At 60.3% G+C, this 137298-nt stretch overlaps 3 protein-coding genes across 10 annotated transcripts; 1 reads left to right on the top strand and 2 right to left on the bottom strand.

Annotated features, from left to right (window-relative positions):
- The first annotated feature begins 15093 nt into the window (after positions 1-15093).
- CCNQ (cyclin Q) lies at positions 15094-26392 on the top strand. Of its 2 annotated transcripts, none has more exons than XM_047098481.1 (5): positions 15094-15277; positions 18131-18314; positions 19909-20041; positions 22309-22536; positions 25844-26392. In XM_047098481.1, the coding sequence occupies exons 1-5, from the start codon at positions 15160-15162 to the stop codon at positions 25931-25933; spliced, it is 753 nt and encodes a 250-aa protein (XP_046954437.1). In that variant the 5' UTR covers positions 15094-15159; the 3' UTR covers positions 25934-26392. The 2 variants fall into 2 exon arrangements, with proteins under 2 accessions (XP_046954437.1, XP_046954438.1); XM_047098482.1 differs by having other exon boundaries at positions 25904-26392.
- A 6509-nt stretch (positions 26393-32901) lies between these two features.
- ATP2B3 (ATPase plasma membrane Ca2+ transporting 3) lies at positions 32902-74847 on the bottom strand. 7 transcript variants are annotated; one of them, XM_047098474.1, is made up of 21 exons: positions 74640-74847; positions 69512-69709; positions 69148-69405; positions 68766-68891; positions 68026-68151; positions 65010-65051; positions 63462-63626; positions 62882-63096; positions 62036-62278; positions 61466-61707; positions 58697-58931; positions 56359-56538; positions 56132-56219; positions 55375-55481; positions 54071-54262; positions 52427-52640; positions 51046-51257; positions 49910-50017; positions 48479-48661; positions 43823-43936; positions 32902-33222 (listed from the first exon to the last, which is right to left on the bottom strand). In XM_047098474.1, exons 1-21 carry the CDS (start codon positions 74845-74847, stop codon positions 32902-32904), a joined length of 3777 nt encoding a protein of 1258 aa, XP_046954430.1. The 7 variants fall into 7 exon arrangements, with proteins under 7 accessions (XP_046954430.1, XP_046954431.1, XP_046954434.1 ...); XM_047098475.1 differs by having other exon boundaries at positions 43850-43936; positions 68005-68151; XM_047098478.1 differs by lacking the exon at positions 43823-43936.
- A 25668-nt stretch (positions 74848-100515) lies between these two features.
- BGN (biglycan) lies at positions 100516-104602 on the bottom strand. The gene is made up of 7 exons (XM_047098487.1): positions 104353-104602; positions 103905-104017; positions 103366-103579; positions 102711-102821; positions 102399-102492; positions 102175-102313; positions 100516-100777 (listed from the first exon to the last, which is right to left on the bottom strand). The coding sequence occupies exons 1-7, from the start codon at positions 104600-104602 to the stop codon at positions 100580-100582; spliced, it is 1119 nt and encodes a 372-aa protein (XP_046954443.1). The 3' UTR covers positions 100516-100579.
- Between the last annotated feature and the right edge of the window lie 32696 nt (positions 104603-137298).

The following is a 137298-nucleotide window of genomic DNA, read 5'->3' on the forward strand; positions in this document are numbered from 1 at the left end:
GTTCAACCCTAGAAGGCTCAGAAAACAGTCTCAGAATTGTAACCTCATGTCTCCGCAAGAAAGGAAACTATTCTCTAGAGTTCAATATTTGTTTCTTTCTCTTTTTGTCTTTAGCTTGAGGACATATTGTCCAAGGACACCATTCAAAATTACCTGGGTTAGTTCTTTTCTTCCCCTTCAGGGTGGTCATGGTATTGTTTGATGTATGACTTCGTCCATTTGTGTTTCCCTTTTGGAAAATTCCCTGCAAACTTGTGATTTCATTTATTAGAGGTAATTCGACGTTCAGATGCTCTCTGTCTTCTAGTGATGCTGAGGCCATGGGTTTTATGTGGTTTTATTTGTTCTTGTTTTTTTTTTTTTTCATTGATTTTTGTTTGGAAGCTATGTTGAGAGTTTTGCCATTATCTTGGTTACTCAGAATTCTCCAAAACAATCGATGTTTTGAACATGCCAATTCTCTTCCATTTGATTTATACATTGGATTATTCTAAAGCTACTGCATTTAAGATGATGTGGTGTTGGCAAAACGATGGGCAAATCGACCGAAGGGACAGAATAGAGAATGTGGAAGTGGACAAAGCATGTGTAGAAACTCCATTTATGCCAAAGCTGGTGCTGCAGTTCGAGGGTGGGGGGGAAGGGGACGTTTTTGAGTATATAAAGCTGGGGCAATTGGTTATCTGTATGGCAAACAGAGTCTGACGACACGAGGTGTTGGCAAGCCTGGGGAGCTGCAAGAAAACTCGGATACTGCAGGTGGGCCTGGGCACTGGCGCGATCACTTGTCATTCCTCGGAAAAGGGGGAGCACACGTTTCCTGTGGCGCAGGGACTTCCCCCTGGATGTAATTACGAGAGAAACTTGTGCTGTTTGTACCGTCACAGGAGGCGGAGACAACCCCACTGCCCATCAGGCTCGTGGCAGCTAGCTCATGAAGCCGACAAGGGGACTGAGCTGCTGGAGGTTAAGAGTTAGTCCCCCAAGGGAACAGAATAGAATGCTCAGAGGACGGACCGATTCCAGCTCTCATGGAGCAGCACGGATGAGTGTTGGGAATCTCGAGCTCAGTGGGAAAGCGGGTTGCAGAAAAATACAATGAGCATGATTCCATCTACATAAAGTTCAAATCAGGCAAAACGAATCAGTGTGTTGTTTGGGGTTTTGCACACAAACATGGTGAAACCGGGGGAAAAAAAAGTACGGGGGCCGGTAAAGGCACAATTCAAGAAAGAGGTCACCTCTGAAACGGGGCGAGGGCAGTGGGGGGACGAGGAGGGGCACTCAAGGTCCTTCACAGGTAACGTCACCTTTCTTTTTCCAAGCTGGGTGCAGCGTACACAGACGTGCATGGTATTGTTCTTCACACTCACGCCTGTTCTGAAAATATTCTTTGTGTCTTCTCGGTACCTAGAAGAAACAGTTTTAAACACGGAGAGTTCCGCTGAATGACCTGTGGAGAGGCGCTGCGATCCAGTTGTGGCCGGGAACCTCGGAAGCAGCCCTCAGGCTCTGGTGCCTCGCTTCGGAACGGGGCCCGCTGCTCTGACCCCCAGGTCTCGGTCACGTCAGCCAGCCGGAGGCACTGGTCGGGTGGCACCCTGTGCTTAGTGCGCTGAAGTACTTCCTGCCTCAAAAGGTCCCCACCTACAGATCGCCCCAGCCTCCCCTCCTGGGGGGGCCTCCTGCCCCCATCCTGTTTCCATAACCAGCACTCCCTCTCCGGACCCCGCGGGCAGCCTCCCTACCCGGGCCGGGCCGGGGGGTCAAGCGCAAGGAACATTCCTGCTGCCCCCGCTGTGCAGCCAGGCCCAGCACCCCCACTCTTGGAGGAGAGAAGACTCAAGGTTACCTCCGCCCACCGGACCATTAGCCAGTTTGCCTAATGACTGGTTGGTCTCATTACCGGGTCACCTCCAAGCCCGAATTTGGAATTCAAATGAAGGAGTTTATTTTCACCTTTTATTCTAACAGTGACTCTGGCGTAATCAGTTCTCTAATGATCAATTTGCCTAATTAAAAAAAAAATTAAGCATTTTGAAATCAATTCACCGAAGGCCCTTCTGTGTGCGTGCTGTGTTTCCAAGGATCGCTTCACAGCTGGGTTACGGGTACTCCGTCTCCTGGGTGCTCTTTTCCCCTTTCCTTCAAAAGGAGCCATGTCTAGCTGCCCTGGGGTCTCCACGGCGTGGCGTTTCCTAGAGCTGCCCATCAGTCCTTGCACTTGGCATTGCCTCGCCCTGGCTGCGCCCTGGGGCGCTGGGCGCACAGCGGACGTGGGCGCTCACTGCAGCCATGCCACGCCACGCCACCAGTTTTGTCCCAGGAAGGGGCAAGTGGGACGGCCAGTGACTGCCCTGGGCTGCATGCTACGTGGCACTACATCAAATTCACAAAGAAAATGGGACCGGGAAACACAAAGTGTGCAAAATATGTTAATAAAACGTACTTATGCTTCGAACGAAACAACCTTAGAAAAAGATCTTTATACCAAAAGGCAAAAAAGTCCTTGAAGTATTCCAGAGAGGACAAAATAGAAAGGGACAAATATGCCGGGTGTCGTCCTGGCTTCTCATGGCCTCTGCACCCAACGGCTCTGCTGTCACTGGCCCTTGACCCCGGACAGGTCACACCAGCCTCCTCCCGCGTAAAATGGGGCAAGAACAGTGTGTCCTTCAGAGGAGGAGTAGGCGAGTTAATCCAGTAACTGTTTGCTGTGGAGGGGCCTGGGGATCCACGTTAACTACTATAGAAACACGGATTAAAGCAAGCTGCACTGAGAGGAATGCTTTGTTTTCCTCCTTTGTTGTTGGTTTTAATCCTTAAAATGCCGAAAAGTTGGGAGCAAATAAGGCCCAGATGCAGGTGCGGGGCCCAGTTTGATGGGGGCCCTGAGCCCTGAGGCTGGGGGCAGGGTAGGGGCCTCTCCAGCCCCCCGGTAGCTTCCAGGGCGCCCCACTTCCTCCCTGTGATTCCTTCTGGTCCCTTCCCTCGGCCTGGAGAACTCCACCCAGACTTCTAGATCCTTCTCCTCCTTTAGTACCCTCCCCTGGAAGCTCCCTTGAGCCCTCACCCCCTGTGAGCCTCCACCACCTTTGGGGGGCAAGGCCTCCTCTGCTGCCCACACAGAAGCTCTTAATGGTTTAGTCTGGGGAGAAGGACCCCTTGCTCTCTTGGAAGACCCACTTCTGGGCTGCCTTCCAAGCAGGAAGTTAGGTATGGGGAGCACGGTCTAGGCTGGGCTTGTGAGTGGGGTGCCTGCGTCTGCCCTCTTCCGTCTGCCCGTGGGGCTTTCTGGAGAAAGGAGGCTTCTCCGAAGAGCTGCCCGGTCGGGCCGGGAGGGACTGAGTGTGTGTGCTGGGAAGGAAAGTCTGAGGCACCCGTACCCCGGTTCCCCTCTACCCTGGCAGCAGGCAGCCTGGGCCCAGAGCGCTGAGATCGGAGTGCGGCCCAGGCGGCTGTCCTTGCAGGGGGCAGTCACCTGGGCTGGGGCCCAAAGACGGAAGGGCTTGCCGGCCTTAAAGGATCCTTAGCAAAGAGGGGCCTGAGCCCACCCCGGGAAAGGAGCGACCCCCTTGGCAGAAGCCACGGACGAAGATGGGGCACCCTTCCCGCTTCGACCTTGGGCCCGGGGCACAAGACCAGGCCTGCCCGCCTCCGCAGAGGCGGGCGGTGTTGGGAAGGGAGGGGAAGTCAGAGCACCCTGTCTCTATTCCGCTCCATTCCAGTCGTGGGGATGGGGAGGGGGAGTTTCGAATGGGATGCGAATCTGGGCTGAATTTTAATCGCTCAAAAGAGCCAGCAAAGTTCATCGTCAGGGGTGAGGGAGTGGGGGTCGGGAAGTGCCAGAACACGCCTGACTAGCGTCAACGAACCGTATCCTCAGTTACACCAGCACGAAAGGTCTGGAATGGTAGCTGGAGCCCCAGGAAGTGGCAGAGGGGCCGCAGGCCCAGGTATGATGCCTGTTTCCGGGCTCCGTCCTCTCCAGACGGGGCCAGCGGCGGGCCTTGGCTGGGGGCAGCGGCCTCTCCCGGAAGGCAGCCAGGACGGGGGGTCTGGGGGCAGAGGGCAGCCCCCCAAAGGACTCTCCTTTCCACAAGCCAAGCCAGGTTGACTGGCAGCCCCAGACACATTTCTCACGACTGAGGCTATGGGGGCAGGGTGGGGAGACACTCAGTGTAGACCCCAAATCACTGGGCTGTGGTTTCAGGACGAACAGCAGGGCAGAGGTGAGAGCGTCCCTGAGTCAGCACAGGGGCAGCCTGTAGGTTTGGGGACCACAGGGGCTCACCACCTGGGCTGTGCAGGCCTACAGGGCATCCGTGGACTCTTGGAGAACAGACGTGGCTCAACAGGAGAGCTGAGGCCTCTGGGCCCCTGGCTCGGACCTGCTAGCAATGTCCTAAGGCTCCAAATGTCAGGGCACAAAAGAGCCGGAGCTCAGAGTCTGTCGCGCTGTGCCCGCTGGGGACCCCCAAGACCTTCTTGTGTGGGTAGCATGGCCTAAGGGCTCTCCCGTCTCGCTCCGTTTCTCTGGCCAGAAGAGAAGAGGGCTTCCCCTGTCCCGGGAACCCACGACCGGTGCCCCAACCACCCGCACGTTCTGCCAAAGCATGTTTTAGCTTTCACGTTCTTTGATTTTGTTTTTTCCTGTGTAGTCTCTCTTCAAGGCCTCCCGACCCGTGTGCTCGAGGAGCGCGTAACGCCCTGACATTTACTCTCTGGCTGCAGGATCTGTGGGACCAGGGTTTCTTTTTTTCCACCCGGCTCTCCTTTGGCCCCCGTCAGCTGCGCATTCCGGCGGCACCAGCATCCCGTTGCAGGAAATGGCTTCCACCAAGCTGTCTGCCTGGTAGCGGAGTGGAAACCATGGCAACAGGAAGCTGGGAGGATCTTCCCCTCACCCCGAAGAAAGGGCAGCCTATTTCTGGGACCTGAGCCCAGTTATTCACTAGTTCTGGATTTTGCCGTGAATTTCAATTCTGGAGAGCTGGCACCGAGGGTGCCGGGCCTGAGTTTGACGGGGCTGGAGAGGGGACGCGCTCCCCTCCTTTCTCTGAAGGCCCCAAGCTTCCAGGCCGTGGGCGCCGCCACAACCCTCAATCTCTACCCCGGATTAGATCCCTTCTTCGGGCGGAACAGCGCAACGTCGGTGCTTTGTGGGCGACTGGGGTGGGACGGAAACCCGCTGGGCTCCCCCTTCGCTGACCTCTCTCTATTCTCAGAGCCCGCTTTCCGGTTTCCGGCCAAGGGGACCCAGTGAGCCACCTGGCAGGGGGGAGGACGCTCTGACTGGCAGGGGGAGTGAGCGGAGTTCCTTCGGCCCAGAGACGAGCGCGCCGTCCAGGAGCGAGCACAGGGGCGCGCGCGCGCGCGCACCCGCACCCACGCCAGCGGCGCGGCTTTCGGTGTAGACTACTCTGCCCCCTAGTGGCAGGCTGCAGCGGGCACGCCGGGCTCGGAGGGGCGGGCGGCCACCTGCGCTCCCTGGGATTCCTTCCGGCCTTGATTTAGGCGGGGGGGGGGGGGGGGGGGGGGGTCTTCGCAGACGAAGGAGACAGGAGACTGGCCCTCCAAAGCCGGGTCCACGGAGGAAAACCGCAGGCTGAGCTTGGGGCGGGAGAGGGGGAGGAGAGCATCCCGGGAGGGGATCACAGCCGGACCCTCCCCGGGCATTCTCCCCGCGGCCCACTCTCCTCTTGGGTGACCTCGGTCCCTCTCACGTCTGCCCAGGCCTTTCCCCCTGGGTTGCCCTAAACTGCGAGCAAGTCCTTGGTGCTCCGCTCCCTCCTCCCCGACACCCAACTCCTCACCCGTCCTGGGGGGTTTGTATCCCAAATAGCATTCATTCATTCATTCATTCATTCACTTTTAAACTTTTTCTTTCTTTAGTTTTCATTTCAATGTAGTCGTCATGCAATGTGACATTGGTTTCAGGTGTGCAGTATAGTGAGTGATTCAACATCTCCATATGTTATACTCTGCTCACCACAAGTGTAGCAACCATCTGTCACCGTACAACGACATAGCTTTTAAATAATTCACTCCTGCTAAGCATAATTGCGGCCCTGGTGACCCTTGCCCTCTGATGTCACGCCCATGAAGATGTTACATTGCATGGCCAAGGGGACTTTGGAGATGTAATTAAGGCTACTAACCAACTGACCCGGATATAGGAATGTTAGGCTAGATTATAGGCTGGGTCCAAGGTTGTCACAGGAGTCCTGACAAGCAGAATTTTCCAGCTGAGACCAGACGGGAGTAAGAAAGATTCAAAGATAATGAGAAGAATTCCAGCCCGCAGCCATGTGTCAGGGAAATGGTGACCTCAGTCCTACGGCCTCAAGCAACTAGGTTCTGCCAATGACCTGAATATACTTAGAAGCAGAATCTTCCAGGGCCTCCAGATAAGAGGCCGGCGCATGTGACATCGTTGTTTTGTTTTGTTTTTGGTTTGAAATTACAGGAAATTCCAAGACAGTACAGGGACGCGTCCCCCCCATGCTGACACCTGGCCCCTGACGTTACTCCCTGGCAGCTTCACACAGGGCCTCTGAGACCCTGGAGGTGGCCTTCACTCAGGACCGCCTGCTTTATCTTCTAGCTAGACCTGCCCCAGGGCAGTAACAATTTAAACGTTTCCTTCTGGCTTTCATTTAAAAATAAATACAGCTTTCTGGAGACATAATTTACATACCAACTCACCCATTTAAAGTAGACAATTCAGGGCACCTGGCTAGCTCAGTTGGTTAGGTGTTGCACTCGATTTCAGCTCAGATCAAGATCTCATTTAACCGAACCGTGAGATCGAGCCCTGTCTCGGAGCCTGCTTGGGATTCTCTCTCTCCCTCTCTCTCTCTCTGCCCCTCCCCTGCTCGCACACATTGCCTCTCGCTCTCAAAATAAATAATATAAATGGAATCATACAGTATGTGATCTTTTGCGTTTGGCTTCTTGGACTTTGTATAACGTTTTGAAAGTTCATCCACGTTGTAGTACCTATTAATAGTTCATTACTTTTTATGACCCAATAATATTCCATTGTATGGAGAGACCACACTTTACTTATCCATTCATCAGTTGATGGACGCTTGGGTTGTTTTCGCTTTTTAAGCGATCATGAATAAATCTGCTATAAGCATTCACGTATAAGATTTTGTGTGGCCATATGCTTTCATTTCTCTTGGGTATATACTTAGGAGTGAAATTGTCGTGCCATATGATAACTCTATATTTAACTTTTTGAGGAAATGCCAAACTTTTCCATAGTGGCTGCACCATTTTACATTCCCACCAGCAATGTGTGAGGGTTCCAATTCCTTCACATCCTTGACAACATTTGTTATTATGTCTTTTTAGTGATAGCTACCTCAGCAGGCAGGAAGTACTGTTTCGTGGTTCTGATTTGCATTTCCCTAATGTCTAGTGGTGCTGAGCATCTTTTCACAAACTCACGGCACACTGTATACGGTCTTCAGAGAAATGTCCATTCAGATCTTTTGCCCCCTTTTAACTGGGTTATTTGTGTTCTTGTTATTGAGTTGTAATGGTTCTTTATATATTCCAGGTACAAGTCACTTTCTCGGTGGTGTGCTATGGATCACAGAACCGTTTAATTTTTTTTTTCTGTACCTTCCAACCCAGCCAGTCTCAGAACAGAACTGTTAAGGGGCGCCCGGGTCATTCGGTTGGTTGGCTGTCCAACTTCGGCTCGGGTCGTGATCTCACAGCTTCATCCAAGGTCACAAAGATTTATGCTTATGGTTTTTATAGTTTTTAAACTATAAAAGAGTATTATAGTTTTTAAACTATACAAGACTTTTATAGTTTTATAGTTTTGACTCTTACGTTTAGGTTTATGATGCATTTTCAGTTAATTTTTGTATATGGTGTGAGATAGGGGATCCAATGTCATTCTTGTGCAGGCAGCTGTCTAGTTGTCCCAGTGCCATTTGTAGAAGAGGCTATTCTTATCTATGGGCTCTCAGTTCTACACAGACTGTTCTACACAGTCTTGAGGCCTGTAGCTTATTTTTTTTTAAGTAGACTTCATGCCCAACACGGAGCCCAATGAGGGGCTAGAACCCATGACCCTGAGATCATGACCTGAGCCAAAATCAAGAGCCGGATGCTTAACCGACTGAGTCACCCAGGTGCCCCGACACAGTTATTGATTTTAAAAGTTACCATCAAGCTACAGGAATCACGGGGCACACCGAGGTGGCTCAGTCAGTACTCTCAATCTTGGCTCAGGTCTTGATCTCAGGGTTTGTGAGATCGAGCCCCACGTCAGGCTCTGTGCTGACCGCGCAGGGCCTGCTTGGGATTCTCTCCCTCCCTCTCTCTCTCTGCCCCCACCCTCGTCAAAAATAAATAAATAAACACTTAAAATCAGAAAGTGTGAATCCTCCAGGTTTGTTCCTTTTGAAGATTGTTTTAGCTCTTCAGGGTCCCTTGCATTCCCATGTGAATTTTAGGATTGGCTCATCAATTTCTGCACACACACACACACACACACAGCCAGCTGGAATTTTGATAGGGATAGCACTGAATTTGTAGATCAATGTGGAAACTATTGTCATTTTCATAATAGGTCTTTTGACCCATGAACTTGAGATGTCTTTTTATTTATTCAGATCTTGTTTGATATTGTTGTACAAGTCTTGCCCTTCTTTTGTTACCTTTATTCCTAGGTTTTTTATTCTTTTTGATACCATGGTAAATAGAACCGTTAACTTCATTCTGGATTGTTTCTCGATAGTGTACCGAAATGCAGTTGGTTGGTATATATTGATCTAGAATTCTGCTGAACTTTTTTATTCAGTCTAATAGGTTGTTGTTTGGTTGGTTGGTTGGTTTTTGTGGATTCCCTCAGATTTTCTGTATACAAGATTGTATCATCCGTGAAGAGAGAGTTTTGTCTTTCCCTTTCCAGTCCGGAAGCACTTTGTTATCATTTCACTTGCTTGACTTCTCCCTAACATTGTAACTCTTCTAATAGTTGCCTCTATTGACTGCCTGCCATGAAGGTTTGACTTCCCTGCCTATTAAACAAATAGCAGAGACAAGATCTCTGACTGGCTTCACTTGTCCTTTTCTGAGTCCCTTTCTAGGTGTAAGGGAGTGGCGCACAAAGTGTGGACCCAAGGCAGTGGACACAGGTGTGCTTGCAGTGGCCCTGTCGAATGGATGTCCCTGGGCTCCCGAACCGAGTTGGCCGGTCACTGCCTCCCTTCACACGTTCCCTTCCACAGGGACCAGAACAAACATTGGACTGCCCCTAGCTGACCAAAGGTGGCTTCCTGTTTCAGGGTGATGTGTTCATTAACTAGGCTCATCCAATCAGATTCTCCCTCTGGACTTTGAGCCTGGACACAGAGTTGGTCAAATGATGGTGGACACGTGAGTGAAAATCTGCATTTTGCTGGCCCCACGGCCAAAGATATGGGAGTGAGGAAGCCAGGGGGAGAGTGAGGAAGGCAGCGGTTCTGGCCCCAAGCCTCAGTGGTCCCAACCACAGGAAAGGCTTTGTGGACAGTAACCCGGAGAGGGTCTGGTGGAAACACTGGGAGGGCTACGGTTAGAGACGTACAGGGCACGATGACACAGCACACAGGACAGAGGCGCTGGCAAGGATGGCAACACTGGTCAGGACCTCATTTTCCAACCTCAATGGGGCCCATTTGGGATAACAAGGAAGTACTGCTCCAGGAGCTCAAAGTGCCACATCTGGAATGGCATCCATGTGCTGGGTGACCTTGAGAAGCCACCTGACCTTCTTGGATCTGATTTCTTCATCTGCACCCTCTTCATCTGTTTTATTTCTCAGCGCCCTCGGACAAATTATGCCTCCTCAGGCCTTCTTCCCTCCGAGAACAGGGCACGAGGCGAGGAGTTTCCCAGCCTCCGGTAGTTCCAGGCATCCCTTGGCTTGGGGCCACATCGCTCTGGTCCCTGTCTCTGTTTTCAAGTGGCCTATGAGTTAAGGAGATCACCCATCAGATGGACTCGGGTCAAGATGTCTGTCTGCATCGACTTTCAGTCTGGGTGGTGGGCCTCGGGTAAGCAGAATGACAGGCAGGATGTTTCCACCAGACCCAAGCTTTCCTCGTCAAGGGGCCTCGCCTCTCAGAGTCTTGGGTTTCAGAATTGATACCGTTAGCCCCATTTCTGGACTTTGAGGGCATGTGTTACACCTCTGGGTCTTCCCTGAACTCTCTGTCTTCCCCAGGGCCCCCGGACCTTTCTGTAGCACAGTGTCACCACCCTTGCTGCACCTGTCCTACTGCCCTCCCCTCGGCTTGTCAGCTTCTGCTGCATGGGTCTGTGTGCTTGTCCACGCAGAGCCTTAGCTCTTTGAAAAACACCTTGTGGTCGCTCCACCAGCACAGCTTTGCCCTCTGATTCCCTTTGCTGGCCAGTCTTCGGCTCTCCCTTCTGAAACGCCTTCTCCCCATGGGAGGATTTTGTCCTTGGTGGCACAGCTATCCATGGTAATGTTTTTACACAACAGCTTTATTGAGATATAATTCACATACCATAAAATGCACCCATTTAAACTATACAATGCAATGGTTTTTAGTATATCCAGACTTGTGCCACCATCACCACAATCTAATTCCGGAACGTGTTTATCACTTCCCCAAAGAAGCCCTGTCCCTATTAACAGTTACTTCCGTTGCTCCCCCAACACCCCTCCCCTCCTCCCCCAGCCCCTGGCACCCACGAATCTACTTTTTGTCTCTGGAGCTGTAGCAGCTATTTGTACATGTCTATTGCTGGAGTGGGTTTTCTAACCCTCATGCCGACTCTCCACACTTCTGGGGTCCAACTTGGTCACACGAGATCTCATGGGTGTTCAGAGCTGTTCAATCTTTCTCTCTGTAGAGCTGGTTTTTACTCAAAACTGTGAAAAAGGAAATAATCTCAGGTAGTAGATTAACTAAGAGCCATTATCCCCACAGTTTCCCCACTTGTAAGGAAACTTCCACCTTCTTTAGTAAAACTGAACCCTGACCTGCCAGGTAGATAGAGCTGTGTCCAGGCAGCTAATATGGCTTTGCAGGCTCCGAGAAGGGAGGGCCCCCGACCAGATTTTGGTTTGACAAAGGTTGCTTTGTGTGCAGCATGCGAGGTGGGGGAGGAGGGCAAGGCAACTGAAGGGAGACCCTGTCTGCTTCGTCCCAGCAGCAGGCCTGAGCCTGGCTCATGCAGGCACTCAGTCCGTGGGGGAGGGAGGCAGGGAGCCAGGAGAGTGGGGGCGATGAGTCCACAAGAGGAGAGTGTTTGGGGCAGGAAGGAGTGTGTTGTGGTCCCCCTTTAGAAACGGGATTGACCTCCCACCCCAAATTTGCCTTGGGCATGGAGACCGATGGCACCACACCCCCAAGAGGTTCTGAAAAGGTTCCTTACTCACACATTGAGGCTTCCTGGGATCGCACGGCAGGTCCCCAAGGTGGTCAGAAGACGACTTGAGAGGACATGGAAAGGAGACCGGGCAGGGGGTGCGGGGGTGTCTCTGTCGTGTTTGGAGCTAGAGCAGGGGCGGGGGTTCCTGTGGGTGGTGCGAACTCCCCGCTGATGCCGAGGAAGGGAGCCCGGAGGCTTTGACATCAGCTTGCCCATGTGTGGGGCACAAGGGACAGGGAGGATGAGGCTTCGAAGCTGTCGGCTGTCACACTTTATTCAACGTTTATTTATTTTTTGGGACAGAGAGAGACAGAGCACGAACGGGCGAGGGGCAGAGAGAGAGGGAGACACAGAATCGGAAACAGGCTCCAGGCTCTGAGCCATCAGCCCAGAGCCTGACGCGGGGCTCGAACTCACGGACCGCAAGATCGTGACCTGGCTGAAGTCGGACGCTTAACCGACTGCGCCACCCAGGCGCCCCTGTCACACTTTAAAGTAAGGAGCCAGACCCTGCATCACAGGGAGGTCACCTGCCACAGGTGTCGCTGGGAGGAGACAGCTTGGAAGTGGCACATGACCTCGGTGGGCCTAGGGTCTGAATGTGTCCCTCCTCCCAAACCCGCATGGTGAAACCGAATGGCCGAGGTGATGGTATTCGGAGGGGGGCCGCTGAGTAGCTCCCGAGGGCAGAGCCTCATGAGTGGAATCAGTACTCTTATAAAAGAAACCCCAGACGGTGGTTTGCCCCTCCTACCACGTGAGAACACGGTGAAAACTCGGCTTTCTGCAACCCGGAACAGGGTCCTCACCAGAAGCCAACTGTCCCGGCGCACTGGTCTTGGACTTCCCGCCTCCGGACACCCACGGCTTCCGAGTTGCGGAGCTGAGAAGGGCAGTAGGGAAGAGGGCAGCGGAAACCCGGAGGCGGACCCAGAGGAAGGCGGTTGGGCTCGCTGACGGCGAGCGATCGGAGGCCCGGGAGGTGTTGGAGGAGAGGGGGCGAGGTGGGCAAGAAGGGGTTACAGCGGAGCGACGTTCTCAGGTTCCAAGGACAGGTGACGGGACTGGACTTGGATGACGCTGCTCTCCAACCGACCGCTCCCAGGGTGAAGGCCACTGGGGAGGAGGTGGGCAGGGTCAGCACTTTGGAAACCATCCCCTGTGTTTGATGAAGACCACCCAGCCTTCCGGTGGCCTGGCCTGGGCACGGCCTCTCCCCTGCGCCCCCAGTGCGTCTCTCCCTTCTCTGCCCCACCCTTTGAGCCTCAGCCCGAGCCCTCCCTCCCTCATTAGGAGATGGCGCCATTGCCAAGGCAATTGGAGGAAGTGTTGGCAAATGTCACAGAATCCTTCTCTGTACAGGGTCTGGAGATAATCCCCGGGGCAAGGTCAGGGGATGGGTGGGTGGTGAGAGGGGGGAAGCCACGTTCGGGGAGTGGTGACAGGTGACCGGGAAGGGAGGGCAGGCACCGTGGGTGTGGCTTGGTGGTGGGAGAGCCGAGCAGCCTGGAGGTTTGCTGGCTCCGACTGGTGGCTAGTGAATTATTCATTTGTCAACCACTGTGTCCAGGCTGCCTGCCAGGAGGGTGCCCTGTGACCCAGGGTTTTAAAAATTAATGTGTTCATTGAGTCATTCCCTTGACTCACATTCACAGGCACCTATTACTTGCTGAGCTGAGACTTCACACCACAAAAGGCCCGGGGGGGAAGGAGGAGTTCCAGCCGTGCTGTTTAACTGACAAACACCGGGGATGAGGAGGTCACCTGCAGGCCTCCGGGCCCGGGGGCCAGAGGGCAGAGTGATAGGATTTGGGTGTGTGACGTGTATGCACGGTGCAGCCCTCCGTGTGCGCGCGGGGAGGGGGGCGTGCCTGATGCGTGTGCACGCTTGTGGGTGAGTGTGGGGGGTGTGTGTGCATGGTATGCCGCTTTCGGCTGCCATTCTGCGTGGTCTGGGTCTCGGCCTCGGGTAGGGGACAGTCAGCAGTGACACGGTGCTCCAGGCATGACGGGGGTTAGCTGCACAGGGGGCTTGGGGCCCTGAGTCCCTCCACCCGCACGCGCACGGGCACCCGCGCACAAACACGCAGCGCACACAGGTACTCCGCCCAGGGGGCCCGCGCCTTGCCGCAGACAGCGAGAGCTGGGGACAGGGTAGGCGACGCGAGTCCCTCCCCTTGGCCGAACATTTTGAAGACCCTCAGGTGGCAGACTACCACCTCCGGGGAGCCGCGCCAGGCTGTTGGCACGGACGGCAAAGCGGTGGGAGCCGAGAGCGGTTAGCTGAAGGGGCCCTGGGAGGTGGTAGGCAGGGCAGAGCCCGTTCCCGCTTACGTTTCGGGAAGCTCCCTCTGGCTGGTGGTTGGTATTGTGGACCGAAGAGTAGCCCCCTAAAAGACGTGCCCGTGTCGTGACCCCTGGAACCTGTGCACATGACCTTATTTGGTAATAGAGAAGCGGGAGACACACAGACACACAGAGGAGAAGGCCAGGTGAGAACAGAGGCAGAGACCGAAGGGATGTGGCCACGAGCCAAGGAACACCTGGGGCCACCAGCAGCTGGAAGAGGAAAGGAAAGATTTAAGTCCCTCCCTTTGGGGTCACCTGTGACAGCAGCCACAGGAAACAACCCCAGCTGGTGTGGAGAGAAGACTCGGGCCAGCTGCGGAAGGAGACGAGGCTGTCCCGGGCGCGTGAGGCTCGGCGGAGTCCGGTCACCCTGGCGGAAGAGCTTGGGAGCAGTGGCTTTTTCCTCTCAAGGTTCTCAACTCTCTCAAATCATGGCAACCATCGGGCTGTATCAGAACCACCCAGATGGACTGAGTCGTTGGCTGCGGAGTCCCTTTGGTGCTGTATATCTGAGGCCCGATGCATGATTTCCTGCTTGTGGAAGGCACACAAAGGAAGTGTGACATGGCATTGTGAGTTGGGTGGTTCACAACGTTCATTCATTTGGTGAGCTCCTAACGTGTGCCAGGCTGGGAAGGTGAGCGGAAGCCAGACCTCTCAGGGACGCAGAGGAAGACCCCAGAGACAAAACCCCGTGATACAGTCACTCTTGGCACATTCCCTTCGGGGCTCATCTGCCTGTCTGGGGACTTTGGAAACGCGGGATTCAGCGTTTACGCACGCTGACACTGACTCACACGCTTTCTTCTGCTGGGAGGCGCCGGCGTCCCAGCGAAAGCACCCGTAAGCGCCCCTCGCCTCGGGGTTGGCAGACGCCGCCAGCTCTCCCAGGCCTAAACCCCGCTGGGCCAGCAGGCTGGAAGGACACCTTAGAGGGACCGCGGGGGCTTGCGGCTAAGATGCCTGGGGGTGCCCGTGACCTCGCGAAGTGGCCCAGCGGGTCCCGGGCTGCACGGGCACTAGGCGTGCGGCTCCCGGGGGCGGGACTTGAGGCTCTCGGGGGCGACATACTGGGCTCCCAGGGGCGGGGCGTCAGCGCTCTAGGGCGAGGCACGTGGTGTTCCGGGGACAGGGCGGGCGCCAGCCAGCCTCCCGGCCGGCCCGGCCTGTGCGCCTGCGCCCGCGCCTGCGCGCGGCCTGGCGGTCATTTCCACCCCCTCCCCGGGGGAGGGGGGGTTGCTGCCGGGGGACGGGCCGGGGCGGGCCGGGGCGGGGTGGCCGGGACGGGACGGGACGGGGCGGCCGCGCGGGTCGCGAGGACCCCCCGGACCCGGCCGCCGCGCGCGCGGGCCCCTTCTCCTTACGGCGGGGGGGTCTGGGGCCGCGGGGCGGGGCCTCATGGAGGCCTTTGGCCCCGACAGTGGCGGAGCAGGGGACAAGGCGCGGGGTGCCGAGGGGCGGCCGGCGCCCGAGGCCAGGGTGCACTTCCGAGTGACGCGGTTCATCATGGAGGCAGGTAACCGCGGCGGGGAGGCGGGCTTGGCGCCCCGGGAGGCCGCCGCGCGCAGAGGGGACGCGCACGACGCGGGGCTGGCGCGGCCGGCCTGCCCCGGGGGGAGAGGCCCGGCTCGGGGGCACAGGCCCCGGTGCGTCCGCGCCCCTCGTGCTAGGCTTTGAGCCGCGAGGCGGCCACGGTCACGGCCGTGTCTCGCCCGGGCGCGGGGGCCCAAGGAGAGGACGTGGAAAGGGGCCGGCCCCAGCCAGGAGGTGGCCGAGTCGGGGTGCCCGCGGCCGGGTGGCCTACCGTGCCTTCGCGCACGCCTGCCTGCCCGCGCGCTGGGTCGCGTGGAGGCTTTTGGCGCGGCCCTTGGTGACGCTCCTGACGACCCTTGTCGCCGAGGTCGCGTCACACCGCGGACCCAGGGTGCGGCTGGCGTGTTGAGCCCCGCCAGGGTGTCCACACGGGTGTCGGGCGCCGCTACTCCTAAAGGCGACACAATGAAGGGAAGGAGGTTCCTGTGGAAACATTGTTTCCGTCTCTGGCAACAGTATCTTGCTTGGCTGGCACACACTTTATTTCCGATCTTTGTTACTTCGTGTGCACTGTGCCGGGAAAGGGGTTTGGGGGAGTCGGCCGTCAAGTCAAGGTCAGCAGAGCCGGGGAAATGATGCAGGACAGTTAAGCCCAGTGATCTGTACATTTCATTTCGAGGAAGACGGGCCATGGACACCAGGGAAGCGGGCGGTGCTTTGAGCATTTGCCACAGAAAACAAGACGAGGAGGGGGGCGCCTGGGTGACTTGGTCGGTTAACCATCCGACTTGAGCTCAGGCCATGGTCTCACACTTCCAAAGTTCGAGCCCGGCGTCCGGCTCTGTGCCGACAGCTCGGAGCCTGGAGCCTGGAGCCCGCTTCGGATTCGGTGTCTCCCTCTCTCTCTGCCCCTCCCCCGTTCACGCTCTGTCTCTTAATAATAAATAAACGTTGAAAACATTTTTAAAAATGTAAAAATTAGAACAAGACTTGGAGGGTCATGTGCAGTGATACCACCTTATCTGACACCTCTAGGAGCGAGGGGTCCCCTGCAGGAACTGTCTATGTAACTGAAATTCAAATCTTGAACTAAGAGCTCTTCGAGGTACCACTCTTAAAGGACTTCTTTATACAATGTGTTGCACATGCCCTAGCCCTCTGTGTGACGCTAAATACTAGTCCTGCAAAGATGTCCCCATCCTAATCCACAGGACCTGTGACTGTTACCTCAGGTAGCAAAGGACATTTGGAGGTGGGATTAAGCATCTTGATATGGAGCAAGTATCCTAGATTATTCACTAGGCCCGGGATAATCACACCTGTCACATCCTTTTTTTTTTTTATTTTTTTATTTTTAACGTTTATTTATTTTTGAGACAGAGAGACAGAGCATGAACGGGGGAGGGTCTGAGACAGAGGGAGACACAGAATCCGAAACAGGCTCCAGGCTCTGAGCGGTCAGCACAGAGCCCGACGCCGGGCTCGAACTCACGGACCGCGAAATCATGACCTGAGCCGAAGTCGGCCGCTTAACCGACTGAGCCACCCAGGCGCCCCACACCTGTCACATCCTTAATGAGAGAGGCCAAAGTGACAGGCCGAGAAGTCCATGTAACGATGGGAGCATAGAAGATTGCAGACACCTCTAGAAGGTGGAAACGGCAAGGAAACATTGTCTCCTGCAGGCTCTAGAAGGAACCCGCCCTGCTGACACCTGCAATTTAGCCGTCTAAGACTCATTTCAGACTTCTCACCACACCCAGTGAGAAACAATGTTTGAAGCCACTGACTTTGTGGTCATTGGTTGCAGTAGCCCCAGGAAACTCCTACACCTTGGCCGATATTGCACGTGATTGCCACCTTCATTCAGTCTATTGGGAGTCATTTAACCTTCTCTTCTTAAAAAAAAATTTTTTTTTTACATTTTATTTATTTTTGATAGAGACAGAGCACAAATGGGGGAGGGGCAGAGAGAGCCGGAGACCCAGAATCAGAATCCGAAGCAGGCTGCAGGCTCTGAGCTGTCAGCACAGAGCCCGACATGGGGCTCAAACTCACAAACCGCGAGATCGTGACCTGAGCCAAAGTTGGACGCGCAACCGACTGAGCCATCCAGGCGCCCCTAACCTTCTCTTCTTAACCTTGCTCATGGCGAATTTATATCATTGGTTCTGGGACCCAGTGCAGTGGTTACCTTAGGAGCCGTCCAGAGGCGGGGTGGGAGCTGGGCTTTAACCCCCAAATCAAACCAGCACGTGTTCCGGTGTTGGAGTTCCGTTCCCTTTTCAGGGTGTCACTGTCCTTCCCCAGGAGGGGGGGGGGGGCTGTCTGAGGTCACAGGTGTTGCTATTTTCCCTGCTCTGCCCGCAATTGCCTTTGGCAACGACCCTGCTGGCTTTTCACCTTTTTTCACTTTCAGACAAGGAAACCAGGGCTGAGTAAAATCTTTAGTGGCAACACTGGGACTTTGTGGTAGAGGCCTTTTTCACCTGCTGTCATCTCGGCAGGATTTTTGTTGGGTGCGCCGTGGGGGTGACCTCTAGTTAAATGCTTGCTAAGGTAGCAGCGGACACACGGCCCGGTGTGGTCCCGGCCGCGATGCTGGCGATGTTGTGCGGAAGCTGATAGGCCCAAGTGCTAAGCGAGGACTAGTCTGAAGCCTTGCTTGTCCTTATATGGTCTTCAGTTCCGTAGCTTGGGTGTCTCGGTGGTGGTGGTGGTGGTGAGGGGGGCTTGGTGGAAGTGTGGGGTCTGCATTTGAGCACTCCCCCCACCCCCCAGGGGCTTGTTAGCCCATTAGAATCTGACTCCTCTCCTGCCTGCTTTCCCTCGGTAGGTGTCAAGCTAGGGATGCAGTCCATTGCCGTTGCCACTGCCTGCACCATTTACCATAAGTTCTTCTGCGAGATCAACCTGGACGCCTATGACCCCTACTTGGTCGCCATGTCTGCCCTTTACTTGGCCGGCAAAGTGGAGGAACAGCACCTGCGCACTCGTGACATCATCAACGTGTCCAACAGGTAATGGCTCCCGGGCGCAGGCATTTGAGAGGTGCCAGCTGTCGAGCTCAGAAGGAAGCCCCGGCCGGTGGGGGGGGGGGGGTGGTCTCGAACCGGGGCAAGAAGCACTAGCAGCAGAGGCAGGAATGAGCCCGTCAGAAAGCCATGGGGGTCAGTGGGAGAGAAAGCGAGGCCAGATGAAGGGAGGCGTCACAGGCCAAAGGAGTATGGAGGACTTGGGTACGGCAGAGGCCCCGGCGTCATGGGCTGGGGGACATGCCTAGAGCACGGGGATCTTGGAGAGATGTATCAAAGAGGATTCACCTGGACTTTTGGACAGGATGGATCAAACCAGTTGTGTTGTGTGGACTGAGTCGGGCAATTACTTTATTGAGGTGGTGTGAGAAACGGAGTCAGAGTTGCTGGCAAGCATCTCTTGTCCCCATGTGGGCACAGTGCTCTGTGGGCGGCACCTCGGGGTGCAAGTAGCCCTGTTCCTATCGCAGAAGGATGTGGGGGTCCAGCCAGCCGGGCCGCACGGAGACCCAGGGGGCCCGGGAGGAAGCAATTTATGGAGAGTTACTGATAGCAGCATGGCATAACCTTTCTAGAAACTCATGATTAGAAAAGAAAACTGTTTTCTGCTGCTTCTCTTTTAATAAACAGGGAACAGAAAAAGCACTCCTTACCCCCCAAGCACGACAGGCTCACAGCGTACCGTTCAAGATGAAGAGCAGAACAGGCGAGGGAACCAAGGGAGGGCCGCCAGAGTCCACCTGTAATTGCCAGGTCCCCAGCAGGGAGGACTGGCAGAGGGGACATTGTGTGGATCGCTAATTAGACATGGCACCCGGTGGGGGCGGGGGGTGTTCTGTGGGGAGGTTGGACCGTGAGTGAAGAGCTAGGGAGGCTGAATCGTCGGCAGAGAATTTTGGTCCCTTGAGTGGGAATATGTACATGTTGGTGATCCTGCGTAGCTGGGACTGTCGTGGATATATATGGTGCCAACAAGGACAGTAGGGTCCGGGAAACAAACAGCTGAAATACATGGAGTCTTGTGCACGCAGCAGCCCCATGATATGTTTACATGCCTTCCTTGGGCCCAGAGTAAGAGCTTCCGGTCCCTCCGGAGCAGGTGCAGAGAGGTCATCTTTACACTTGACCTCTTGCCGAGGGATTGGTACAGCCCGTCAGGGCTAAAGCCAGAAGCGGGCTGCTTTTTGTCTGCTGGTTACTGTTCTGATACCGTATCCTAGACGTATAAATGAAGGATGACGTATAAAAACATAAGTAGGAGGGGCGCCTGGGTGGCTCAGTCGGTTAAGCGTCCGGTTGCGCTCAGGACACGATCTCACGGATCGTGGGTTGGAGCCCCACAGCAGGCTGTGTGCCGACAGCTCGAAGCCTGGAGCCCGCTTCGGATTCTGCGTCTCCCTCTCTCTCTGCCCCTCTCCCACTCGCGCACTATCTCTTACTCAAGAAAACAAAACAAAAGCAAAACGTAAGTAGGCTGGGCCGAAGAACGCTGCAGTGTGTATCTGGATGTCACCTGACTCGAGGGGCTCCTCACGGAAACTTCCCTGGCTGCCATAAGTGTTGCTGTCTCTCCGTGCAGGTACTTTCACCCGGGCAGTGAACCCTTGGAGCTGGACTCCCGCTTCTGGGCCCTGCGGGACAGTATAGTGCAGTGTGAACTCCTCATGCTGAGAGTCCTGCGTTTCCAAGTCTCCTTCCAGCACCCACACAAGGTACATGCTGGGGAATTGGCAACTGTCTCCGGAGGCACGAGCTCATTTTTCTCTTTTGTCCTGAGACGGCACCCATTGAACCCTCAAGAACATGTCGGGTGTGCGAGGCAGAGCAGAGCCACCGCTGGGAACTGGGGGCCCCTGGCTGCACACGGTGACTGGCTGGGTGGCCTCGCTTGTTCCGCTTTCGGGGTTCTCTCAGGCAGTTCCGATGTCGGCGTCTGCCTTTCTGCCTGCGTGGCCAAGGCCACAAGCCGAGATCCGTGTGATTCTCCAAAGCCCTGGCAGACCCCGTGACTCACATAGATGGTATGCTCAGTGGGCCACGGGGAAACGGGGCTGCTTTCGTGATCTCCCCGAGGCCCTGTCCCCGAGAGGTGCTGCTCGGCTGCCGAGCTCACATCCTGCTCAGCTGTGCTTACAAACCCACAAGACGAGCTGAGTCACAGAGTTGAGTGGCACACTTTTAACGGCTAGGAACCGGCAAGGCCCAGCAGGACTGTGAGACACCCTTCGAGTACTTGGATGTGGTGATACTTTGGGGTCCAGGCCCCGATGTGGGCAGCTTGGAAAGGTGGCCTGCAGGGACACATGTGGGGCAGTGGGGGGTTGGGACAGGGGTGTCGTGACCGGGATTTTGCCTCTTTTCTGATTGAAATTTTTATTGGGGCGCCCGGGTGGCTCAGTCAGTTAAGCTTCTGACTTTGGCTCAGGTCATGATCTTGCGGTTCGTGAGTTCGAGTCCCGCGTCAGGCTCTGTGTTGTCAGCACAGAGCCTGGAGCCTGCTTCCGATTCCGTCTCTCCCTCTCTCTGTCTCTCCCCCACTCATGCTCCGTCTCTCTCTCTCAAAACTAGATGCACGTTAAAAAAATAAATAAATAACCCAACTGAAATTTGTATTGAGGTAATTGTAGATTTACAAGCAGTCGGAGGAAGTAACACAGAGAATCCTACTTGGGACAGAGACACTGTGGGACCCTGCAGTCGTTGCAACAGCCAGGGGTTCCTGGGGTTGTTGCTTCTTACTTGTACTGCGCGGTGCCGCACCATTTCGTCACGTTCCTGCCTTCGTCTGTTCGCCAGCGCAGTTAAAATACAAAAGCACCCCATCACCCCGGGGGTTCTTGTAATCTCCGCCCCCCCCGCCCCCCCCCCTTTCCAAACCGCCTTTCTAATCCCAGAAGCCCCTGGTGGAGATTCTGAAACAGTCGTGCTTTCAGTTGGTGGCATGATACACGGGAGAGGCAGCAGCCGCTCTGGCTCTGGGGGGGGCATGAGTTGTCGGGCAGGGGAGCGGGGCTCAGCGTTACCCTAGGCCTAGCGGCCTTCCCCTTCCGTCGGGTTGGGACGGGGTGTAGGGCAGCAGTTGAGCCCCCTGTCCCATGGCGTGCAAGAGTCCCACGCCTGTGTGTTCACGCCTGTGGACTAGGAGGTTCAAGCAAAGCGGCTGTCTTCCCGAAGCGAGAGCTGACAGGCAGCGGGGCCGACAGGCCGTTGAGAGTTTACAGCCAAGGGCAGCACTACCGGGACACACAGTCACCAGTTTTAGTCCCCCTGAAAGCAGGCGTCCTGTCTCTGGGCAGTCCCCGGCCTCAGGCTGGGTGCACAGGCTGGCACGATGTTCGGACCGGAAGACGAGGGCGCTATTTCTGGCGCCGGTGTGGAGTTGGGCAGGGGGATGTGCCGAATGACCTCTGACGATGACGAGAGCGGGGCCCCGTGATGGAGATGCACCGTGGCCGGGGTGGCCATCGAGAGCGGCCCAGGCGGGTTCCGGGATCGGGGCCGCCAGTTGACGGTGGGTGGGCACACGGGGACCGGCTCAGTGGGGAGAGATGATTTCAGGCAGAGGGAGCAGGAAATGACCAGGCCATGAGGGAACCGTGCTTGGCCTGTTCCCACATGGTAGGGGGTGGGGCAGGGCAGGGCTGGCAGGGCTTGGGGGCCAGTGGAAGATACTGGGGCTTTTTTCATTCTTTTTTTTTTTTGAAGTGGGCTTCACGCCCAGTGTGGAGCCCCACATGGGGCTCGAACTCACAACCCTGAAGTCAAGACCTGAGCTGAGATCAAAAGTCACACGCTCAGCTGACTGAGCCATCCAGGCGCCCCCAGCGGGGCTTTTTCCTAAGTGACGCAGGGAGCCGTTGGAGGGCTTGAGCAGAGAGTGGCGGGTGGACGCAGGGGCCACAGCGCCTCGCAGTGGGGAGTCAGGCGGCTAGGGACTGGAGCCCTGAAGGCCAACCGGCTGACTGGTGTGTCTTTGCAGTACCTGCTCCACTACCTGGTTTCCCTCAAGAACTGGCTGAATCGTTACAGCTGGCAGCGGACCCCCATTTCCGTCACTGCCTGGGCCCTGCTGCGGGACAGCTACCATGGGGGGCTGTGCCTCCGGTTCCGGGCTCAGCACATAGCCGTGGCAGTGCTCCACCTGGCCCTGCAGGCCTACGGGGTCGAGGTGCCCGCCGAGGCCGAGGCCGAGAAGCCGTGGTGGCAGGTGAGGTGACTGCTGAGTGTTCTGCTTTCCTTCGCCTGAGGACTTTCAGGAGTGCCGGTACCCGGGTGCCTGTGTCTGCTTGTAGTCATTATCCGTGAAGGGAGACGCGTGCCACTGCGGGACATTGAAGCTCGAACGTCGCCCGTCACGGTAGTCTAAGGCAGGAGGGGCTCTCCGCCTTGGCCCTGTGGACGTTGGGGGCTAGATCGCTCTCTGTAGGTGCCGGGAGCATCCCCTGCCTCGGTCATGGCGACCAGAAGTGTCTCCGGACATCACCAAGTGTCCCGGGGTGGGGATGGCCGCCACTTGACAGCCACTTTGCTCAACCGAGCACTTTTATTGGACCGAGTGGGAGCTTACCGTAGATCAAGGCTTAATGTGCGTGGATTCGCATCAGGAGAAGTTATAGGGGGTCCTCTGAGAGGATGGACTGATGACAGACAGGTAGATAGATGACAGACGGGTGGAGGGCGGGGTGGGTGGCTAGAGGGCGGGTAAGGAGCCTGGTGCCTGGAAGATTCGTTGGCCTTCCCCAGACCTGCCGAATGCACAGTGCTGTTTGTACAGGGCGAGTCTGTGGGAAGGGCTGCTGCCCTCAAGGACTTCTGCAGCCCTATCGACTTTGGAGTTTGGAGATCATTTGCGGTTTGTCCTTTCCCATACTTGAAGCTTGCTGCTCCTTTGTCATAACCCCTCGTTGTGTGGCCTTGCCCTGTGGGAGGTCCTCTGCAAGCAGTATTTTCGATGACTGAAGGTTTCGTCCCCTGCAAAACCCCCAGTGGCCAGAAATCTAAAATGTGTCATCTGTTTCATGAACAGAGGGTGCCACCTGGGTGCCTTCCCGCGTGTGCTCCTGGCTGCCCCTCCCTTCCTGCCGCTCTTGACTCCGATGATGTCTCTCCTTTCCTGATGCACCTCCCCCAGCCTGCTTGCCCTCCCCGGACACCCAGCTTTTCCTGCTTTTTGTTCTATGTCCTTTATTGCCTGTGGAACTGCCCACCCCCCACCCAATCGCACTGTCAGTGCCTGGAGGTCAGGGATGTTGTCTGCTCTATCAGCCGCCCTATGACCAGGGCCTAGAGCTGGCACATAGCAGGTGCTCGTGCACCCTTGAGCACACTGGCACATAGTAGGTGCTTGTGCACCCTTGAACACACGCATGTGTCGTCCCGCTCTCGGGTGAGACATGCCTCCTCTGGCAGCATGGGGTTGAAGAGGCATCTTGCTCCATGCTGGGGCTTCTCGGGGGCTTCCAGATCATGTGACCGTGGTGTCCTGCTCTGTTGGAATCGGGTGGTAGCACAAGGGGCTGCCACTTCCTGGCCCCACTCACACAGGACGTTTGGTGGGCACGGCAGCCCGTCTCTGGGCTGCTTAGACCTGTGGTGCCATCGCTTGTTTCCCATCGTCTCGCTCGCCTCTGTTTGTGTCTTCCTTTCTTCTCTCCTTTCTTTTCGCTTGCTCCTGAACTTCACTGGGTGCCACCTTGCTGCCTCTGCTCCCGTGCATGGCCCTCACCAGCGAAAGGTGCCGGGCAGGATGGGGTGGCGCATCCCCGTTCACTCAGCTCTTTACCTGTTCTGGCTGGCTCTGGGCCACACGTGCCAGGAGCAGCCGAAGCTGCCCTTGGGGCTCGTGACATGCAAGGACCAGTTGCCTAATGATAAGCGGCTCCGGATGACGCCCCCGCCTGCCCGGCCCCGGGACACTGAAGTCTGAGCTGGGAAACGCTTTTCCTCCTTGCAGTAACCGCCTGTCTGTGGTCACTTGTCTCCTGGGGGCGGGGCGGGACACTCGGTCGAGCCTGATGTGCTTCTCCCCCAGCAGCCTGCCCGCACTGGCGTGTGACAGTGGCGAGGCGGGCCTGTGTGCCAAGCCGTGTCGGGCCGCTGGGCGGACGGGGCGGTGCCTCTCAAGCCGTAGCATGTTGTAGCAGGTGCAGGATTTCTGTCCTTGCTAAGGCTGAATTCTGTTCCATGCTGTGGACCGAGCACATTGTGTCTGTGCGTTCCTCCGTGGATGGACACTTGGGCTGCTTCCAGCCTCTGGCCCTGGACTACTTTTTAATGGTGTTTCTCTGCTTGGGGTCTCCAGGAACACACATGTTTCTGAAGCATTGATTTTCTACCCAGAGTCTGGGGTGAGATGGCCAATCTCCGTGAGCCAGGGCTTGGGGGATTTTCAGGTCACTGTTTCCTACCTGCAGTAGTGGGGGCCGTAGAGGGGGTGGACTCGGGTCTAGTTTTTGCCCTGGCTTGCCCCAAAATCTTAACCCTCCTGGCACTTTGGTTTCCCAAGCAGCAAGCCCTGGGCCCAAGGTGGGCCACAGCATCAAACCAAGATCTCCTTGTTTTGCCTTTTACTTTCCATGTCATCACGGGTCCCCGAGAGCACCCTCGGGCTCGGTGCTGCGCTAGGAGGGCCATGGAACTCAGCAGAGCCGTCCTACTCGTGGTTACGGCCGTTACAATGGCTGCTTACAGTGAGAGGACACAGGGGGGAGTCAGCAAGGACCAAAGGGGCGTAGGGCGGGGTCCGGGACAGACCGGGGGCGGGCTTCCGGGTCCCTGGCCAGGGGGGTCGTGGGGCAGTGCGGTCCGACCCGCGGTGACGCGTGACGACGCGCGCAGGATGCCGCCGCCGGGGAAGCTTCCCTGAGCGCCGGCGTCCGGGGACTTCAGTGGGGGTCGGTCCTGTGGGCCCGGGGCGCCCGCGTGGCTGACCTCAGGTCCTCAGTCTCTGCCCCGCAGACGTGAAGCCGGGGCCCCACCAGGAATCACGCTGTCGGCGCAGACGGCCTGGCAGGGCCCTCAGGGAATCCGAGACCCTCTCATCAGGCAGGACGTGCCAGGGGCCTAGAGGTCCTTTCCCAGGGGCTGGGCAAGGGCCAGAACTTCCTTGGGAACATGCAGGGTTAGCCCCGAGCTGCACACTCCTCGTAGTTTGGGTGCCTGGGGATTCACTTTACACTTTGATGAGCTCTCGCTCACGGTCAGGAGGACGTTTGGCCCAGGTGCTCTGGCCTGCTAACCCCTGGAAATGGACTCCTGGCCCAGCTCGGTCACCAACTCCCTGTGCCATCTGGGCTGGGTGATCACCAAGGCCTCTTCCATCTGGAATGTTCTCTGCTTTGTGATCAGCCTTGGCAGGCTGGAAGTAAACTGGCTTTGCAGAGAGCCACCATTATTTGTGATAGCCAAGTCCCCGGGCTATCTCCCCTATGCAGTGTGATTCCGCGCTTACTGGAGGGTGCCTTGTCTGATGCAGAGGGAGTCTAATCAGAACCTGTTTTCCTTCTCCTTTCTAGGTGTTTAGTGACGACCTTACCAAGCCAATCATTGATAACATTGTGTCTGATCTCATTCAGATTTATACCATGGACACAGAGATCCCCTAAGGCCCTGGTCCAGGCCTGCCCAAAGAGAAGCCCGGGATGCTCGGCCGCCTGGGGACAGCGCCACCACATCGCCGTGACAGCTGGTCCCCAGAGGACCAGCTGCGAGGACTGGTTTTGTGCTTCTGGAGACAGGCTGGTGAAGGCGATGACATATGCTGCCACTTTGATTCTCATGCTTTGACTGTCCCTAGCAGCTGTGGTCCAGACGGTGACGGGAGCCATACGTCCTGCGGGCAGGCCGGGGCGGGCCAGGGGAAGGGCCCGCAAGGCGTCCCTGTCTGCTTTTGTCCTTTGAGAGGGCACCAAATGCAGTTGAGCTGTGACATCATTGGAAGGAAAAATCAGAGAACAGATAAGACTGCACCCTTGGGGATTTTTTAAAAGCCAGATTTATAGAAAGGATGATGTGTGACATAGATGGAATTCTATTTTGTATAATAAAAGATGATACAAGTCAAATGTGATGTCCTGTCATTGCCCTATGGCCTGTGCTGCTCTGGGCTTTTGATGGGTGCCACCCAGCCTCAGTTTCCCCTAAAATGCTCTCTCCGGGCGGAACTGCCCCTCGTGCACCTGCGGTGTTCTTGGGGGCAGGGGTATCCATCGCTTTCTGACGGCGTGATGGCCCAGCGTGTGCTCACGTCACGGTGGCGTGCCCTGAGGGAGTCCACGTGTCCTCGCTCCTCCACTGGAACATTCGCAGAGCCTGGCAGTCCCGCTCAGCGAGCGAGGCTTACTTTGGGAGAGTCTAGAGAATCTCAGAGCCATGGCTCCCTCCTGACCCACCCAGAAGGCCCTTTTTCCAGAACTGCTTTGGGCCGCCCAGAGAAACAGAGCAGCCTAGGTTGTTCTCCGTGGGGATGCGCATTGGGCTCGACACACATTGGTGGGGCCGTCCTTCAACACATGATGGTGTGAGGGCCAGCGGAGCATGGGCTCTGGGGACTGGCTGCCACGCCCTCCGGCGCCCACAGGTGTGGGAACCCGCTGCGATGCCTGGGGTCGGCCAGGGTGCCTCCGAGCGCTTGTCTCTGGTGGAGGAGACAGGGAGGGCTCACACACCGGTGACAAGTCAGGCAGCGAGGGTTGCGTGAGTTTACTAAGCAGCTGTGTTATTTGTCTTCAGGATGAGGGATCGGAGTAAATGTCCACGTTTCCACCATGTTTCCGTGTGTGTCCACCCAGCTCACCTGGGAGCTCTCCGAGGACAGGGTTGGTGCCCAGGCTCAGGGCATGGGGCTGGCGCTCTGAGCACGGGGTGGGGGGGGTGGGTGGCGAGGGGCCAGCGGCAGGCCTCTGTGGGCAGCTTTGGCTCTCTCACTGGTCCTTTCTGTCTTCTGCTATTTAAAAAGCACCTTGTCTCTCTCGAGTCCTTCCCCCCCCACAGGCTGGGCCCAGGACCCCCCTCCCCCCCGTATCCCAGTCTTGCCTGTCCTGCATTGACCGGGCACTGCCCTTGGCCAGCACTTACTGTTGATTGGAATGGAACTAGGTGATGGGTGTTTCACTGGCGGGTTCTCTGTCTTCTCTCCCCTGACAAGATCACTGGCACTTAGAGAAGCTTCGATGGCTTTGGAAATCTTTGGACCTCAGAGTTTAGACTCCAGCGAGGCAGCTGGCTCCCCCACAATCGATGTGAGGTCAGTTTCTCAGAGACCAGAACCCCCTGCTCTGGATGGGAGGGCCAGGTGGAGGGGACGGTACGTCTAAGAGAGCTCTCTCCATCTGCACCTGTTCCACTCTGTTTCCTCCCCACCCTCGGCCCCAGGACTTACCAGAAAGAAGGGAGGATAGTTGGATAAAGCTCTGTAGGGATTTGGTGAACATCCCCAGCCCTGGCTGGGAGCCGCTATGCCGAACGGGGAGAGCGTGGCTCCGTCGGCTCTGGTCTGCTGTGGCTAATGGCGGGCTTTCTGGACAGTTTGTAGCTCTAGGTTTCCTTTTACGATGCTTGCATAGCCAGCAAGTTCCCGTCTGTGGGACTCAGTTTCCCACCTTGTAAATTGAGCAGGTTGGCCCAGATGATCGGCGATTGCTGCTTACTACTTGAAAATTCCTGGACCTGCGTGTGTGCCTATCACGCTGCCCTGGCACTTGCTGGCTTGTGTGCTGGCCTCGGGGCCTGTGCTGTCCGTGCTCATCACTCAGGGGGCGTCTGTGTCTTCCTGATGAAGGAAAGGGATTGGTCAGCAATAAGGGGTTGAGAGATTTTCCAGAACCCAAAACTTCCAGGAGCTTTTTAGTCCAGAGCATGTCTTTTATTTTAAGCCCAGTGGAGGACTTGAACTCAGGACCCCGAGATCAAGACCTGAGCTGACATCAAGAGTGAGATGCTTAAATCGGCTGAGCCCCCCAAGCGCCCCCCGCCCCAGCATGTCTTAATTACTGTAACGTGATAAACGGCTGAGCCTTGCTTGGCCTGTCAAACCAGTGGGAGGAGGGGGGCAATCCAGGTCCTGTGAGGGACTTGGCCTGTCTCTTCTTTTCCAGCTGTGGTTGCGTGAATGGTGTCCCCCAAAAGATGTGTTTATGTCCTAACCCCTGGAACGTGAGGACCGGTCCTTATTTGGAAATAGGGTCTTTGTCAGTGTCAGATGAGATCCTGCGGGAGTAGGGTGGGCCTGAATCCCACGGGACTGGTATCCTTATAAGAAGCTGAGAGCAGACACGGTGACAGACACGAGCAGGGAGCAGGCCATGTGACAACAGAGACCGCAGTGCTGTGCCTACTGGCCAAGGAAGGCCACGCACTGCCAGCAACACCAGAGGCTGGAAGAGACGAGGACGGAGCCTCCCCCTAGAACCTTCGGAGGGAGCGCCGCCCTGCCGACACCTTGCTCTCTGACCTCTGGCTGGGTGGGGAAACGGGGGCGGCTTTGTGGAGGGACGGCTGGCTACCGATTCTTTTCCACGGGAACCTGGGCCATATTTGATGGCAGGACTGGGCAAGAGTCTCCACGGACAGAAACGAACGGTTTTGGGGCAGCGCAACATCTGTCCGTGAGGTGCCAGCTCTCACGATAAGGCACTTGGCCCAAGCTAGACTCACTTCGCCTTGTGGTTCCAGATGGACTCCCACGTCAGTGAAGCAAGGGCTCTCCGCTATTTGTTTTTCTGCTGTTTTCTGGTGTTTGTCTCTTTGCCTTTTTTAGAAGTGTGGGCTCTGGTGGTTGGGAGGGAACTTAGAAGTCATTTTTGTCCTTTGTTGGCAGCTTCCCTGGAAAATGCACCCGCCGGCATTGCCAAGTTTAAAAGGGTGATGTGTGGAGTGGAGAAATAGAAGCACAGGGAGAGGAGACGTGGCAAGTTTTAGACCCGAGCTGCCTTCGTGGCTCTGCTGGCAGAGCGGAGGGGTGGGTCACGGGGCACAGACGTCCTCCCAACAGGTGTTCAAAGACACGTAGTGAGCAAAGGAACAGATGGGGGAATGACCCACGGAGCAAGGGAAGGAGTAAAATAATGGGTTTTCTTTCCATGGCTTTGGATTAAAGAGGAAGTCTGTGATTGGAACCCATGTGCACTGCTGGTGGGGGAGGGGTCCTCAAAAAATGACACACAGCGTTACCATATGACCCAACCATCCCACTTTTGGGTGTAGCCCCAAGAGGATCGAAAGCGGGGACTCACAGGGTTGTTTGCACACCTGGGTTCACAGCAGCACGATTCACAGCAGGCGAAAGGTAAAAGCAACTCGAGTGTCCACTGACGGATGAGTGGATAAAGAAACTACGGTCTACGCGTTCGATGGAATGTTACCTGGCTTCAGAAAGGAAGGAAATTCTGACACAGGCTACAACACGCACGAACCCTGGGGACCCTGTGCTGCTCGAAATGAGCCCGTCGCCCACAGAAATTGTAGGATTCCAGTTCTGCGAGTTGCTTCGAGTAACTCTAAGACTCACGCAGATGTGAACTCACATTCACAGAGACAGAAAAGATGGTGGGTAGCAGGGGCTGGGGGAGCGGGGTGGGGAGTTAGTGTCTAATGGGAACAGAATTCAGTTTGGGGAGATGAAGATGTTCTAGAGACGGACGGTGGGGATGACTGCACAGCGGTGTGCAAGTACTCTATGCCACTGAACTGTTTGCCTAAAAACGGTTAGGATGGCGACTTTTACGTGGTATGTATTTTGCCGTAAGAAAAAAAGAAAAAAGACGGAGTCCGCGTGTCCCAGGCTCTCCCGTTTGGGTTGGTGTTCCCAGCCCTCGCCTTCCTTTGAGGACGCCGGCCTGGACGTCCAGGCCACGCCCCTCTAGGTCAAGACAGTCAGAGGGTTACCACGCAGACCTCCCCTGGGAGCGCCTCTGACCCCATGGGGCAGGCGAGCCCTTGCTGCCTCCCTGAAGGATTGGGGAGGTGGCCGCACACCTGGTGGGGGGGGTGCTCTGCCTCCCCTGGAGCTCATCTCGGCCTGGCGAAGTGGATGCGGACGCCTCCTTTTCATTCCGGATGACAATTCCCGAAAAACTAACAAATTACACACGTTACCCAGACTGGGACTGTAGGAGGCTTTCATTTTTTTTTTTTTTTTTAATACATGGAAATTTCGGACTATTCTTTAAATTAGGAAATTCAACTACAGACTTTAAGTTATGATGCATCTGGTCTTCCTCATTAAGATAATTTTCGTTCATCTTTATAACAGGCAGATAAAAATGGAAAACGTATTTAATAACTGAACACAGTTGACCAAGCCATTCCGTATAATACGCTTTATAGAGACGGGCTTCCTGATGAGACAGGTGCCTCGGCCTGAAGACCGTACAGAAAGCAGAGCAACACCCCGAGGTCACGGCGCCCCTTTTCTGAACCCCACACCCGGGGAAAGGCAACCTGGGGACTAAACAATCGACACGTACCGTAGGCAACTTTGTACAGCAGCAGTGAGGGTTTTTTGGACTCTATAGTGACCATTAGTTCTACTGATGTGTCTATAACAGAGAATGAAAAGATTTCCAATTTTATTTCTAGTTTCAGAACACACAGACCCTCAACAGATTGAGTTGCCCTTTTTTTGTTGTCGGTTAAACAAGGACATTAGGGAACAATTTACAAATGGGTAACATTCTCAATGTGCCCTTTGGAATAAAGGGATGGCTTTAAGTTATCTGTAGCTGGCATTTGCAGTGGGATTTTCTTTTCTAACCGAAATTCCTTTGCCCGAGATTTGACTACTCCCGCTCAGGGGTGACGCGGCATTCCTGTTAGCGGTGGGAATGGCGACCTCGGTGCTCACGGACGCGGGTGGAGGTGAGACGAGTCCCCTGCCCGTGGGCCTAGGACAGGGCGCGTGCTGCGAGCCAGCCTTGCCAGCCACCCACACCGGCGGTTCCCATTCCTTCCCGCCTCCCTCCGCTCGCGGCTGGCCCTCGGCGGCTCAGCCCCAGGCCCAAGTGGTAGGCACACGCACCCGAACTGCCTCTCTGCAAAACACGAGACACGTGAACTCAGAAGGTAAAGGGACCTCTGCTTGTTCTGGTCAGTGCGCGTTCAGGGGGAAACTGAGGCTTGGCACGAGGCGTGCCCACACTGCAAGGAGAGGCTCCCGAGGGAACCGTCTGGGGAGCCCAGGCCCAGCTCTCCCACGTGCAGACGGGGTGCTCAGCCGGCATGGCGAGGCTGGCCTCCTCAGCCTTCCCCGCCCGTGAGGGAGAGCGCCAGGTGTGATCGCAGCGACAGCGACGAGGTGCCATTGCTCCCAGGGGCTTCGCTGCCACATCTGCTTCCCCCACGTCACTGTAGGTGGCTGCCTTTGTGGGTCACAGTTGTCCTTGAAGGAGAAGATCCGGGTCGGAAGAGTGCTTTGGCGGGCGATGACCGAGAACTTGCTCCAGCCACTCGACAGACACCTCGGTGCAACTTCTCGGTTGCGGTCATTTCAGCTCCTCTTGGGTTTTGATGGTACCTCTTCCTCTGCCGCTTTTTGCCTCACTCTTGCTGCTCGCCCCACCCCCCACCTCTGGCCCTGGCTCTCCTGGGGCTGCTCCAGGAATTCTGGGTTCTCCCAAGGCATCAGCGAGGCAGGGGGTGGTGCTTCGTGCTGTTGACGTAGGGGTGCGGACACAGAAAGCCCACCAGCCAGAATCCAGGACTTGGAGTTGAAACCAGTCGAAACCGAAAGCAAAAGTCCCCTTTCCAGCCCCTGGAGGGGATCTTTCTCATCAATACTTTGGTATTTTCCTTTTAAATAAAAAATTCCATTGCAAGGGTTTTGTTTTGTTTTGTTTTCCTCTATAGGCAGGGGTCTCAAAGTGCAACATCCTCGGGAACTGTGCGGGGAGGAAGGGCCGGGATGGAGAACGGAGGCTGGGCGGAAAGTGGGGGGCAGCGAGGGGGGGGGGGCAAGCCACCAAAAAGATATTCTTGCAGTCTAGTTCCCTGAAAAAAAACCTGCCACAATAAATAATGAGATTTCAAAATGAAAACACCCGATAAGAGGAATGGAAATTCATGCTGATAAATAGCTCCTTATTCTTTAAATATGCATCTGGTCATATAGGTACGTATATGTCTATACGCACGCTCGTATCTATGCACACGCACACACATACGGACTGCACATGTGTCCCGGGGAACGGGCGCTTGGTGGCGCTGGTACACCCGCAGGCAGCTCCCGGCGGTGGGCGGTCCGGGCTGGGCATCCTTCCAGGCCCTGCAGGGCTCTCCCTAGGGTGCCGCCGAGCTCCCAGCGAACGTGAACGGGCCCCTGCCCCACCACACAGCCCAGACAGCGACCCGTCTGGCGGAGCTGTAGTGTCCGTTAAAAAAAAAATGCTTCGATAGAAAAAAGGGAAACACAGCTCTTGTCACTCTCTAGTTTCTCCCTCTTCGTCTTCAGTCCCGGGTAGGAAGCCTTGGATGGATCGGCTTCCCGCAAGCGCCGTCGGGGCACCATCCTCCTTGCAGGCCTGCGCCATCCCGCCCGAGCGCGCGTGCGTGTGGTGTGCGCGTGCCGAGAGCGGGTCCCCTAGAGGGACGTCTCCACGCTGTGGAGCGGGCTCCCAGGTCTGGAAGAAAACACTGACGAGGTAGCTGACTTGGTGCCGTGCGTGGTCAGGTAGATGCCGCTGTCTATGGCGTTGTTGTTCTGGTTGGGGGACGGGGGCGGGGGGGCCCGCAGGCGCTCCTCGTTCTCGTCCACGTCCGTGTCATCGATGAGTGGGATGTTGTGGGTGTAGTCATTGATCAGAAACTCGGGCGTCGCCATGAAGTTATGAATGGAGGTCTTGGATTCCGGTTTCTCCAGGCCTTCATAGAGCGAGCTACGGAACGCTTTCACCACCCGGATCTGGAGTGGAAGGTGCAAGGACAGGGGCGCGAGGGGGGAGCAGGAAGACAGGGAAGGGAGAAAGGATGGAAGGAAAGGAGGAGGGGAGGAAGGAAGGAGGGGAGGAAGGAAGGAGGGAAGGAAGGAAGGAGGGAAAGAAGGAGGGAAGGAAGGAGGGAGGGAAGGGGGGAGGGAAGGAGGGAGGGAAGGGGGGAGGGAAGGAGGGAAAGAAGCAGGGAAGAAAGGAGGGAAAGAAGGAGGGAAGGAAGGAGGAGAGGAAGGAAGGAGGGAAGGAAGGAAGGAGGGAAGGAAGGAAGGAAGGAAGGAAGGAAGGAAGGAAGGAAGGAGATAGTCAATGGCTGGCTAATGCTGGCAAATTCCACCCACACCAACAGCACAAGGTCACCGCTGACAAATAGCCATCCATTGGAATGGAACAACAGGCAGCTCTGTGTGGTTGCAGTAAGGGTGTTCGGGTTTGGGGCTATGTCTCATCAACTGATCCATATGCGGGACAAAGGGCGGTAGCTTTCTCTAGGCTGACCTGTGCACATATTTTGGAACTCACGAGTGGCAAATGCCTGGGACTCTTAGCTGTTAACCCCCTTTCCCAGCTCCAGGAGCGGGCAGGACTGGCTTAGGTGGCCCCCGGGCCCTCTGCCAAATCTGAATTCCAACTTGGTAGAACAAAAAGATGATTCGAAAAAGGGAGAACGGTAGAGAGTGGACTCCCCACTTTCTCTTACCAGAAAGTCTCAGAACTTTCTGGTAAGAGAAAGTCCCCAGCCTGTGGTCACATTGCCAGCCTTCCTCAAATGGGTCACCCTCCCCAGCTTCTCTATAGATCTCTTCCTCTCTCCCGCCAGCTCTCGGAACTGTAACCAGCATGAACCGTGCCCGGACCCACGTGGCCATCAGTCTTCCTGGCTACTTTTGTGTCTCCATCTCGGGGCCGCTCAACACAGCTGACCGCCCCGCTTCCTGGAAAGCCCTCCTGGTTTCCCTGACACTGCCACCGCGTGACCCTCCTCCTACCTCCCTGACTGCTCTGGCCCTGTCTCCTCCACTTCTCCTTCCTCTGTCCCATGGTGCCCGAGAGCCCCGGCCTGGCACCGGTCCTCCTCCCCTCTATTCAAACGCCCAGGCCCACCTCTTCGCCGGGGACTCATCTGGCTACAATCAGAGACTGTGGCCCCGGCGTCTCCTCAGAGCTCCAGGCGCGAGGGCCTGCCGGTCTCCCATCTGGAGGCATCCAAGACTGAAAATGGCCCCGCTTTGAATTCGCACCCACCAAGCCTATCCTGCTGGGAGGCCCCGACCCACCGAGATGGTTCCTCAAGCCTCCTTACAACCCTCCTGGCCTGTGGCTGATGGGGTGGTCATTTCCCTTCAAGGACTTCTGCCTGTGCGTCTCCTGCCCTTGTTCCTGGCTGCCCCACTGGCATTTGCAGACCTCAGATCAGCATAACTCCCCGCAGGGAAGCACATCCCACAATGCCCTGATCCCTGGCTACCGTGGCCCTCGGCCCCAGCTGGGCTCAGCCACCCCCTACAGGCTCGTGCTCCCAGAATTACCCCGTCGTCTCTTCAGTCCCACCTGCACTTAGATGCGTGCTCAAATATCCTCACAGAGCTGCTGCCTCTCTTTGTTCCCTCCCTGGCCCCCCACCCTGGGCTCCCTCTGGGTTCTAGAAGCCAGAGTCGACCTCTGTTGGGCAGAGGGAAGGCCTCTGCAGGGCCCCGCGTGAGCCAGCTGGCCTTGTGCTGAGACGGGGAAGCCAGCTCCTTCCTATGTGAGTGGCTGGACACAACATCGGTTGTAACATCATTTCCAGGTCAAAGGTTCCAGGATTTGGTTTTCTTGGCTTAGACGAGGTGTCGGCAAGCTGGGGCCCAAGGGCTAACCCTGGCCCTCGGCTTGGGTTTATAAATACAATTTTACTGGCACACAACCACGCCCATTCATTTCTGCATGGTTCGTGGGGGTCTTCGAGATCATAGGACAGAGTTGGGTAGTGGCGACAGAGACCTGGCTTGCAAAGTAAAAATGATTACTCTAAGGTCCTATATAGGAGAAGTTTGCTGCCCCCTAGTTTAGACCACGAATCACACCGCTGACAATGAGTCTCCTTCAACCCTCCAGCGTCTGGAACCCAGGACTGTCACTGCTTGGCCAAGCACAATTTAAATCAATTTAAACCAGTTGAATCTCAGTCATTTGAGTGCAAAAATAATCAGCCAAAGAGCTCCGTAAAATTGGAATTTCCTAACTCCAGATCTTAAGTCTGGTTAGGATTTTCTTCGAATTTGGTGAAGTCACATCTTTTGGATTACAGATGGCCAACTATTTGCACTCAGTTCCTTAGTTCCCCCAGACTGGCTCCTGAGAAAGGGCTAACACAGAAATTGAGGTGAGCATCATTTGACGTTTTTAATGAAAAGAAATAGAATTCAGTTTTTGGAGTCACGGCAGATGTGGACTCATTATTTGGGCCTTTCCTGGTGCCAGAACTATGGGAGAGCTACCGGGACGTTTATTGCGGCTACCTGGCGGTGGTGGAGAAAGGAGAGTAAGCTGGATCCCACTGCCCTTGACCCTGGGGGCCTTTGTGGTAAGTCTTCCTGCAATGATCTGATGACCTGGGCTACACTCTTTCCTCTAGCTGAGCTCCTCCCCTCATTTGGATCTGGGTCAAGTGATCAGGCCAGAGCCCTGCTGAGACCCATCCCAGGTCTCCCTGCACCTGGCTGAACTCCATCGTCTCTGCCCAAAAAGGGCAGCCAGCCCTTCCCTCTTCAGCTTCTGCGGCTCTGGAATGTTCCTTCAGGGTGCTCCTCCCAGGTATAACCAGACTCACTTTAATGACTGTCTTGTCGCTAGCCTTGTTTGCGGTCTATCAACAGAGTGCGGCCTCGAGCAGTCACTCAATCACCAACAGGGGGTGCCAGGGCCGCTGGCCAAACTCACGGTTGGGGCTCTTGGGGCTCCTGGCCTCCCGAGTCTCTTCTGGCCTTCCTACAGGTCCCACTTCCCCGCATTCCCATCCTGGGCTGTTAACAAGTCACTGGTATTGGTGTTACGATGGGGTGTTTTCAGGCCACCCAACACTGAAGAACACAGTCACTTCCTGGGACACTGGTTTGGTGACAGCCAGAAGTGTCGAAGAGAGGCCTGCCCTAGAGACCCGAGGTCACCCACGGGGGCTTGACCACATCGCCACAGCCGACTTCAGGACCGCTCACCAAGAGCGACCACGGCTGAGCGGAAACGGTGCCCTTCCCCTCAGGCTGCCTCAGGCTACTCTCCCGACCTGGGACCGTCAGGTCGCCTCTCCATCTCTACCACTCCCAAGGGGACCTTGCCACCCTCAAGGCTGTCAGTGCCACCGACAGCCCACACGCTGCAGTGACACCATATCTCCCTTTGAACCACCTCTGCCTATGGCTGCGGCCAGCGTGCACCCCTTCCCAGCATGCACTGCTCCACCTCCCCTGGGATGGCCGAGGGCTCTACCGGACTGAAGGAGGCTCAGGAGGGCCCTCGGCCTTGGCCCCATCAGCCCTGGTCTTCCGGTTCTAGTGCCGGGCTCCTTCGAAACCACAGAGGCACCTCGACCCCCGACTCCCGACCCCCGACCCCAGCGTCCTACAGCAGCATGCCCCATGGCCCCCAGCCCCCCAACCCCTTCACGGCGGAGGCCCCTCTACCTCCACTGCTGTTGCCACACCTGCAGGGCCCTGGGGGCCCCTTGGGACTCAAGCCCCCAAGGGCGGAGACTCCGACTGCCTGGGCTCTTGATCTCTCCCTGGCTCTTGCCTGTGTGGCTGCCATCCCCGGGGTGCCTTGCAGCCTCCCTCCTCTCCGACTATTGAGTCAGGCCCTGCCCTCCCAGCCTGGCTGGTGTCGGGACTCCGAGCATCACAGCAGGTGAAGGAGCTGCTCTGGGTCCACTCCGTGCAGTGTGGGAATTCGCTGAACTGAACCCCCCGAAACTCCATTTTGCTGAGGGCTAATCTGAAAGTAAAAGACGTGAAAGCACTTTCCAGGAAACGTGACTCCTAGGGCTACAGCCAAGGTGCCTGGGAAGGCCCAGGAGGATCAGGTCGGGCTGGGGCTGGAGGGCTCTCCCGTACCTTCCTGTCTCACCCCAACCGAGACCCCGCCCCCCGCCAATTTCCTGACATCCGAGAGCCGCCGGCTTGCTCCTGCACTGCCTGGGTACCCCGCCCCGGGCCCTGCACCCACTCACGGATGTTGCCTCCTCCCTCGACTAGCGTACTCATTTGTCTCTCTTAAAAGAGACCCTGTCTTGGCGCCGCGGTCCCCTCTAGATGCTGGCAATGGCCGCTTCTCGCCTCACCCCCTGCTCCCCAGGTACCTCCCCAGCTGGGCACCCAGCACTCCCCATGCCACATCCCCGCTTCCTGGCTGGGTACGGGTGTGCAGGGTCTCCGTCCGCCCCCACCCCCCTCACATCTGGGGGCCCCAGGGCTCATCTTGGGACCTTTTCTCTTCATCTACACCAGCACACTTCCCAGGTGCTCGAATCTGCCGTGGCCCTAAGTTCCATCTGTCTTCTAATGAGTGCCGCGTCCCTATCTCCAGACTGGGGGCTCCGGCTGCTACTTTAGCTTCACCCGCCCCACGCCTCCTCCCTGGTCTTCCTGCCAGTGCCCTTGACCTCTACCGTCTATTCTCGGCGTGGCGGCCCAAGCAATCTTTTAAATAAGAGCCCGAACAAGTCACGTCCTCCACTGGTCTAAACCCTTCTGTAGCCGCACCTCCTGCAAAGTCAGGGCCTGCCTCGGGCCGTTTTCTTTCTCCTTCTTTTCCAGCCTCAGCTTCTTGGCTCTTCCGTGAAGAACACTGGCACACCCCTGCCTCAGGGCCTGTGCACAAGCTCTTCCCCACTGAGCCTCAAGGCTCCCCCTCACCCTCCGTCTCCTTGCCGTAGCCCCCTGAAGACAGGGCTCCGTCTGATTCACGAGCTCCCCAGCTCCCAGCACCCAGCACAGCGCCTGCACCCAGCAAGGGCTCAGTGAGTGGGCAACCCTGCCGAAAGTCTTCTCCACCAACGTTACACCTGCCCTTTCGCCTGCCTAGACTGTTCTGCCAGACTGTCCTGTGCTGGCTTTTTCTCTTTATTCAGAACCCGGCTCACACATACATCCTTCTAGAAGCTGTCCCGGACACTTAGCATAAGCTTACTTCTCTGTTTGTTCCTTGCTGTCCGCCGCCCGCCCCGACATGTGAGTGCTGGCCTGCCTTCACCTGAACCGTGAGCTCCACTAGTGGGGACAGGGCGGGTGATGGCCCAAACTCACAGCGCCACGCCAGCCACATAGAGCCAAAGCAGAAGGGATGCTTATGTCAGACTCTGCAACAGCACTATGCTACTGATGGATGCTTGGGGTGCGAGCAGAGGGGCTGAAGGTCAAGGCTGAAAGTGGGGCAAAGTGGATGGACTCCGCTTTTGTTTTGACCTTCAATCGCTCAAGTTTGCAATGCAGGTGGTGATGGGGGCAGAGTAGGGATGCGAACACTGGGAGGCGAGGGGAGGCCTGAGGGAGCACCCGCCCCATTAAAGAAATGCACAAAGGGAATGAAAAGAAAAGAAGAGAAGAGAAAAACAAAAGCAAAGGCTCCAGAACGATGATGACAACAGTAACAACAGAAACTGCGTTTGACAACCTTCTGGCCTTTTCTCCTCTGTGCTGTGGGACAAGCAGGCCCCAGATGGGGAGGGGTCCTCATGCTCTCCGCCCTCCACTTCTGTCTCACTGCTGCTCCTGCAAAGCCCTCCCGCCCACCCCCTGCCCGCCACATGCTTGATGGACATGCCTGTCTCTGTGCCAGCCACTAATCCAGAACCTTCTGTGGGAGGGAGGGGACTTTCTGCTCTCCTGGCATTCAAGCTCTGGGTTTATGGCAAACTCTGAGCAGAGCAGCTGGGGAGAGCCAGGGGAACTGCTTTCCAAGTACTTTGGGGTTCCCAGGTCCCAAACCATCCCTGCAGGCATGAGGGTGAATCGTGACTTGAAAGCGACACAAAGAGGTGTGGGGCGACATACCCACAGTTGAAGAGGAAGGTTCCCTTTCCTCACCAAGGAATTAAGAAACTTGAACTCCAGAGCCGGCCCTCCCACTGATGGACCGGACCCCAAACCAAAGGCAGGGCTCTGTGTATGTGAGCAAGTCAGACATGCTAGCGGCTGGCAACTTTCGCGAAGGTCACCTCCCATCCTGTGTGCGTGCATCTGTGCCCAGGACTGGGAGAGTCCAGACTCACGCTGCCGATGTCAACAAGCCGTGGCACTGAGGTGACCCAGGTACGGTGGGTCCCCGGCCTTTCGGGGGGTGGGCCTTGCCTCTCATCCTGGCCGTGGCCAGGTGCAGGGCCTCAAAGAAGTCTCTTGAGCTCCCTGGGCCCTAGCCCCCAGCCCCGGGAGTCGGCCTGGAAGTGCCCACTGGGGAGGGCCTAGGAGCAGGGGTCCTGGGGTCTGCCTTGGGCTGCGAGCTGGCTGGTACTGTATGAATTGCCTGGAAGGTCCTTCCCTGGGGTGGGGCCCATGCTTGCAGGAAGGGCTCGTGCAGGACAGGGTGATACCAGTCCTAGCGTGGAAACAACACTGTCAAATAGCTGAGAAGAAATGCCAGTACACCGTCCCCAGAAACCCAAGGGGAGAGAGAGAGACTTGGCTTGAAATGGACGGACTGCCTGAGAAAGGAGCAAACTCCAGCAGACGAAGCTGTGCTCGCTTTGCGGGGCTCCTTCCTCTATGGGGCTGGCTCGATTCCTCGGGCCCCAGAAGGGCGTGTGCAAGGAAATCGTGGGGGCTTACCCGGCATCAGCATTGCCAAGTTGGATGCAAGGCTTTCATGTTGCAAAGGCAATTAAAATAAAGCAACTGCTATGATCTCTTTCGGGCTAGGTTCATCCGAACTAAAGAGCCCTGAGGGAGCTCTTCAAGGCCACAGGTGACCAAACTCACTGCCCGCCTCCGCGCCTTCCGCCCGGCTGGGTCAGGAACCGTATCGTGAAGCACTGTAGCAACACACATTCGAGTATAGAGACCCAGTGCTGCTGCAGGGGACAGGCTTTGGAAAGTGTGGCTGGGGAGGTGGGGGGGGGGGTGGCTAGGGTGTGTCCGTGTCTCCGCTCACACCTGGAGGCAGCCTTCTGGCGCCCGGCTTGCTGCTGGGTAGTAAACGTGGGTGAACCCTATATACCATCTGGGGCCGTGGCTTGGACCCTCACACGCAGCCAGGGTGTGACACCGAGCCTCTGGCATTAGTGTGTGAGCAGGGAGGAGCTGGGGTGACCGGCATCCCAGCAGGGGATAGGATTTCCCTCCCGGCTGGTTTCCTTAAGACCGAAAGCGGTTATTAATGGATGCGCTTTCTGGAGCCACTCACAGGGGCTGGCCTCCAGCCCACGGCTGAGGTCCCGTGAAATGAGGTGGACGCCATGGAGGGCAGATGCCACACCCCAGGTTGAGAATGAGCATCGTGTGTGGCTCAGGGAGGGCGGCTGGGTGCGGGAAGCCTGGGGGGGCGGGGTCAGAGGTCGGCTAGAAGGTTGAGGGGGTGAGGCTGTGGGTGTGCTGAACTCCGAGGGTCTCTGCGTCTCTAACTCTCCCTGGTCACCCCTCTAGGGGCTCTCCTTTCCCTCTGGCCCCGGGGACATTCTCTGGCCGCCTCTGCCCTGGGTGCCATGTGCTGGGACCCGTGTCAGTGAGCGCCGTCACCTATCACTGTGGCCCTCGGGCTCTTTGTACACAACCTGCACTGGGCCTTCTAAGGCCCGGAGGGCCTCAGGTTCTCAGTGGAAGTGCTGTCAGACCAGAGGCCTTGCTCCAGCATGTGGGATAAGGGCCAGGCTGGCCGGGCGGTGGGTGATAGGAGATGTCCCATCAGAGCTGGGGTTCTGCTCAGGAAAACCCTGTAGCCTGCACCCACAGCACCTTCTACAATGCTCGGCTAGGAGCTCTGCTGTGGTCTGTGCCTCGCCTTCCTTCCGGTGAGTTCCAAGAGAGGGTGGGGACCTGCGTCTAGTCACTTTTTTCGCCGCCGCCACCACCGGGCCTTTCCCTGATTTGCACAATGAAGGTGCTGGGCTTAATGGTTTCTCTAGGCCCTCAGAGAGTTCCAAACCAATCTGCCACGCGGTGGTGATGGCAGGAGGTGGTGTTGGTTGGTGGCTTCCAGAAGCAGGCATGTCCCCTGGTGTTGCCTGGTCCTCCAACCAGCATCTTCCTCCACAGTGGGGTCCTTTCTGAGGTGCTGCTGCTCAACTGGGATGGGCTGGGACATTGGGATCCCCTTGCTATCACACCAGCACCCTCCTCAGACAGGCACTAGTTAGATGCCCCTGGAGTAGCTCAGGACCAGGGGGAGGGGTGGTGTCTTTCGCACTGTTCTTACCAGGCACTGCTGGGCTCCCAGAGGTGGGAAGACGGGGGTGACAGATGGCTGCAGAAGGAAGGAAGGTGCTAGGAAGAGGAGAGAAAGAGGCTCCCACCAGGGAGGAAGCCCAAGGAATCCAGAGGGAGTCAAGAGACAGCAGGCCTCGCCAGGATCCTGGAGGGGAGGCCCAGGCTGGCCCTGGAGCAGAACAAGGCCAGAGGTGTGGAGAAGGCCCGAGGGGCATGAGGAGTGGGGGCTGTGTCGGCTGCCTCCCCTGCCTCAAGTCAACAGACAGATGGACGGACAGACAGACAGAGAGGAAGTACAGACAGAGATGGCAAAGAAACACGTGGAAAAAAGTCACGGGTGAGGGAGGGACAGGGGCAGGTCAGTATGTGCCCCTTCGGCAGACCACGCCCCCTCTTGTCCCTTCATTTCCAGGAAGAACGTGCGCTGTCCCAGCCTTGCCCTAGCTGGTGCGCCCCGGGGAGGCTGAGTACCGTTTCTGTCCTCGGTTGACTGGAGGTAGCTGAGCCCCGTGCAGACTTGTCTGGGTGGACTGGTAGCGAGACCCTTCTGGGACAAGGCTGGAGCTTTCCAGCCTGTCTGTGATGGCTGTTGGCCAATGTCTGTGGCCCGGGTGGGGGGCCCAGTGAGTGTGCAAGGGAGCCGGAGGTGTGTGTGGCCTGTGGTTTGGGGGTGGGGTGTGTGCGTGCACGCACATGTACGTGCTGTTTCCGAAGGGGACCACATGGTCCAGCGGGGTCTGGTGCGGCCCACATCCCTTCCTTAAAGGGCAGAGTGGCCTGAAACGACAGTTTGAGCAAGAGGAGGGATGCCCCCCCACTGGGGACCTCTCACCAGTTCCTAAAAAAAAAAAAAAAAAAAAAAAAAAACGAAGAAAATGCAAAAAGAAAAAAAGAGAAAAGACAAGACAAAAGGCAAAAGGCAAAGAGAAGAAATCAAGCAAAAAGAAAAATGCCAGAGTCTGGTGAGGGAAAAAGGCACGGTTAACAGCTCCCGTCTGTGGGGAAGTGATGTGTTCACGGAGGTGAGAGTTGCCGGGTTTCACTGGAAGGAAAGGAAAGAGGTAGCATCGAACCATCCCAGCAGGGGCTCTGGGCCCATACTTGAAAGTTTACTGCTTGGTTTTTGAGATGAGTCTGTTACAAAAGCAGGTGGCCATGGCCGGGAGCAGAGACGTTCCCTGCATTCTCTCTCATTAGGGAAACCATGGGGCGGTGGGTTCTAAGAGCTTTCCCTTCGTCTTTGTAAAAAGATATCAGCAAACACGGAAGTTTCTATCTCTTTACGACAGCCCCTGGGTTCTCTTGAAAACGTGACTAGCATGGTGGGAACGTTTCACTGGAACATGTAGGAAGGAATCTACCTGTCCCGGCTTCTTGGAGGAAGGAGGAGAGAGAATGTGGACCAGACCATGTTAAGACCTTCCAATCCTGACGCCTGTTTGGAAAGAGCAAAGGTGCCTTGGGAACAAAAGGGACACGTGGCAGAGTGCGGGCTGGGGGTGTGAGGATGACTCCTGTTTGAGGAACCCCTCAGACACCTCGCATACGGGCAGCTCAGGGCCAAGGCCTACAGGGCAGGTAGCACCCGAGCAGAAGCAGTCGGCCACCACTGAGCCCACCTGGGGACACGTGACAGCGGCCGCCCGAAGCCCACCTCAGGTGCACTGCCTTTGGAAACCACCTCCAAGAGAGTTCTGGAAGCTGTCAGTTTAGTCCCAAGTAGGTGGGCCGGATTATTCTGTTGCGAACGATGCCGGAAAGGCACTCGCCTCCCCCTGCGGCCCTGCGAGGCGGTCCCGAGCCTCCCTTTGGCTGCCCCGCAGAACACCGACCAAGGCCCCATCCTGCCACCGGACGCCACCCGAAGCGGCCCAAGTTCGTGAAGAACCGTTGGCAGATGCAGACAAGTTCAAGAAAAGCAAACCAACGACAGGAGGAACGAACAGCGAACAACCAAACAAGGCAAAGAACAGAAGGTCCGGCAGGGCCATGGATTCAGTACATTTCATAAGAGGATATGGCTTTGGAGACACACACCGTCTGGGCGGAAAGGACTGGACGGGGAAAAAAGAGAAGGAAGAGTTGGGGAGGCTTTTGCTCCCCCAGAGATGCCATTTATGAGAGAAAAGGGGACTCAAGACTCACTCCCAGCGGCACTGGTGGGATTGGCAGCAGAGAGAATTACGTGAGTAGGGGTAGAAAGATTGGTTACGTCATGGAGCTGGCTGAGGACTGAAGACCGCCGGCGCACAGCACCCTGAAATGAACCGCTTCTCTTGAAGGTACTCACTACCTCCATCTGTGGGAGAGAAAATGAGATAAAGTTTGGCTTGCACTGCGGTCCCGGCTACCGCACGGGGGTGGGGTTGGGTGAGGGCAGGGGCCACACTGGGTACACGAATGGTGACAGGAGGCGGCATCTAGGCCGCCCCGCCCCCTTGGAGCTGACAGCGCTTCGGACGGGGCCGTGGTCACGTGGTCACGGCTGGGGCCAGCCTCCGTGTCCTCCACCGAGAGAGGGTTTGCTGAGCAAATGATTAGCACTCAGAAGACCGGGAGGGCGGGGGTGGGGGGGGGGGCGCGCGGCAAGCCTTTGCAGAAAGAGCCACTCGCAGTCACCAGCCGCTCTTTGCGAGCCACTTGTCAACAAATACCTGGGTCTGGCAGTCCTTTGAGATCCCAGATCACTGGTTCTGCACCCCCTTTTCTGCCCCGATATACCTGAGGGGTAGGACTCGCTCCACTCCCCGCTCCCGTTAGGACAAGGCTCCCTGTGGCAGTGCTCGTGGTTGGTGCCGGGACCGGGGCCTTCCCCGAATGCCCTTTGTTTACGTTGCTCTAAGCAACAGACGCTTACTGCTTCTCTGCCCTGCCCTGCCCTGCCCGGAGGCTCAATCTCTTCAGAGTGATGGAGGCGGGCGCCCCTGGGGGAGCCTCCGTGAAAGGAAAGGATTTAAAATGCAAAAGCACTTGCTTTCTTTTATCAGACTCCTTTCTGCAGAGCCACAGGCCCGGCAGGAGGGAGAGCAAAGAGACTGGAGTGTCCCGGGAGCAGAGATGGCTTTTATTTGCAGCCCCCTCCGCCTTAGGCTTCCTAGGGGTCAAAAGGGATGTGGGTCTATGGGAAATGACAACCATGGGGTGAACTCACTAGGAGTCCTAGTGTCTTCTGACTTCCCGACCCCCGTCTCTGACTGGCGAGCGGGCCTGGGGGTGACTCAGACCTGAGACCTGTGACTGAGTGGCCACAGTGAATGTTTCCCCATCCGGAGACCGTGTGCCTACGTTCTGGGAGGGCAGGCCAACGTGGCACACCTTTGGTTGCCCCTTTGGGAATGCCTTCCGGGGGTGGGGGTGGGGTGGGGAGATGGGTGTGTGTGCAGATCTTTGGCCTTAGAAGGTGGATCTGATTTTTGGAAAGTGCCATACAGTTCACTGAATGACGTGAGCGGCAAAGCAAATGTGTAGTCCTGGAGCCTGGAGCCCACTGGCTGCCTACTCGGGGCCCAGAGCAGGAGGCCCTGTGCCACACCCAAGCCCTGCGGTGGCTTTGTGGTGGCCCCTAGGCTCGGCAGGGAGTCTGACACGGGGCCAGGCTTCTGGGAAGAAGGCAGCTTGAGTGCTCGCACATGAAGATGTGCATCATTTCAAGCCCTACACGCGCGGTGGAAAAAGACTTTTGTCCCATACTCTGCCCCCGAGCTCCCTCCTCCCCCATGCTCCCCCGCTCCCAACACACCCCCCTCATGAGCAGGGCGACCTCACTGCCAGGGCTGAGACCCGTGCGTAACGCACACTGAGTGGCCACAGGGGGCTGGCACAGTGTGTCTAGTGTGCCCCGATGACCTGAAGGAAGATGGCCCGTGATGTGATGCACTCTTAACTGCAGCCAGGGCGATGAGGCAAGGAAAAGATGTCTTTTCTGCCTCTGATTGGACCCCTCTCCTCACGGTGTCCGGATGGGATGACGGTGTCAATCAAAATACCTCACAATTGCCCCCCCCGCCCCCCAAAACCCAGTTGCTGCTGAAGCTTCTCGTTGGTTTATAATGGAATGTGAAATGGACCACGTCGTGAGTGCTTCGAGAAGCTCCGTGTTCTGGGTTTCAAGGACTCTTTTTGATGCCGGAATGACCCCCCTGTCTGGTGCGGTAATATGTTAGTATGGAATGGCGGTGAGAGCAGGTAGCAGGTTACAAAATGCCTTCACTTAGCAAAGCTGTGCTGGCCCCCAAACCCTGCAGCTCCGTTGTTTGCAAAATCCAGAAATCTAGGCATGTCTCCCTTGGCTGGGGGCACCTACACGCTGGGGCGCTTTATGTCTGTCCTTCAAGCAGGTATTTTGAATCAAAAAGAACAGATGCTCTTAAAAAGTTAGCTCAAGTAGCGGATTGGCTTAGCATTCTTGAGGAGGGTGGTGAATCGGATGTGACAAAGGGATGATCCTGTGGAGCAGTGAGGGGCTCTCTGGAAAGGACACGGAATATGCTAGGGCATGGGGGAGGGACGCTGTCACTGGGTGACCTTGGGCAAGTCCCTTCTCTCTGGGCGCCCCCCCCCCCCCCACTGCATCATGTTTGAAGTAGGGACCTGACTGGCCAGTGTCTACTTGGGCAGTGACTCCCAGGCTCTGACTGAGGAGACCCGCCCGACCGGCCAGGAAGCGGTGGCAGGACTCAGAGCCCACAGGCGCACGGAAGGCACAGACACACACCGGTCGGGCACCACTGAGCCCCCCCCCCGCCCCCCGCCATGCCTCAGGCTGGGCAGGGGCTGTCCCAGCTGCCAGCAGAAGGGCCACCACCTCGGGCTCACGGGTGTCAGGCTCCAGGCTCCGCAGCGCACCTGGGCCTAAGACATTCTTGCCTGGCCGCGCTGGCTTAGGGGCTTGGGGCGCAAAGGGGAATGGGACTCCTGCTTCTCCCCTGGAGAAGCCCCTTGCATCCCCGGGGAGCTCCTTAAACCGGACTTATTTGGGGCCACCTCACCCAGCCCTACGATATCCCAAGCCCTGGGGGCAGCCCAGGAGTCTGCAGCTTTGGAAAGTTCCCTGGGGCATTCTGCTCCTCACTGATTCCAGTGCCCTGGGCACGCGGGGGCCTACGGGGGCGGGAGAGAGTGGTGGTCTCTGCGCTGCTGCCGGATGAGGGGGGCCCCCGAGGGAACACAGCGGCAGCTGGGAGGCCTGGGGCCCAGATCGTGGCCGGCATGGAGGCACAGCGAGTGCACATCTGGAAAAGCAGCAGGGGTTACAAGGGACACAGGGTGTGTGGGGTGATGCCAAGAGGCAGGGGCCTGAAGGCCATGGTCAGGACTCTGGACTTGACCCTTAAGACCAGAAGAGAGGCTACACTGGCCACGGCGGGGCAGGGGGCAAGCTAGCTGAATGAAGGTGGGAGCAGCGGGCAGGAGGCTGAGAGCTTGTGGCTGGAGCTGAGGCCGGGGCCTGCGGAAGAAAGAAGTAGGGGGCCCTGAGGCTGAGCCCCGGGAGACTTCTGGGGACCGTATGGGAATAGCAGGCAAGCTGTGTGTATGGGGAGCCTCAGGCCGGGGGCAGGGTAGGCACCGGCTGCCGAGGGCGCTTTGGGTGGGGTGCGTGAAAGATTCCTTGGGATGAGCTTGTGGTGATGTGTGACAGGCTGAGGCAGACACAGGGCAGAGGTGTGGTCTGAAGCCATTCCCCAGGCCCAGGGGCCCGCGGCAGGAGTGCGGGGCCGGGCAGGGCTACGTGTAGGGTAGTGGCCTTCCCGTTGGTGGGACCCCCAGGAGGAGAAGCAGGGGGGCTGGGGGTCCTGGACAGCAGGTGGAGAAAGGTCAGAGGCGGGGCTTTGGGAAGCACGGGAAGGGCAGAGAGTGACAGGTGTCACTGGGGGCTGGGGAGGCAGCAGGGAGACTACTCCGGGCAGATACTGGTGACTAGGCCGGGAGGATGGGGGGCAGGGGTGGCCGGACTGGGGACGTGCTTTCGAGGGGGCGGACCTGAACGGATGGGCCATGCTGCTGCGCCAGCTGTGCGGGGAGACAGGAGGAGCGTCTGGGAGCTGAGGGGCTGAAAGGAGGTTGGCTCAGGGACCGTGGTCTTGGCCAAGCCCACCGTGGACATCTTGGCTCAAGGCATTCAGAGGCTACAGCTGAGGGCTTGAGGCGGGACAGAGGGACAGTCCGGTTCCGGGCCCTGTAGGTCACACAGACCTTGGTGAGAACTGCGTCTGGGACCCTGCGGGCGGAGGCCAGGCTGCGATGCGATCACGAGTGTGAGGAAAGGATGCGGAGAGACAGAGTACAGAACATTCTGGCAAGAAGGCTAGCTGGCAAGGGTTGGGGCGAAGAGCATGGGGCTGCTCTGGCAGACGGGTCTCCTGAAGCCTTCGAAAGTGCCCATGGCTGAGTGGTCATTGTGACTATGTGACTTAGGGATGGAGATGAAGAGAAAGAAGCAACTCCGGGGCCAGAATCAGCTTCCATAGGGCTCGCGATATAACCCAGTGCACGGTGAGCTCACCAAAGGCTGTTTGTAACGGGCATCTGTCTCCTCCCAACAACGTCACCTCCCTGTCACCAGGCTGCTTCCGGCAAATGAGGCAAGGCCCAGCGGCCGTGCAGACAGCGGGTGGCCTGCGCCCCCTCCACCCGACCCCAACAGACAGCCGCTGATCACAACACACGTCTTTAGCTGACACCGGCACCCAGCGCGGGGGAGAGCCGCCTGGGCTCTGACCGAAGCGTCAGAGGTGGGCCGTGTCTGCAGCACCGCAGCCAGCAGGCACATCCGGGGATGGCCCTTGCTCGCCACCCTCTCAAGGCGGGATAGCCAGAGAAGCCAAGCGGCACGGCGGCTTACCTGCGTCTGAATCCGATTGAGGCCCCGGAACCAGAGGATCTGGCCTCTGCGGAGCTCGCGCTCGGCATGGTCGATCTCTTCCTCCCCCTCGGCCAGCTCCTCGTCGGTCATCTCATCCTTTCCCGGCCCGTGCCCTGCTTCCTTCAGGCACTTGAGCTGGCTGGTGGGGATGGTGGCGATGACCTGGGGGGCCAGAGGCGAGGGGTAGCAGGCGCAGGTGGCTGTCAGAGCACAGCTGGTCCTTTTGGGGTAGGAGCTCTGCTGGGGCTGGGGAGGGACCCACACCTCCCGCCTCCCTCTGACAGCTAGTGCGTATGCCCCTTGCACTCCAGCGTCGTGCACCCCTGTTTCCTAAACACCCGTTCTCTGTGGGCAGACTGGGGGATGGGACGTCCTTTTCTGGTCCCCGAGGCTGCATGACCAGGAGCGGTCCCCGGGGAGCAGGGCGCGGGAGCTGTTGGGGCCAAGGAGCGTTTTCCAGTGAGGGGAGGTCTGGCCTTGGTGCCCCCCCCCGCCCCGCTCCTGAGAGGGGGCCGCTAGGCCCCTGGCACATCCTGCCTGACGAGGCGGTCTCAGTTCCCCCGAGGGCCCTGCCGGGCCATCTGCGCCGACAGCGTGATTCCTGGTGGGGCCCCGGCTTCACGTCTGGGGGGCAGAGACTGAGGATCTGAGGTCAGCCACGCGGGCGCCCCGGGCCCACAGGCCCGACCCCCACTGACGTCCCCGGTGCTCAGGGAAGCTTCCGTGGAAGCTCACTCCCGGTCTCTCTCGGACCCTGCCCTACATATGCTTGATCTTGGACTTCCAGCTTCCTGACACGTGACTAAGACGCAGGGCAAAGTGGGTCCTGCACCAATATTCTAGAGCTGCAGAGCAATGCTTTCTGAAGCCTCTTGCGTGCCTGTGGCATGGGCTGCTTCTTCCTCACGTCGTCATTGGGTGCCAGAAGCCTCCCTCTGTGCATGCCTTTAACCGTCAAGGGCTACAGGTGTCTGACTTTCACGTTCTAGCATCTCAAAATATGTCTTCATTTTCCTTGACACTTTCTTTCTGCCCCTTGGAGGATTTAGCACGGTGTGGTCTAGCTTCACATCCGTGAGCGTTTTCCAAGCCGCCCAGTTTTAGGGGACGATTTTGGGCTTCTATCATGGAAAGGGGAGTGCTGGGTGATTTTTGCCGGGGCTTTGTGACATCCCAGACGTGGCCCTTTGCCCTCTCTCTGCTGACAACTGTCGCCTGTGGCCGTGTACCTGAGCCGTGGCCTGGCCCGGGCCTGAGCCCTGCTGTGCTGCCCACCCTGAGCACACCGAACGCTTTCCTAAGCACGGGCTCTGAGGTGCCATGGCCTCCCCCACCCCCGCCCGGCATTGTGTCCGTCCCTGGAAACAGGGAAGGGTCGGGGCTGGGAAAGGTGACGAGGCAGACGCTCACCTGTCCCCAGACCAGCTCCCCAACGCCAACGAACAGGCACCAGAGCCACTGCTCCGTGGACAGGGGGCAGCAGCTGAAGGGCTTTCCGCCGAACTGGACGATGACAATCTGCAGGGGTGGGATGGGAGGGAGGCAGGTCAGAGATGGGCCATTGGGTCCTCCCGGCAGATGGGGCTCTGGCCGTGGCTCAGCAGATGAGCCACATCTCCCGCTTCTGTAAACTTGATGCTTTACCGTGTGCCCTGCACGCCCGTGCTGGACACGCCTCATCCCGGGTGCCCCAGTGACATGCCCAGCCAGCCTTGCCTGGGACTCCTGCTGCCTCACTGCCCCTTCCTAGGGAAGAACCCTCCTCCTGGGGGTGAGCTGTTTAAATACAGACCAAGCAATCCCGAGCCCAGGCCACCACCGCCTCCGATACCGTGCTGTCCTTTCTGCCTTAATTCCCCAGGCCAGGGCGCACACAAGCAGAGACGGCGCTACGCCCCCCTGAACCCTGAAATTATTCATAGTCATGAGTCCTCGGCCTGATCGCCTCACCCCAGTTTCTCCCCCAGAAACCACAGTAAAGGCTCCCCCTCTCCGTGTCCGACCGACCCAGGTGCTTCCCCAGGTGGACCCCTCATGGCGTGGCAGGCCCCCTCCTTTGATCCCTGTGAGGAGCAAACGATCCTGGCCTGTTGTCCTCACTGTACGTCACACTTTCTATGAATACACCCTACTTTTAAAGGCTCAGACTCCCAAAGAGTTGGCTGACCAGCCTGTCCACAGCATGGTGGCAGGCAGAGGCCGATGGTCAGCACTGGGGACAGAAAGTATCCCAAGGGAACCTTCTAGAGTTATGATAGTCCCCCGGCAGGGAATCCAGCGCTGGAAATGGGAGTGGAAGACGCAGAAGGAACTATGAGGAGGCTCGTTCTGAGGAAGGCCCTGGAAGGCTCTCTGGAAGCCAGCAGGGGAGCGCAGGGAGCCTGGGGTCACAAGGCATGCCGGTGGGGCCTGGGACAGCGGGAGGGACGGAACTGGTTCTGGTTCTGTAAACGGGGATGGGGAGGCCGGTAGTGGGCATGGTCCCCCGCTCCTCGTCTGGTGCCAGTATACGGTCGCCCCCGCCCCCCCCCCGCCCCCCCGCCTACCTGAATTGCAAAGGTGCCCAGGACGATGGTACAGAAGATGGGGTTGCTGAAGATGCCGTGGAAGACGTTTCGTTCACCGTGAATCTTGCGGGCGTTGATCTCATTGAAAAGCTGCATCATGACGAAGGTGTTGAAGATGATGGTGTAGTGCTCTGACGGTGGAGAGTGCAGGGGTGCGTTCCTCCCGCTGTCGATGTCGAAGAAGAGCTCCCCTGCACGTGAGGGGGCACGTGAGGGGGGCGGAGCCCCGGGTGGAGGCAGCTCCCGGCCAGTGTCGCCTGAGGAGCGCCAGGGGGTCTGCGGCAGGGCCACAGGCAGCCCCACCCTGTGGTGACAGGGACCCGGAGGGAAAGTAACGGGTCTCTCCCCACAACACGCGCTCACCCCTGGAGCAGAGGTCTGGCGCAGAAACCCCGGAAGAAGACACCGTGTGCCTGCCGGGTTGAGTGGGGCTGGGCACAGGGTGGGCCAGCCCTCCTCCGCCCTGTCCCTAAGACCGGGCGGCCAGGTGTAGACCGTCAGGCAGGCCATGAGAGAGAGACTTCTGCTCCCGAGATATCAGAGAAAGGCCCCCCGAGAGGATCCCCAGTAGTGACATTGTGATCCCCACACACCGTCCCTCCTGCCCCTCAGCAAATACTGTCCTGCAAACTGAGCTTCCAATCTGCTCCCGGGAACGCGCCTGCGCCCTCAAGGCCAGGGTTGGTGACATAACGGAGAGACGCCACAAGCAGACAAAGCAACAAACCCACCCCAAGGAAACTGCCGGACAGAGCCAGAGCCCAGCCGGCCCTGGATACCCAACCCACAGCCTCTTTCTCTCGTGCCCCCTTCTTCTGGCTTCCTGACAGTTACTCCTCTCTGCTCCTCCTCCTCTCCCTCCACCCCTCCTTCCTCCTCCTCCTCCTCCTCTTTCTCTTCCTTCCTCTTCCCTTTCCTTCCTCCTTCTCTCCCCCTTCGCCCTCCTTTCCTCTGCCCCTCAGGCCTCTTCTCTGTCTTCCACTCTCTGCCTCACCTTGACTGCTTCTCCCTCTCCTATCTCTCCTATCCCCTCCCTCTCCCTCCACCTGTCTTTCCTGGTCCCCCTCTTCCCACTGTCTGTGGCACAGTGCTCTGCTCGCGATGCCCTGGAGAAATGGCCATAGGGTGAGTGGATGGATGGGGGTGATCGGGGTCTCGGTGAAGGACAGCAGTTTCTCAGAGGCACAGGGGCCTATGACACCTGCACGGGGCACGCACACAGAGAGACAGCGGGGAGGTGAGCGTGCAGGGGCCCGTGCTGGAAATTGGTTCATGGGTGCTCATCTGTCCCTTCCACTGGCAAACAGGGCCCGAACCTATGCGGTCAGCGGCAGGGCAGTGTGGCCCGGGGCCAACCTACCAACGAATAGCAGCGTGAAGATGATGGTGAGCTGGTAGACCGCGTGGCCCAGGATGTTCTTCATCATGGTGCGGGAGATCAGGGGCTTGTCCCGGCCGTATGGTTTCCGTAGCAGCAGTGACTCAGTGGGTGGCTCTGTCGCCAGGGCCAGAGAGGCAAATGTGTCCATGATCAAATTCACCCACAACATCTGCACAGCTTTGAGAGGAGAGTCCTGTCGAGAGGAGGCAGTCACCCTAACATGGGGCCAGAAAGCCCACTGGCCCACCACTCCAGTGGGAAGAAACTCAGCCTGGGGGCAACGTCACAGGGATTCGTTCTAGTGAAACGCGGCAGATCTGACCTTCCCATCAAAATCTAACATCTCCATCCCTGTGGGAAGGTTAGCAGTGGGTTTTCACTGGGCTTTCGGATTTCCTGCTCTGAAAATGCTGCCAGCCTCCCTTCTCTCACCTGGTGGCAGTGACCTAGAAGGTGTGGTCCAAATTGTCAGCAGGAGATTGACAACCCGTGTGTTATCCCAGACCGTGAAAGTGCTCGACTGGTGGGTACTCTCCTGACCTCCCAGAACTGACAGATCCATAGAGACAGAAAGCAGATGGGTGGGTGTCAGGAGCTGGGGGCACGGTGAGGGGGCAATGACTGCTTAGTGGGCATACAGGTGACAAGAAGGTTGTAGAATGAGTTAGAGGTGGTGGTTGGACAACATTGTTAATGCACCAAAGGCCACTGAATTGTGCACTTTCAAATGGTTACTGTGGTGCAGTTTATGTTATGTGGATTTTATCTCAATTAAAAAACCTTTCAAAGGGAGACAAGTTCTGGACACTCACTACTGGGGAGAACGAGACTATTGGAAGGGGGAAGAGGCTCCTGAGAAGGTTAAATGTGGAGTTCCCATCTCAGCCCACACTTCCAGTCCTAGATCCACACCTAAGAGAAATGAAGACGTAGGTCCACACACAGACTCGTACAGGTGTGCTCACAGCAGCGTCAGTCACAATCACCAGAAGGTGGAAATGACCCCAATGCCCACTGACGGAGGAAGGGACAAGCAAAATGTGCTCTCTCCATATGACAGAGCAATATTCTGCCATCAAAAGGAACAAAGTACCGATACTGGCTATAACATGGATGGACTCTGGAAACATCGTGCTGAATGAAAAGGTGCCAGACATGGAAGACCACGTGTTATTTGATTCCCTTTATATGAAATGTCCAGAATAGGCAAGTCTGTAAGGACAGAGAGCAGACCCGTGGTTGCTGGGGAGTGGGGGAGGGGGTGGGGAGTGCCCGCTAATGGGCCCCGGGGTCTTCTCAGGGGCGATGAAAACGTTCAGAAACTAGACACAGGCAGTGGTCGTGCACACTGTGCGTGTACTGATTGCCACTGAACTGTGTACTCTCAAATGGTGAAGTTTTTGGTATGTGACTTTTATCTCAAAAAAAAAAAAAATCTGTGGCAAAGAACCCCCTGGTTCTCGCAACTCCCGGGATGGGGTTTCCGGGGCCTGCTCTCTGCACTGGGGTCCGGGTGCAGGAAGCAGGCCGGGCCTGGGAAACCAGCTGCCTCCTGCAGGCCCTGTGCCTTGTGGAAGGGAGAGCCCAGGGCCCTCCCTGGGCACAGCGGTCCCCAGTGCCCACCTGAGTAATGCAGGCCCCCGTGAAGGCCACGATCACGGCCACCACGTTGACTGTCAGCTGGAACTGCAGGAACTTGGAGATGCTGTCGTAGACATTCCGGCCCCACATGACCGCCTTGACGATGCTGGTGAAGTTGTCATCGGTCAGGATGATGTCTGAGGCCTCCTTGGCCACATCAGTCCCCGCAATGCCCTGGGGGGCACACACACAGTGTCCACAGGCCCCTCTTCCCCAGCCCCCTTGACGACCCAGCCTACCCGGGCTTACTGTCTGGCTTCCCTTCCAAATGAGGCTCCCCGCCAGCTGCAGACAGATCTGGTTTCATCCAGTGCGACTTTGTACTAGGAGCGGGCAGGTTGTCTCATGGCCTGGTAAGGGCCTTTGCTCATAAACAGAGAGGGTATTGCTACCATGGCCACCACCATGGCCTCACGTACGAGGCCCAGCTGCCACCACGTGACCACCAAGCGGTCTTCTGTCCGGTCTTAGCATGCCAGAGCGGCCTGCTGTATAAGGAGCTCCACGACTCCTGGGCGGGGATGCCTTCCGCAGAGCAGGGACGTGTCCTGCTGGCCCGTGGGGGTGTTTGCTGCTCACAGCCCCTGATGCAGGGACAGCTGCACACCCTGTCTGCCACCCTGAGGTCGGGTCCTGCGCAGCTCGGCTTGGCTCTCACAGTGCCCAGGGGCTGTGGCTCGGTGCCCTTCTCTGTCCTGGGCTCTGGGACGGACTGGCCCGCGCCCCTGGCACCTGCCCACATGGGCTACCCTGAATGTGGCAGAGTGAAGGGGGCTCCTTCACGGCAGGTGGGGAAAGGGGCTCGCTCGCTTTGTGCCTTCGGTGACCAAGCGCACGCAGCTCGCTGCAGAATGCCGGGGCTGGCCACCCGGGTGGCGGGGTCAGGGTTTTATAGAGATAACGAGCTCCATACGAGTAACCAGAGAGAAACACAGAGGAAAAGCTCATCTGGGGACTCCAGTGATCGCCCCTGGGGCCGAGTTTCGCTTAGACTGCACTGGGGGTGGCTGAGGCGGGCGCACAGGTGGCAGGCCCCATGTCCCCCACCCCTGAGGCCCCACTGTCACCTCGGGCATCTCCACGCCAAATGCCTTTAAACAACTCACACCTGTATCCCCTGACCAGATGAGCCCTTGGAGGTCCCAGGGGCCAGGACGCGAGAGACAGACTTCATCGCTCTGCAACCTGCCTTAACACTAGCCCGCACCTTTCTGCACGAAGCCAATGTCCTTGAGACACAAGGCCCCGCCTGATGTGGTGAGCCAGGCCGGCACCGGGCGGCTTACCATGGCAAAGCCCACATCTGCCTTTTTGAGGGCTGGCCCGTCGTTGGTGCCGTCCCCGGTCACGGCCACCACCTGCCGCTGCTCGCCGGTGCTGCTGTCGATGATCCCTGGAATGCAGAGTGGGTCCTTGTCTGGGGGCTGTGGGGGCGGCTGGCTGACTCGGGAAACCCTTCGGGATCGCGACCGTGCCAACCACCCCCAATCCCCTGCCCTTTTGTCGCCTTCGGGGTCAAGTCTTTGTGCCTCGACCGGCAGCCCTGCTCCCCTCCTCCTGCCCTGGCCCATCCCCCAGTGAGATGACACAGGGTGGTGTGACTGGGTGGGAGGCAGGTGGTAAAGTTGTCATCGGCCAACTATGAAGTGTCATCGGTCAAGCACTATGTGACTTGGAGAAATGTCTCCCCCTCCTGGGCCTTAGTTTCCCCATCTGTTACAATGAGAGGCCATTCTCTAGTGGTGTCTTCCATTCATGCTGCTAGCCAGGGAAGCAGAGTGAGCTCTGGCATGTCAGCCCTTCGAGGGCGTCTCCATCATTATCCCCATTTTCCTGAGGAGGAAACTGAAGTTTAGGGAGGGCCATGTCCAGCAGCAACACGTGTGCAGCCCGGGACCCCGCTTCCTAGGCAGGCCCTGGAGCTTGGCTTTGGGAGCCCCGGGGCAAGAGCACACGTGGGGACGATGGCCACACCCAGCCAGCATCATGGCACCTCAGGAAGGGGCACGGCAGGGGGCAGCAGGGGTGAGCGGGCTCCCTTACCTTTGACCAGAGTGTGCTTGTCGGTGGGAGACGATCGGGCGAGGACCCTCAGCTTGGGCCACACCTTGTCCAGACGCTCCTGTTCTATCTGGGAGGGGGAAGCACACAGACGCTGCAGAGCCTGGAGCGGGGGAGGGGGGTACCGAGCCGAGGCGGGGGCGGGGGGGGGGGGAAGAAACAGCCAGAGCCCCGGACTGAGGTGGGAGGGCAGCAGAGCCAGGAACTACCTCGCCTTTCTCGTTGCGGATCCGCCGGTTGAACTCCTTTCCCTCCAGGCACAAGAAGTCCTCCCCGGGCTGGATGATGCCACACTTGGCCGCGATGGCCCGGGCCGTGTTGATGTTGTCCCCGGTCACCATGCGGACTGTGATGCCGGCCCGCTGGCATTTGCGGATAGCTTCGGGAACCTGGAAGAGACAAAAGGCATGGGTGCGGCCACCGAGGCGAGACACATCCGCGTCTGGGCTGAGCCCTGCCCTCCATCCGGCTCCGCGGCACCTCTCCTTCGTTCCCTCGGCACGACCCCCACCCCCACCCCCTGACCCCAGGTGCCTCCTTCATTGCGCTGGGCCCCGGGACCGGCGACGACTCGGACCCAGGCCCCGACACGAGTAAAGCTGGGAGAAGCCACTGGAAGCTTTTATGCTGTCGAGGGGCACCATTGGAGTCTTGTCTGGAAAGGTGACCATAGAAATCACCAGCTCCGTCAATCTCATTTTCCTCTGCAAACTGGAGGTCCAGAGCGGCCGAGCCAGGATCGGCCCTGGTTACCAGGCTGGCTGGCAGGGTGGCTGTATCACTTAGCTCTGGAAGAATGACAAAGAGACCTCTGTCCCCAGCTACCCTGCCAGATGGCAAGGCCAAGGGCAGGCCTGTTGCTTTGGGGCCCCGACTCAGGGCAGGCTTCTGGCCATCAGCTGGCTTGTGGCCAAGCTCTGGACACTTCTCACTTGTCCCCCCCCCCCCCGCCCCCGCCGCCCACCGTTTTACAACATAGAACCAGAGGCATTTACAGCTCTAGGTTCTACATGATAAGGTATTTTCGCTACTTGGAACCAGTAGACACGTGGCTGAGGTAGAAGGGTGGGGGCAGGCCGGTTATCGTGGAGTAGAAATGGTTGTGGCCAGGGTCCCGGGACTCCAGGGACATTGCCCTCCCGGGTCTGTGAGATGTTCTGGCACCTGCCAGCCTAGGAGCAGCACTGAACACCAGCCGGGCGCCTTCGGCCTGGCAGGGGTGGGGGTGGAGCGGTGAACAGCTCCATTCAGAAGGGGGAGGCCATCAGGTCTATGCGAGCACAACGCAGCTTTATGATTCGGCTCTGCCGTGTAGACACAGGCCAATCATCCACGCCTCAGTTTCTCCCTGGCCTGACGGAGGGCAAGGCCCTGTGTCTCCGGGGGTGGCCCTGTCGCCCACAGCAGCATCTTCTGTCCCTGCTCTCCCAGGCCGCTGCTCCCCGTCCCCTCTGCTGCCATCCGCTTCCTCCCAGGCCAGCTTCCAGGTGTCCCCTTCCTGCACAGAGAGGCCCCATGTCCTCAGAATGCGGGGATACACTGCTGCCGAGGGCCTGCGGTCGCTCTGTACACGTAGCGAGCCTTGACTGTGGAACCGGCCGGTCTTAGGCGCCTGCTCCGGTATGTCAGTGAATACCTGTCTCCTGAAGAAAGGCCCAGAAGCCTGTCCTCCCTCGTCTCAGCAACGGGTGTGTTTTCAGGCTAATCAGCAGGATCGGGGTGGCCCTGCTTCTGACATGAGGTGGGTGCCACTGGAGAGGCCCTGGGAGGTGAGAGAGGGTCCCTCCCTGCCTCTGGCAACCCGCACCCCTGTGGCTTGCGCTCTTCCCTTGGGGCCTGCTCGCTCTCCCTGTCTCAAGGCTCTTCCGTCTTTATGGACCGGCAACCCTCCCCTCTGCTTCTTCGCTCTACGGCCTGTTCGGCTTCCGCCCAGTTTCTCTGTTCCCTTTTCACAAACGCTCTTGGTAAAGCCGTCTACACGTGCTGGCTCCTTGCCTGGCCCCTTCCTTCAAGTCTCTTTGCAGGCTCCTCCCACCTCCGTCCCAGCTGTCCACTCACCCTGCGACATCGCTCATATAAACATGCTTCTGGAATCTCTCTCCGGCCAGGACCTTCTGCTCTGAGTGCTCCACTCCCGCAGCTACCTGCCCACTTGACATCTCTGCAGGGATGTCCCGAACATCACTTGGCCCCAACCAAACCCGTGACCGGGAACAGCCCCCTGCCCCCCAAACCTGCGTCCCGTCGGACTCCCGGTACCGTGCCCCAGTGCCGCCTCCGAACCAGAGCCCTGGGAGCGGTGCCTGACTCTCCCTCTCCCTCGCCGCTCCCTCCAGCCTGTCAGTCCTGCCGGGGAGGTCTGACCTGGAGGACGCTGGGGCCCCGCCCTTGCCCACCTTTCCTAACCTTTCTGGGCTCCAGCAGGAAGTAGTGTGAGAGCAGCGAAGGCACCAGAAGGGGGCCATGCCGTGGAGGCCGTACGGGAACCAGGGCTGCCCCTCCACCCATCCAACGACCCGGGCCGCTGCCGGACCAGAGGGTGGCTACCTCGGGCCGCACGGGGTCCTCGATGCCCACGACGGCTATGCAGGTGAGGTCACCCACGACCTCGTTCTCATTGTCCCAGTCGGGCTCCTGAGCTGCAGAAAAGTCCCGGTAGGCAATACATATGGTGCGGAGGCCATCGCAAGCCATGGGCTCAATGATCTTCTTCACCATGTCGTCCCGGTCCCGAGGGCGGAAGCCGCGCGGCTCCCCGTTGCTGTTTAAGATGTTGGTGCACCTGGGGCGGGGACAGAACAACAGCGTTGGTGCCAGTGAAGCGAGGGCAGCCGGAGCAACAGAGAGTCTCGGCAGGCGTCGGTGTGAGCCCCGCATTCAGCGCGGCAGACAGGCTTGTACAAGGAGGGAGGCGTTCTGCCTCCTGGGGCCTAACGGTGTACCCTCCCCAACCACTCACATCCTTCCCAGAACCTCACGATGTGGCCTTATTTGGAAACAGGGTTGTTGCAAAGTCACGGCGAGGTCATACTGGTTTAGAGTGGGCCCTTAATCCAATGACTGGTGTCCTTATCAAAAGAGAAGAGAACACATGGAGACACAGACGCACACAAGGACAAGGCACCGTGGAGACAGAGGAGATACGTGTACAAGCCAAGGAGCCCCAAAGACTGCTGGCCATGGCCAGAAGCTGGAAGAGACGAGGAAGGACCCTCCTCTGGAAGCTTCGAAGGGAGCGTGGCCCTGCCCACACCTTGATTTCGGACTTCCGGTCTCCAGAACTGTGAGAAAACAGATTTCTGTGTTTTTAAGCCATCAGATTTATGGTCCTCCGTTCTGGAAGCCCCAGGAGCTGGAAACTCATAGGCTGGTGTAGGCGAGGAGACGCTAGAGTGCAGGGCTCACCCCAGCTCTTCGTGGACTGTCTGGGGTACACTGCTCTGGCAATGCCACGGAGTGTGGCCGTGACAAAGAAGCAGGATTCAGGTGCGCAAGAAGAAGGAGCAAAGGAACCGAGGTCCCCAGAGGCAGGCATGGCGGAGGGGCGGATGGGAGCCCTGGACAGACTGGTGAAGGAGGAAAGGAGGAGCTGGCAGGGACTCTCGCCCTTTTGTGGAGTCACTCACGTAACTCTCGCAACACTCCCAGGAGGTATTTCTGTTGTCTCCACGTAGGGGAAACTGAGGCTGTGCCGGGGAGTGAGTCGATGTCCACACGGCCAGCAAAGAGGAGAGCCAGGAGTGGAGCCCAGCGCCCAACTACAGGAATGGGGCTTCTAGCCACGGTACCTGTCAGAGGCTGAGGAAGCACAGAAAGAGAGCTGGGGCCTCCAAACCCGGCCGCCACACCTCCTGGGATGCGGTAGGACAGCTTCAGGGGGGAGGTGGCCTTTGCACCCGGGGAGTATGTGCCTGGGCAGAGACTTGGGGGAGAACATTTATGTCTTAGAAGGTGGCCTTGGAATAAGTGAGGAGCCAGGTGGGCAGGGCAGAGCAGCTGGGGGGCTGGGGGGGGCACTTGGAGGCGGAGCTCCATGCTCCCCGCCCCACTCAGTTTTTATAACAGCTGATATCATTCACACACCACACAACTTATCCATTTAAAATGTCCAATCCAGGGGCGCCTGGGTGGCTCAGTCGGTTGAGCGTCTGACTTCGGCTCAGGTCATGATCTAGCAGTTCGTGAGTTGGAGCCCTGCATCGGTTCTCTGCTGTCAGCATAGAGCCTGCTTGGGACCCTCGATCCCCCTCTCTTTCTGTCCCCCACCCCACGCATGCGTGCTCTCTCTCTCAAAATAAATATTTAAAAAATATTAAAAAAATAAAATGTATAATTCAATGGCTTTGAGTCTAGTCGCAGTGTCGTGCCACCATCACCACAGTGCACTTTAGAACATTTCCATCACCTCTAAAAAAAACCCTACACGAGGGACACAAGAAGTAAAGAGACAAACAGGATTTCATCAGTGAAAAACACATGTGCCTCCAAGAATGAATGAAGACAGTGAAAAGGCATTTGCCAATCAAGTATGTGCTAAAGATCTCTTACAGGACAACGACAAGACCACGAATAACTCAAATCAAAGACGAGCAAAGGACTTGAGTGGCTGTTTCTCCCAAGAAGGCACACAAATGGCCTGAAATTTGGCCATTTCGGGGCCGACATCCCTAGTCATCAGGGAAATGCAAACCAAGCCCCTGTGCGGTCCCAGCTCACGTGCACTAGGATGGCGATAAGTAGAGCGATAAGGAGAAGCTGGGGGGATAGAAAACGGTGCCCCTGCGCGAGACAGTTGGGTGGTTCCTCAAAAAGTTAACCTGTGTTACGGCAGGACCCGGCCTTCCGCTCCCAGGTATGTCCGAGAGAACTGAGAGTACGAACCCCAAGGAACAGCTGTACGCCCCTGTTCACGGCAGCGAGGCTCACAGCAGCCCAAGGGCGGCCGAAGGCCGAATGGATGAACCCTGACAGCGTTCTGCTCGGTAGAGGCAGCCTGACACATGGGCCACATATCGTACGATCCCGTTTATGTTAAATGTCCCTGATCGGCAAATCCATACAGAAAGGAGATGAGTGGCCGTCAGGGGCTGGTTGGGGGTGCGGTGGGAGGGACTGTTGAATGGGGACAGGGTTGCCTTTGGGGGGCTGGTGACGAGAACGTTTTGTAATGCGCCACACCGGGACTATACTTGCTGTGTGTTTTCACGCGATTACAACGGCCACTTTTACGCTATGTCTATTTTACCACAACAGTAAACTCAGAAGCCTTGCACTCTGCAGCACCCAGCCCTAGGCTGCCTCCCGTCGCCGGCTCACTTTTTCAGCAGGATCTCCGAGGCGCCCTTGCTGAAGAGGCGGAAGCCGCCGTCAGGCATGCGGATGACTGTGCTCATGGACTTGCGGACCGAGTTGAAGGTGTACACTTTGTAAAGCTTATCTTCCGGAATCTGCTCCCGCACAGGCTGGAAGTCCCGCTTCAGGTCCAGGACAAAGCCCAGCAGAGCACACTCCGTCTTGTTGCCCACTTGGCGTGGGAGAGCGCCTTCCTTCTCTGGAGGCTACGAGGCAAGGAGAACCAGCGTGGCACCGGGGGCCCAAGTCTCCCCTCCTTGCTGCCCCCAGGACCCCGGCCTGGCTGTGGCCACCATGTCCTTAGGGTGTGGTGGCAGGGAGCCGAGGAGGGCCTCCATGCGGACTCCGATGTGGGCAGGTTGCCCACCACTCACTGGGCTCAGAGGGGGTTTCCAGAACCTGCAGGTCCCGCCCAGAAGCCAGGGCAGGAGTCCAGAGGGGCCCTGGTGACCCCTGACGCCGTCACCTCCGGCCCGGCGCCCTGCCCTCGTCCCACCCCGACCCGGCCCAGCCTGCCGCCCGCTCCCCGCTCACTAGTATTTTGGTGGTGTAGGCACTGTTGATGGAGATGGCGTGGACCAGGAGGTCGAGGATCTTGGGGGTCAGGGTGCTGGGGGCCGGAACCTCTTTGTAGTGGGTGTCCCCGAGGTAGGACTGGACCACGGTCATACGGTTGGTGGTGAGCGTGCCCGTCTTGTCTGAGCAGATGGCTGTGGCATTGCCCATGGTCTCGCAGGCGTCCAGGTGGCGGACCAGGTTGTTGTCCCTCATCATTTTCTGTAAAGGGCATAGATGAGGGCTTAGGTAGCCAGCTGTCCTTGGAAAGGCTGGCCCATGGGGTCGGGGAGCCAGAGGTCATCAGCCGGTCATGTGCGACTCGGCTCTGCCCAGCCAGCTTTCCATGTGGCACTAACAGCCCGGGGGGCCTCGGTCAGCTGGCACATACCCTCGCGGCCGGGCACGGCTTGGAGCGACGGCAGAGCGGGAGGACTCTCGTGAGACAGGCCAAGCGGTCGACTCGCGGCGCTCCCTCTTCCCAGGGCTCCCCGGGGCCTCCCCCCTGCCCATGGCCCCCGCTCAGGTCATTGGCTGTCTCTGTGCTCCCCCCTCCCGACGCCATCTCCCCCCACCCTCTCCCGGTGTTCTCGGCCCTCTCTGGATCACCCTCTGCGCCTGCACCCGCTTCTGCAAGGGACAGCAGTGTCCTCAGACCTGCAGATGCTGGGTCTATCCTCCCGCCTGCCTGCCGTCCAGCTCATCCCAGCCGCCCCACTCTCCCCACGACCGATCCCAACTTGCTTAATGGCTTGGGATGCCAATTTCTGGGTCTGTATCCTAGTATGAAGGCATTCTCACGCGTACCGTGTTTATAATTATTACCTTGACAGAGTAGGCTAAGGAGATGGTGACGGCAAGAGGCAGGCCCTCCGGGACGGCCACAACCAGTACAGTGACACCGATGATGAAGAACTTCACAAAGTACTGCACGTAGACGGGCGTGCACTCCGCCAGCCACACCCGGCCGTCCACGACGAAGGTCTCAATCACAAAGTAGAGGACCAGGATGATGACGGTGATGGCAGACATCACCAGCCCTGCCCAGCCACGGAAGCCACAGAGGGTGGGTGCGGGAAGGGGAGTCGGCCGGGGCGAGGGAGGGAGAGAGCAAGAGCGAAGGAGTGGTAAGGGAGGCTGCGGACCGCGCCACGGCCAGCCAGGTCGGGGGAGGCACTCGGTCCCCAGCCTTGCGGACGGACGCTTGGAAGCCACGGTTTCCAAATGGGGGCCGGCCCGGCCCCTGCCGGCCACTGCCGGCCCCTGGTGGGGTCCCCTTGCTGCCTGGCCTGCGCCCCCTGGAACATCCCTTTCCCACTTGCCCTCCACGGCCCGGCCTCAGGCCCGGGGGCCCAGTGTCCTCGCCCATTGGTGGCCCCTGGGACCACGCGTCCGCTGGCCCTACCTGCTTTCCCGATCTGCACGGCCAGTTTGGTGAGCTTGCCCTGCAGGACCGACTTCTCCTTCTTGGGCACGCTGGCTTTCTTCTTCTCCCGTTCCTCAGTCTCCCCACCCTCCGCACTCTTCAGGGGCTGCATTTCCATGGCAACTGCCCCGTCCTGCTTCTTGGCTGCGTACAGAGGAACCCCACAGCCAAACTTAGGGCCCAGGCGACAGCTACAAGGGGCTTTCACAGGGAAAGACGTGCCACACTATACGAGAGGAAACGGGGCTCAAGGGTTTCTCTGCTTTCTGAGTGTGACCTAGCCCAGGGGCTGTCTCCTCTCCCTCCCGTCTCCCTGGCAGTTCAGGCCCTCCCGAGATGGGTGGGAGGCTCCGGTGCTGTCGTGGTCAGCGCAGAGACGGTTGTCTCGGGGCTTCTCAGGGGAAAGGAGGACAGACACAAGCACGAGCAACTTTGGGCACACAGACAGGATGGCCAGCCCCATAATGCCCCAAATCTCAATACCTGACAGCAGAGGTCTGGGGCCCAGGGAACGTTCCAGAACCTTGAACTGAGTCAGTGGCCCACTGGTGTCCAAGCACCACCCCCCCTCAGGAGGCCTAGGAGCCCCTGCGTTCTTCTCCCCTGCTCCCTGCTTAGGCTGTCTATCCTCCCGTCAGCCTCTCGAGTGGGCGCATTGACTTCCATCAGAGCCCCGGCTCGCTGTGTGCCCCTCCTCAGCCCGCTCCCTGGCTGCAGGTGGCTCCTGCCGGAACGGGCCACCATGGGCGAGCCTCACACCTCTCTCTCCTCTAGCTGCCTCTTCGCCTTCTGTCTGGGACAGGTGGCGTCCTCGTGGCTCCCTCACTGGGTCCTGCTCTCTTCACACTGCCCCTGACCACAAGGCTTCTTGTCCCCAGGGGCCTCAGTGATACTCAATGCCCCACCCAGCTGGGTCACTCTAGCCTTGCGCCCCACTGACTGGCACTCCCTGCCCCAGCCCGGGACCCTAGCCATCAGGCTGTCCCCCTGGCCCAGATCCCTCCCAACCTCAGCTATCCTCCGAACTCTAGTTTGCTTGTCTGGCCCTGTCTTGGTCCCTGGGCCCCTGGGCCCCACAGTGCACTTGAGTCTTGCCCCTGGCTCCGTTTCTCTGCGTTCTGACCTTCCTGAGGGCAAGGACCGTGCTTTACACCTTTGGATTCCCTCCAAAGCCCCTCACCGCTGACAGCCCTCATCCCAGCCACACGGCATCAGCACCTACCAGGCATCCGGGCCGAGAGGAGAGTGGGTGTTGGACCGGCACCCGGTCACCCTGCCTCAAAAGCCCGGAAGAAAGGCCGCTGGACCGGGAAACCCACAGGCCTGGCGTGGTCTTGGGTGAGTCACCCTCTCTGAGCCTCAGTTTCCTCACGGGTGACCTTTGCATACTTCTGGCAGGGTCTGCACAGGGGCCCCCCGCCCCACTCACCTGGTCTCTGGGTGCTGCTCCAGCAACTGACGCGGGCGGCCCCCCACCCTGTGCCGCACCCCTCCGCCACCCCACCCTGAGCACGGGGCGCGCATTACCTTTGGTCTGGCTACTCTCCAGCGCCCCATCCTGCTGCTTGCCTACAACGGAAGAGGAATGACAGACACGAAGGCTTCAGAACATCCACGTGGCCCTGGCACACGCACACGCACACGCACACGCACACAGGACAGCGGGACACAGACAGCGAGGCCAGAGAGCGCGGTGCAAAGGGGCGGGGAGGAGGGCCCTGTGCTCCCCGGGCCTGCTCTGATGCCCTCTCTCCACCTCTCGGCCCACGGGAGCCACGCTCTTGGCTTCCCAGACGAGGGCCCGGCCCTCCAGTGAACTCGCCGAGCCAGTCCTGGGCGGCCCCTGGGTCATGTGTGCCCAGCAGTGGGGGAGGTCTCTGAAAAGGCTACCGCCACGGGGAGTGAGAGCCGCCAGGTGTCTGGTCCCAGGTCTGCCACGTTGAGCAGGGCCCCCCCAGTCGGGATATGTACCCCCCTCCACAGGAGTGGCGTGAACCGTCTACCTAGGTGGTCCCTGACCCCTAGTGGCCTAGCGGTCAGCTTTCTGTGCAGCGCAGCCAGCAGTCAGCTCTGCAGAGCGTTTGCAGGGACAGAGAAGGGAGACTCTAGAAACCTGCTGGCCTTGAATGCCCACATGGGTGCCAGGCACCCGGCACTGGAGGGAGCAATGGTACACGGAATGGGCTGGGCCTCAGCTGGACCTGTGTGGCGGCGGCGGGGGCGGGGGGCACATTCGTGAATGTGGTCTGCAAGCACAAAGCCCGCAGCTGGGTGTTGGGGACCAGGGCAGAGACTGGCTTCCAAGACCAAGGTACACGGCGCTGGCAGCGAGGCCAGCACTGTGCTCTGGGTCGGGCTCTGTACCAGCCCCTCTGGCCTCATCTTCCCCAGGGCATCGCGGTGGGGCATCGGTTCAAAGAGCTCTCTTAGGGACCACACAAGTGCTAGCCCGGGATCTGGAAATGACTGACGTGTGACAGGAGGGGTTTGTGTGCTGACCAATACCCAATAACTCATGTCACTGGGGATCCAGGAGCGCAGACAGGGTGCCAGGTGGCTTCTAGGCAGTGGGGTCTAGTCTGGGGGTCCCAGGGAGGAGAGAGAGGTCCCCTCCCGGCTGGGGTGGTATGCAGGTTGTCCCTCTGTCAGAGTGGGGAGGTTCAGAGGCGAAGGAGACTCCTGGGGGGAGAGGAGACACCTGTAGACACACGGTGACAATGCAGAAGGGCCCAGAGAGGCCTCTGGAGGAGGGAGAGACGTGCGGGATCAGCACTACAGGAAGAGGAAGACAGAAGCCCAGGGAGGGGAGGAGGGGAAGGAGAGCACCTCAAGTAGGAGGGCGACTAGGAGTCAAGGCCAAAAGGCAAGAAACAGGTTGAAGGGCAGCAGGTGGCCCGGGAGCATCGGGCTGAGAGACGGGGTTGAGAGGCAGCAGGAGTAGGGATGGGGGCCAGGGTGGGGCGCCGGCTCTGCCACCGCAGCAGCAGCCGGGCCTTGGGCTCACACCTTGGTGGGGAGTTGTGGGTGCTGCTGCCCCTGCCTGGAGCCTGGCCAGCTCTGCTCCCCTCCAGCCCCCCCCCCACCTCAGGGTTCCCCTCTTCCAGGGAGCTGGCTGGCGGAGGTGCCCCCTCTGACCCCTCAGTAGCTCAGCCTAGGGCAGCTGAAGCAGAGTGAGGGGCAGACGAGCCAGAGCTGGGGAGGGGCCTGGGGGGACTGGTGGGGTTTTGTCAAGGTTGAAGAAGAGGGGCCCAAAACCAAGTCCTGCAGACCACCAACAGCTCAGGGACAGGGCTGCAGGGGAGGAGAAGGCTTCCCTGGAGAGGGGGATGGGTACCCCAGCCCAGCCTGGAGGAGGCCCAGGGCCCACCCACCCGCCCGCTTGCCTGCCTGCGGCCCCTCGGCTGTTCACGGTGGAGAGAAACTGCGCTGAGCCCCGCAGGGCCAGGATGCTTGGTGTGGCAAATGTGGATGAGGGTCTGCTAGTGCTGGCTGGCTGCTGGGAGACGGGGCCCACAGAAGCTTCTAGGCCACAGCAGGTCACCCACCTCCTCTCTCACTGTCTCCAGGATCAGGGCAGCCTAGGGCTGGAGACACTGGCACATCCTTCCTTATGCTCGCCTGTGCCCTCGCCACTTGTTTGCCCGGTCTAGGTGCCCTGACTGACTGATGTAGGGCCGGTGACCGGCACCCCTCTGTCTCACTTCCCCCCGGGGACCCTGGCTGCGGGCTTTCAGCACACGCTCTCTCCACACGTGTGCAGCTTCTTTGTACTCCGAGTGGACCCAAGCGAATGTTCTCGAAGGCACACATCTAGGAAACTCTGCTCCCCGCCTGGTTCGGGGGAGACCCAGGTTAGATCAAGGTGAGTCGTGACCTGGTGCGGGCCTGAAACAAAGAACTGAACGGGGTCCTGCCTGGTGGGATTGGGGGCTCTGGGCGTGGGGTGGTGCTGAGGACAGCTCCATAGTTTTGTCAGCGCTGTTCTGAGGACTGGAAGAGACAGCGGCCACGCCTGGGGCTCGGGGCAGTGGCGAAAGGAGGCAGCGGGACGGCCGTGTGCCAGCTGGACTCTCACAAGACAGTTGTCCCCTGACACTGTTTTCCCCTGGGCCCCCACCCCATCCCAGCTTCCTCTGGCCTCGGACATCCTCTGGGGAGTCCAGTCCATTTCGATTGGGAGCCCTCTACCTCTGGCTGTATGACTCACATCTCCCTGGCTGCCATGTTGGTGGGGCCCTCGGCACCTCACCACGGGGCGTCAGCACACCCAAGAGCGGGCACAGGGTCCCCGGGGGCACTCTCCCAAGCCAAGGCGGCTGGCCTCTGTCCCTCCAACCCCGTTCCTCCCCAGGCAGGGCACTCCCCCCACCCTGGCACACACTTCCCAAAGCCTTTGGGCAAAGACGCCAGAAGCAGGTCCTCCAAAGGAATCGGAAGAGAAGGTACGGCCTCTCACCGCTCAAGGCTGGCTCTCGCTGCAGCTGGAGCTGGAGTGGGGGATTAGGCCAGTGGTGCTGGGAACCGGACGTCACTATTTCCTTACCTTTCTTATCCTTCTTCTCCTCTTCCTCCCCACCAGCTCCAAGCAAGGTAAAGATGATTCCTGTCTGGGAGTTGACACCAACAGCAGTCACCACCATTCTTCCAGAACCTTCCATGACATGGGTACCTGGGAACACAGGGGGACCGAGACAGATTTGCATTGCTTGAGGGAGGCGTGGCTGAACACCTACAAGTTCTCCCCCAGGAATCCCAGAAGCACGAACTCGGTGTTTGGAGGCCCCTGGAGGCTATGTTGACCCTAATCCTAGAACGAAGCCTCATTCCTGGCTTGGAGGGGACCCGGAGGCGCACACGTGAGCAGCTGCTTGCCCAGAAACACAAGGTGAGGTCTTCACAGGGTCCACCTGGGGCCTCCAGCCTCTCTGTCCTGTGTCACACTGCATTTGCCACCGGGATAAATGCTGGGCTTGGCCAAAACGTTCTAGGAGCTTTCCTCAGGATATTAGGGGCCCTTTGAGGCGGGGAGCACCCATTTCTTTCCCCAGTGGCTAGAGCGACCACCATCAGGCCTCCCACGGGCCACTCTGGCCTCTTGGGGGCAAAAACTTCAGACTCCCTATCCAGAAGGGCGACTCAGGAGGCCTGCGATTGAGGGGGTGGCTGGGCCAGATGGCTTCCAAGGCTCTTTGGTGCCGAACTGGTCCAGAGGGCAGTGCCAGCCTGCATCTTGCCCCCGCCCCCCCCCCCCCCCACAGCTTGGCCAGTGCCCCGAGGCCTCACCTGAGAGCAGCATGGGGTCTTTGTCAGCTGATTTGCGCACGTGGTCCGACTCGCCTGTCAGGGAGCTCTCATCGATCTTGAGGTCATTGCCTTGGATGAGCACGCCATCAGCAGGTAGCAGGTCTCCTAAGGCCGGCCAGGCAGCCGGAACCACACGCTGTGGGTCCAGGCAGCCTTCCGCCCTGCTGCCTCCCGCCTGCCCCAGGAGAGGTCTCGAACCTAGGGGGTGGGGCCCTCTCCCTTCAGCTTCAGGCCTGCTTCCTGGGGCTCTGTCTCCAGCTTGAGCCCCCCCACCGCCCACTGCTGCCCCTGCCCCGCCTTGTCCCGCAGGTGAAGGCCCACGTACTGGGGGGTGGGGAAGGCCCTTGCCAGATGCACTCACCGTACTTGACCTGTGCGATGTCGCCCACCACCAGTGCGGCCACCGGAACCTGCAGCAGCTGGCCGTCCCGGATGACGGAGAACCTCTGTTCCTGTTCGATGCGGCTCTGCAGGCCCCGGAACTGCCTCTCCTTGCTCCAGTCATTGAAGGCCGTGACCAGCACCACGCAAGTGACCGACAACAGGATGGCGGCTCCCTCGATCCAGCCTGCCTCGGCCTCCCCTTCGTCTTCTGCCCCAGCTGACACGTTCCCGCATGCTGCACCCGAGGACAGCAGGGAAGGGTGGGGTGGCAGGAAAGTCACGCTGAGGCCCCTCGGCTCAGGTCCCACTCCTTCCCTCCTGCCGGGTCCTCCCCTGCTCACCTTCGCTCTCCTCTCCGGGCGGTGCATAGAATGAAAGGCCCAGGGAGACGATGGCGGCTACCTCCAGGATGATTAGCGTCACATCCTGCAGGGCCTCCCACACCAGTTGCAGGAAGGTCTTGGGCTGCTTGGGAGGGATGAAGTTCTGCCCATAGATCTGCCTGCGCTTTTCCAAGTCATTGGCATTGTTGGCCAGGCCTGTGTGGTGCAGGGATGGAGAGCGGGGACACAGAGCAAGAAGATGGGAAGGGCCAACAGCGTGAGGCCCTGCCCCTTTCTCCCCTGCTCACCCAGAGTGCCTGTCTTGTTCTCTGGCCTGAAAGCCCCTGGAAGGCGGGAACTGCACCTGCCCGGTCTTCCAAGCCTTTCTGCAAACCCCGAGGACAGGTATGTGGGCGTGTGTGCCCTCCAGCTGCCTGGACAGCTCAGGCGTGCGACCGCGCGACTCGCAACAATGCGGAGCCCCTGGTATGAGGAAGGGTTCGGTCGTCCTCCCGATATGCTCGGGGAGGTCTATGGGCTACGGTGGGTCCCTTCAGAGGGCAGATGGGAAGGACGGTGATAACGGCCACCATGGGGTGGGGGTGGGCAGAGGGAACCCAGCTGGGCCAGGGATGGCCAAGTGTCACCTGGAGACAGGAGAAGAGAACAGCCCAGGCGTTCGCAGGAGTGCAGGGCTTGGTACAAGACTGGGATGGAGGGCACAGGTGTGGCAGCCTGCTGTCAGCCAGGCCCAGGGTAGCTGATCCCCTGTGGGCTGTGAGTGGGCCGAGGTGCTCGTACAATCCCTCCAGGGTCCAGAGGAGGAAACTGAGTCCAGGGAGGGAAAGGGCCCTGTGCCTGTGAGTCGGAGCTCTTGCTGGCAGCCCAGGACTCCTTTGCTGCCCTGTGCACCTGACCCTAGGTCAGGATGACGGGAGCCTCACAGATGCTAAGCCATCAACAGGGGAGCGTGGCCAAGCCATGCGCGCGGGACACAGAACCTGTGTCATCTGACGAGACCCGGGAGACAGTCGGCTCTGGCGGCCCCAAAACATCGTCGGTTTTGCCCATACTGTTGAGCATGGGTGTGGCACCCGTGGCACCAGGAGGTACGTAGGAACTGCCCCCGCCCCGAGCTCTCGTGGCCGTCGTCCGGAGTCAGCTGCCTCCTTCCTAACGCTTTCCCTAGACCCCGCTGCAGTGCCAACCTCGAGTTCTGAGCTGGGGGTCACGGCGAAGGGCGGGGATGGGACGTGAGCTCCCTGCCTTGCCCACGCCCCCACCTATTGCCTCCTCTGGGGCCGCACACGTGGCACTTGGTGAATGTCTCTGAGGCTCTGGGATTGTCAGTGAGTGATTCATACTGATGCCACGGTGTCCCCAGGCCACCAGGCAGAGGATGAGGAGAGTGAAGGGTGAAGAAGCCGGTCTCAGTGGGGACCCCTTGTGGCCAGAGCAGGTGAAACATGTTGAAGGAGGGCTGAGAGGCTGAGAGGCCTGACCCGGACTTCTAGAGCCCTGGGAGGCCCCTGCCACATCGCAGGCACTCTAGTGTGTTGGGGCTGGGATGAAGGGCTCAGAATCAACATCCACCAAGGGGCGAGCTCCGGCTTTCGAGGCTGGGCCCTTACCTTACTTCTCATCCTTGGGACAGCCCACTTCCCACCCAGGCCCGCACCAAGCCCTCTGGGTCTCTGCCTCTACAGCATGAGTCCCCTCAGGCCCATGCCTGGAGCTACCAGAAGTCTCCATGTGGAACTGACATCCAGGCCACCTCCTCCCGAGGCCAGACATCCACTTGGCCACCCTCCCCAGAGGCGGGCCCACCGGACCCCGTCCCCTGGCCCCGCCCTCATCCCTCAGGATGCTGCTTCCTTCTAGGCCTGAACCCAAGGGTCCGGCTCCACACTGACACCTCGTGGGCAGACACTGGGCTGCAGTTCCCGGGGGCAGGGAGCTACCGGCAGGGCAGATGGGGGGCGGGTTCCCCAGCTTATGGGGGTGATCTCAGCTGGCTTGGGAAGGCACATAGGACTTGATAGCAAGGAAGTGTTAAGTGGGGTGCAGAAGGAGTTGGGAGGAAGGAGGGTGGCTGTCCACTAGGCAGGGAAGGGGCCTGGGGAGGGGCAGGGTGGAGCCCACCAGAGGTGGAAGGCCTGACGAGAGCAAAAGCCCACAGCGGGCACAGCCTGGGCACATCTCCGCACCCAGCGGGGCTGCGGCTGCCCCTGCCCTTCTCCCCAGGCCTCATGGTGCCTGGGCCCTGCCGGGGCTCCGGTTTCTGAAGGCTGCAACTTTCCACCTGGGTGTCTGGGACAAGCTCAGGACCTCAGCTCCTAGGGCCTGGGGTCCCAGCCGAGGGCCTGTGCCCCACTCCTAACTGAGGCCTGCGTCTTTAAGCTACAAGAGATATGAAACGTGAGGTCAGTACTATGGAAGTGCTTGAACCCCCGCTCTCCCAGACACCCGGAATTTCCACTGCCCCTGCCTTGAGAAAGGGCACGGATCTGGAGACCCTCAAGAGAGAGCCCATGGGTCCCTGTGCCACCATAAGTCTGCATCCTGCCTGCCTCACCCCATACGCCAGATTGTCCCCAAGGGAAGCCAAGCCCTTGGGGCCCCCTCCCCAGGAGTGAGCTGGCTCCGTTCCTCCCCTCCCACTGTCAGCCTGTCCCTTGGTCTTGGGTTGCCCTTGATACCCTAGCAACGCTTCTCTCTCCCTTGCCCTGCACCAGCCCAAGACCATGGCCTTCCTGTTGGGCTTGGGGGTCCAGACAGCTGCTCAGGTACTCATGTGGGGGCCAGAAGGTAGCTGCAGCCCCTCTGGCTCCAAGCATGTGCCCAGTCGGCAGGCCCCCACAGCGGCCCAGGTCCAGGTGCTGGGGCAGGGGCCGGCTGGTTGGCTCGGACACAGATGAGTGTCCTGCCCAGAGCAGAGGCCAGATGCCATCAGAATTGGATTAGGACCACATCGTGCGGCTCTTGGATAATCCGCCCTCTCATTTCCATGACTGCTGCTGGTAAAGGCCAGACAGGGGAAGGGCTGGGGCCCAGGTCCCCCCGGTGGGCTTCCCACTGAGCTTGGCCCAAGACCCGGGTTCTCTGGCTTCTGGAATCCTCTTGGATAGCTACAAAGCCTGAGCCCACTGACGTGCTTATTGCCGGGAACAGACAAAACTCCCCCCCCCCCCCGCCCAGTACACCATGCACGTCCCCACGCCCCCCACCCTTCCCAAAGCACCCATCTGCCAGCACACCTTGCCAGGGGATTGATGTGGGGCCCAGGGTGCGGCTAAGCCGGCCCCTCCTAAAGCTCAGGCCATTGTGTCTGGGCAGGAGAGGGGACATGTGGGTGAACACTCCGGGGCCAAGTCGGCAGGTGTACTGGGGGCCGGGGCTCCTGGGCTTGGAGTGGGGAGGGGTGGTCCTCGTGCTGCTCATTCTTCAGGAGGCAGGTCAGGCCTGGCCGGCTCCCTCTGCTGCGGCCTGGCCACCCACCTGGGCACTTGCCCTTCTTCATGCCCGCCCCTCCACAGGCACTGGGCGAGCTCCAGAGCCGCTGTGGCAGAATCGGGCAGGTTCCCAGGGGCCTTGACATTTTACATATTTAACAAGGCCTGACAGGCAGAGGAAAGAGCGGCCAGCTGAAGCCCATCTGCTTCCTTTTATCTGGAAGAGGCCAGAGCCCTTGTGGCGAGACGGCCCTCCACCCCAGCCTCCCCCCTAGCCCCAAATCCTGGGCGGGGGGGGGGGCAAGGAGGAGGGAAGGAGAGAGATCCCTCTGGCCCCGAGCCAAGCCATCTGCCCTGATAACACAACACACCAGGCTGGGTCCCTTTAGAGCACAAAACAAGAGAGACCCAGGCGGCCCTGAGAAGGCCACTTAGGCTTGGAGTTCCTGACCTGGTCGGGCGGGCACCCTCTCACCCGGCCCTCGGGCCCATCTCCTCCCGGGTGGGCCTTCTCTACCCCCTGCTCCAGCCCATGTGCCATCCACAGACAGATGGGGCCAGGGAGCCACAGACAAGGGTGACGGCCAGAGCCCTGGGTGGACAAAGGTGTGGCAGCTGAGATGGGAGCTGATGAGATAAATGAGGGCTGGCTGAGAACAGGCCTGGCACTGGGCTGGGACAGCCCTAGCGGCCCTGCCAGGGAGGTGCCAGCTGGGCCAGAAAACGCTCCAACTCCTGGAACCTGGGGCCAAGCCTGGGTCCTGGTGGTCCCGGCCTCCCAGCAGACCCAGCAGGCAGGACTGGGAAAGGCCGGTGCAGAGCAGGGCACAGTTTTGCCTCCAGTGCAGGGGGCAAGGGCTACAGGGCCGGGGCAGGGACCCAAGGTGGCGGTCAGGCCTCTGCCTCTGGAACCTTCTAGACAATGCTCCTCAGCCTTCCTCAAGGCTCCGGGCAGCAGATCTCCTCAGATCTATGCTGCCTGAGACTTGCACCTCTTTGGCAGGGGAGAATTCTGCCGCTGAACCACCCAAGCACCAGACTTGCTTCTTTGGGACAGCCTGTGGCCAGTGGCCCCTCCACTCGGCACTCTGCCCCCCCTTTCCAGAGAGAGCCCCCTGCAACCCAAGCCCGCAGAGGGCCGGCACCCTCGTTTTCCTGTGCCCCTTAACCGGACACGGGGCTGGGCACACGGCCTGGAGCATACAGACAGGGGCCCGGCCTTCCTCCTCCTCTGTCCCACCCTGTTGCCCTGTTGCCCAGAAGAGCTTCTGGGGTCTCAGTTTGGGGCCCAGCCTGACACCGTGCCGTCCTCTTCCTTCCCTCCTCTTTTGCTTGATTTCTATTTAATCCAAAGAGGCGAGAGCAGGGAGCTGCTGCTGATGGAGGGGGTCAGGCCACGGCTCCCGGAGGACCCCAGGTTACCCAGAGGACGATCCCCCTCACCCCCCTACAGAGCATCTCCCGCTCGGTGGTGGCGGGGGGCGGGATGGCTTCCTTGGGAGGGCACAGTCAGGGTCAAGAGTGCTTCCGGAAGCTGCTGCAGAAGCACCACCCGGCCCTCGACCAGGCCCGCCCCGGGGGTACGGGACGTCTTCAGGATGGCCCTTGGAGACCGGGGGGAGTGTCCGGTGGCCCATGACCCTACATCCCTGGCGCACTCGCGGCCTGCGCTGGGGCTCTGCTGGGAGCCTTACCCTCTGTGGGCGAGGTCTTCAGCCTCCTGCAAAGCCCACTGACGTCCCCGTAGGCTTCCTGGACCTTCTGCAGCGCCTCAGCCCCTCGGAGCTCCATGAGGGAACGCAACTCAGCCAGTGTGCACCCAAAGCCGCCCGCATGGGGGGCCTCCCGCTGCTGCTGGGGCTTGGGGTGAAACTCGATGGAACTGTTGGCCATGTCGCCCATCCCGCCTGTCGTGCCGGGAGGACAGGGTGCCCGACCTCTTCACAGGTGCGGCCTCAGCTAGGGGCAGGCAGCCACCCGAGGTCCCAGTGCCTGGGTGAGGTGTAGTGGAGGGAGCTGCAGCGGGGAAGTGGCCGAGCACGGACACCTGGGGAGAGGTGAGAAGAAGCCAGGGGCGAAGTTGAGACAAGACTGAGGTCCACTCTTCCAGAAATGTTCTCCGAAAATCGGCACTCAGTCTGAGCCATGACTTGCCGATTGCAAAATTCACCTCCTAGGTTGGGTCAGTGGCCCTCATGCCCTGCCAGGCCCAGCTGCCAGGCCATCCCCTAGTCCTGCCCAGCCCGAGTACCCAAGGCAGGAGGACTCGCCTAGGTGGGGAAGGAGGGAGCGTTCGTGTCTCCTGGAAGGGGTCTGCTGTTGCGATACGGAGACTCTGACTGCCTCCCAAATCCGTCTGGGAACCCACACCGAAGCAGAGGTGATGTCCTGGGGTTGATTACTGGCACGGGTGGGTGGGCTATCTGTGCCACAATTCTCTCATGTCCGTGCCCTACCTTGGGTGAAAGCTTGTCCCCTCCGTCATGCTCCCTGCTCTTGCCTGATTAACACTCGCCCGGTGTAGCAGACGTGCTATAAATCCCCTGCAGCGGCCTGGCACAGCCTCTGGGGCTCACGGTTTCAGGCTTGGGGCTGCGCGGGGGGTCCAGGGAGCAGGCCAGGCCATGGGCGGGGCCAGCCGGGAGCCAGGTCAAGACTTAGTGTGCAGGGTGTCTCTGCTGCCCCGAGGGCACCTGGGGGGTCTGGGGCAAGGAAGGGAGGTGGCCTGGGGGGAGGGGGTAAGGAGGGAGAGGGAGGGCAGGAGGGGACAGGAGGGGATAAAAGGAGTAGAAGAGGAGGGGTGGAGGAGAGGGCGCACAGGAGAAGGTGGAAAGCAGCCACAGGTCACTGGCGACTTCCCCATCAGCCCGCCCACGGCACGGTGCCGTCCCCTCCCCTCCACACCCTTCTGCCCTCCAGGCGATGAATTGGGGGGCTGCCCACAACACACACACAGGCTGGGAGCATGAGTGCAAGCATCCCCAAAGGTCAAACTCCCAGGATTAAACTAGTGTCAGTGCACATGGCCTTGGCCTTCACAACAGCAAAGAGGCCTCCCGACGGCGTGGCTCAGTTGGGCCCAATCTTTTGCCTTTGGGGAAGCCGCAGGCTCCGAAGGATCCTCTTGGAAGCAACACTTGGCTACCAATGCAGGTTCCTGATCTAGAACTGCCCGTGGAAACACAGCCCAGAGCCTATGGCGCCTACTCTCAGGAGAGGTCCCACCTGTTACCCAGAGCCCAGGGGACACCAGAAGCAGGGGTGCACCACAACCCTCAGGGGACAAGACCGGCCCGAGGGGGTTCAGAACACGTGGGGGCCTTAGTTCCTCTGCACGCTTGACCCTACCGTGTCCAAAAAAGGCACATATACCTAGGGCAGTCCCACCCAGGAGGCCTGGGACCCAGGGAGGCACTTCAAAAAATGCCCATCGAAAGTGATCCCCATTTTATAAGTTTGGGCACCTAAGTGTTAATCCTCTAGACAGTTTCCACATGGAGCAGCCTTCGGTGCCGGAAGATGTGGGAACAAAATGGCAGACACGAGAACGTGCCGTCCTTTCCACTCCCACGCGTCTTCCCACTGCCCATCCTTCCACTTTGTCATCTACTACAGGCCTGCACTGGCCATCCGTGCTGGGGACACAGAGGTGACAGCACCGAGTGCATCCTTGTGCTCTCTGGCTTGGAGGTGAGTTCGCAGCAGGTGACAGAGTGATGGACAGAATGGTTTCCGCTGGGGGTAGGGGCAGGGAAGGCCTCTTGGCAGGGGCGCGTTTGCGAAAAGACCAGAACAAGGGGGAGGAGCGAGCCGTTCTTCTGGATGAAAGAGTGTTCTGATCCTAAGGAGAAGACAGGTAGTGGGACGGGTGGGTGGGGGAATGGGGCTGCGGATCCCACGGGGCCACAAGTGACATGGGCCATCACCGAGCAGACGGCTGCCGGGTGACGCCTGACTGGAGGGGCGGAAGCCCAGAGATGAGGGAGGGCTGCAGTCAGCTGCTAGGTCATCCGGCACGTGGGGGAGAGGGCGGAGGCAACGCGGGTGACCCTGAGCTCCCGGGAGCACCGGCACGCAGAGCTTCAAGCGAGCAAACCTTTCATTTCCATGGCACGTGGGGCTCCTTCGGGGGTGCTCTGCGAATGTGGCCCACGCACCTGGGTGGGAGCCGTAGGAATCACTGGCCCGTTCACCGGCGCCGGAAACAGAGGCTCGGCCACCGGGAGACCTGGCTGTCCCGACCTCAGGCCATCTCAGGAGCCATCGGAGGCAGCGTTGGTGGCTTTTGACCTCTCTAGATGGCCTTGCCTGTCGCCCCCACCCCTGCCTTCGTCCTGCCAGATTCCCTCCCCAGTCCAGACTGTGGCTCAGGACAGCGCCCCTGCTGGGTGCCCCTTCTCCCCTCCTTTCTCTGACCCCGAGTGTCGCTGCCATGCGTCTCCCTTCCCACATACCAGGCAACTTGGCTGAAACTTGCAGGGCTGGGCTCTGTGTCCCCAGCCCCCTGGCCTGTTGGCTGCTGGACGGGAGGGACAGGGGCTGGTTCACGTGTGCGGGCATTGGCTTGCCATAGGCACAGAGCCCCCGGCGAGTAGGTCCCGGGCACACTCGGCTGCTGAGAGAACACCCATCTATGGGCTGTGTGGGTCCCGGCAGGGGGTGGGGGGGAGTCAACTGTCCCTGAGCACAGCACCCTGGGGTGCCCTGTAGGCCCCTCCTCCCAGGCTGAGGGGAGTGGTGAGCACAAGGGAGGCTCTGACGCCCCTGGCAGGCAGGCCCCGGGCCTGCATCCCACACCTTCCACCTAGGCCCCTGGGGCTAGCTATGTGCCCGAATGGCCCCCACTGAGCTGTGTAGGGACTCCGCGGGGGATCTTTCTAAAAGCGAAGTCAGATGAATGATTTTGTTCCCTTGGAACCCTTTTATCTTCTCGGCACCTGTACCCACTCAGAGAAGGCTCAGGTAGAAGGCGCCCGACCCCGCCCGTATGGCACTGGAGGGCTCCTGGGGATGACAGAGGAATGGCCCATAGTTGGGTGGGCTCTGAGGCAGGTGGTGGGAGACAGCAGCTCAGGCTGGTGGAGGTCACACCTTCACACGCCTGCTTCCACCGGAGGCGCCGGCCTCTCCCGCCCGCTCCCTGAAAACAGGGTTCACTGACGGTGAGCCCTGTCCTTGCCTCCTGCTCCTTACTCAGCCCCCAGGCGTGGCCCTGCCCTCGACTGAGCAACAGCCGTGGCCCGGACAGCCACACAGGGTCCTTGAGCTGCTCCCAATCGGTGTGCTGTCATCACTGAGGCCTCCTGTGCCTGTGGTGACTCACGGTAAGGGAGCTGAGCAGGGAGGCGAGGCCTGACCTTCTGTGGGACACAGAGCGTGCCCGCCCTCACCACCGCCTCTCAGCTGGCCCTGCTGCTCCTCTGCACCTCAGCGTCCCCTGGCACCCCGCCTGCGGCTGTGGCCTGGTCCCTCTGCCTCATCCCCCGCCGGGCAGGCCCCGTGTCCCCGCCTACCACGTCGCCTGTCTCCCTCCAGCTGGGCAGCCTGTCACCACCCGGCTCTGGGTCACCATTTTCCCCGGTGCAGGTGACCCCCCCCCCGCCCCCCTCAAGCAAAAAGCCAGCTCCTCTCCTGCTCCCGCCTGTGCCCCACACCCGTCTACCCGCGTCCGCGCTCACCTGGCCGCCACGCACAGCCTCGCCGGCTCCAAGCACTCCATATGTGCCCCGCCCCGCACAGCCTGCTGTCCCCTCTCTGCCTGATGACCTCTGACGAATTTGAGTGGCAACTCAAGTGGAACATTCTCCAGAAAGTCTGTGCCAAAATTGATCGCTGCCGAGTCTCTAATCCGCCGACCGCTCCTATGGCTCCCTGCTTTCTCTCCCACTCCCAGGGGTGAAAGCTTTTTGAGATATGCGGTTATTGAGTTGGCAGGAAGTTCACTGAATGGTCAGCCCTGGCTGGGGCTGGGGGCCCGGAGGAGGGAGCGAACAGGGGCCTGGCTGGCCAAGGAAGAGCGGGGAGTCTTTTTTTTTGAGGGGCGGGGTGTGGATCGCCTTCCTGGAGAGCATGAGGGGGGCACAGGGATGCAGGGCGGGGATGCCTTGACCCCCAGCAGGCTACTCGCAGTGTGCCCAGGGCCTCCACGCAGCTCTGGGGGGGCCCCCTCAAGTCAAAGACTGTGCTCATGCTAACCTTCCTCATCTTCATTAACTCTGTAGGCCAGACAGGAGCCATCAGTTAAATCAAAGTCTGTCTTGAGTGACTGTTGGCTGCTGTAGAGAGCAAATGGCATATACTGTTGTTTTTCTGGGTTCTCTGTAAGCTTGGGCAATTGCCTCTCTCATTCTTAATAAGGACGGCAGCCATCACTGAAATGGCTGAGAACAGAAGTGACCAGGCCTATCAGTTCTACAGGCCCGACAGAGGCTTTCCGGCCTGGGCCGGCTGCCTAGAACGGTTTGTAGGCACTAAAAGTGCAGGCAATGTACCATCTTCCAGACCTTAATTGGCTTAATTGAATTGCAAACCTTCACAGGGACGGACTCACACCTTCCGATACTTGCTCTGTCGTGGCATAAGTTGGCCCGCGCAGTGCGATGACGAGAGTAGTGAGCTGTAGTGGGTCCCCGGGACCATCTCACCCTTGCTCTGGGACTTTCAACAGGCTGCTTGCTACCAGAGCACTGCAGGAGATCGCCCATGTTCACACCAGTCACCCAACCGTGTTCTGGACCCTTCCCTCCAGTGTGGCCTGACGCCCCCTGTCCGTAGGCCCACTGACTCAAGTCTGCCTAACCAGAAACCCAGGAGTCCTCGTCCCCTCTGCGCCGGCCCTTCCTGGCCACTTCTAATCAGGTTTGGGGGGATCTCCCAGCACCCTTGACTTAATCTGCCCCAATCCCCCATTTTGCTTCCTTGACCACCTCCCCTAAGGCCCGGGGCAGCCGACCACCCTCCAGGAAGGTAGGAGCTTCCTGAATGAGGTGGGAGCACCTCTGTTCCCAGGCTCCCTTCTCTCGGGCCCCTACTCCAGATGCTCTCCTCATTGTACCTCATAAACGAGGGGCAAGGACACATTTCTCCATTTCACAGATGCAGAAACTGAGGCTCAGGGAGGCTCAATGATCCCAGACCTCCTGGACCTGCCTTCCATGTTGCTCAGTCCCTATTCTGTGTGGGCTGCCCGCCGTCGCCTTCACAGAGGGGACAGGAACAGAGGGTGAAACCCTACAAGTCAGAGGTCGCACTCATTTGTGGGCAGCGGCCACTGGACGTTACCACCAGTCCGTGCTTGCCACGTGTGTCTGAGCGGGCATGTGTCCCCGGGCTGGTGAGAGGGCATTTGCTGCCAGGCACCGCTCCCCGCCCCCACCCCAGGATGGATGGAGGCTGGCCGGGAGCACCAACTAGAAGCCAGGAAGTCCCAGGTCCCTGCGTCACTCTCAAGTCACTGTGCCCTCAGCCCTGCGGTCAGTAAACTGGTGACAAGAATATTCCCCCTGCGCTTGCCCGAGGCAAGAACGGAGCAGCATTCGGCACGGCCAGGTCACGTCTGAGGCAGGGTCAGAGGGCAGGAGATGTGGGCCCGAGGGCCCACCCAGGCACATGCCCTCCACCGCTGCCCCCCACGATGCACACTGCCTGTTGGCATCTCCCGACAGACCCACCGCCAGAAGAACCCACGGCTCAGCAGTGTGATTCACTGTGGGGATTCCTTGAGAAAACCGTCCCCTCTTCTCTCTGCCTCCAGGCACCTGGAGCCCAGGCCAGGCCCTACAGAACCCAGAGAGGAAGAGCACGAGGGCCCCAAATACCGGCCCAGGCCTCCCTCACACCTGCAGCTGTGGGGCGTGGCCAGCCGAGAGCAGGTGGGGAGTGGGTGCAGGGGCCCTCCGGAAACCCCACTGGCAGAGCCCTGCCCTCTCCTGGGCCTGGTTTTAATCCCAGGCAGGTGAACATGTGGCTGGACAGCCCTCTGACCCTTGGCTTCTCTCGCAACCCCCTCCTTTGCTGGGCCCCCTCTATTGCCCGGCCCCTGTCCCTCCCCTCTGCTCGGCACACCTTGGCCTGCCACCTGGTAGGAGAAAAGAGGGCTCCGAGGGTGAAGCCTGCATTCAGCTGGGGAGGGAGGGAGCGGGCGTCGAGGGGGGAGCTGAGGCAGAGAACAGCCTCATTAATATTTCAGAGGCGCCGTCACTGCAGCTCCTGGGCCCTCACAGCTCCACCACTTGTGCTAGTGGAAGGAGGAGGATGGGAAGAAAGAAGGAAATAAAACAGAGAAAACAGATTTAAAGGGACAGTCCCCCCTCCGTTCCTTCCTCCCCCTCGTTCCTGGTACAATCTGTGCACGCGCCAAGCAGCGCTCACAGCGAACAGCTTTGGGCAAAAACAATAACTCCATGGCCCCCTCTCCCCAAACTGACGCACGCGGCCGTCCACAGGCACGTCTGCCCTTGCAGGGCTGCCCCCAGGGAGGGACTGTTGTGCCGCAACCAGGCCACTAGGGCCACCTCAGGGACCCGCTGGGGGCTGCCAGCAAGGGCGAAGGATGCTTCCCATCCAGCGCCTGGTCCAGGCTCAAAGGACTGTCTGAGACCAGCAGGAAGACAGATGCACGGACTTCAAGCATCGGGAGGTCCTTGCTGACTAGAGCCGGGTGAAGGAGGGTTCTGGAACCCAGAGAAACCCAAGTCTAGACTAGGTGGCAGGGACCTGGGGTTTACCTGGTGCAGCCCCTGCCTATGGGTGGGTGAACGTCTGTAGTTCCCCTTGCTAATTGATGGCCCAGTGCTTTAATCTAGAGCAGCGCATGCCAGACCCGGAGGGCCCCCCTTTCCACCAAGGGGCTTTAAAAATGCACAGTCCCAGTCGCAGCTCCACAGTCAGAAGGGGGTGGCACTGGGACTCTGTAAAGCCCTCTGCCTGGGGATCCCAGGCCTCAGCCAGGTTTGATGCCACACGGCTGCCTGCCTTCAGGGGCTCCAGGGAGCATCCAGGATTGTCCAGTGAAAACAAGCCCCGGCAGACAACGTAAAAGAGTGCAGCTGCTACGGAAAACAGCGGCTCATCGAAAACACCACGTGTACGATCGCCACGCCTGGGCCTATACCTACGAAAGCATTGGAGGCAGGGTCTCTAAGAGATTGGCACACCCATGTTCCATGCCGCGTGACTCCCAGTAGCTAGAAGCAACCCTAAGGACCCATCAAGGGACGAATGGATCAGCAAAATGTGGTCTGTCCACCAAATGCAACGTTATTCAGCTTTGGAAGGGAAGGGGAGGCAGACACCTGCTCCCACATCGATGAACCTCGGACACACGGCTGAGTGAAAGAGGCCAGACACGAGAGGACAGATACCGGAGGACTCCGCTCCTATGGGCTGCCCGGAGCAGTCGGATTCAGAGAGACAGGAAGCAGGATGGTGGGTGCGGGGCGGGGCTGGGGGAGGGGGAAGGGGAGTTAGCGTCCAACGGGGACAGAGTTTCAGTTTGGGAAGATGGCAACGTTCTGGCGAAGGACGGAGGGGAGAGTTGCACAGCAAAGTAAATACACTCAATGCCGCTGAGCTAGACACTTAAAAGAATAGTGAAGACGGCAAATTTGATGTTACGCGTTATTTCGCCACAATTGAAAAACCAAACGGGTCTTGCCACCCCTTTCGCGCTGTGTCCGGTGATCGCAGGAATCCCCCTGCCCCGAGTGGCGACTGGCGGTGAGCCCATGGCTCTGCCCGTGGCAATTGTAACTTGCAGGAGCATCCCCTGTCTGAAATGGAAGCCTGAGCAGATCGTTCTGCACACGCCCTACCCCCACCGTTTGGCCTCAGTGACCTTCGACGGCACCCGCACTCCGCCTCAGCCGGACGGTTGCCCCATTAGGTGGCAGGGACCCAGAGGAGCTGAGAAGCGGGGCTTCCTGGAGGCCATTGCCACCGTTCTTGCCACTCTACCTGGAGGAAGTGTGGTCCCGCTCCCTACGTGTCGCCCACATGCTAGCATGCGTTTCCTCAGAGGTGCTGACACCACCCTGCCCTCAGAAGGGACGAGAAGGGATGGCCAAAACACTTGGGGAAGGCCTGGCCTCCAGATCTGCATTCTGTTTATATAATATGGCTTTAGGAAGTGCTAAGAACCCCCAGGAGGTTGTGGCAGAGACTTGCTAGACATTCCCCGATTTCTGTTTCTCTTTTCCAATGTTGGATTTTAATTTTTAATCAGGCATCTTGTCATCCAGGAAAATGACTACATTCCCCCAACTCCGGTACAGCTACATATGACCACGTGACTATGTCTTGGCCAGTGGCATTCAAGCAAATGGGACAGGGACACACCTTACCCTTGGACTACACTTGGGACAGCACATGGAACAAAAGGGGGATAGGGCCAACTTCAGGGTTGTGTCCTTAAAGGGGACGAATGTCGCCATCTGCCTGCTCCCCCCATGTCTCCCCGAAGTCTCTATGACCTAACAAAGGCCCACACTTCCATGTGCTCTCTGGGACATGCGATGACCCGGAGCCAGGCTCCCTCTCGCCTGTGTATTGGAACGTGGTCCTAGAAGCCCTAGCCAAAGCAGAAAACAGAACCACGGGAGTACTGAAGAGAGACAGAATGGCAGTCTGGTCACAGGCAACCCTTCTCCACGCTTTACGGAGTTACCCATTTGCTTGGTGCCATAAGCCTCTAAGCTGCTAAGTGATTATCTCCACATCACTGCTGAGGCACAGAGAAACCGAAGAACTCTCTGAAGGTCACACAGCCAGCAAGGAGCAGAGGCCAACGTGAACTCAAGTGGTCTGGCTCCAGAGAATTCTACATTGTCCCTCTGCCAAGTGACTGCCCAGGAAACCCCGGGAAAGCAATGAACACATGATTAAAACCAATTAAAAGAGTTCAACAAAGTGTCTAGACAGGCAATGTGTCCCCGTAAACCTCAGGGCTTGGGACTGTAGCCTGGCTGTCTGAGTCGGCCCAAGTCCCTCAAGCTCTCTGGGTGTCCATTTTTGAATCTGGGAAATGGATCACTGTTCCTCCTTGCTGAGGACAGGGAGACACCGTGCCCGCATACCTAACAAGGTCGCCAGGGTACCTTCTTTCCTGGAGGGTTTCTTGGTGCCCGTCAGGTCTCCATCAGGAAGACGATGAAGGGAATGCCCCTTGTTGACTCATCTACCTGCCACACCCACCCGCCCTCCATCCGCCCTGAAGCCCTGAGTTCTCTCTGAGCCCATCTGGACCCCAGGAGTCATAGGTCAGAACCCGGCTCCACTAGTGAGGCCAGAACATTCCACTTGGTCAGGGGCTGGCTGTGTGCAATGCTCAGAGGCTTCCTCATTTCTGGGGCCATCCTCAAGCTGGCCAGGGCCGCGAATCTCTCCTGGAGAGTGCTAGGTCCTGTGGGGACAGCTGGCTCCCCAGGATGCTTCTGGAGGGAAGTCCACCCTCCCACACGGGTGGCTCTCAGAGCACCAGGTGCCCTTGGGTCCCAGAGGGAAGTCGGAAGCCCCTTTCTGGCTGGGGCCTTGAAGTGTCGTTGTGGGGGTCACCACTCTCCCCTGGGGAAGGCAGTCATCTGTCTTCCTGCCAGAGAAGGCGAGAGCTGGAAAAGGAGAGTGCGAGAGAGCAGGAGAGGAGAGCTGATGGGCAGGAAGCATAATGACACTAATTATCCAATTACAGCGGGCTGCTCAGGAGAGAACTGCATTGCAGCAGGGAGCCTGAGCCAGCCGCCCCCTCCCCCCATACCCGTGGTCTGGCACACTCTGGCCCACGCCCCTCCTGCTTTATCCCACGAGCAGTTGGCGGGTAGTGAGGTCCCGGGCCTGCCCCGCAGAGGGCAGAGCGTGGCCTGGCGTGTGGTCTCAGGAGTAGCAGGCAGGAGGGGACCCAGAAACACCATGGCTGCCTCTGGGGCATTTCTCCAGCCCACAAAGGAGCAGAGAAAATACATCTGGGGTCTGGGAGGTAGCAGATCCCTGCCCTCCAGGCCTTCGTAGAGAACACAGGGACAGAATGAGGAGTGCCGGATCCCAATCCTCCCCACAAGTCTCCCCAGCTCTGTCCGTGGTACTGGGCTGGCTGTCCCTGCCAGCTTCCAATCCCCAAAGGCAGCTGTAAGCCACTGCAAGCACCCAAGGCCTAGGCAAGTAACTAAGGAAACTGTAGACAGCTGAAGGCCACGGGACACTGCAGGCCCAGGGTTGACTAGACAAGGAGACTGTCAGGAAACACAGGTGTCCCCTGGGGGTAGGGTCCATGCAGGCCCCATTGTGGGTCCTGATGGGGAGAGGATCCGGTTTCTGGTAACAGGCTGAAGCCCTTGGGAACACTCACTGGGTCAAAGTCGGGGGCCAGGAGGACTGTTAAGGAAGGAGACCCACGTCCCCGTGGCCAGTAAGAGTCCAGAAGACCAGGCCCCAGTGGGGGATGGGAGACTTGTGGGCAAACTCAGGCTAGAGGTTCAAGTCAGGTCCATAAAGCCAACTCAACGTGGAGAATGAACTGACCAAGACCATCACCACTTAGACACGGGTCATTCTGAGCACTTAGAAAAGACCTTGGCCTTGGCCTTTCCTTTAGCAGTGGAGTGGCAAGGGTGCTGGGTGGAGCAGAGAAGACATGTTCAGACTAAAGATGGGAGTTGAGCCCAGCTGGCCTTCTGTGACCCAGACGCAAAGAACTGGCACACCAAAGTGTTCCCGCCACCTTTCCAGGTTGACTTCGGAGGCCCGCTGCCCAATACACTGATGGAGGAGACGGTGCCTTGGAGGCTGCAGTCGGGGGAGGGGCCTCTGCGAGGGCTCCAGGCTTGGGTCTAGCGGCCCTTAATGACCCCGGTCAGCGACCAGGGCAGGACCTGAGGCTCACCAGGGGCCTGGCTGCTATCTGAATCACACAGATCAAGCCCTGCCAGGTCCTGAAAGCCTATGTCTGGCGGAGGACCGGCACACAAATCCAGAAGCATTTCCCACAAAGCCCTGAGAGGATGCCGCAAAGCTGTTGCAGGCCTGGGAGGTGCCGAGAGGGACCGAGGGCTGGTGTGAAGGCAGGAGGACCCGTCTCACGGTGGGACCGCTGGACGGTGACAACAAGGTGGGGTCTGAGTCTCCCCCTCGGCGCACCCCACACCACAGCCCATCGGCCAGGAGCCAGGGGCCGCGGGAAGGAGGGGACACATGGGGTGGCGGCCGCCCTCGAGGGGCCCGTGCCCGTGCCCCACGCTCCGGTCCCGCTGCCGGCGCGGGGCCACTCAGGTATGAGCCTCCCTCTGACCGCGGGGGTCACCCCACCCAGTGCTGGGGGCAGCACTCGCGGACCCCAGCAGCCCGAGGAGCCCAGACTGCCCTGTCCCTGGACCCAGTGCACCCCTCCCGCGCCCGTGGCTCCAAAGCAAGACGGGAAATTTGGCCCCGAGGTCTTCCAGGAAGAGCAGAGCTGAAGCCCGTTGAGGGGACGGGAGTCAGGGAAGGTCCCCTGGACCGGGCGGGGCGGGAGGAGGCGCGACCGTGGCCCGGGAGGCACGTGCCCAGGCCGTTCGCCATCCTATGCGCCCAGGGCGCCGAGCGCGTTCCGTAGGGCTGGTCGACGTGACTGGGTCACGTCCCGGGCCGCCATCGAGGGGTCCCGGCGATCACCTCGTCAAGCCGAAGGTGTCTGCTCCCCGCGCCTCGACCCGCGTTCAGGGTTTGTGCCAAAACGGCAGCGCGCGGGGATTCCCAGGATGGGGACAGTGAAGGGACCGACCCACGGTGTTCCCAGGCCAGTGAGGGGAAACCCTGACTGCGGTGGCTCTTTCCAATACTCCTTCCTCCGGGGCAAGCCAGAGACGCGACTCCCAAAGGAAAGCAAAAAGACCAAAGCCCCGTCGTCGTCTGCGTCCCCGGCAGCCAGGGTGGGGGCGGCCCGCGGTGATCCCCACATCTCCCTGTCCCCTCCTGGGTTGCCAGCTTTGCTTCTCTGTTTCTTAATCAGGAGGCTCTGGTGCTCCTGGGCTGTCTGGCCATCTTCAGCTGTGAGCCTTTGCTTCTGATCACACTCTCCTGCCCACACCCGCCTCCCCCTGTGTATCTCTGTGAGGAAAATCCACAGCGTCTGTGGAAAGCAAGAGGTTTGTTTTGCTTTAGGATTGCTAAGGTGTGACTGCAGGTTAGGTATTAAAAGATAAAAGGCATGAGCCCACAGACGGGTCCACAGAATGGGACAGACAGCTCCAAAACAGACCCTCCCGCACGTCAGAATCCGTCTGGACTAAGGAGGCATCACACATCAGCTGGGTGACAAATCATTTGATAAAAGAAACAGGGATGATGGGTTGGCCCTCAGGAAAACGGTGTACCTTAGATCCTCGCCTCCTATTATTCCCCAAGACAGATTTCCTTTGGATTTGAACAAGGTTTGGTAAACCATGGCCCAAGGGCCAAATCTGGCAGCCAAGTGTTTTTGTGAATAAAGTTTTATTGGCACAGGGCCACGCCCATTCATTTCTGTCCTGTCTGCATTCGGGACGGAGACTGTGTGGCCTGCCAAGGGGAAAATATTTACCATCTGACCCTTTGTGGAAAAAGCTTGTCCACCCTCGAATGAAAGGGTTAAAAATCTTAAAAGTACAACTACACACACTCACACACACGTGCAGGGCAAACCCAGAAGTGGATAGCTCTCAGGGTTTTGTCAGGGATTTTGTAAGCCCAGAAGCAGGGGAAGAAATCCCCCAAAAATGTGGCATAGAAAGTGTTCACCTGGTACAAGAAAAAATTCAAAGGCAAAGAGCAAAGAATTTTCAAAGTGACTTGGAACAAGTGTGCTACATTGTCGACATCCTTCACGTGGAAAGTTTATTCAAACCCACCGGGAAAATACCAGGTGAGGAAAAGACGCATCACTAGAAAAGAGGAATACAGTTAGTAAACCCGTGGAAAAATGCTCACTCTCAGGAACCATGGAAGAAACAGGTTGTTTGATTATAATACCCAAGGCTGGCAAGGCTTCAGTGGGCCAGGCTTTCGGATGTACTGAAGAGCCCTTCTGGAGAACAATTTGGCAGAATGAGCTTCTGTCCGCAGAGCCTCAAGGATGACAGCAAAACGGATCCGACTGCCTGGATCTCCACAAATAGCCCAATAATTAAGCGAGTTATAATCTCTTGAGAGAATATTATTCAGCCATTAAACATTGTAATTACAGTCCTGAGGCCCTCCTGGATCCATCCTGGGTGCTTGATACGTCGCCGTCGAATGGGCAAATGAGCACAGTTCGAGCTCTCTCTTGATTTTTGCAAGAAGCACTTACGGCTTTCAAAATCTTTAAAAAAAAATCAAACCATATCCATTTTGAAGAAATTCACTTAGGAAGGGATTATATTAATAAAGAAACTGCTTATGTAAAGTAAAAAATAGATCACACAATTGTGCCCATGGTATAATTACAGTAATGTGAAAATAAATAGCCTATGCAAGGAAAGCGGCGTGGCAACGAGTCCTATAAGATGGAAACACTGGCTTGCATTTTGGCGATAGGACCGAGGGGGGTTCCTACGTCTTCTACTTCTCTGGGTTTTATGAATCTTCTATAAACAGCATGCATGTTAAGAGCATTATTTTTAAATGGAGAGACACAAACGTTATTTTTTTTTTTGAAACCCAAGAGCCTCGCCCATCTGTGCGGAGCCGCCGGGGCCCCGCCGGCATGTTCCAGGTGAGCGAGCCTGAGCACACGGCAGGAGCCTCATCAGAATGGAGCGGGGCCGGCTCCGGATTTGCCCCAAGCTAGCGTGCCGGGGCCTCGTTTGTCGGGGCACCTGGGCCAGCCCTTGGCAATTGTGGACAAGGCCCCCAGACTCCCCAGACACCGCCCTGAGGTGTCCACACCCACCCGGCCCGCTCCCTTTCAGGGGGCCAACGGGGGACGGGCAGGGGAGTGAGCTCGGGGTCTGGGTGAGGACTGGGGTCTGCCCTGCAGTGGCCCTGAAGCGGTGCTGCGTGACAGAACCTTCTGGAATGAAGGAAGTGCTCTCTATGTGCACTGTCTGATACAGTAGCCACTGGCCACGTGCGGCCACTGAGCACCTGAAACGAGGCCGAATTTTTAATTTTACTTCATTTCAATGGAATTCCCACCTGCGGCTAGTGGTTACTGCACTGGACGGCGAGGCTCTAGGCGGTGCCTCGAGATCGTAGCTGCGGGCAAGAGCCTCGCATTTGAGTGAAAAGGTCCCGTCTTACCGAGGGGCCCATCCGCAGAACCCAAAGCAGGCTCAGGACCGCTTCAGATAAGGTGCTCCCCAGTAACACTGACCGGGCAGCCCTCTGGAAACCTCCTGTTCCGGTCCCCAGAGGTGGGGGTCAGGAGAAACCTCCAGCCCTTTCTTCCCACCTGGGCCTTGCCACTTCACCCCCACAGCTCTGGCTCGGGTTCGGCCATGAGACCTCAGCCTCTTCCCCTTCCCAACCTTGGCAGTTCAGGACGCCCAGCCTTTACTGCCGGATCTGGGATCCTCTCTCCCTCCCTCCTGGTGACGTGTGCGCTCAGATCCCGCTCCCCGGGCTGTACCCCAGGCCACCTTCCAGCACCTCCCACCCAACAGAAGGTGCACAGGCAGGGGAGGGCTCTCCCGCCGGGCGCCACTTGGCCTGGCTTCTGCCTGCTCAGGGGGGGCAGAGAAGCGAGGAGCGGTGAGGAGCCGGAGCCTGGGCCGAAGAAGTGGCTTCCGGGAAATGACGGGGCGGGGGGGGGGGTTGTGGAGGAGACATCTGCACATTCCAGGTCTCTGCCTGCCCTCCCCAGCAAAGAGACAGCCGGAGCCTGGCTCCTGAGCCCATCTCACAGATGGCACTGGCGAGGCCCCGGGGCAGCGCGCCATCGGTTAGAGGTGAGCATCTGCTTTTGGTGCCACGGCCCAGGTCCCCGTCTGTCAGCTGCCACTGACACGCACCGAGACTGCTCCTTCACAGAGGAAGTGCCCGCGACAATCAGCTCGTGTGTACCACTGGTGGCCTGCCTTCCAATCTTGGTTTTGCCACCTGCTGGCTGCGTGACCTTGGGCGTGTTGCCTAACCCCTCCGGGCCTCAGTCTCCTCATCTGCAAAATGGGGACAGTAGCAGCTCTTGCTTCACTGGTTGTGGTTTCGATGAAGCGAGGGGATGTGTGTGAAGCACTGAGAACGCTGTCTGGCGCGAGACGAGTGCCATCACTATTACCGTCATTACTGACATTACTGAATGTGCCTGTAACCTCTGCCGGAGACGGCAGCCCTCAGTTTAGAATTGGAAGGGAGTGCAATGCATGGCCCGCCTATGTGCTGACAACCTGATCTGTAAGGAGGAGGAGGAAGCCGGGCCTGGCTTTGCTGGCTTCAGGAGAACCAGCTGAAGCTCAGCTCTCGAAGCCCCCGGGGACCCAGGGCGCCCTCACCTTGGCCACCGGGAAGGCAAGGGGCCCCTCTCTATAAGCTACGCTGGGGGAGGCGGAGGGACCGAAGCTGACCCCAGCACCCTTGGCTGCCTTCCTGGGCTGGGAGAAGATGTGCTGGGGTGGAGAGCACTCACTGACTCGGGGCCTGGCCTCTCCCCACTCGCTCACAAATGATTCAACCTCCAAAGCTCCAGGCCTGGAGCAGGGAAGGTACTTGGCCAAGGTCACGAAGACCATCGGGCCCAGAGCTGGCACCAAAACGGAGCTCCTGCCTGGGCCAAGACACCTCCGACCAGCCTTCTGTGCCCCTCAGGGCCCTGCCGTAGCATTTCTGCTACCCGCTGTAGCTCTCTACCCAGAGTGCTCTCAGCCTCGGGGGCTTCCTTCCCCAAGGAATGGCTTTCCTTCTGGCTCTGCGCAAAGCCCCCTCCCACGCCACCCCGGTTCCATCTGCCTGCGTTACCCCTCCCCACCCGTCCCCCCCACACTTCTGTGCCAGAGCCGCCTGCCCCTTCGCTCAAACCACCTGGCAGTGCCGGGCAGGGACCAGGTTGATTTGATCGAGACTAGCTGTGTCCTTGGCCTTCCCTCTCCTCCAGGCCAACAGCAGGGACGATCGATGCCCCGGGACCGAAACCGCCCGGCCCCTTCCAATTGGCTCCCTGTCCAGGGGCCAGCTCCACCCTCAGACCCTCTGCCAGGCCAAGGCCTTGGCAGTCCCTCAGCCCTCTACTCTGCGGGCCGGTTCTGGTAGGGGTTCCCGGCTCCCTCCTCAGCAGCCACCTGGCCTTGCTTTCCTCAACTGTGAAAGGGGGAGATGCAAACAGTGGTGTTGACGGAGAGACTCAGCTGGGCAGGGGGCGGGGGGGGGAGGGTGGGGGGAGTCCAGGAAGGTGCTTACGATGGTGCTGGGACACGTGGGAGGCACTCTGCCCCACCAGGCTGCTGGCAGCGTCCCCAGCCCTCCACCCAGCCAGTCAATGTAGGGCCAGGACCCCTCCCCGCTTGAGGCCTCAATTATCCCGACTGAAAAATGGGAACAAAGATCCCAGCCTTGCCTTCCTCACTGGGTGATTCTGCAGATTCAGTGAGGTCAAGGTCGTGAACGTGCCGCACCGAAACCTGTACCCACTCTGAGCCGGGCCTGTGCTGGGCACTCAAGAGGTCCCTGCCTTAAAATGCTCACAGACCACAGACCACTAAAGGGAGAGGGCAGTGGGGAGGGCACAGAGCTAGCGGGCAACGAGGGGGATGCCTTCCAGGCTGGCAGCCAGGGGAGGTTGGGATGGCCGGGGTCAAGGCTGGAGTCGACCCTTTGGCCGGCAGGGACCCACTTCAGGTCTGAGGCTCAGGAATGCCTAGGGGCCCCACTCAGCTGCCTGGACCCGGGTTGTCAAGCTCCTAGTTGAGGGATAGTGGCCCTGTCCTGTTTGGTGAGGGAGTGTCTCCACACCTTCCCCCAACCTCTCACCCACCCTCACTCCAAGGATCCCTACAGATCGGCCCTGGGCCATGCCCCCGTCCTGCCAAGCTTGCAGGGACGGCAGAAGGAAAGAGACCGGGTCCTAGAGAGAGAACCTGACTGTCCGAGGCGGAGACCCAGGGCTCCCTCCTCTGGGAAATGCCATACCAGCCTCCAAATTCCAGAATCCTAAACCTAGAGAACGCTGAGGCTGGGAGGAGAAGCCATCTGGCCAAGGTCACACAGGTGAGGAGGGGGTGGACAGCTTCGCGTGGAGGGATAGAAAAGGAGTTACCCAAGTGTGGCCAGGGAGGCTCGTTGTTGCACTGCCCGGACCCCGCGGCAGGGTCTGCAGGGCAGCCGTGTGGGCATGCGGGGGGCAGTGTGGGAACGTGTGAGGGTTTCTCAGCGTGTTGGGGGAAGATGACACAGTGTGAGGGCATGGAGCGGGGGGAGGGGGTGTCAAGAGACTCGGGGAAGGTGCGTTCGGCGCAGCCTGGCTCTGGCCCAGGCCCGGGCGCCCAGACTGTGCCCGCCCAGGACCCCGCCCGCAGCCCCCGGCGGCCTTTTCTTCCCCCCCCCCCCCCCCCGGGCGCAGATGCGCGTGCGCGCGGGATGCGGGGCGCGGGGTGCGGGGCGCTGCCCGCCGGCCCAGGGTCCCCGGGGTGACGCGAGGCGCGGCAAGGACACGCAGGCCGGACGCGGGGCGCAGGTGCCGTGGGCGGGGACCCGCGTCCCCCCACCTGCGGGCCGCGCCACCTGCCGGGCTGCCCGCCCCGCCCGCCCCTGCCTGCGCGCCCCGGGCACCACTTACCAGGTCCTGGGCACGGCCGACGCCGCGGCCTCGGCTCCAGCGGCTGCTGTCGCTGCAGGCGGACGCCCGGCGGGCAACGATCCGCTCCAAGGACGGAAAGGCCCGGGCACAGGGCGGCCTGGCCGGAGGCGCCGGGCGCGACCCTCCGCGGCAGGCGAGGGCTGCGGCCGAGTGCTCCCCACGCTCCGCACCGGCGGCGGCGGGCGACGCGGCGCGCTCGGCTCCAGCCGCAGCTCTGAGCGCGGAGGGAGGGAGGGAGGGAGGGAGGGAGGCAGAGAGCGCGGGGGGGGGGGGGGGGGAGGAGGAGAAGGGAGGAGGGAGCGGGCGCGGGGGGCGGCGCGCCGCGCGGGGGCCGCGGGGCTCTAGAGCCACACTCCCGGCGTGCGCCCTTCTGTCCCCTAGGATGCGCCAGGGTGCCTGCCCTTCCCGGCCAGCCAGTGCCCCCTGAGGGCGCTGGAAGGAGGGTGGGGGGCGGGCTGGCCTGGAAACCTGGGGGCCCTGGCACCTGGGAGCATAGAGAAAGAGCGATGAGCAGCGACTGGGGCACCCGCTGCCGCTTCCTCTCAAGACTCCTGCCCTCTGGGTCCTGTCCCTAACAGTCAAGTGGAGTGGGGAGCTGGGTGGCTGGTTCGTAGCCCCGGGGGTTCTTGGGCCCCTGTGGTGTCCCAGGGGTTTGTGATAACTCTTGAAACTGCCTGCTGTTGGGAGTCTGACAACTGAAAGCAGTTTTGAGAAGGAAGCTGGAGCTTACGACGGATTCTCAAAGTTGGTGACCCCAAAAGGTTATCACATAAACACAGTCACACAGGACACAGAGATACTGCACGCCCTGGGTGGACACCCGGGGACAGATGCACAGGGACACAAACATCCCAGACATGAGTGGAGACAGACACACAACCCCGGTGCCGAGAAGACCCATATCCACAAACACACTCGGCCACACCCGTGGACAGAGAGCCGAGTGCGTGCCCACAGACCCTCAGCAGCCAGGCAGGAGCTGGCCGACCCATGCCACTTGTCTTCGGAGTCCCAAGCTTCCCAGTTCCAGGGACAGTGGGTGTCTCCAAACTCAGATGAGGCCTTTGCCACCATCTGCGACCACGAAGTAGAAGTGCAAGGGGGCTGACTCTGTAGGAGAGAGAAGTGACAGGCCCACAGTGACATCACCGTCCCAGAGCAGGCAGGGCTCAGAGCCCAAGAGTGTGTCAGGTAGAAGACATGTGGACACAGCCACAAATTCTTTCTTGCCTTGGACAAACAGGGCCCCGGGGTGTCCTCTATGCAAGGCCCGGACTGGGCGCTGGGGACGCAGCAGGGACCACAAAACAGGGGGCTGGCGGGCAGAGTGAAGGTGAGGTCACGGGTTGGGGTAAGGGCCCCTCGGGGAATATTGATAGGGGGACACGAAAGATGGTGCTGGGGGCTCAGGGAAGGCTTCTGTGAGGAGGTGCCACGGTGACAGACACCTAAAGGACAAAAGGGTCGGCCAGGGGACTGTCACACCTCCCCAAAGTCTGACCTGCCCGCAGGAAGCAGCTGCTCCCATGAAGAGCCCTTGAGACCTGGCCCCTCTCAGTGTAGACGAAGGTCACGGGCACACTCACGCCCGCTCTCTCACACACGCTGACGCGGGCTCACACCCACTCCCTCACACACGTTGACGCGGGTTTACACGCTCACTCACACACGCTGACACGGGTTCAACATGCTGTCTTACACACGCTGATGTGGACTCACACCCGCTCTCTCACACACGCTTACTTGCTCGCTCACACACATTCCTACCTGATACTTATGCACTTTTCCTGGGTGTCTGCTCTTGGAAAGCTAGCTGGCTGTCCCACAGAGGGCGGCGGGGGGGGGGGTTGCACTAGCACACAGGGTCAGCTGTCGTCAACTCTGGCTCCCTTGGCCCCACAGCAGCCCCGGCGCCCGGCCTGCCTGACACGCTGTGCCGAGAATATGGAAGCTAAAAGCCAAAGCAAGTCCCTGATTTCCTGAGCGTCCATCGCGAGCTCAGCGCTGTCCTTGGAGCCCACACTCAAAGGGGCGCCACGCCCTACCTGGAGCCAACTGGGAAGCTGGGCGGGCCTTCGCCCTGGCCAGGGGATAGGGTGCCAGCCCACCCCCCGTGGCATCCGCACTAGGAAGTGGAGCCCAGAGCGGTTGGAGCGCCTCCCGAAAGCCTGTGGCCTCCTCTACCCCACGTATTCAAGCTGTGTTCCCTTCTTGCCCCCCCAGGGTGTGGCGGGCTCCCTGGAGTGTGGCCCGGCGGCAAGTCCTTCTGTCCCAGGCCCCAGGCTCTAGAGCCAGGGGAGATGGGGCAGGCTTGCTGGGCCCAGCCTTCCTCGGTGGCCCTTACGGGAGCCTCCTTCAGTTATCGGTCAGCCTCTTCGCAGACGGGTGTCGGCAGCTATGGGACGACAGTGGGGAAGAAATGGGTGCTGAGGGGGAGGGGAGAGCCTTCCATGTGCAGGCTTGGGAGCGGCTGAAGAGAAGAGCTGAGACTCCCTTGGGACTGTGTCACTGCCTTCCTCCAGAGACCAGGGGACGTATTGATTGCCCCTGAGGCCATGTCCATTTTACTGATGGCTGCTGTCCACGTGGGGGCATCAGCACCACCCGGCGAAGTCCATCCTGCTCCCAGAGCTCAGAGCTGGCTGCCTTGTTTGGACAGCTACACGGGCCCCCCCTCCCTGTGCTATGCCCAGGCCACCTGTTTGCTGGGGTTGCCCTTGAACACTGAGGGGGAAGAAACAGGTTGAGGGGAGAAAATCAATAGCAGGGAACACCCAGCACCACCCCTTTGCCTCTTTCCCAGGGGTACATGCCTTTGTGATGAGGCCCACTGTGGTCACAGTCAGCTGGCCAAGGATCAAGGTATGTGGCCTGCAGGAGAGCTGAAGGCACTGAGCCACAGCCCCACGGGGTGTCATGAAAATCCCGTCTCTAGCAAATGGCAATCCCCAAACAGCTAATGAGCCAGGAGAGGGGGTGGCCCCTTTCTGTGGTTCAAAATAGTTGGTCCCTCGCCTGTGGCCCTGAGGCCAAGAGAGAAGTCTCAGATCTGGGAGTGAGGGAGCCTGGGTACCAGGGAAGCTGTCCCAGGGTCACTGATGGCCCTTTGCTTGCTCATTGGCCAGCCCCTCTTGGCTTCTCTGTCTATAAAGAGGTGGGCGGGGAGAGCTTTCAAGAAACTTCTTCTTTACATCAAGCCCTGTGTTCTGTACTGAGAGTGCTTGGGGGACAGCCCCGGGGAGGCCCACAGCCGGGGTTCGGCATGTACGTAGCAGGGGGGCGTGTTTGGCTTAGTGGCACAGCCCTCCCTGCTTCCTTGCACCCTCCCCTGTTCGTTTCAGCCCCACACCTCGTCCCCACTGTGCTCTTGGCCTGTCCTGCCCCATCAGGAGCCTTGGGCCTTGGTCAGTTTCCCTCACTCTTGTATTGTCAATGGATCCCTGTCATCTGTCTCCTCCTGGGACCATCTCAACGGCACTCTTGGCCCAAGAAACAAAGCCAAGAACCAGAGGCCCAGCCTCAGGCCCATCTCTCTCCAGCCTTCACACACGCACTGTGTGAGAGGAACCCACTCTCCCTCTTCCTACTGGCCACCCCCCCTTGTCACCTGCCTCCACCTCACCGCTCCCCCCGCCCCCCGCCACCGCCATCTCCTCCACTGCCCGGATGCTTTCTCTCCCAGGTCCTAAGCCACCTGCCACCACGATCCTCCCCCTGGACCCAGCAGCTGCCACCCCTCCCCTGCCTGGTTTCTCTACTGCCACTTTTGCTGTGGCTGTCACAGCCGTCTCTGGGGACAGCAATTCCTCAGCCCAGCGTTGAAGTGGGGGAACTTCTGGCTGGGCCCCAGGGCCCTCTCTTTTCGGAGTGTTCACTTTCTCCCTGGCTGACGTCACAGACTCTTCCTCCCCTACTCCTCCAAGGCCTTGGGGCCACCATCACGCTGGGATCTTGACACGGAGACATGATTCTGGAGGGTCTGGGAGGGCCCTAAGTGCAGTGGCAAGTGTCCTTATAAGAGGGAGGCAGAAGGACATTTGACACACGCAGACACAGGGCAGGAAGCCATGTGAAGACAGAGGCAGAGACTGGAGTGGCAGTCACAAACCAAGGAATGACTGGAGCCGCCAGAAGCCGGGAGAGGCAGGAAGGATCCTCCCCTAGAGTTTTTGGAGGGAGCACGGCCCTGCTGACACCTTGATTTTGGACTTGTGGCCTCCAGAGCTGGGAGGGAGTCAATCTCCATTCGAAGCCACCTGCTCGTGGTCCTTGGTTACAGCATCCCTGGGAAATTCATACCAGTCCCTGACCTGGCCCCCGAGAAAGTCCTGGGCCCCCCAGCACCCTGCCTGCAGCACACCTCCCTTTGGGCGTCTCAGGTGCTCAGCCTCAATAGACTGTGCCCCAGAGGTCTTGGACAGCCTGGGCTGCGTCTCATGCTCAGGAACAACTCAGGCCTGGCTGCGGCTGGGCGGCCTTTTGAGCACAAGCCCTCCCGCCAGCCTGCTCCAGCCTCGGGGGCTAGCTCAGACCCCGGGCACCCCGCCTCTGCCCTGGCAGCCTGTGTGCAGCAGGCCCTGGGCCCCGCGGTGCCGCGGTGGCCCCGGGCTCTCTAGGGCTGTGGTGGCTCCGGGCCACCCTGGTGAGGGCGCCCGGCCCCACGTGTCCGGAGTGGAGTTGGCTTTGCCTCTGCCTGCAGCCTCTGCCCTCCCGAGACCGGAGCTGGAGCCCATGGGGATGGGGCCTGGAGACCGCAGGGGGGACCGGAAGCGAATGAACACCCCCCCCAAGTTCTCAAATCAGCCCCTCCACCGCCCCCTCAGGCCCTTCAAGGAGGGGTTGTCCTTCCGAGGTGCCCTGCCCCCATCCCCGGCCATGATCTACAGACGGACGCCTGGCTGGCTGCCCCTTCCACAAGCCCTAACTTGTCTAAAACCAAGCAGTGGATTCGGCTTAGGCTCCAGCTGGGCCGCACCACATCCAGAAGGCACCTGACCTGCGGTGAGCACTTGGAAATGTCCTGCAGCCCAGCCCCCTGTCCCTGGGTCCACTGCTTGGCAGCCGCTGCTTTCACAAGACGGCCCTCCCTGAGCGAGTTGCTCCCGGGACTTTTGTCGCCCCGGGTGTGCATGTGCGAGTGTGCGTGTGTGTGCGAGTACGCACACGTGCCTGCCTCAGCTCACTCTCAGCCTTAGGCTTTCCCCCTGAGCTGCGCCCACACCCCCACGGCGCCTGGGGTGCTGTCCCCCGCAGGTTATGTTCCTTGCGGCCCCTTCCTCTTCCTCCAGGGGCCTCAGATGTGGGGGTCCCACACTCCCATCCTGCCCACTCCCTTCCTGTCGCCCCACGTTCAATCTGTCCCCAAGTCCAGGGCTGGAACCCGGCCGCTCCTTCCGTCTTTCCTGCCACCTTTCTGGCATTGCTGGGGCTTTCTAACGGGGCGCCCCCGAGCCCATGCAGGTACTCACAGTTCAGGGTGCCCCCCCCCCAGCCCTCTGCGGTTTTGCCACCCGGGGCTCCCTGTGACCTCAGCCAGGCGCGGAGCTCCATGAGGAGGACACTCTGCCTGGCATGACGTGTACATGGAACAGTACACGGGGGCTGGCAGCTGGTGCCTGGCACGGATCGCCTTGGGGTTGCCGTGGGTTTGATTTTTAAGCCCGATCACTCTCACCTTTTGTATGACCATGGTCATCCTCCTCCTCCAATAGTTTGCAACACACTGGACGGCACAGTGAGACTAAGTGATTCATCTCTGACCAACTGCTCTGGGTAGGGAACCCCATTTTCCAACCACAACTCACAAGCTCTTGTGGGGTGTGGCCCTGTTTGCCTCCCTGGGCTCCTGCCACGGGCCCAAGTGGTCCCCTGGGTGCCTCGACGCCTCTGGTGCGGGCAGAGTGTGGGTCCCGCCTGCAGGGCGCTGTCCCCTGCTCTGCCAGGTGACCCGCCATTCCCACCGGACTCCATGTTTCTGTCTCCTCCGGGCCCCAGTGCCGGCTGTCCCTCTTCTGGCCAGTGAGGGGACTTGACTGAGGCAGTGACTGGTGGACCCTGGCCAGTGCCCCTGCCCTGAGCCTGCCCAGCTCAGCAGAAATTGCCGTGGAGCATCACGGCTGTGATGCCGATGGTCTTCTGGGCTTGCCGTCTGAGGGCACATCGCTCCGGGGACCGTCTGTCTCATGCTGCCCTTTCTGGGGCAGTCCTGTATCCCCAGCTAGTAGGCTTCTCGGGCCATGTTCTGGGTCCTTTCTTGGCAGCCACTGACAGAATATGGCAACCTGGGCTTGGCTCTGCTGGCACACAGTGTGTCTGCCCTGAGGCCAGGCCAGGCCAGCACAGGCGGCCTCGCACAACTTGCGGCGCTAGGAGGCCCGGCCTGCGTGGCAGTGCGCCCCCTGGTGCTGACTTGGATGCCGCACACAGCTTTGACAGCAGCCAGGATCTAACCTCATTCTGAGCCGGCAAATCCCATTAGGACAGGCACGCGGGGCCCCTAGGACTTCCAGGCTCCCCTCTCAGGGTGAGAGTCTCATCTGGGGCTCTTCGGCTGGCTGGTGCTTGGCAAATGCTCCACTCTGGGTGGGCAGATGCTCCCTCAGCCAGGCCTGCTTTAGGAGCCCAGGAGAAGGACAGCTGGGGCAATGGAAGTGCCTAGAAAGAAGTGGAAGGGGCCTTCTTGTCCAGTCTCAGACCTGGAGGTACTGGGGACTCTTGCCTGAGTGCAGGGAAAGCAAGAAAGAGGAAGCCCGAGGCTTAGAGTGGACACGAACAGGCAGAGCCTGGCCGCCAGCCGCAGCCGCACATCGTGCCCCTCCACCCCCCCACCCCCCCGTCTGCTCAGTCCCCAATGCCACCCGAGAGCGGCGGCGCACACAGCCATAGTGCACAGTGTTTCTTTAATTGAAAGACAACAACCGACCTCAGAAGCAGCTCCTCCTCAAGCTGGGTGTGATTGCTCGAAACCCCCACCATACCAGGGGCCAGAAGGTGAAGGGAGGGGGGAACTAGCCATCGTGCGGGGCGGGAAAGGCCAAGGAAAATTGGCTGCCGACTCCAGCGGGATGCTGGGCCTTTTCTTGGGCCAGTGCTCCCCTTCGGACTGTGGACTGCGCGCAGGGTGCATCACCTCCACATGCTGGCCTCCTCCAGGACTGTCCAGACTCGGGGTGGGGGGGGCAGAGTCTGGGCAGGGCAGGCTTGGGGGCAGCTGCCCTCTGCCCCCTGGCTTGCCTAGGTTGGGGCTGGGCAGAAGCCCAGCGAGACAGACACCAGACCCAGCTCAGTGATGTGAGCGAGGAGAGGGAGGATGAGAGAGACGGATGGAGACAGAGAGAGGGACAGAGAGAGACAGAGAAACAGACAGGAAGACACTGGTCTAGAGGCCAGTAGAGCAAGGAGGCTGGGGTAGATGGGCCATGAACTTGCAGAAGGGCGGAGGGGGGAGCATGGAAGGCCAGGGGTAGCAGGCCAGGCTAAGGAGGGTTGGAAGCTGGAAGTACATGAGAAGAAGGAATGCGTGCCAGGCAGGTGGGGTGGGCTGTTTCCTCCCTCTTAGCCCCTTCCCACCCCCTAGACCCAGGGACCGTCTTCCTTGGACCGGAGCCTTGGGTGACTTGATCTCAGGGTGAATGGGAAGAAAGCTTTATGAGGGTGCTCTGAGTGGCTATGAAGTGGGGGGCAGGGGCAGCTCTGAAGCCAAGGCACACGTGACGGCAGCTGGGTCTTGTGCCCCATCTGCACGCCTGGGAGTCGGGATGAGGGCGTCAGGAGGCAGCGCGTTGGGGTCCAGGATCAAGGGCGGGGGCTGGGTTGGGTGCAGCTGGGCACTGGCTTCCCTCCCTCGCTCTGCCCTCCCCTTCGGGATGTCTGCTGCGCTCCCCAGAGACCCCGCCCAGGCCACCGCAGCGGCCGCTGCTGCGTCTACTTTTTGTAGTTGCCAAACTGGATGGCCAGGCGGTCGGTGACGCAGCGGAAAGTGGCCGGCTGCACCTCCCAGTAGGGCACAGGGTTGTTGAAGAGGCTGATGCCGTTGTAGTACGCCCGCTTCACCCCGAAGCCCACGGGGCAGAAGTCGTTGACGCCCACCTTGGTGATGTTGTTGGTGTGCAGATAGACCACCTGAGGGCAGAGGGAGGTGGCTCAGGCCCAGTGCCGGTGGCCCAGTCACCCCTGACTGCCCTCCGAACCTGTACCGGCCTGGGTGGGCCAAGTAGAGGGCAGACGACAGAGGGCTTGGGCCCTCCCTCCGGGCTGGGTCCCGCCTGGCCACCTCATGGGTGTGATTTAATCACAGCGCCTGCCCTTTGAGGTCCAGGATATGATTCTTCCATTGTTGGGAGGAGCAAAGCGAGGTTTGGGCATGGTGGTCACGAGGCTGTTGGATGGGATTAAGGCACTGGTATGTGACCAGGGGCCAGGACGAAGGGCCCCGGTGTGGTGTGTGGTGGGTGGGAAGGGAGGGGCACGCGGGGGTCAAGGGATGGGACGTGGGTATCGATGCAGGAAAGGTGGCACCTTGGGCTCACAGAGGGTCCCTGGCCCTCCCTCTGGGCTCCCAGGGCTCCGGGCCTGCCCCCGGGGCAGCAGCCTCTCACTCCAGAGACCCATAGATATGACAGGAGAAGGAGCCTGCACGTGGCCCCCTCTTCCGACCAGTGCGCAGGGGTACTTGCTCTTTAGCAGCTCTCAACTTCCCGAAGCCCCTCTCTAGGGGAGGGACAGAGGAAGCAGGAGAGAGAGAGGGTAAGGAACCCCACGATGGGCGGGGGGGGGGGGGGAGAGGGGGGGAGGTGCTCAGGCTGGAGCAGCGCCCTCTAGAGGCAGAGAGGACACCGGCCGCTAGAGGGCGCGCTGAGCCGGGCCTGGGCCTCGCCCCGGCAGCTTCCGGGCTGCTCCGCCCTCCCCCGCCCTCCCCGGATGCAGAGCTTGTCCCGACTTGGCTCTGACCCGACAGCCTGTAGAAATGGCAGGTCTCCTGGCTAGTGTGATTGGGGCCGAGGAAGAGACTGGAAGCCAAGCCAGGACCGGAGTGGTGGTGGTGGTGGGGGGGGGGGATCCTGAGAACCCCAGGCAAGACCCTGCACCCCCTCATCAGCCTACTTCCTGCCCCGAGCTGGACCCGTCCGTCTCACCACAAATCCGTGCACCTCCAGTGCGCACACTGTTCCCTGACCTCCCGGCTCTGCCGTGCCTTTCTGGTGTCCCGCCCACCTAGGAGACGTTCAGCTGCAATGTCTAGCGGGCCGGCTTCTGCTCATCCCTCACACCCTCTCTCCACCCATGACCCGCCTTCCTTGCCAGCCCCGGGGGAGTCCCCGCTTGCCTTCCCTACTTCCTCAGCACAGCTCGCTGGCACTGAGGGAGGGATCCTTGTGATGGCTTCTTTCCAGATGCGGAGGCAGAGGCAGAGAGAGCAGGAGTAGCTGCCCAGACCACACAGCTGGCCGACCGCACGGCAAGGTCCCGCGCCACTCTGTGTTACAGCCCCTGGCATGGGGGCTCCCCCCAGCTCTCACCTGGAGGAGCTTGAGGTCCGGAAGGCCAGAAGGCACCCTGGACAGCTTGTTATTGTCCAAGTGCAGCTCCCGCAGGGTGGGCAGAAAACTTAGGCTCCCGTTCTCGATCATGCGGATCTGGTTGTGGCCCAGGCCCAACCTGCGAAGGGCACATGACATGTACCGAGACGCTGGGGGAGAAAAGAGCAGTGGGGCAGGCCACCCCACGTGGACCCGCAGCCCACCTGTACAGCTTGGAGTAGCGGAGCAGGTCCTCCAGCTCGATGGCCTGGATTTTGTTGTGGTCCAGGTGGAGTTCGTTCAGGGTCTCGGGGAGGTCTGCCAGGAAAAGAGGGTGCTCTGAGTTGAATGCGGGAGGGGAGGCCATGTGTGCGGGCTGGGTCTGTATGTGGGGGGGGGGGCGCAGATGGGAACAGAGGGCTACCAAAGCCCTCCCTGAGTTGACTGGTGGCTCCAGATGTCCCCGGATTCCCCCATCTGTGCCCATCTGTGCCATGGAGGCTGGACAGCACGGGGGAAAAGGTCTGTCTTCCTACCTTTGGGGATGCCCGTGAGCTTGGCCTCAGAGATGCGCAGGTAGTTGAGCTTCAGGCCATCGAAGGCTCCAGGCTCAAAGCCACTGTTCTCCAGCGGGTTCCCGCCCATCTCTAGGAGAGACGCCCCCCACTCAGCCCTGACGCCGGAGCCGGGTGGCTGCGCGCACAGCCCCAGGTCCTGACTTGGGCTGGCCTGATGGGTCCTGCTCCCCCATCTACCCCTGAAAGCAGCTCCAGTGATTTACTGGGCTAGTTGCAAACTCCTGGCTGTTCAAGACCATCAGCTCCCAAGGGCGTTGGCCCAGGCATTGGCCTCAGGGGGTAAGGGGAGCAGGAGGAAAAGGAGGGGAGCCAGAGATCAAGGTGGGGCTCCACCGCAGCCCACTCAGCTCCTGTGGCCTGGCCTCTGGTGGCCCCTGGCTGGCTGGCTGGCTGCACTAGCCCTTTCCCTTCCCTCCCTCTACGGTGCCCGGGTGTCTCTTCATCTCGCCTTGGCAGCTCTGGGGCATGTCCCCAGACAAGCCTCCAGAATGTCCTGTGAGGCCCACCAGGCTTGCCCATGGCACCCAGCCCCTCCGGCTGCAAGCGGCCCCTCTCCCCGAGCCTTTCCTGCTGGCCACAGGGTGACAACTGACACAGGCCGTGCCACACTCACCGATGCAGTTCATGTTGCGCAGTCCGCTAAACACGCCCTTTGGCACCTTGCGGATGCGGTTGTCATGGATGCGGAGCTCCACCAGGGAGCTGGGCAGGTTGGGAGGGATCTCCACCAGGTGGTTCTTGGAGATATAGAGCTTCTGCAGCTTCCGCAGGGGGCTGAAGGCCTTCTCGTGGATCTTGGAGATCTTGTTGTTCACCAGGACAAGAGCCTGGGGCAGGGGGGCGTGGGAAGTAAAGGCACAAGCTCCCCGCCCTGCCCTCACCTCTTCCTCCCTCCCTTGCCGCCCGAGCTGGTGATCGGTGGGGCTGCCAGTGAGGCCTCGAGGCGTGCTTACGGCCGCAGACATCCGCACACGTGACCCGTGACCTGGAGCGCTCCCACCAAGCCCGCCCCAGACTTCTCGCAGGACTCTGTGGGTCCCCAGTCCCCTCTCGCACCCGACACATACGTGTGCACACCCACAAGCACCCAACTCCTCAGCTGCACACTGCCCACCTCCTCGCAGCGCCTCGGAAGGGCCAGGGTGGGCTTACGTAAAGGTGCTGGAGGCCCTTGAAGTCATCCTTGCGGAGCTCGGAGATGTCATTGTTCTGCAGGTCCAGAAGCGTTGTGTCGGGGGAGATCTCCTTGGGCACAGACTTCAGACCTGGGGGCCGGGGCCGCGGTCATCAGCGTGAGCCCCAGCCCCAGCCCCAGCCCCAGAGCAGCTCAGAGCGCGGGGACACGGGCGCCCACGGACACCCACACAAGGCCTCCACCGTAGACCAGGGCCCTCCTCACTCCCTGCTCTTTTGCAAACGAACAGCTGGACAGCGTTCCGCGCCGAAACCAGGAGTCCCCGGACCCTGTGTGGGGTCACCCCATCCCCGACCCCACCCTTTCACGCCCATCCCACGGGACACACACGTGTCTCCTTGGTAGGGCGCTCAGGCCGGGCCTGCGCCTTCGTGCACCCGTTCCCACCCTGGGCCCGGGACTGACCCAGGTCGGAGCACTGAACGACCCGCAGGTGGCAGTGGCAGCCAAAAGGACACATGGCGCTGAAGGTGGGCGTGAGGGAGTCCAGGTCCGGGACACCTGAAGTCGTCTCGGCACCCGAAGCCTCCTCATCATTCAGCATGGGCAGCCCGTCGTCCAGGGTGAAGTCCCAGAAGCCCTTCTGCTCAAACGGCAGGGCCTGGCTCAGGGCCAGCAGGGATGCGAGGAGCCACAGGGGCCACATGGTGGGCATGCCTGGGAGGCCGGGGTGAGGAGGGGCTGTCAGGAGGGCCCAGCCACCACTGGTCCCTGCCCTCGGGGCCCCCTCCTGGCAAACCTCCAAATACCAGGGGCTGAGCTTTTGCATGTGATGGCACCGCGTTCGCCATCCCTCACTGCGGACGGCCAGACCCCAGGGTGGGAGTGGCAGGGAAGGAGGCGGCAGAGGGAGGGGGTGCGGGCAGGCAGGAGACACCTCCCTCTGCTCCCCTCTGATCGCAGGCAGGCCTGGGGGGTTCATGGGCAGTGCATCGCCTTGCCAGTTAGCGAGTCTGCAGCACTAACCCCCTCCTCTGCTGTCTTCCACGCACCACTGAGTCAGCTGGCAGCCTGCCGGGGGGGGGTGGGGGGGGGGGTTCCGGGAGGCTAGTGGAGGGAGTAGAGGAGGCAGAGAGGGAAGGGCAACCATTTGCCCCCTACAGGCTTTGAAGGCTTTGGATTTGAATGTACTACTGTGGCCACGGCCAATCCCACATGCTCAGGGCAATGTGGGCGCAGTCGGGATGGAGTTAGACCACCATGAGTCACTTCCTTTCCTGCCTCAGCTCCCCCTTGCAGCACGTCCACATTTTTCAAAGAAAGTCAAGAGGCCAAGAGGCCAGGCTGGGCACGCTGGGCTGACACCTGGGCTAGCCTCGGAGGCCGTGTGGAGAAAGAGAGGAGCGTCCTCCCTGGCAGGGGCGAAACCGCTGAGGTGGAGGGGGTGCGGCCCCCCCCATTGCTCCCCGGGGCCCCAGCACCCTCTCCTGGCCCACAAGACTTCCCCTGGCTTGGCCTGCAGAGCCCCAGGGCTCCCACATCTGCTCCTGCCTTCCTTCTGCCTGTGGCCCAGCCCCCTGGAGAGGCCACCAGAGGGGAGCAGGCTGCCGCTGGGTGGCAGGCAGGATCAGGCTTGTCTGAAGGCTCCCCCAGGCCAGGCAGCGGGGTGGGCGTGAGGGGGAGGCTGCCCTCTGCCCGAACCTGCCCCCAGGTGCCCATATTTACCCCCCTCCTCCCCTCTCCCATCCAGAAGTTCCCGTACAGGAAAAGGCCGGGGCCCCTGCCTCTCCCGCCGTCCTCACCAATTCGGATTTCCCGGGAAAGTCCCAGCCGGGCTCATTTGCCCCATTCGTGAAACAGGCATGTGTGCCTGCCCTGCTTCCCTCCCAGGCTCGGGTGACTGAGGCTGCCCTGGGCGCATCTGTGGGCAGTGAGCCTGGCTGGCTTCCAGGGGCTTCCTGTAGCCCCCATTGGGCCCCACCCCCGGGAGTCCCTCCTCACTTCGGGCCCGCTTTGGATGGGGGAGGGGCTGTCGGGGGCTTCCGTGGGTCTGGGTGACCCCTAAGCCCAACTGCTGGCTGCAAATGTGGAAGGAGTCCTCGGGGAGCGGAGCCCGCATCCTCTAGGCCGGCACCTTGTGCGCAGCGTGGCCCTGGCCGCCGCTTCCCTGGGCCAGCCCGGGCCCCCGCAGGCTCCCCTGGGCTCCTCCCACCGGCAGGCCAGGGGCCACCTCCAGGTCTGGGCACAACTGCTCTGAGCCTCGGCTTTCTACCCATCCCAGCCTCGCCAACCCCTTCCGCACTCCTCAGGCCAGCCCCGAGGGGGTCATAGAGCGTGCCCTGGCTCCCACCATCCCCGAGGACAGAGCGGGAGAGAAGCGTGCCGCCTTTCTGGCTGCCAGGGCTGCGGTGTGCTTGTCAGGCACAGGTCACAGACCCAGGACGTGGTTCAGTGGACTCAGCTGGGGAGTCAGCCCCGGAGCACCCGCAGCAGGTCCCAACAGCCCTCCTGAGGGCTGGCCCCAGTGATGAGCTCGGAGAAGCTGCCTGCCTGTCCCAGGTCACGCAGCAGAGTGAGGATCCCCCATGTCGGGAGAGGATCCCGTCTCCCCGGCTCCTTTGGGCCTCAAGATCCCACGATCACGCCCCAGGTCCTGCCAGCCCCGGGCTGGCCGAGCAGGACCCAGGGGAGCCCCCAGAGGGTCATGGGGCCGAGTAGGGAGAAGGCCCTGTGCTTGCCTACCTGGACGGTGTGTCCCTCCTTCTTCCCCTGATTCTGCAACCTCCGGGACACAGCAGGGTAGGCCGAGGCCTCGAGTGCCTGCTGCCGCTGCTTGGGGCCCTTGTCTGGGAGCCAGTGGATGCCCAGGGCTGGGAGGAAGGGGAGTGGTAGGAGAGAACAGGAAGGGGAGAACGGAGGCAGAAGAGCAAGATGGAATGGGAGAGAGGGAGGAGACTGTTCCCCTCTTGCCTGGCACCCCTGCCAAAGCTGCTACCTCACGGGGGGATGAGTCAGGGCTGGAACGCCCAGTGGGAGCCTTGGAAGGCTTTGGGATCCACGGTCCACCTGGACAGGTGGGGGTGGCTGGGGTGGTCGGGCCGGGTCCAGGGGCCGCTGTGAGGCAAAGTGGGCAGAAACAGGCCTCTTCTGGCCTGCGGGGGCTGAGAAGGGCTGGGGGTCTCCCCAGGGAGCCTCTGTCCTCCCGCGGCTGCCCCCCGCCCCCAGGGTAGAGGACGGGCAGGCGCTGGGAAGGCCCACCGGGGTGGGACTGGCCACCCAGGCTCCAAGTGGGCTCGTAGGACCCGTCCTGGGGCAATGGGGACTCTAGAGGAGATGAATCAGCTCAAACCGGCCGCGCTTGACATGGCTGCATCTGGGGGCCACAGAGAGGCCGAGGGAGGGGCCCTGGGCTCCAGCGCAGGCTCACTCTTGGGGGGGAGGGACCGAGGCCGAGGGTTTGGAGGTCCCACAGCAGGGCCCCGCGATAGAGGCGGAGGATGAGGTTTGGCCGGTTCTCCCCCGCCCCCACTCTTGGCCCGGCCCAGGCAGTGGACAGGCCGGCGGGGTGGGGGCTGGGCAGGCTTCCCAGCAGAGCCTCATTTCCACTCCCGGAGCTGGCACAAGACTCGGCGGGTAGAACTGCACGGGGAGCAGGGGGCCGGCCGGCCGGTGAACCCGAGGGGGTGTCCCCAAGGACTTCGGGGAGGGCCTTGAGCCCCATCGCGGTGTGCTTGGAGCTCGCCGGACCCCGCCCCTCAGGGCCAAGGAAAGAAGTGGTAATGGCGGTGAGGCCTCCGGCCCGGTGCCCACAGGTGTGAGCAAGGGAAAAGGCCGGGCTTCCCGGAGGCTGTGCCGCCAAACCAATAGGGCCTTCCTTGTCTAGCCCTCCGAAAGCCAGCACAGTCCTCGGAGCGCGACCGTTCCAGGTCAGCGCCAAACAAGACGCGTTGGCGGCCTCTGAGAACATGGGGGTGCCGTGCCAGGCATTCAGGCCAGGCCAAGGGCGGCGGGAGCAGGACTTAAGGTCTGGCATGCCCTGGGAGCTTGCTTGCAGATGCGTGGCCCGCAGCTGCCAAGTCGTAGACGCCGGGCACTGTCCCGAGGCCTCAGCCCGGGGTGTCTGGCCCCACCGAGCAACCCGACCTGAACTCCGGCGTGCGTGCCACCGTCTCCCTAGCCCTGCCCCATCCCTAGGACTACGTGGATGGGGACGGGTGGGAGGGAGACGGGCTGAGCAGAGGGTACCCTCCCCCCTCCCCCCCCCACCGCCCCTCTCCGTCCACCAAAGCCCTCAGGGCCCAGCTTCAAACAACAGGCCAGGGGCAGGGGCGCTGTCCACAACTGTATTGCACAGGTGGGCACGGTGCGCAGGCTGACGCCCAGCTGCCCCTCGCTGCCCTCCCAGGCCCCAGCCTGCCACCCCCGACAGCATCTCATCTACACTTGGGTGCCAGCTATGGGTCTGCCGAAGCCTGCACGTGCACACGTACGCAGGGGTGACTGCGTGAGCGGCTGGTGGCTGGAGAGGGGAGGGGCGGGCCCTGAGCCCCACCCCATCTGTGTCCGCACCCCGGGCCACGCTGGGCCCTCCGCTATCGCCCCCGCATGCCCTCTAGGCTACAGCGCGAGCTGCTCCTTCCTGCCATGGCCCCGGCACTGCTGGTGTGACTGGACAGAGCTGGGTCCTGTGCTCTGTCAGCCTTCAGGTACGGATTTGACCTGGATGTGGGGGTTGGAGGCCCCAGGGAGCCAGCCGGGAGCCAACCTATTGGCTGTGTGCAGGGCGCTGGTACCGGGGAGGCGGTGGGGTGGCCGGTGCCGGCTAGGCCGGACCTCTCTCCCCACAGCGTCCAGGAGAGCCATCCACCCCTCTCCCACCCTGCCAGGAAACCTCTGGAAAACAGGAGAGTCAAACTGTTGGCCAGGAGTCAGGCAGCAGATGACCCAAGCCAGCTGGGGATCCTGAGTTTCCTGGTCCTTTCACACCTGGGCTGTGTGTCCTTCCTCCTTCTCCCACTCACAAGGAATCCTGAGCCCCTGCTCACCACGTTCTAGAATCTTCGGGGAAGAGGGAGGATGTTATTACCTGCCAGAGGCGGGGCAGGGGACTCAAATGATTTCTTAACGGCCCTCCCAATGACCAAAAGAAGAAAGCGAGGCTTGAATAGGTAAACGGAGGCTCAGACTTTGCCCCACACTCTTGCCCAAGGCTACGCGATAAGGAAATGGTAGAACTGGGACTCCACTCTCTGCCTACCTGCGCCTGTGTCTGGCCCCACCCTCTGTCATTGCAGACTTTGCCACAGGTCCCAAAGCCACAAGACCCTATATTCTTTGTGCTGTGGGGGGGGGGGGCAGACCAGCCTCTGGGGCCCTGGGAAAGACTCCTTGGCAGCTCCCTCACCTAGGCTGGGAGGTGATGCCGTTGGGAAGCAGGGCCCTGCTCTGTGGGTCCTTTGCCCCCTTGCTTGCATCGTGAATCCTCCGGCAACGTGATGCCTCTCTCTGACTGCCAATATCAGGAGCTCCCCACTGGCGGTGGGGCCACACGCCCCTCCTTGGCCCCAACACACCCACCAGGCCGATCGCAACCTTGCTGTTTGTGCTGGCTACGGGCCTGCAGGGATGTCACACGGAAAAGGCATCAAGCCCCCGGTCACCAGGCCAGGGAACTGCCCCGGAGCATTTTAGGTCCTAGCAGGCCCCAGACCCCACAGCGAGATGTTCTCAGCCCGGCTCCCAGAGCATGGCGCCCCGCCTGCCTTGCTCCCCACCTGAGCCAGGCCAAGACAAGGGGGTTTGGCCCCACTTTCTGGGTAGGAGAGTGGCCAGGCACCTGCGAGTGAGGCCCTTGCCTTCCTGGGCCCGGGGTTTCCTGCATCCCCTTCCCTGCATCAGGTTCCCTGCTCTCTGCCAGGGGCTCTGGCCCCTCAGAGCCCCTCACAGGGCTGCCCCAGCGCATGCCAGCTTGTAGCCAGGCGGCCTCTAAGGTCCTGGTGGACTGTAATCAAGGGTAGGCAGGGACTCAGACTGCAAGAAGGTGAACCTCACATTTGCCTCTGGTCTCCTAGGACAGGGCCGCCAGAACCAGCCTCTCTCTGCCCTCTGCCCCTCTCCTTGAAGTCGCACGTCTGTTCCTCAAATTCCCGATCCAGCGGCCACCTCGGCCTCTGACTGCTGTGTCCCCCTTGGCCATCTGACCCTCAAGGGGCAGGTGGTGGGGGGGAAACTGCAGGTCAGCCCCAGGTGTTTGCAGAGTTTGGCTCTCCCATGCCATGGACTGGGAGAGCTGGGTGCAAGGAAGCTGGGTAGAGAGCCCTGCCCCTTAAAACTTCAAGATGTGTTACCACAGGGAGGAGGCAGGTGAGTCATCCGAGTGGTGCTGCAGGCTGGTAGGCCCCCGGGGAGAAGGCCCCCTCCACAGCCACCCCACAACTGCCCCGACCCAGAGCAGATCGGGGGAGGGGGAGCCAAATGGGGTGGGTGTGAGGCTGCTTCCAGGAGCCTTGAGTCCCAGAGGGAGTGAAGGAGGCCCCGGGAGACCCTGGGGCTGTGGGCCCAGGTTGGGGGGATGGATCACAGCCACCCACCCCCTAGACGAAGTGGCTGAGGAGGCCCCACGCCCACAGGGGCCTTCCCGCAGGGGCCACTGGGAAATGGGCTCTGGAAGACGGAAGGGCCTGACCACGGGGCTGGCCAGCTAGCCTCAACGGGCCTCAGGCCCGGGGGGACAGGACTGAGCAGACACCCACCCCATTCCTCCAGCCGAACCCCCTCTGCCTGCTCCCTACCGGCTCCCTCTAAGGTGGGATTTACAGAAGGCGTTCTGTGGGTGACCAAGGTGTGGGTCCCAGTGTCTCGGCAGAAGACGACAGGAGGGAGGGGAGGGGCACTGACTGCCCCAGGTGCCAGCTGACAGGAGGGGCCAGAGCTGCCAGGACCCCGCCTTCGGCGGGAGCCTTTGCTTACCCCCCTCCCCGCCTCCCCGGCTCATAGGAGGATGCCCTGGGAGAGCGACCATCATCCCCAGCCCCTCAATTTGAGCGAAGCCCTGGGCAGGTATGTCCCCTCCCACCAGTGGGGCCCACGGGTGTGGAAGGAGGCAGCTCTGGGCAGAGAACAAGCTCTGTCACTCTTGGGTGACAGATGGGAAGGGTGTGGTGGGTGGGGATGTGAAGACTTCTCTCACAATTAGGGGTGTTGGAAGGTGTGCAAGGAAGGTGAGGGAAGGGCCCTGAGGTCATGCAGGACAAAGGACCCAGTGGCTCAGCAGATGAGGCCCCGGAGCTGCAGCTGGGACTATCTGCGGGGTCATGGTGGACACGCCTGGGCCATTGCCTGTGCCTGTGTGCTCCAAGGAAATCCTGGGAGACCGCCCCTCTCTGGTGCCACGGCTGTGTCCCCAGGCAACTGAGGAGAAGTGACTGCTGGAACAGTCCCGACCGTGTGGTGTCTGCGGGGCTTCTCCCAGGAGGGGAAGAGGGACGCGGTCCAGGAAGGAGGGGGGCTGGGAGAGATGGGAGGGCCTTGTTGGAAGGCTCCGCCTCCTTCTGGGGACTTGGCACAGCCCGGGAAGGGACGCTCTGGGGCCTTTCAAAGGCCCCTTTTCCTCCTGTCCTTCCTCGTTTGCGCTCCTCCAGTGGGCCAGGGCCACTGGTAGGGCTGGGGAGAAATTTGTCACAGGGGCCGGCAGGCCAGGTTTCTGGGCTTCTGAAATAAGCCTGCACAGAACTGCCACCAGCCCGGCAGCGAAAAAGCTGGGCTTCAGGCTCCCCATCTACTAAACGGGGACTCCGGACCCTGCTTCAGGGCAGGGCACGAAAGCGGTGGGTGGTAAATGCCCACTGTGCCCTGGGTCCTTGGGGCTTAAAGGTGGGCCAGGGAGCGAACGGGTGGGCCGGGCCCACCGGGGCGGCGCTCCGCAGCGGCTCCTTGGCTCCCAGTCTGCTCTCGCTGTCCGGCGTGGTGCCGTCCTTTCAGCATCCCCCCCTGCCCCCCCAGTCCTGCCCTCAAAGGCTAACCATGATGTCCCGTGGGCCAGACGTGGGCGGCCTGCACACTCTCTCAGGGCAGCTGCGTGTCGCCAGGAGGCGCTCACGTGCGTGTTCGCAGCTGCGCCTATGCACTCTCACTCCCCGCTGACCTTTGCCCCTGGATGCAGATCCCCAGGAACCTTCCTTCTTGGCATCCAGGGAGCCCCGAGCATCTCCCGCTTGTCTCAATGCCAATCAGTCCCTGCGGGGTGGAGACTTGGCAGGCCAGCGAGCGGGGGAGGACACGGATGCAGGAGCACGCCGAGGACAGGACTGGCCCGTATCTGCAGCCAGAGTGGCCCTTAGCGAACACTGTTCCGCCACAGTCTCTCTGACGTGAGCAAGGTCTACCCTGCCCGCCCCAACCCATGACCCTGGCCTGGAGTACTCTGGGCCTCCTGTTCCACTCAGCAGAACCAACCAGTGCCCGGGCCCCAGCCGCACCCACGGAGCAGTGAGGGGGTGCTCCCATCCCCCAACCTTCCATGGCACTCGGTGGCACATACAGAGAGCTCCATTCTCCTTTGCTCTTCTTTTAAGTCGCTTGGCAGGCCCCTCATCATGCCCGCCATCTTGGGAGCTTGCAGGACAGGGGCCAGTGGCCCTGTCACCTCTGACTCCAATCCCCAGGAGGTGCAGTTGGCCACAGGCTGTCATTATCAATGCCCCAGTGACTTTGAGGCTTCCTTGGGTGGTATGGGGTCAATAGCCAGGGTTTGTCAGTCGGGAGCCCTGAGTCCTGGCCCCAGCTATGCACCTGACTTGCTGTGCAATTGTGGGTAGGTTCCTGCCCGTCTCTGGGATTCACTTGCCCCCTTTGTATGATGGATGGAGTGGGAGTGAGACCAGCAGGAACCGCTCGGCCCCTCCCAGAGAACTTTGGGGGTAACCTTGCACTACACTTTTGATTCTGACCTGAGGCTCTCTCTCCGTTCCAGAGTTGCCCCATGCACCCGTGGGGGGGGGGTGCTGCTTCTGGGGGACAGGGCAATTGGTCAGAGAGCTCTTGAACCTCACTGATCCTTAAAGGCACCCATCCTGGGGAGCACCTGGGGGGCTCAGTCGGTTAAGCGTCCAACTTGATTTCGGCTCAGGTCACGATCTCGCGGTTCGTGGGTTCGAGCCCCATGTTGGGCTCTGGGGTAACAGTGTGGAGCCTGCTTGGGGTTCTGTGTCACCCTCTCCCTCTGTCCCTCCCCTGCTAATGCTCTCTCTCACAAATAAGTAAATAGAACATTTTTTAAAAAGGCACCCATCCCGGGACAATGGTGTCCTAGTTTGGAAGTGGGCCTGTGGCCTCACTTCTCCCCAGGGTCCCCAGAAGCCATGCGAGGCCCAAAGCCAGGCCTGCCTAGGGTAACACGGCACGGTTGCCTGAGTTTCTCTCTGCCCACAACCCCGCATTCTGAGTCTCAGTCCAAGGGGGTTCTGGGGACAGACAGAGCCGAGCCATCCGGGCAGCCCCACCCAGGGCCCCCGGGGGCCAGGGCCCTGTGGACCTCCACCTCAGCCAGGAGGACGTAGAGGAAGGGAATTAGCCTGTGGGTAAGGGAGAAATACCTGGGCAGGCAGCCTGGGAAACCAAGTCTGTGAGCCCACACCAGGGACAGTGGGGACTGTTCCCTAGCACTGAGCCCTCCCACCCGTGTTCCCAGTGTGGAGGCACAGAGCAGGAGTGCGGGGCACGCTCGGGACTCGGGACCGGCGGCGAAGGAAGAGCCGCTGGCCGAGCTGGGATGCCAGCCACCCAGCCGTGCCCTGAGCGATGCTCTGTGGGGCCAGTCATGGGGAAGAACCCGAGAGGGAGACAGGGAGGGCAGATATGGAGTGCAGCTGAGTGAGGTCAGAGGGGAGAGGAAAGGGGGGTGGGGAAAAAATGCAAAAAGGGACAAGCACTAAGGGGGCCGCAGGGGTGCGGGCCAGGAGCCCGCAGCAGCGCTGGCGGGAATCTGGGGATCACAGACAGCCTGGGAGTGGGAGAGGGGGGTGAGGGGGCAGCAGGGACAAGGGTAGGGATGAGGATGGCGGGGGCATTTTGAGGATGGCGAGGGCACAGTGGAACCAGGGATGAGACAAGGAGGGCAGCTCAAGGCCGGCGTGGGGACACAGTGGGGACAGTGTGGGGCTGGTGTGGGGGCCCTACCTGGGAAGGGCAAGCGGCCGGGCACAGGCTGGCTAGTTGGCAGGCTTGGGTGTCAGGCAGTCAGTGTGTCTGTCCGTCTCCGTCGGGCCCTCCGAGAGCAGCTGCTCACTCCTGGGCAGTTTGTGGAGAGAGGGAGACAGAGGCGGTGGGAGGGAGGCTAAAGGCTGGGCGGGCTGGCCGACAGGGAGGGGACGGCGGGAGGGGGCGGGGAGGGAGGAAAGGAGGGAGGGGGCTGGTGGGGCGGAGAGGGAAGGAGAGAGGGAGGGAAGAAGGGAGGGAGGGGGCAGGCCTCCCGGCCCCCCTGGAAGCTTCAAAGGGAGCAATTTTCTTGTAGACGGCTGGGCTAGCTGCACCCCCTCCCCCTCACAACCCCCTCCCCGCCCCCCCCCCCCCCCCCCCCGCGCATGGGGAAGGGACACACTCCCACTCCCACAAGGACTCTTGGTGTCTCTGGGCCGGCACAGCCTTAAAGAGTCAAACTTTCCACTGCCCAGATAGGGACACTGAGGCCCAGAGAGGGGCGGGAACTATCTCGCTGGCACTTGCAGGCGAAGGCGAGATGGCAGAAAGGGAAGGGAGACAAGGGGGAGGCGGCCTCTGGTTGCTAGTCCAGCGAGTGGCCCCTGGAATTTTGTTCTGAGCCCGCCCAGAACCTCCGGCAGCCTGGGCCTGAACAAGGAGGTGGTTCTCTGCAGTCAGGGAGGCGGCTGTTGTGGATTTCTGGAAGGGCTTGAGGCGGGCTCCCAGGTACTCTGGACACCCCAGCCCCCCCCCCCCCCCGCTGCAGCCCTTTTGGCCCTAAAACACAGGACGGGTCCTCTCTGTGTGATCTCAAGACGGGACTCCGCGAGGGACGGACAGGAAGGCATCACAGACTCTGAGGGTCTTCCCTCGCCCGCCAGCCCTGAGGCTCAGACAAGCTGAGAGTGGAAGAGTGAGTCATCTTTCTTTGCTCAATCCGTGCGGTCCCCTACAACGCAATGAATGCTCTGTGGGTGGGCACTTCCTCTGGGCTGAGCCCTGTGCTGGCCACTGACAGGGGCGAAGTGGGCCAGCCTGCCAAGCGTCCCAGGAAGAGGCCATCGTCAGCCACCACCCCACGTGATCGCTGGGAGCTCAGCGGCTTCCTGAGGGCCAGGACGCGCCCAGCTCCACCTGCGGGTAGAGCCGAGGGCCTTAGCACACCTCCTCCCCGTCCAGGGGTCCCCAGTCCTCCCCTGGTCTGTTGTGCCCCAGCGTCCAGCGGAGTGAGGCCAAGAGCCTGGCCGCGTTGAGGAAGACTCCTGCAGGCGCTGCTCCCAGAACAAAGGTGAGGGTTTAGACGGAGCTAGAAACCAAGGTAGGGAGCAACACCGAGTTCCGCAAAGGAAACAGAGAGGGGGGAAGGTAAAGCGGGCCACGAGATGGAACACAATGCCCCAGGGATCAAAAGAGAAAACTGCATAGAGGACCAGCCGGGCAGAGGCTGAGGGACGCCAGGAAGAGGTGGGTCCAAGGAGAATAGGTCTGAGGGTCCTGCCTACCTGGCCAGCTGTCCCGGGCCAGGTGCAGGTGGGATCTAGAAGGTTCCGCCTGGGGGTGCGGCTTCCCCCTCCCATGTGCACCAGCTTCAGTTCAGGGGCCCCGGCCGGGGACGTGAGACACATGGTGGCCTGACCAGGCTGTGGTGCCTGCCTTCAAGAAGCTTCCAGGCTGGACCATGGAGAAGGGAGATGTGGGAAAAACAGGGTCTTGGCTGGGAGCACGCGTCGTTTGTCTCCATGTTTGTTTTTTCCTGTTTATGGGAGACACACTCCCAACATCGCTGGCAGTAGAAAGACTATATCACAGAAGATAGCCTCCCTTAGCTGCGATATCCCCAACCATGGCTGCATGGGAGGAAAAACGTGTCCACAACATGTCTAAAACACCGTGCTCTGTGAAAGAAGCCAGTCACCAAGGACCACATACTGTGATTCCACACGAAACATCCAGAGTAGGCAAATCTATAGGGGCAGAGAGTACATTAGAGGGTTCTTGGGGCCAAAGAGAAACATTGGCAGTGGAAGGAACAGCACATACCAAGGTGCAGAGGGTGTGGGGAGCAGGGGAGGGGAGAGTGTCACCGCAAGTAGGTGGGGCAGCCTCAGTGTCCCCCGCGCAGTGCGCACCCTTGGGCGTCAGCCAGGCACGTTCCTGGAGGGAGCTTGGGGGTGACCATGAGGCAACGCCCTGTGCACAGGGCACATTATGCACCCTGGAGCTCTTTCCTGCAGCTGGGGGATGCATCTGGGGCAATATTTCTGTAAATACGGTTCCTGCGCCTGGAAGGCTCTTGTGTCTGTGGTTTGCAGTCTGCAATAAGGCATAACTGCACGCCCGGCCCAAGGCCCACTGAGTCACTCGGCCGGCTTGGCCCTCTAATTTGGGGGCCACTCCCAGACCAGCCAGGCAGCACCTCAGTCCCGGGCCTCCCTCTTCCCCTCCCTGTCCCCAGGCCTCGGCTTTCCCTGAAGCACAAGGAACTACCTCGACCCCAGCTGAAGCTGTGCCGGGGACAGCAAGTCCTTGCTGGCTAGCAGGAGCAGTGGCCTCCTGCCCTCTGGCCTCCCAGTGCTGGGAGGAGGCGGCAGGAGGCAGGGGAAGGCAGCATGGAGGGCAAGGCAGGAAGGAAGCGCATGCATTTCCTGAGGCCCCCAGGCTCTGAAGGAGGCCAAGGCACAGCTGTCTTAGCTCCACAAGAACACTCGGTGGACAGGGCCGGCCAGGTCATGGGGGTCATGGGGGCCGTGGGAGGCAGACCCCGGCCCCCGCCAGCGTGGACCCATGGGTGACGAGGGTCCTCTCCCAGCATGCCCCGGACTCTGGGATACCAGCACACAGGGCCCCAGAGCCCCAGCCCGGACACTTTCCCCAAATGGCTGCAGAGTGCCGGGTGATCCTGGTGCCCGAGATCAGACTGCAGCGAGCCCTCGCCTAGCTGCCCCAGCCGGCTCTCCAGTACCCGGCCTGCAGCCCCAGGGTGCAGGGAAGGTGCTCGAAGGTAGCAGGGCAGGGGTATCGGGTCGGGAGAGAGGAGGACTGGCAGGGGCAGGGGTGCTGAGGTGGGAGTGTGTGCAGGCTGAAGGGAGCAGAGGGGAAGGCAGGGCCCGTAAGCAGCTGTGGGGGGCTCCTGGGGTGGGGCAATCCAAGCCCCCTGCCATCCTGTAGGGCTGTGTGTGAAGGACCTGGAGTCAGCGGCAGCCCGTCCCCTAACAGCTGGCCTGCAGCTGTTTGTGCCCTGCCTTCAAAGTTAGAGGGGGGAGGCCCAGGAAAGAAGCGGGGCACACAGCAGGCAGGCTTCGAGCCGCCGCTCCCTTTGGGGCACGAAACCTTGCCTTTGGTAGGGTTGCTTGGAAGGCAGAGTCTGGGGCCCTGGGAGGTGGCCCAGCAGGCGGGGCTCCCAAGGGCTTGAAAGGGCCCCTACCAAGGTGATGGCAGCTGAGGGAGCTCCTCCTGAGCTCCAGCCCACCCGGCTGCTGGCCCCGTGAGCCTCTGGGGCCTGGAAAGAACAGCATGGCCCTGAGCTCCAGGGGCCCTCTGCCAGCCCCCTTCTGGGGCCTTCCTGGCCTCTCTGCCTTGCACTGTTTGCTTGGGTCCCCGCTCATCCCTGTCTGCCTCTACGCATCGCTCCCCTATCTGTTCTTCCCTCCTCACTTCCCTCCTGCTCCTCACTCCTTCCTCAGATCTCCCGTCTGTCTCTCTTTCCCTCCCCTGGGCACAGAGTCAGGCAGCCTCACTGTTCTCCGCCCCCCTGAGCACATGAGCTGCTGGACCAGAAGCAAGGATGTGCTCGAAGAAGCATGATGGTGACCGACTGTGATGAGTGCTACAAAGGAAACCGCACAGGCCTAGGTACTAGCGCTGGATGGGGCTGCAGAGAGGGCTTCTTGGGAGGAGGTGGCTCTCCAGCAGCAGCCTGGGCTACCTTCCCAGGGGTGCCCACACAGGACCCTTGCAAAGCCGGCCCAAAGCAAGTGGTCTCACCAAGGGAGTGCCCTGACGCCTTTGCCTTCCGGACAAACGCCCAGGCAGGGACATATCATGCATATCAAGGTCACTGCTCGAGCAAGTGACCCTGCCCGGAACTCAGCCGAGATCTCAGAGACGGCCCTCAGGACTCCTGGGCGCTGCAGCCCCTGAAGGCAAGCCAGCATCTCCAAGTTCACAGCCCTGCACGTGACTGTCACTCGCAGCCCGCTGGCTTCATCCACTCCCAAGCTCCACACTCTGAGTGGCTGGGCAGGGACAGGGTGAGAACCAGGCCCACAGTCACCAGGAGGCAGCCCCTCCCACCTCGAGGGTCCCTGGAGGCTGGAGTCGTAACATCCTGAAGCCCTGAGGTTCCATGCCTAAGTGCTCAGGGGGACCCTCTGGGTGCAGGGGGCTAGGAACCGTTCCGGATGAGGCTCATGTTGAACAGGCCCAAGAGGAAACTGAGCTGCCGCGGAGTGAGCCGAGCCTCCGCTATCTGGAAGTTTCCCAGCTGCGATAGCTGAGGTGCGGCCAGTGAAAGCTGGCACTCTCTATGCCAGAGCTTTTTTTGACCTGCCCCTGAGGACATAATCACACAGTGGCTCTCTGCCCCAGGCCGTCAGGGCTATAATTTCAGGGCCCAGAGGGGTCTCCGTGGGGGCTGGGCCTGTGTCTAGCTATCTTTAGAGAGGCATGGTCTGGGGTGTGGCTAGATGAGGGAAGGTGGACAGGGGGCTGTGCTTCAGGGAGGCATCTGTGGGCTGCCCAAGAAGCCGGTGAGATACGGGGAGGCTGCCATGGTCTTCCCCAGGTGGGGGGAGGCCGGCACCCAGGACCCGCCCCTGGGTCTTCCTGCGGCCTGTGGGGCCAGGAGGCTCCATCTGGGGCAGTGGGTGCGGGCAGGCACAGGGGAAGGGGCCGGGTGTCCAGCGTCTCTTGGATGGGCCCTGCGTGGCTGCCCTGGTGGCAGTTGCTACACGGGCAAGGATGGGAGGGGAGCCCAGGCATGGGCACACCATGCCGGGCGTATCCTTTGCTCCTGCCGGGGCCTGTTTCTCCCGGACGTGAACCAAGCTTGCCACCACGGTACGAGGCAGGAGGAAGGCTTGGAAGCAAATGTGCCCAAAGCTAAGCAGGGAGCCTGGCAAGGGGCGGGAGGCGGGCCCTCGGTTAGGGGCGCCGGGGACAGAAAGGAGCAGGCAGGTCGGAGAATTTGGAAGCCGATGGGCAGGACTCTGGGCCTGTAGCTGGGAGGGGCGGGCAGTGGGACAACATTCCACTGAGGTCCCGGGGAAGGAGACGGGGGGTTGGCCCCAAGGGGTACACATCTGCTCCCTGTCCGTATTTTCCACTGCTTGCACTTGTTGGCCCAGGTGTCCCCTTCTGGGTCTGCACTGTCCCCACCGTCCTTCCCCTCAGTGTCACCCCCACCACCTCAATACCCCTGTCTCAGTCTGAGGGCGGACGAGTGCCGCCCTTCTTGCCACCTGACTGCAGTCACCCCTCAGACGCCCAGCGCTCCGGGCCGTGCCCACCGCCGTATGCCCCAGTGGAGCCAGCTCTGCCCTGAACAGGAGCACAGTAATCGCTGCCACGCTGGCATGCGTGAGTAGAGGATATGGGGTCAGAGATGCCGGTGAGGAAGGCGTGGGCGCAGGGCAACGGGCGGGCCTGGTCGCACCGGCAGGTCTCGGCTACGCTCGGCTGGGGCTCTGTCCGGGGATGTCCCACTGTGGGCGTGCCGTGCTGCCTGGGCCATCTCCCCTGTCGGACTGAAGGTCCTGGCCTTCAGCTGCCGGCACCCCGTGCCTTCAGGAGAGAATGTTACTCTCCGCTGGGCAGCCCCACGCAAGGATGATGGGTTATATAGACTCCCAGTCCCCTCGCCCCCACTCAGGACTGGCTCAGCTCCAGAGCCCCCGTGGGGATTGCCCGGACGGTCATCAGTCACGGGCCACCTTCTCCCTGGGCCACTCCTGTTCCTGTCCTCCCCTCCCCCAGGTGGTGGCCCCAAGACATCCCAGTAAACTCCCTGTGAGCTAACCCTTGCTTCCTAGTCCTAGTGTGTTTCTGGGGAGCCCAATGGGAGACATCCACTAGGGGTCTGGCTGCGTCTGTGCTGTCTTGGGCCCAGCTCTGCTCAGGAAGATCAAGGACAGGCTTCCAGGCCTGGGTTCAGCCCACCTGACAACAGCCCCAAGGGCCAAGTAGCTGCCAGTCTGAAGTGGAATTTACCCCAGTAACTACCTGGGCTGCCTGCCTCCTGTGTCCCTTGCCCTTCTCTGTCCCTCAAGGCCAGGTTGCCCTGACAAGCAGGTGGGCCTTGGGGTGTGGCCCTTCTCCCAGGCCCTCTGGCCTCATCTGCTCAGTAGAGGTAAGAGCAGCAGGAAGGGGAGGCCCACGGGGGATGGGGGGGGGTCACCTAACTTGAACTTCCTGTGCCTCCCTAGGGCCTGACCTCTATGACCATGGGGGAGGAGGGGACCGGGGGTTGACCGGAGCAGGAGTGCAGGGCCCAGGCCAGGCGGCTGGCTGGGGAGGAGGGTTCATGAGAGCTGGGAACGAGGCAGGCCCTCCCTCCCATCGGGCCAGCGCCTCTAGGGCTGCTGACCTCTGACCCAGCCCAAACAGGAAGTGCCATATCTGCGGGCCTGGGCCCGGAGGAGAAGGAATGTAAAGATGAGTCCAAAGCAAACACTCCCCAAGCTTCCCAGGCCTCTCCCCGCCCCCTGCCTGAGTCTGGCCCTTTCTCTGCTGAGAATTCCAGGGTGGGGGCAGGGATGAGGGTTGGGGGTGGGGGACTGGCTGCGGGAATGGGACCCACATAAGACTTGCAGTTCATAGTCCTAGACCCCAGCCAGAGGTGGTGGCAGGGCAAGGCGTCTGCACTGGGGGACTTGGTGCCCTTTTTCCTTCACTCCACCCACATCCAGCAGCACTGAAATCTGGGGCCCGTCCTGCTCCTGCCACATCCTTGATGCCTGTCACTTGGCTCTCTCTCTGGCCCTCACACCACCATGAGCTTCTCACTCCCTTGGGGCAGGGGCTGGGTCAGCTGTGCTCTTGGCTGGTTGTGCCCCGCCCCCCCAACCCCTCACCTGCCCCAGCACCAGGTATGGTGGCACCGTGAGCTGTCAAGGCTGACCTGGTGACCCTACCCTGCTCCCAGTGGTCCCCTCGCACAAGCAGAGGGACTGCCTCAGTGGCTTCAGGGGGCTCTGCAAAGCCCGTGTCCCCACCCAGCATGGCGGTCCTGTCTTGTCCTCGGCGCTCGGCAGGGTTGAGCCCTCACAGCTTGCTGGTGTGTGCATTTGCCTCGTCTGCCAGACGGTCAGCATCTCCGGCCAGGTCTGGCCTCCCACACACCAAGCACTCCCTACCCTTCCCTGGTACCAGGTCTCATAAAGGTACATTTGGGTCCCACGTCTTTTGATGCCTGCCCCTGCCTCTAAGGGCTTTGGGTGGGGCCATGGTGACCCTCAGGCTGGCATGGGGATGTGTATGCACCGGGGATGGGTGGGGGACCAGGGTGAGGGCCCTGGGACCTGGGTTAGGAGGAGGAGGGACGAGGGGTGTCCCCGGCCTTGGTACAGGTATGAGTGTGAGTGGTTTTAGGATGAAGGGCAGGCACCAGGGGCCTCCACATCAGCCTGCTTTGCCGGCAGAGCCCATCTCTGTCGGTCTACACCTGGGATGGGGATGCTTCCTGAAGAGAGGTACTGATACTGTCCTGAGCAACTGAGGTGAGCCTGGCCCCCAGATGGCTTGGGGCTGAGCTACTGGGGACTTCAGTACCCTGGCCGGGGTGGGTGGGGCTGGGGAGGCTCTTGGAGAAGTTTCTAGAAGCAGGCCCTCTTAACTGCCTGCACAATAGACAGCCAGCACGCAAGTGCAGCTTAAATCCAGGAGGGAGAGAGGGAGGCTGATGGAGGCTTCTGGGCTTGAATGAGATGCATTTATTATGTTCCAGTCCAGACCAGCGCGGTACCCTGCTGGGCCATTTACTAAGTGAAGGGGCCTCAGCAGTCAATGGGAAGTGGGAGCATCTGAAACAGCTGGGTCTTCTAGATCTTTCTGTTAGTCGTGCAAAGATCAAGTGGAGGTAGACCTGGCCCCCCCCCTCCCCAACCAGTCCTAAGGAGCGGAGGGGGGCAGGAATCCCAGGATCCCTCCCCAGCCCCCGCCCCCTGCTGGGGCCGGAGGACCACACTGCCGAGGCAGGTTCAGATGCAGGAGAAGGCGGTGGGCAGGATGCGGCGCCGGTCAATAAGGCTGTTTTCCAGGTGCGTGGGGATGAGGTTGGAGTCCTGAGCCACTGGAGTGTCACACAGATGGAATTCAGGGGCACTTGTCTATAGAGTGGGGTGGCAGGGTCAAGCGGAAGAGTGAAGACCCCAGAAAGCAGAGGCAGGTGTCATACAAGAGGAGAGAAACAGACCCAGGGAAGCTGGTCACGCAGGTCACGGCCACCACTTGCCACCTCCCCACTGGAGGCTCAGCCCTCGTGTCTCTGGGCCAGGGCCCTCTCACCTCCCCCTTGGCCACCCCTGCCCAGATCTCTGCCGCTTGCAGCCCTCCACCGTGGCTGCCCGGGCCTGCCAACCACTGGGCACGGCCTCCCGTCGTGACAACCAAGGTGGATATGGATAGGAGCAGTGATGGGCTCCTCCCGTGGGCCCACCTGCCGGGCAGGGCCCCCCCTCCCCGCCCCCGGCCTCAGCTGCCCTTCTCTCCCCTGGCTGGCAGTGGGGCGTGGTGGGACAGCGTGTTGGGCCAGGCGTACAGCCCCACCTGATCTTCTTGTGGCTCCGACGCAGCCCCCGCAGCCCCCTGAGGCCCCCGAGGCCCCGGGGGACGGCCCACAGCTGGTCGCGATCCAGCAGCGGCCCGGTCAGGGAGGCGCGAAGGCCGAGGAAGCACACGCCATGGACGCCGTCGGTGCACAGGCTTTCGTGGGACAGGGACAGGAGCTCCAGGCCTGGCTTCGTGTGCGCAAACGCGTAGCCGGGGATGCGCTCGTGCGGTTGTGGTGCGGTGGCAGGCGCCGAAGGCCCTGTGGTGGAAGGAAGGCACGTGCACCAGCGGGTCGCGGGACAGGTCGAGGGTCTCCAGCTTCCTGCAGGATGGGTGTTCAGGTGTGGGGTGAGCCGGTGGTGCCCAGGAGGAACCGCAGCCACAGCCGAAGCTGCAAATCAAGGTGCCTGGTCCGCACCCAAGAAGAGAGTGGGCATTGGCTCCCAGGTGGCAGAGGCCACCAGAGCTCCCAACCGTTGGGAAGGGCCAGGAGGCCAGCTGCAGCCTGACCGTGAGTCAGGCCAGGCCCTGTCTGGCTTCTGCGTCCTCCTCTGTCTGAAGAGGCTGGGAAAAGGGGATCTGGGTGGGGCCCTTCCCAGTTCACCACAGGGCTAGTGAGGCCGGCGTTCTCCCACTCCTTCCCCCGCCTCGGGGGCTCCTAAAACGTCCAGGGGACAAAGCAGTGCAGATACAGGTGCTGGCCCACTTCAGTCTGTCTCCACTCTGCCCCGCTCAGCTCCAGAGCCCTTTCCTCTCGTCCTTACACACTCTCTTGTCCTCTTCCCGTCTCACCCAGCCTGATCAGCAGAAGACGGATGGGGACGGAGAGAAAACTAAGGCTCCCAGGGGCCGCGGCTGGGGACCCTGAGGGATCAGGGAAGCAGGCGGTGCAGCTTGGGTGGACGTCAGCCCAGGTCACTCCACACGGGCTGTGACATCCCCAGCTCCTGTGGGCTGGCCAGCCCTTTGGCCTTGGGGCCCATGCCGCCCCTCAGCCCACGGGGGCTGGGGCTCCAGGGCTTCCGCCCTGCCAGCGGAGGGGCCCCCTCCTCTTCCACCAGCCAGAGGAAAGCGGGGCGGCGCCAGCAGGCCTTGACCGGCCGCCGGCCCCCTGCCCAGGCCCCGTGGTGGGAGTGGAACAGTGGCTGGGAGGCCCCTCCCTAGGCTGCTGTCTGCTTTCCTTTGCCCCCTTGGCAAGGGGGGGGGGAGGAAAAAAGAATAATTAAACCCAAACGTCCTGGTAACATTTTCCTGGAACATGAGGGTACAGGGCGGGAGGCTCTGGTCCCTGGAATGTACGGTTGGAGTGTCTGTTGACCCCTGCCTACCACCCCCTGCCCTGCCATGGCGGTCACCAGACCCCACGGATTGTATACTTCCCAGCCCTCCTGCTGCTTGCTCCCAGGACCACGTCCTTACTCCTTAGGCAGTGCCTGTAAGAGCCGAGTCTCCTCCGGGATCCCTTCTGCTGGCACCTCCACCCAGTTGTCCAAACCAGATCATAAGGACTCATTCTGGACCCTTCCCGTAGTGGGGTGAATAGTAGCCCCCAAATATACGTCTGCCCCGAACCTGTCAACATGACCTTATTTGGCAAAAGGGTCTTTGCCTATGTAAGTGAAGGATCTCAAGACGAGCTCATCCTGGATTAGGGAGGGCCCTAAATTCAATGACAAGTGTCCTTATAAGAGACAAAAGAGGACAGACACAGAGACACACAGAGGAAAAGGCCATGTGACAACGGAGGCCAACACTAGAGTGGTGTGGTCATAAGCCAAGGAACACGCGGGGCCACCAAGCTGGAAGAGGCGAGGAAGGATTGTGCCCTAGAGCCTGTGGAGGGAGTGTGACCCTGTCAACGCCTCGATTTTAGACTTCCGGCCTCCAGAGCTGTGGGAGTAGAAATCTCTGTTATCTTAAGCTACCCTGTATGTGGCATTTGTCTGGTACGCCCCAGGACACCCACACGCTGTTCTTTCCCGTGCCCCCCACCTCTCCCATGCACCTTCCTGCCCTGTCACCTCCTAGCTGATCTCACTCAGCACCTGGCCAGTTCCCGCTGCCCCTGCTGCCCCTCTGTCCCTGCCCACGCCACCTCCCAGGGGAGCTGGCCGGGGGCCTACAGGGCAATTCCCAGCAGAGGAAGGGGTTTCTGCGGCTTTGGGGATCTTGCTGGGTGGGAGGGACAGAGGAAACTCTTGGAGTAGCAGGTGGGTGGCTCAGGGCCCAGGTCACCTTGAGCCCTGAGCAGGGAGGCAGATGACCCAGCTGACCCACCTGAGACCAGGCCCGAAAGCAATGGAGCCACCCCTCCTTGTGACTCTCTGGGTCCTTCCGAGTCAATCCCCCCTCTCGGGCATCCGCGTGCCCGTCGGGGTAAAGCTCACACAGTGCCAGGTCGGGCGGCAGCACTCTCGGAAGGTCAATCCAAGCACGGGGTGCCAGGAGGTCCTCCCGGAGCACCAGTACGCCGAGGCTGTGGTTCAGCATGCCCTCTGTCACCTCCTTGACGACACTGGTGCCCAGGTACAGCTCCTAGGGCCGGGGCTGAGGGTGAGGGTGAGGGGCCCACCTGCCGGCCTGGCTCCCTATCCCCTTGCAGGTGTCGCCATGTCTGTCCCTCTTGGGGCCATGGCCATCTTGCAGAGGATCCCAGCAACACCTTCCAGCTGTGCCAGGGCTCCTCACGGCCTCAAAGAGCACCTTCCAGCACAGGGGGGCCGGGTGGCCCAGGGCGGGCCTGAGCCTTGTTCAGGGACACCCAGAAGGCCGAGGACGGTCCTCAAGGCCCAACTGTGGGCCTCAGGAAGGTTAGGTCAGTCAGAGGAGAGGCCCTCTGGCACCGAGGCTCTGTGGGTTTATCTTTAAAACCATCCTCATGGGCAGCTGTACCCGCTGGCTCACCTGCAGGGAGGCTGGCAGGCCAGGTAGGATGGTCCGCAGACAGTTCCGGTCCAGCCCCGGGTAGAGCAGGCTGTGTAGGGGCTGAAAGGCCAGGGATGAGATGTTGCCATCCTGCGGCTGGTTCCCTTCCACCTCCAGCGTCGGCAGCCGGCTGAGCCCTGCAGGGCAGGTGGGCGGACGGGCACGTGACCTGACTGCGGGGGTCTGGGGGCCCCCTGGGAACTCCCTGTGTCGCTCCTAGAGGCCAGGGCCACTGTCCCAGCCAGTCCTCCCTTCTCTGCCCTCCAGCCAGGCTGCCCCGGGCGGCCCTCCCCTCGCCCGCACTTCTCCTCTGCCTCACCAACAGCCCCCCACCGCCCCCCGCCCCCCTTCCCAGGCCTGGCTTTGTCAACCCCTGCCCCCAGGGCCCACCCCCACACTCTGAAAGCTGCTGCAGGGCCGGCACTGTGCACAGCGAGTTCCCGTCCAGCTTCAGCCGTGTCAGATTCTGGGGGGGCAGGGGGAAGAGGGGGCTGGGGACCGCGGTGCCACTGGGCAAGCTAGGCCTTCTGGGCATGGCTTTGGGCTGATTCTGCCCGAGGGACACCTATCTGGCTGCACTGCGGCTTGGAGCAGGTCTGTCTGCGGGTTTTGAGAATCGCTGCTCGGTTTCTCCCAGAACTTCTTGTGGGGACGCAAGGATCCCTTGTGGGGGCCCGAGGATCCACGCTGCTCTCCACACCCAGCCGTGGACCGTGTTGTCCCAAATCACTGAAGCCCACCATGCTGGGTGGTCTGCGCAGCGCCTCCTCCGGGCCTGATCACCCCAGGCAGGGTGGGGAGAGGCACGGTGGCCGCCTGGAGCCATCTCAGACCTGCCGGCCCTCCTCCCGGGAGCACAAGCGGAAGGGTGCTGCACACCTTGAAGGCACAGGGGTGCAGGCCTCGGGCATCCAGCTTGTTCTGACTCAGGTCCAGCCGCCGCAGATTTGGCAGCCCGGGGAACGTGCGGGATGGGATCCTGGCCATTTCATGCTCTGTGCAGACACAGGGCAGCTGGACTCCGCGCTCCCTTGTCCCCCTCCCCTCTGCCACTCGGTACCTCCCCAACATGGAGCGGAAGAGCTGGCTCTTGGGCATCAGGGCATCTTCTCACTGCTAACCAGCACGCACAGGTAGGTGGGCCATTTCCAGGCACAGCGATGCTCCAGCCACAGTGGCCGAGGACCCACTAGAGGAGAACCCCAAGTGCGTGGCCTTCTTACTCCTGCCATAAGGGTGAGTGTGGAGGAAAGGGGTCACCGACCTGCCAGGTGGAGCATGGCTAGGCCAGGGTCAGTCAGGGCAGGGACGTGTTTCATCTTGACATTGCTGCGGGTGATGGCCTCCTGGGTCAGGAGGCAGGAGGCTGGCAGGGATGGCATGGCCTGCTGTGAGGTGCCCAGCTCCGTGAACCCGTGCCTGTGCCTGCCTCTAGGCCTTTTTTGCCCGTGGCCTGTGGTCTTCTTGGTGCTGCGGCCACCTTGGCCTTGGCCATGATCCTTCTTTCGGTGCCGGCCCCCCGAGCCAGGTTGGTGGAAGGCCCCTAGAGGACAACAGACACAGCCCCAGCCTGGTCATGTAGCAACAGGGGCCTGCTGAGGGACAGGAGCTCGCCCGGGGCCCTGTACGCGGGGCCACTCAGCTTGGGCACACTGACCGCAGGGTGGGGGCCCGAGGGGCTGGTGACGCTGGTATGACTGGGAGACGTGTGACCAAGCCTCAGCCACTTGAGATTCAGGCACAGCCCCATCACCCCCTGCAGGCTTCATCTGGGGGCTACCTGTCCTGGCCGGTTCTCACCTTTGGGGGGCCTTCTGGGCTTTGGGCCCTATCGCCTGGGTGCCTGGCCTCCTGCCTTCCTGCCCTGGCCCTCCTTGGTGGCCACTGTCCCTTCTTGGGCTCGGGAGGCCCTGCTGGCCTGAAAGGGCCCGAGCTTGGTGGCCTGGGGCCTTGCTTCAGCCCCCATTTTGGCTATGGTCTGTGGCTGGGCCCGCTTGCTGCCAGGCCCCTTGTTGTGACACCACTCCTGCTCCCAGGCTGCTCGGGGTGACTCCTCCCTCTGAGCCAGCTTTGGCCTGCGGGGGCCTTCGAGCTGGGTGCTGGGTGCTGGGCGGGGGCTTTGTGGGCTCCTTCCTTGGAAGTGGGTTGCACCTGTGGCTGGTCCAGGCTGCGGTTCCCGAAGGTGGGTCGCACCTGATCTGCAGAAGGAGCCAGTGTGGGCTCAGTTGGTTGGGACCCCTGTGTGGCGGAGGCCACACCTCCTTCCTAAGTGGGGAGACCAGTCACAGGCTGGCCCACCTCCCTCCTCTCTCTGCCTAGGCCTCACTTCTGCCTCTCTCTCCTGCCCTCAGGACTTTGCAGCCTTCTGTCATAGACCCCCCCCACCCCCACCGCTCCCAGGCTACCAAGTATCAGAGACTCCTTGGTCTCCCGCACGCCTTTTCATAGCCCCAGAGTGGGGGACCCCAAGCACGAGAGAGAAATAGAGAGAGAGAGAGAGAGAGAGAGAGAGAGAAACAGTGCTGCTCAATGTCACAAGCAGGCCGGTGGCCAGCGGGTCACCCTGCCTGCCTCCTTCCTCTCTAACACATGGTGACATTGACCATGGGCCTCCCTTGCAGATCCTGCTATCTGCGGGGGGTGGGGGCCTGGGCCCACCCACTGCTTCTCTCATCCCGCCCTCAGGCCTTGGGGTGGGGCGACCAAGTACGGTGCCAACCACTGGCATATGGGACGAAGGTCACACCATAGCTGGTCTACTGGGGCCCATTATGGCATCCCACCCAAGCCCCGGGTCTGCCACTTTCAGCCTCCCACACTTCTCCCGGTCTCCTCAGTAGGTCTCGGGGCAGCTGGCTCCCCAACCAACAAAGCTGGATCCATTATTCCAGCCCCATCTGCTGGGGCCCCTCCTAGGGGGGTGTCTTTCCTCCCCCTGCCCTCACCCTGGGCTATAGGCACCAGGCCTCCCAGAGTCTGTAACTCCTCCTTGCCCTCCAGAGAGGGTTCCCTGAGGCCCCTGGGTCCCTCCTAGCTCCTGTTGAAACCCCCAAGGTGAGTACCAGGCAGGCAGCCTTGGGGTGACCGGCTTTCTCTCCTGCGCCAGCCTCAGGGTTGGGGGGGGAGTTCTAATAACAAGGCAGACTGCTCCCCGCTTGCCAGAGTTTTCCTGCTGGTGCCACCTACTCACCGCTGGGGGGCCCTGGCTGGCTGGGCGGCGGCGGCTGTAGGGTCGGCATGCCCATGGGAGTCGGCGGTGCCTGCCTGGCCGGGACCCCTCCAGGGCAGCACCCCACCCAAAAAGCCGGGACTGGAACATCATACTCTTCATGGCCACTTCGCTTGGGCCGCGCAGGCCTCCTGGGCCCAGAGAGGGCGTGAATAGCTGGGAGAGGTGAAAGCGGTAGCCACAGCAGGATGGGACACGAGCAGTCCCGCTCCCTAGGCTCCTGGCCCTGGCGGCAGTGCTCCGAGCCTCCCGGACCCAGCCCTCCCCCAGGAAGGCCCCCCCCAAACAAATACCCCCCCACCCTTGCCCCCAACTTCCCCCAACGTCCTCTCTTCCCACCTGAAGAGAAAGAGAGATTGAGTTTTTCTTGGACTTGAGTGTTCTTGGTCTCTTGCTGTAAGGCCCGCGTTTATTCTCCACTGGACCAGGCCCAGTGGCCCCCATGAATGGGGTTTCTGTCTGCACACACAGTGGGCCTGTGAGGCCCACCACAGGGCAAGCCGCCCACCCCAGGCTGCCAGGTCCTCCGTCCATGGCTGGGAAAGGAGAGGGGCCGGGCCTTGCAAGCAGCAGGCCTCAGGGCCTCCTGGGTCCCCGGGATAGGGGGCAGGTGCCAGGGCCGCCCGGAACCTGCCAAGCCTGTGGGCTTCTGCCATGGGCGCCAGTGCTGAGGCCTCCCAATTCCGGAGGAAACCACACTTGGGCAGAGCTAGGGTGGCGAGCATGGACCCCGGCCCTTGGGGCCCCAGTGCCACCTGGGCACAAGGCCCGCCTCAGGCTGGTCCCCCTTCCAGCTCCCTAACTACCTCTAGGCAGCTCCCTTCCCTCCAGACCTCCGTTTTCTCCTCTGGAAAAAGTCGGTGGAGGGGACGGTTACCCACCCTGCAGCCTCCCTAGCTGTGCCACCACCCCCACCGTAAACTGCATGTGAACCAGGGGCTGCCGGGTCCCAGTGTGACCACCGTCATCGGGCACTCCGAAGATGCCTCTAGGCCTCACGCCTCCCCTCTTGGTCAGAGGGACACCTGTGGACCAGGGGGAAAGGAAGCCGGGCCCGAGGGAAGGGGCCGTGGGGCGGAGCGTGAGCCGAAGAAGGGGGTATCTGACCACAGGCCTCCGGGCCAACCCTCAGAGGGCCCCAGCCCCAGGCCCCGCTACGAGAGCCGAGGGCGGGCGGGTGGGGGCTGGCAAAGAGGCCCCGTCTCACCACATGGCTTTTTGGGGCCAGCTTTGAGGAAGCTTTTCCTACAGCTCTGTCCAGCGTTGACTTATGTTTGGAAGCAATCTGAAAAAATGAGTTAATTGTGGGCAAGGCTCGGGTGGAGGGGAGAGGGGGAAACTGGGGGAGGGTGCAGGGAGGGGGGAGCAGGGCCAAGAAGGGCCATCTGGAAGGAGCTTCCCACCACCATCTGGGGTTCAAGGTCTCTGTCCAGGGCCACGGGGCGGGGGTGGTGTGAGATGCGGGAGGGGGTGGGGGTGGGTCAGGGCGGAAGTCTCCAGCAAGAGGGTCTTCACCGGGCTCCTCAGCATTCACACGCTTGCACCTTTGCCCTCAAGGAGCCCCCGTGCCAGCTCACAGTCCCATATGAAGCACACGGGGGCCGCTGGCACCCTCTCCCTTCTCCCATCCAGGGCTCTGGTTTATGGCCTGAATCTGGGACTGTGCCACACACAGACTAGAGACAGAGACTGTCTGTGGACTGAGCATGAGCAACTACGTTGGGAGCCAGAGATGAAGCCATCGGTGTGCCTGTGTGGCCCTGGGGGACACAGGATGTCCTGAGCTGGTGGTCTGCTAAGGCTCTGGGGGGCGGGAGCACTCAGGCAATGGAGGCTGAAGGTGTGGCGGGGATCCTGGAAGTCTGAGCGCTCCCAGCCTCCCCAGTACAGAGAAGGAACCAAGAGGGGGGTAGGTCAGATGCTGGAGGCCGGGCCTCCTGTCTCCCGGTCCAGGCATTGCCTGAGGAGGGGTAGGACCCTTCCCAAAGTGGGCCCCTGGAGTCGGACTGGGACTGTGGCAGGAGCCCTTGCTTTGACCCTCCCCCTGCCTGGGGATAGATTCTGGAATCCTGGCCCCCAACCCATTTCCCCTGTTCGTGCCGCTCCCCAGGCGCTGACTAAACATCCTGCCATCTGGTTCCCATTAGCTGGGCTGGGGGTGGGAGGAAGCCTGCTCCCAGGTTTCTCTGGCACAGCAGTCTGGAGGAGGGAGGGACCCCGCTTCTACCCACCTAGGCAGGAAGGGGCGAGGCCTGGGCCCTCTCAGTTCCCCAGCTCCCGTGGAGTTCTGTCCTGCTGTCCTTCCTGCGCTGGGGACCCAGTGGCCACCTGGCCACCTACTCTGGTCAGTCTTGGGGCACCTGGACATCGTGGGGACCTTGAGAAAACTCCCAGAGAGCAGAGCCAGCTTGCAGGGGTGGGGGGTGCTCAGCAGAACCTGAAGTGCCCTCCCACGCCCACCCCTCCTACACACAGAGCTCACTCGTGGACTTGGGCTGGGACAGGCAGGGCCCCCGGCCAACACTAACCCTGAGCCTAGTGTCTGGAGCGCAGGGTGGGAGGGGTGTCGGGATTTTCCAGGAACCAGGGATACAGCCTGGGGGTTGCTGGAAAGAGTTTTGGGCTCACAGCTCTGCCCTGGACAGACTGGCCATGTGATGTCGGGAGCAAGTCTCTGTGCTCAAGGCCTCGGTCTTTCCATCTTAATGTGGTGGGTGTGGGCTCCTTACAAAGTTCTAGAATCTGAGGTTGCTTCTAGCTGCACAACCCTGGGATTCTAAGGGCAAGGAGCGGACTCCTGGTTCTTCTCCTCCTGCCCTTCCCTTCCACGTGGCCCACTGTCCACACACTCGGCACACCCAGGCGCACACATACCTTCATCAGCTGGGGCTCCGATCAGTGGCCGGGAGGATGCCAAAGCGACACCCCTCATCCCTCAGGCCTCCTCAGAACTGCACAGCTGAGAGCTCTCCTCCCATCAAGGGAGGATTGGAAAATGGATTCTTTGCTCGGGGAACATTCCTGAGCCCCTGCTGTGGGCCGGGCCCCATGCGGGAGCCACACAGCCACCTCCCCTGTGCTCCCCGGGCTGGCCGTGTAGTGGGGGAGCACAGGGACCCCCATCAGAGGGAAAGAGACTGGCCGCGGTGATTGGAGGGACAGGGGATCAGATGAGGACTGTGAGACAGTGACATCTGGGCGGAGATGTGAATGAAGAGCAGAAAGCCTCGCAAGCAGAGCTCCAGCAGAGTCCTCCCCACGGGAAGGATGGCCGGAGCAAGGCTGCGAGGCAGAAAGGGGTGTGGCCCAAGTTGAGAACCAGCAGGCCGAGTGAGGGGTGAGGCTGGGAAGGGCAGGAGGGCTAGCTTGATAGGGCGGTCTATGGATGGCGGGCCGATCTCGCCTATAACCTTGAAGGAAACAGGGAGCCACCGTGGACTTCTGAGCAGAGGAGTCACATGATCTGACTTCCATTATAAAAGGATCTCACAGGCTGCAGGGCGGAGCACAGACTTGGTGGGGCCACGAGGGAGAAGAAGACGGCAGGCAGGGCAGAGGCAGCTAGGGGAGGCAGTCTGGGGGAGAGGCGAAGGTGGCTGGCTCCAGGTAGACGCTGCTGGTGGCGGAAGGGCTGAGGGGGGAGTGAGCCTGGGGCAGAAGCTCAGGAATCTACCTCACGATCCGGTCAGGTGTGAGGTTGGCGAGGAGACAGCCAGGCGGTGATATCTAGAAGGCAGTTCCGTAGATGAATCTGAAGCTCGGGGCCAAGATCTGGGCTGCTGGTCCAGCCCTCCCTCTAGCTGTCATTTGATAAGTGTGTCAAGCCCCCACTATAGACCAGGCCTTCTGCAAGGAACCACAGAGGGACAGTGGCTCTGCAGCCAAAGACACACCCTTGGGGTGACCGTGGGAATAAGGGAACAGCCCTGTCCTTGAGTCTTCCATTTCGTGTTCAAGTAACATGGAAACCAGGGCCAACGTGTGTGCCTGTGTGCAGGTGCAAACACACGTGGGTGCCCGGCTCTGTCGATGGGAATGTGTGGCACGCACTCTCAGGGTGCACGCTCACACATCTAGAGTATATAAAGAAAGGTGCAGGGGCCTTTTTCCCCTTCAAGCTTTGAGAAGAAAAAAAGCCAAACTTTCTGTGCCCTCTTCCTGTTGCCAGCAGTTTCTTCCCCAGAGAAAACCCATCTTGTTTTAATGCCATTAAAACCTCAGAGGATCTGGTCCCAATTAAACAACTTTTTTTGCAGATGCTTTTGTGAGCACTAAATACATCAGCCCATCCAGAGACCTGGTGTTCCTGAGTGAGTGAAGGAGGAGGGAGGACAAGAGGCAGGGGGAGGGCAAGAGAGACAGAGACAGAGACAGGCAGAGAGACAGAGAAAGGAGAAGGAGGGAAGGGGAACACAGAACCCCGAGCAGGACCACGATGGCTGGGGATGGGGTGGTGGGGAGCGAGGTGCACTGGCAGTCAGGTAGAGGGGCCATCGCCTTCAGCTTCCCTGGGGGAAGGTGCCTGTAGAAGGTGGGCCGGAGGGGGTGGAGTGCAACAAGGGGGGCTTTGGGGCACAAAGGTCCCAGGAGGCTGCTGCGGCCGGGTTGAGGGAGCACGGCCACGCCTAAAACTCAGTTGGTTCCTACCAATAACTTGGGCCCCGCTCGACTGCCAGGTGGGCATTGAGGGGCCTCAGGCGGGGAGCAAGGCTGGGTGCCAGCTGGAGGCCTGGCACTGGGAAGACGAGGCTGAGCGCCCCTCCCCCGCCTGGCCCTCCGGAGTGGGCACGGTCGTGTTCCAGTCCTGGCGCCTGCATCTCCAGCTCCAGACGCATGTGACTCAGCCCTGCCGGCTTTGCCAAGCCGTCTAGACCCGAGTGTCTCCCTACGGAGGGGGCCATCCCGCCCGCCATTTCCTCTTCTGCTGCCTGGGGCGACTGAGCCCCCACACACGTGCGGGGCCGCCCCCTCCCCCGCCCCTCCGCCCCTGCCTCCACTGAGCACTGTCGCCAGCACAGGGCGGCCACCCCCCACCCCTCACCAGGGCAGCGCATCGCATCGCGGCCTGGGCCGCTGCAGATGGGGAGCATGAGACCTGGAGCTGGGATCCCAAAGGCCTCCAGGGGCCCCCCTCCCCACCCCATTTTTAGAGCCTGGCTCAAGAAGGCAAGTGAAGACCCTGACCATGCCCCCCCCCCCCGCACTCGACATTGTTCATTCTCACCCCCCGATCTATGGGGGCTAGGATCAGCCTCACGAGTCATGGGTCCACCCCCAAATACGCAGCCTGGCTCCGTCTACACCCCCAGAAATGCCTGCAGAGGGGACGGACCTCACAGACCCTAGGAGTAGTCTGAGATCTGATCGGGGTTCTAGGCATGTGAACTGTGCCCTTGCAGGAGGCTGTGGCCTCGGAAGTCCCAGCGTCCCCTTGGCTCTGAGGGCCCCTCAGCAGCGGGAGGTGAGGCCGAGGCTCTGAATCAGGAGGCCTAAGGCAGGCCGAGGTTTCCTTAGTGTTCCCGTGGGCAGGGAGCCAGCTGCCCCTGCCTTCTATTGCCATGGTCCCTTCCCCAGCACAGGGACCAGAAAGGATAGGAAGAGGAATGCCAAGTTCCCAGGACAGCCTCCCCATCCTCATGTGCCAGACTCTCGGTGTCCACACAGAGGTGTAGAATGACAGCATTCTCGAATGGATGGTCATCAGTCAGCTCCTAGGTTGACAACCTCATCCACCCAGTACTTGTGGCAGGCTCACATCTGTCGGGCCCGTAGTGGCAGCTCTGGAGTCCTCTGGACTTACTAGACTCCAGTAGTGTGTGTGCTTGGCCAGGCGAGTCCCCAGGGCCCTGAGGTGGGTGAATGACAGCCACCTGAAAGAGAGTCAACATCACCCTTGTTCCAGGAGCCCTTTAGGCCTCGTTGCCCATGTGGCAGTTTGGGGTCTCTGCAGTCTTTGTGGCTCCTCCGGGTCTCATTTGCAAAAGCCCTTACTTTCTGGTTTTCCAGCCCCCCTCCCACCTGTGAAGACGGCTCGTTTTGAGCAGGCTCCCGGCTGGCATGCATGTTGTGGGCTGGCTTCGAGACCTGGGCACGAGGGTGGGCGGTGACCCACAGCCCAGCGCGGTGGGGTAGCTCGGTCAGGGGCAGAAGAATGAGGCTGGGGAAGGAGGAAGGGGAGAGGGAGGGGCAGAGAAGGCAGCCTTCGCCTCGCCTGTGGAAAGTCTGCACCTCAGACCATCCTCAGCCTGACCTCGTTACCCTGTCTCATTTCGCCCCAAAATCCAGAGTCAGGAACGGCCACTTACTCTCCCACGGGGTGGAGAAGAACTGAATTCTTCGTCCGAAATGTCACACACATTCGCCACTTGCCTTTTCTTCAAGAGCCTGCCTTTGGTGCTCACCAGGGGACGTGGCGAGGAGTCTTTCCATCTCTTCCTACTGGGGAGGAGGAGGGGGGTGAGGAGAGAGGGAGTTAGAGGGGGCCTCTGTCCCTCAAAGGCACCCCTCTTTCGGGGGCAGGAGTTTCTGGGGAACAAGGCCTTCGGCCCCTGTCAGATGCAGCAGAAGCCAGTCTGCTTTCTCTTCCTGGATGGAGAGGCAAACCTTTGAACTCCAGCTTCCTGTGACTGGCGGTGTCTGCTGGGGGAGGGGGGCCTTGGTTAAGGTTCCCCCTGAGCCCTGGGGTCTGTTGCTAAGGACAGCTTGAACATTGCAGTGGAGATGCTCTCACGGACCCTCCTGTTGCCGGATGTCCTGCATACCTCCCGCCAACAGCTGCTGCCCCAGGGCAGGGAGGCCAGTGGGTGAGGGCATCTGCTTGGCTTACGTTTCTGTGCCCACTGCACAAGGCGAGGTGCCTCACGTGGCTGACCGCCTTGGCCTCCACTGCCCGCCAGCCCATCCCTGGTACAGTGGGGCCAGTGCCTGTCAACTGGCCTCATTTTCCAACCTGTTTTCCAAGTACTGACACATGGCTGAGGCCCCGCTGGGACCCACGGCCAAGTTTCCCCCACGATCAGGAGGTTGGCTCTTGTTGCACAAAGCGCCTAGGTCCGCCTGGGGACCCGCACTCTCCACTGACCCCCTACCCCTACCCAACCCCCTCCTAGGTGGATGCGCCCTTCAGCCTCATTTTTGGCCCCTGATGCACCCAAGCCTCCTTCGTAGAACACAGGCGATTTGGGCAGGAGTGCCCTTCAGAGGGCTACACTCTCCTTCTTTACTCTAGTTATCCCCCCTTTCACATCCCTACCCACCTCTCTGGGCTTGCACACCTCCCAAGACAGGGAGTGCTCTCCCTTTCCAGGCAGCCAGCCAGTGTTTAGACAGTGTCTTCTGGGAGAGGTGCTTCCTTGTGTTGAGCTTGAGTCCAAGTTTCCAGACGCTTCTACCAGCTGGCCCCTTCTTTCCCCCCTCCCTGAGGGGCCCAGTGGCCTCTGTTCCCAGCCCAGCCTCCAGCCTTTCCAGTGGAGGAAGCTTGGGAGGCACCATGATTTAGCGGTGGTGTGCACAGGGAGGCTGCGGCCTGCTGCCGTGTCTTCAGCAGCCATCTCCACGAGCTGAGGGCCAGCCAGCACGTCCCTCATGGAAGGGGATGGACCCCTTGACCTCTCAAGATGGTTTTCTTCCTTCGAGGCCCTGCCAACCCCTCCACATCCCACCCCATGCCATGGACAGAGCTGCTGAGTTTGGGGAAGGGCTGCTTAGAGTACTGGCTCCATCGGGCTGGGTGGAGAAGGGGAATTTTCTTCCAGAATACACAGGAGCTGGTTTCTTCCCGATCCTTAGGAGCAGAGGATATGGGGAGGGTGGGGGAGGCCACCACACTGCTGTGGTTTCTCCCGCCAAATTCCCCAGTCCTAGGAAAGATCCACAGAAAAACCCACAAGAATTTGAATGTCTGAGCTGGAGCTGTGATTGAAATGAAATTTTTAAAAAAGAAAGAAAGAAAAACAAAAACAAAAAGAGACAAAAAAATTAAAAAAAAAACAAAACACCCAAAGCCCCTATAGCCTTCAGCTGCCAGAAGGGCCCAAGGCAGCAGCCATGCTGGACAGGGGAAGGGGCCTTGTGGTGCCCTGCATGTCTCTTCAGCTCAGTTCCAAGGCGCTGGGTCCTCAGAATAGCTTGCAATTCCAAAGCATTCAGTAGGGAATCAGGCCCTGCCCCACAAAGTCGGGCTGGGGCCTTTTTCTGTTAGCTTACACTCCTGCGTCCCCCCGCCTCCTGGGACAGAGCTGAGAGCCCTTGGCTGTCACTCAGATGACTGCAGTTGTGTCCTGCCAGGGCCCTGG

This window comes from Lynx rufus, unplaced genomic scaffold (genome assembly GCF_022079265.1).
Source record: "Lynx rufus isolate CCGP_SWC_20201006 ecotype Redwood Valley unplaced genomic scaffold, mLynRuf1.p SCAF_49, whole genome shotgun sequence".
NCBI lineage: Eukaryota > Metazoa > Chordata > Mammalia > Carnivora > Felidae > Lynx > Lynx rufus.

Coding starts and splice junctions, on each gene's coding strand:
- CCNQ (XM_047098481.1), top strand. CDS start 15,160: ATGGAGGCCTTTGGCCCCGACAGTGGCGGAGCAGGGGACAAGGCGCGG. Junction 15,278..18,130: donor GCGGTTCATCATGGAGGCAG/GTAACCGCGGCG, acceptor TTCCCTCGGTAG/GTGTCAAGCTAGGGATGCAG. Junction 18,315..19,908: donor ATCATCAACGTGTCCAACAG/GTAATGGCTCCC, acceptor CTCTCCGTGCAG/GTACTTTCACCCGGGCAGTG.
- ATP2B3 (XM_047098473.1), bottom strand. CDS start 74,847: ATGGGCGACATGGCCAACAGTTCCATCGAGTTTCACCCCAAGCCCCAG. Junction 69,710..74,639: donor GAAGACCTCGCCCACAGAGG/GTAAGGCTCCCA, acceptor TGCACCACACAG/GCCTGGCCAACAATGCCAAT. Junction 63,097..63,461: donor CGTGCAGATCGGGAAAGCAG/GTAGGGCCAGCG, acceptor GTGGCTGGGCAG/GGCTGGTGATGTCTGCCATC.
- BGN (XM_047098487.1), bottom strand. CDS start 104,602: ATGCCCACCATGTGGCCCCTGTGGCTCCTCGCATCCCTGCTGGCCCTG. Junction 102,822..103,365: donor GCGCAACATGAACTGCATCG/GTGAGTGTGGCA, acceptor CGTCTCTCCTAG/AGATGGGCGGGAACCCGCTG. Junction 102,314..102,398: donor CGCTACTCCAAGCTGTACAG/GTGGGCTGCGGG, acceptor TGCCCTTCGCAG/GTTGGGCCTGGGCCACAACC.